The 144,179-nt window shown below is 36.1% G+C and overlaps 4 protein-coding genes across 6 annotated transcripts in view; 2 read left to right on the forward strand and 2 right to left on the reverse strand.

The window, feature by feature from the left end:
* Window positions 1-3,578, reverse strand: part of LOC142340830 (uncharacterized) — a 15,568-nt gene extending 11,990 nt beyond the window's left edge. The window contains exons 1-2 of the mRNA XM_075391567.1: window positions 3,447-3,578; window positions 1-1,642 (exon numbers count right to left, since the gene is read on the reverse strand). The exon at window positions 1-1,642 is cut by the window's left edge and continues 864 nt beyond it. Coding sequence (XP_075247682.1) covers window positions 1-1,642; window positions 3,447-3,525 — 1,721 coding nt within the window. The 5' untranslated portion in view covers window positions 3,526-3,578. The remainder of the gene's footprint in view (window positions 1,643-3,446) is intronic.
* A 20,401-nt stretch (window positions 3,579-23,979) lies between these two features.
* LOC142340831 (uncharacterized) lies at window positions 23,980-30,750 on the forward strand. Of its 2 annotated transcripts, XM_075391568.1 has the most exons (4): window positions 23,980-24,734; window positions 25,002-25,231; window positions 27,169-27,222; window positions 30,406-30,750. In XM_075391568.1, exons 1-4 carry the CDS (start codon window positions 24,444-24,446, stop codon window positions 30,581-30,583), a joined length of 753 nt encoding a protein of 250 aa, XP_075247683.1. In that variant the 5' UTR covers window positions 23,980-24,443; the 3' UTR covers window positions 30,584-30,750. The 2 variants fall into 2 exon arrangements, with proteins under 2 accessions (XP_075247683.1, XP_075247684.1); XM_075391569.1 differs by lacking the exon at window positions 27,169-27,222.
* Window positions 30,751-57,628: 26,878 nt separating this feature from the next.
* On the reverse strand, window positions 57,629-80,570 carry LOC142340832 (uncharacterized). 2 transcript variants are annotated; one of them, XM_075391571.1, is made up of 5 exons: window positions 80,428-80,570; window positions 80,034-80,248; window positions 78,074-78,633; window positions 72,190-72,554; window positions 57,629-58,023 (listed from the first exon to the last, which is right to left on the reverse strand). In XM_075391571.1, the coding sequence occupies exons 2-5, from the start codon at window positions 80,208-80,210 to the stop codon at window positions 57,656-57,658; spliced, it is 1,470 nt and encodes a 489-aa protein (XP_075247686.1). In that variant the 5' UTR covers window positions 80,211-80,248; window positions 80,428-80,570; the 3' UTR covers window positions 57,629-57,655. The 2 variants fall into 2 exon arrangements, with proteins under 2 accessions (XP_075247686.1, XP_075247685.1); XM_075391570.1 differs by having other exon boundaries at window positions 80,034-80,570.
* Window positions 80,571-142,624: 62,054 nt separating this feature from the next.
* The window catches only part of LOC142341540 (uncharacterized), a 60,566-nt gene continuing 59,011 nt past the window's right edge, over window positions 142,625-144,179 (forward strand). The window contains exon 1 of the mRNA XM_075392554.1: window positions 142,625-143,290. The gene's annotated coding sequence lies outside the window, so the exon portion shown is untranslated. The remainder of the gene's footprint in view (window positions 143,291-144,179) is intronic.

Consider the following 144,179-nt stretch of genomic DNA (forward strand, 5'->3'; position numbering starts at 1 on the left):
ATTAATGAGACACTTTTGACATCAGACCAGCTTAAAGAATAAGTTTGTTCACGAAATAGCTCATCGTCGTCATCCAGTTGCCAATAGTCAATTCCGACTGTGGAAATCCCGAGATGAACTGGAAAATTCCTACCAGAGTCGTCGGTTCCGAGAAGCCTGTAAAAATGTCTACCATAGTCGCCGATTTTACAGCATTGCATAATCATCCTTCCTTCGGCTTCAACTGCACTTAAACCCGAGTTGGCATTATGTAATGCGCTGAGAGTCGCTTGAACATGTTCAAGGCCGAGGTAAGCAATAACGCTCTCGGCTACGTAATGTTCGCATTTGAAGTAACTATTACCATATTTGGTAAGATCTTGTGTGACGTCACCATATTCGGCTTGCAATGCCAAGGAACCGAGAATCAAAGCCAAGTCCTCGGAGCAGTCGTATTTGTCGTCGAGCAGATCTTTGCGAAGTTGTAAATAAAAATAATGGCGTGTTAATGGATCTTTTAAATGATTTATATCGGAGGAGTAAAATTTAACTTGGAAGTATAAAGTAAAAGTTGATGACATACCGTGTCGCCACATATCAGGCGCGACATCACTAAGTTGTTCCGGGAATTCCAAAAAGAAATATTCCTCCTCTAAGGCATAAGTTAACCCGAAAAACGAATGCTCAATTAAATTCAAGTGGGCTACAATTGCATCAAATATATCTTGAATTGTGGATTTCAACGTGCACGCTACTATCAATTTTTGCCCATTGTTTAAATGTATCAAAACATTTCTTTTAGAATCGGAACTTACGGGAGAGCTTTCGAACAGATCGTTCTGAAAGGGAATATTTATTGGCTCTGGTTTTTGTGCGTTCCAAAATAGAAATTCGGGTCCCAGTTTAAATGTTTGTTGCGTGGGTTCTGGATACGCGTCCAATTTTGCTAATTCCAGTCCTGGCATCGAAGTCCTGAATGGGTTTTCCATTTGATCAGTTTGTATTGCAAAGTGGGCTTGGTTTTCAAAAGGTTTGCTCAAATCGGATGTTGAAGTTGATTTGGATAAATTTTCATTCAGTTCGGGTTTGTCGATTGAAGGAAATTGCATAGACTTGGAAATTTTTCTACTTCTGGAAAACTTGCGGTTGGGTTGATCATTTAGTTTCGCATCAATCTTTGCACTCGACTGCTTGTGATTCAAATTATCTGATAAAGGCCTATTGGCTTCGAAGTTTTCGGGTTCTTGTCTTTTCTGTGGGAATAAAACGGTTTCCAATTGTTGAATAATTGGATCTTGCACGCGACGCACCTCGGGAGTAGGTTCGAGTCTGAATGTGGGCTTTCTCCTATTCTCAACACTTTTTGGCACGAAACTTTGTAAGGGAGTTACTGTGGATGTGGGTTGATTTTGAACAAAAATTTTTTCATGTTGATGAAAATTTTCAATCGGTTTTCCAACATAAGGATGCAATATTTTGGGCATTACAGCTTGAAAGGCAGAGTTCTGAATTGGCACAGGCTGACTCGCATAGTCCGAAGGTCGAGGCATTGTAGATTTGAGGAGTTCGGGTATGTAGGGGGGTTTTGTCGTGGGTTTATCACTCGACTCTCCGAAGAGGTATTTGGCCATTTTTGTTATTAAAACATCCGGGGGGTTTGATCCTAATCACATTTGTTTTAATTATTAGTTTTTAAATGAAACCTGATATTGTGCATCTGAATTAGCCATTTCTATGATCATAATTGTTGGACTGACAACCTAGTTTATATTCGCCTTTCATAACTTTCTATACTGTTGCTCAAATTTTCCCAACCACTACTGTAAATATGAACGAAACGAAAAAACCTGAGATTTTGAAAAAAACAGATTTGTCAATATTAATGGTAGCATTTTCAGAGAACAAGGAGGATCAGTAAAGTGAGTCCGTATGTAAAATTAGATCTCATCTTGTTGAATTTTATAATCAATTCTAAAATCCGTAAATCAAAGGACGCTTAGATATACACTATGATACCAAAAAAACTAAGTAGAGTACGATTTGAGCTCCTTGAAATCGATTTTTGATCAGAAAGTTTAATTAGCGCTATAGCGTGAAGAAAAGGTGCAATTTTGAAGTTTTAAACGAGATTTCCTTCTAGTTATCTCCCCTTGCACAGAAAAGATGGTTAAAGTGTTTTGTTCTCTTAAAATTGCCTAGCCATTGTGATTCGATATCTTATGCTTTCACAGAAGAAATACGTAATACCAACTCAGCTTTAAATCGAGACCTATTGCAAAAAACACCTTGGTTCGATCCATCTCAAACGACAAAATCGTAATACTTTGAATAGAGCGAGCAAGTTTTTGTGACAAAAAAGACAAAAAATCGATTTCGGATATACGACTACTTGCATTTTGAACTGAAATACAATCAAATGGATTGAAATTATTTATTGGATGCCCAAGCAGGCAAAACGTTTTCAGGCGTTAGCACATTTTCAGGATTTACGAAAAAAAATGTGCATAAAGTACATTATTTTTTAACAAGATAAAACACCTGAGAATAGTAAAAAGATTGTCCGCAACTACGGAAACTGAATGGGATGTACTGAGGTGACTAGAACATAGTCCCGATCGTAGTCCAATTGGAAATTCATGCACGAGGATGGATTGATTGCAAAACAGACAATTTTGGTAATATTTAGAAGAAGATCTGTTGCAAATCTGGATCAATGTTTACGCAGATGTCCGTAGTAGCACGTATGGAAACTATGCAAGCAAACAATCTACTAGAATTTTTAAAAGCTTAAAGTAATGAGGTTTTAATGGAGAACTGTTTTGAATTCAAAATAATTGTTACAATTGAGGCTTTTGGCGCTTTTTTAAAAACTTTTATGCGTACGTAGCTTCTTGTTACTATAGTGTATGTTAACCGTCTTCGACTATTTTTTTCTCGTTGTAAAATTGCTGTCTGACAGATTATTGATACCATTGACAACGCAATATTATCAGCAAATGATTTGGTGATAATTTAAGAAACATATAATCTAAGAAATGTGCTGAAATCACTGAATCCATGAATTTTGGAAGTGCTGAACTCGCGTGAAAAATATGCTCAAAACTCCTAAACAAATGCATTGCCAAGTGCTTAATCTATTATTATTGTTATTAGTCACATTAAGCACTTAGAACTAAATTGTCAACACATTGGGCACATTTGAAACATAATTTTCGCACACTCAGCGGATTTTTCGCAATATTTTCTGCTTACTTTCGCTGACACCTACACCCAGCCATATATTCCCTTATTTTTTTAAAAAAATAATGGGGTAACAGTAAATTTTCAATGACACTTAATAATAACACGCCTTTTGAAGTTGATCGCTTCGCCGAACCTGGATCTATTTGCCGAAGCTGGATTAAAACTCGATTAAAATTTTTTTTTAATTTTTAGTCACTCTCAACAATTTGTAAAAATCAAAGTACCTGATGAAGCTACTTGAACTGTTGTGGCATCAAATATTTCATCAAACGTAGCTCTCACGACTGGAACTTTCTGAATCATTTTGGCTAACACTGTCTTCAACTTTGTTGACAATTCATCCTTGCTTCGCAGTTCTTCAATTATGAAATGTTGTTTCCTTTTCCGTTTGCAAAATTTTTTTTTCTCATATGAAGAAACTGTAATGCGTGCCTTATAACCAATCATGTTATTCATTGCTTAAACTAGTCTTAAAATGGCACTAAGAAAGTAGCTATATTGCAAGAATCTTACAAGATCAACGCGTATCTTGCCAAATTATGCTTATCCGACGACTGCCTTGCAAGATCTTGTAAGAGTTTTGTAAGATTACATACCACCTCGAAAGATCTTGCAAGATTCTTGCACGATGTTGAAAGAAAACCGTTGGATATGCAAGAATCTTGCAAGATAGGTGTCCATTTTGTAAGATTCCTTCAAGATAGCTACTTTAATAACGCTATTTTAAGTGATAATCATACCTCTTATTATAATATGAACTACGATAACCATTAAAATTACATTATTAATTTAGCTAAACTTCAAAAAACACGCTTATGAAAAATCCTTTGTTAATACCAGAAGTTCTTAGTGTCGGAAATTGAATTCCATCTGATTGGCATTCTGAGAAAGGGGGTGTTTCACCTTTGTAAGAAAAGGAAACAATTCCTTGAAATGTTAGCGCCCAAAACACAACTGCTCCGAGCGAGAACACGTAAGCTGCCTCTACATGTTGCATCAATGTCGGTTTTTGTCCAATCAAAATCTCCGGAGCCAAAAAGTGAGACGCTGCGTAAACTGATCTTTTCAATGTTTCCTGGAAGGACACGGTGCCGTTGACCTCTAAGTTCAAAGTGTCCGGGGTAATGATAAAAGCTAATGCTAAATTGTGACCCTTGAAAAGGTCACCGTTGAGGAAACTGTTACGTAATTGTTTCACACCCTGGTACAAAATAGCCCAAGCTTCGGGTTCTGAAATTGGGTTCATTCTAATATCGCAAATGTCCGAAATTGAGGCTTTTAATTTTTTAGAGAATTTAATGCCACTCATTGTTGATAAATTTTATTAAAATGAACGTTTATTTTTTTGTATATTTATGGTATAGAAGGAGTTAATAGCAGAATTAAAATGAGTTTAAATATTTTGTACAATTGCAAGTTACATATAAGTGAAGTCGATATTGCGCGTTGAATAATAATTTCTCCGTTGTAGCACCATATGGTGTTTAGTGACGTCAGTAATAAAGCACCATATTTTCTAGTACACTGAAGTCTAACTGGTCGCATGATAATACGTGCCACATTTTTCAGAGCAAAATTATGTTAAACTCTGGATCAAATGAGAAAGCATATACTTATTTTGAAAGTCTTTGAATAAAGTGTTGGCGATAAAAACTCATAGTTTAACAAATTGAGGTTAGTGACCCTAGATCACAAACACGATGATCAACTTTCTTTCAACAGACATCACTTTGTCAGGCCTGTTGACCTATTTGATTGCCTCCTGAAATCTATACTTAACTGTAAATGGCTAATTTACATTCATTAAGTAGCTTGTTTCATATCTATTGGGAACATTTTGAAAAAAATTGAACTATATAAAGAAATCAGAAACATAGTTAAAGGACGTAGATTGTAAAACACATTTATTGGTAATTAAATAACACCGTTTGTCCTTATTATAAAACAAGGCGGCTCGGTGATGTGCGATTGCACATAAGGTTCCGACCCCGCTCATCCACAATTTTGGCCTAATTGTCTGCCAAATGAGGAACAGAAGTTTTTCTGATAGCATCCAAAGCAAATAACTCAGTGGAGTAAAAAATGATGCAATAGATTATAATGATGCATTTTAAGAAAGCGAGCGAAGACGAACGGCAAGATCAAACAACAACAACAACAAGCATTAATTACATCAAAAAATTTATGTCCGTTTTAAAAAACAAAACTTAATAACAAAGTCAAAACAGCGTCAAATAAAACTGAAAATAAACAAAGTAACTTGTAATTCACCAGAAAAAAATGGTTGTTCACCAGTTCATAATGAAGCTTGGTAACAATTAGACAAAAAAGAACAGAAACTTTAAAGTTAGAAAATTCGCTGAATTTTTTTTTTAAATTAATTTCAAAGTAATGAAAACCACTAGGAATCAACTAAAATAACCCATAGGTTTACAGTCAACAATACTTCCTTAGAAGGCAATTAAGAACTCTTGGTAATCAATTTTTTATGCTGCTACAAAAAGAACAACAAATAGACAACAAACTTAAAATCAAATAAAACTTGCCATAAAATGCATTGGAAGCCGTAAAGCCATACTTTGGCCCCCAAAATATGTTCAATAGCACCTTCGTCAAACACCAATACTGTATTATCTGGCCGCTCAATAATGAAAATAAGCAATAATTAGACAAAATATGCAAAATTATGTAATAATTGGTTTCTTTCGAAAGAAAATTATTTCCAAAAACATGAAAGCCATAAATTACAAAATGAAAAAATTGACTAGGTTTCTCCATTCTTCCATAGGAAACCCCTGAGACCTGCAATTATCCAGAATACGTCTTGCGTCTACAAAAAGAACGTCAAATATGACAAAAATCAAAAATTCATTTACTTTTTTTTGTGAAAAACCCGTGTGGAAGCCAGTAAAAGTCATAACGAATTCTCTTAAAACATTAGATTTTGCGACACCAATCCCTTTTGACAAAACTAATGTCATCGTAAACCTTTATTTAACCAGATCAGGTAACAAACAGACAATGGAAGGAACAAAATTGCGAAGTTGAAATGTTTTTTTTTCACTTTGGAAAACAATTGTTTTCAAAGTCATGAAAGCCATTATCTATCTTCTAATATCAGAACGTCTGTTCATCTACTGTTCCAGGAAAAACCCACGAAACCGGGTCATTTTACAGGAAATTAAATGCGACTAAAAAGACAAAGTAAAAACGACAGTTAAAGACAAAATTAAAAAATTCAATTAAATTCTTCAAGAAAGTATTGTCGAAGCGGCAAAGAACAACAATCTATATCTTTAAGGATTTAAATATTATCAATTGTTTGTTATTTTGAACGCAAAAAATGTGATATATGAACTGACAATAACGTGATAATTTGACAAAATTGGAAAAGAAGAAAAATGGGCAAATACCTAAAAATTAAAAAAAAGTTGTGAAATCTAGTAGTACCAAAGCCTGAAAACCATAACTTAAGGCGTAAAACCACAATAAAGTCTAAATCTGAATTCAGCAGAAAGAAGGAGCGCTCTTTGATTGTCGACACTAAGCTACAAGTTGACCAAAGTAAGAGAAATATGGAGGCAAAGTTCAATAAGCCATTTTTAATTTAAAATTCAATTATTTTAAAACCAAAACGACCATAAGCTTTCAATCATCTAAATGAATTAATTTTGAGCAATTTGGGAAGCAATAGGTCCCATCACTAGTGAGCTTTGATTTGAAATGTTCTGTTTTTTGATTAATATAAAAAAGATCGTATTTTTTTATAAAAAAAAACTGATGACAATCCGAATTATTTTTGGATTGTAACGGTCCAAGATTGGTACAGAATTAGTCCTGCTAATGTTGATTGTCCATTAGGAAAATATTTTTTTGGAATGTCATTGATAGAGATATTTTGTTTGTTAAAAAGTCAAAAGTAAATGCTGCGTTTTTGATAATCAACGAATAAAATTAACAAAAAACGGCAAAGTTTTTTTACAGAGCACTCTCAACGGAAGTTGAAGTGGATTTAGCCCCCACTTCAGTCGACAGAGATTGTGTTAGTCGTGTTTGGGTGTGCACTACCTGCAAATTTAATCAGAGCGGACTAAAGAAACTTATTTCGTGCTGTTTTTGATGAAAGAGTCTGAATTTTGTGAAATTTTTAGCCGGAATTCGTGACAAAAAAATTCAATGAAAATAGCCGACAATGTATTTTGTCTTTAAACATAAAATTAACAACATTTTCATGAATTTTTTTTTAAATTTTTACAAAAGGGGCGAAATTTTAGTCAAAAATTCCGAAAAAAGGTGAATGAAATCAACGGAATTCACTCTATTTTCTCGAAAGTTTAAACCTCGACATCTCCCTGTCAAAAACGAAAATCAAAAAAATCTTTTTAATTCCATTTTCTACGCTGGACAAGCTTTCTAATGATACCAGTCTCAACTCTCTACGATGAATATATCGCTCGGCCAAAATTGACTGAACAAAAAAAAAAACCCAGTTGAGTATATAGTTCCTCCCCCCTCAAGAGGGGTCGGAACAATTAGCAACTCTACAAATATCCATACCTTCATTGACAAAAAAATTGAGCTACAATTGATCTCTTGAATGAAGGACAAATTGAGGACTCAATCATTGGCTCAACATTATAAGAATGATAACTGTAGACAAAATAACACAAAATGGCTCGTGCGAGACTCTGTTTAACGCAGAACGTTCCAACAAACGTCTCAAAATGTCATTTTTTGTTCTGAGAGGCAAAGCTCTGAGAGGCAAGGTTTCTGAGAGGCAAAGGGTGATTAGACTATCAATTTAGCAAAACTCAAATTGAAGCAAATTTTTGGGAGCAAACTTGATTAAAACTTTCATGAAACAAAGTGAAAATTGAAAGAAATCACTACCCTCATTTTGATTTAACTTGAACATATTTGACCACATGTATTGTCGATTGTTTTTGTAATAAAAAACGGCTAATGGAAAAGTGGAAGAACGTAAGAAAGCCAAATTTTGGACCCAAAATGGTTTGTCGGGAGGTCAGAGACAACTAAAGAGACACACAAAGTTTTCCAGTTTTGTTTGTGTTTTTCCTCGAGAAAAATTGATTTTTGTAATTTTGTTGTCAACAGTGTCTATTCCATTTGTCTATTAAAATTTAGATTTCGGTGAATGAATTTAGAGGAACTAATTATTGGGCAAAAATAGTTGTAAAAATTCATTAAATAGAAAGTAAATTTAAAAGTTTCTTTTCTTCTTTTTAAAAACTGTATCAAAACGAATAGTCTGTTTAGGTTTCAATTTCCATGCTCTATACGGTTCTGTAGTTTTGGTTGATTAAAATATCTATCGAACAATAAAAAATGTGAATTCTAGAAAGAGTTCGCGAAGGGTAAAAAAACTGTTATTTTTTCGTTATTTATATTTTGAAGCAATATGTTTTTGTTTTCAAGCAGATTTGTATTAGATAATATCTTCATTGTTATATAATTTAATGATAATTTTTCTTGCAAATAAAATTAAATAATTTAATATCATCTCCGCCCCACCTTTCTTTTCTCTTTCAATTTGGAATAAATTTTCATTTTCTTCAAATCAACAGTAGCCTCTCAGAGCTACAAAATAATTTTTCTCTACAATTGCGTATACCAAAAATGAAAAATTGACTGAAGTAAAAGAAAGCTCGCCTCCCATATATGTTCCTATAATACCCATTTTGGGAAAATGTTGAAACAATAATAACTGACCAAAACTCTCGTGGATAACATCGAATTGTGTAAAAAATAATCATTTCCCTCTCCCTGATTAAAAGTCATGAGTAAAATTGGTGCTCAAACGTAGACATTCAATTCAATGATCTCAGAAAAATAAAATTTTGATCAAATCAATTTTTACCATGACAAGATGAAAAGTTCATTTACAAAATTCAGATGCGTGAAAAATTCTATGCCTCGTGGAAATTTATTTTGGCATTAATGCTAAATAGGCTACTATCGGCTAGCTGTTATTTAAAAAATCAAGAAACACGTTCACTGTAACATTGAAGTTGCTGGTTAGTTTGCTGGAATTGCTTACTAACTTTTTGCTATTTTTACTAGACTTTTATGCATTGTCTACACTATCAATCATAAACTGCTGTTTAAATATAACTTTTTAGCTTTCAGATGAACAGAATAAATTTTGATGTGTGTTTTCTAAACCTGAAACCCTGAAGTTTTAATAGTGAAGTATGCCAGCAATCTTAAACTGCGGTTAAATTTTAACTTCTTAAACTGCTGTTAAGTTTTAACTTTCAGGCAAACTAAAACATTTTATTAAAGCCTTTATAACAAATATTGATCTTTATTTTCTATAATCGAAACCTTAAAGTTTCTATCAATGCTGAATTGTGTTTCTAATGTCATTGTATGGTAAGCTGGCCTTTAGCTCAGCAAATACGAAACATAGTTGTTAAAATGGAAATAAAAATTTACGTTTATGCTCGTATAATGAAGAACTCTCCGCTACCAAATGAGTTTCAGGAATTTTTTCATTTTAAACTGGAATTAAACATCAAACCAATATGTTAGCAGAAAATCCTCTACGTGTTTTTTCAATGTTATGCCTAGTTGAAATTTATTGTTCAAATTTACTCTAAATTTTTAAGACTTGAATCTCCGATACAGAACTCTCTGGTACTCTGATAATTTTTTATTGTTTCAACAAAGAATTGAGAAATAACTATTTATTTGTTTCTTTGAAGGGTGATTTTCGGAAAAAAATCGTTTTAAAATGTGAAGATAGCCGTATTCCTGTCTGCAAAACCTCATTCTCTTGGTTGAAAATAGTTTCAGAATGTAAAAAATGGATTTTTTTTCTTAGAAAGCTTTAAGGACTGTCTTTTATTTAAAAGGACTGACCCTCTTTTGCCTAATCGAGGTGTAGTTTTCTGATCCGATGTACCATTTTATTCAAAAGCCACTATTATTATCCATTGATTATTTATTCATCTTAAGCATAACAACTTTTTCTTCCAAAATTTTGGTTGCCGTTGTTATCGGTCAATACTGGATTAATTGAAAGTTCTGAAAGCTCTTTTTCTCGGAAAACGCTGACAATCGTTTACGAAACTTGATATGGAGTCCTTGAACTCCAAGCCGGGAAGTCACTTACATACGTCACGGAAACTAATTATAATAACTCTATGGATGTTGGCGACACTTCAAATGAGCTACAAAAGCCATCAGACAGCAAGAAATAACTTTTGAAACTGAAAAAAATGAAGTTTGTCAAAACACAAAAAAGGTCAAAACTGAAAAATTTTCAAGTGGGACCGAAAATTTGTCCACACCCCCACCCCCCCCGATTTTGGGAAGGCAAAACCCGAGCAACCCTAGGTTATGGCAGACGGTTAGGGTTACCTCTAAGCTACTCATGGACCCAACGAACGTTATTGCATCAGACCCACAAGTGTGTCTATTAGCACTTATATGGTGCAAAATTGGCATTTTTCCATTTTTTGTTATTTATTATTAATTTTCTTAAGTTGTTTATTTTATGATACTTTAGATGACCATTAAAGGTGAAATACCGTATATTCGAGGCATTCAAAGCCGCGTAATATTCATCTGTGCTTATTTCAACAAAAGTAAATATTGCAGTAATTTGACTTTTACTATGTAAACAATGACCTAAATCATTTTCTTGATAAACCAATCAGAGACAAGTGCCAATGATGTTTTAAATGATAAATATTTGATTATTTACTTCAACCCAATTGTTTTATTAGTCAAACGGTATTGTATTTAGAACCATTAGAAACTATTACCAAGAGCAGTTGGCTCTCAGATAGACTAAAATTAGATTCTTAACAACATTAGTCTTTTTTGCTAAGTTTTGCTAGATCTTAAGATCTTGCAAGTTCTAAGTTAGTTGAGCTTACTTGACGAGGAGTTTGCAACAATACTAACTACTGGCTGAAGCCTTACGAACTTCAGCACGAGATTGAACATAGATTATCATTTAGGATTTTCTTAACTTCAATCAACAAAATTAAAGTTACAGTCCTTTAAATACGTCCGAGCGACTAATTATTTCTGCGAGATCGTTAGTCAATCGAACCCAGTGAAGAACCAGGCCGGCGTAAAACTCGAATACCAGGCTGTGATATATCGGTTCCGCTGAGATTTTTGAGCAGCCGCAACATTTGATCCGCCGACCCGGACAACAATAACAGCAGTGTCACGAACAGCAACAAATCTTCGATTCAACCTGGTGGAGCAAAACACAACCAGCAACGATGGCCAGCAAAAGTCCCAGCAGACACTGGAAGACAGCTGATTGGAAGGCGAGTGGTCAACTCAAGACGTTAGAGAAAGAGCACACTGAACTACTCAAGTCCTTCTCTAGACACCTCAACGAGCTAGAAGGCTACCTGACACAAAACAAAACAATGACGACCGAAGGTGCTTATCGACGTTTCTTCGAGACGTACGACAACTTGGAAGACAACCAACAATAACAAAAGTTACTATTAAAACCAAAGTATTTTGAAAGCTTTGACAATGACACCAAGCGTATGTTAGAAGAAAAGAGTAAAGTTTTGCGACTGGTAGTTGACAAAATACCAGATCTCCAAGATATTGAAGATTGTCGCACAGTAGTTGTTGACTACCGGAAAGACATATTGCGATGGTACAATATATTGGAAGATTCTGTTCCAAGCGAGAACGAATTGGTAGAACTCGAAAAGAAATTGAAATCAGAAAATTTAAGCGACTCCTAAAAAAGATATGGTGCGATCAGGCTGAACAGTTATTCAAAGCGAGACGAAATTTGCGCAGAAGCTATTCAAATATTAAAGACAGAAAGTTGTCCCCATGGGTTTGCGAATTTCAGTAAAGCTAGGAGTCACTATCAGGACCTGATCAAACAGTACAGGCTCAGCAAGGATTGTGGAAACCAAACATCGTTAGTGTCAACTACATCGACTGGTGACAAAGACACAAACGATGAAACTGTAATTGATACAGGAAAAGGAGCAATAGAAAACGCTGAAGAGAACGCGGAGGTCTCTTCCAAGCATTCTGCCACACATGGAAGCCGAAAACAACACAGTATCGCCAACTCACGATCATCAAAGAGGCGACAAATCGAAGAAATGGAGCTCGAAAACCTGAAAGCAAAGAAAGAAAAAGAGCAACGACTGCGAGAGCGCCAGTTGGAGTTAGAGCAGGAGCGTGAAGAAATGGAACTTCGTCGCCAGCAAGAAGAGTTACGCTCACAGCAGCAACAACAACAACAACAGCGGCGAGAACAAGAGTTACAGCAACAACAACAACAAGAACAAGAGTTACGTCTGAAGATGCAACTACAAGAAGATGAACTGCGTCTTCGACAGCATGAGCGAACACTTGAAAACGAAAGAAAGAAAGCTGAGGCAGAAGAAGAAAGAGATATGAAACTTGAGCTGACCAAAGGAAGCTCAAGAGTATCTGGATCAGTGGTAGATGAGATAGAAAGTGTTGGATCAAAACGAAGTCACGAAAGAACAGCCGGGTGGGCAGAATCAGTAGCTCAACAGTCTGTCCCTAGACGGCCACTATCTCCAAATGTTGTTATCGACCCTCCAACGAATGAATCAAGGACAGAGCTGACAAACGTTTCAGCGCTAAAACTACCCCCGAAAACTACCCGAAAACTACCCGAAAACTACCCCCGAAAACTACCCGTTTCACCGAAAACTACCCCGCTGTTCCAACCAGGCGAAAGACTTTTCTCAACGCAACTGACAGAGCTGAGCATTCTCAAGATACCAGAAGTCCGTAAATCATTTAGAGTAACGGACCCACCAGCACCGCCGCTGACAAGGACGACGTTTCAGCAGCAGGGAACATCAGCAGTTCAAGACAGAAACAGGAGTCAGGGTCCCATTAACAACCTTCGAAACAGGTCTGCCGAGAGCAAAAACAGGAGCACAATGAATTACACCACTCCCCAAGTCATCTACCAACCATTACCAAGCAGTGGTGCAGTGGCTTGCCAAAACTAAAACTGACTGAGTTTTCAGGAGACCCACTGGAGTGGCCAGAGTGGTCAGATCTTTTTGATGTTGTTGTTCATCAAAAGCCGATCAGCGATACAGAAATGATGCAATACCTCAAGAAGAGTCTCACGGGTCAAGCAAAAGCAGCAATATCGGGATTGGGATTCAGCTCGCAATCATACTATCATGCTTGGGATATACTCTGTGAGAAGTATGTCAGATCAGATGTCACAGTCAACGCTCAATTCAAAAAAATACATACTCATCCTCCAATTCGACACGACGATTCTAAGAGCATCGTCAGATTTGCAAATGTGGTTACAAATGTAGTGAACACCTTGACTCAACTTGGATACACATCAGACCTTGAAGCAGAAGCAGGGCTAAGTTCGACAACGAGAAAACTTTCTCCTCAACTGAGAGAACAGTGGTTGCAGTATATGCAAGATCGTCGACTACTGAGAGGCAAACTGATTGTTTTCAGAGAGTGGCTTGCCTCCAAAGCTGTAATTCATGAGAACTTGTTAGCACAGACGAACACGTCGTTTGACAGAAACAAATTTCAAAGCCGTGATAAACCGAAGACGAGTACCTTTGCTTCAAAAGCTGAAGAGTCGAGCAAACCCAAGAATTTCGAATATCCCTTCGAAGACGGACAACACCCCATCTGGACATGTGCAAAATTCAAATCAATGAAAGTAAATGAACGACGAGAGCATGTCCAGAAGCTCCGACTGTGTTTCAATTGTTTGAAACCAGGTCACATGTCGAAGGACTGCAGAAACAGGACATGCAGTGTACCCAGCTGTGGAAGGCGGCACAATAGGTTTTTGCACAGCGAACTACCGATGAAGGAAACTACAAAGAATGTCTCAGATGCTACAACTGCAGTAGCAATTAACATCACCCAAGGAGGACTTCCAGTGGTACGAATCAAGCTGACAAACAATGACTTAAGCCTAAATATACTAGCAATGTGTGATTCGGGATCCTCAATCTCATTTGCGGACAAATCAGTGGTGTCTAATCTTCATTTTCAAGGCCGAAAAGCGTCCTTATCAGTAGCAGGGATCCATGGATCACAAGATGTCAAGACGGAAATAGTGCCAATAGCTGTTTCAGAGCTTGAGAAGTCTCGACCATTGACAACAGTGCAATTCTACGTGCACGAAAAACGTGCACGAAATTGGGTGACCAGATTGTAGAGCTGCAAGAGTTGAAAAACCGCTACCCACATCTGAGGAATTTGCCAAGTCAGAGCTTCAATCGAAACGATGTTCAAGTGATTCTTGGACAAGATTGTTACGATATTCACCACCCTTTTGAATTCAAGAAGTCAGAAGACAAAGCTGCACCATGGGCAGTGAAATCAAAAATTGGCTGGGCCTTAAGTGGTCCGCTACCAGCGAAGCATAAGTCATGGTATATTGAGTCTTACGCTTCAAACTGCAATGTCACCGGACATTCAAAGGAAGAGCAACGATCAATCAAGACGTTGGAGCAAACAACGCGATTCCACGATGAAAGATATGAAGTAGGACTTCTGTGGCGAGAGGACGAAGTGAAGTTACCGAACAACTTCTACTCTGCAATGGGGCAACTCAAGTCCCTAGAGCGACGCCTACAGAAAGACAAGACGCTCCGAAAGCGCTATCAGAAAACCATTGACACGGATGTCAACGCTGGATACGTTCGGAAAGTAGATCAAGCTGAACTGAATGAAACCAGAGACAAACTGCAATGGTATTTACCACATCATCCCGTCATGAACCTGCACAAACCCGAAAAAGTCATAAGAGTGTGCAACGCAGCAGCAAAGTATCAAGGTGTAGCCCTAAATGACAAACTTCTACCTGGGCCAGACCTGCTGCAGAGTCTGATCGAAATTACTTTTCGCTTTCGAGAACACCAAATAGTTTTATCAGCCAACATAGAAGCAATGTTTCTTCAAGTTACTGTCCCGAGCGATGACAGCCGATGTTTACAATTTCTCTGGCGAGAAGATCCAGAGCAGAGAATAGAAGTCTACGCTTTGCACCAAGTGGCGAAAGATAACGCGAAAGAAGACGAAAATCTTGTCAAAGCGATTCAGCGAAACTTCTACATGGGCAAATTCCTCAAGTCAGTCAGAACCCCTCAAAAAGCGATTGAAATTTACCAGAAAGTCAGAGAGATCCTTAACAAAGGTGGATTCAAATTGAAGAAATGGATAACAAGTGACGATGAAATCAAAACACAGATCCCAGAGACTGACAGGTCAACGAAAGTTGTGAAAACTTTCGAAGCAGAACCACAATCATCTTCAATCCTAGGACTCAACTGGAATGTAGCCACAGATAGTCTCATAGTCTGTCGTGGAACTGAGCAAGAAGTTCCAGCAAAAATAACTCAGAGAATTGTCCTATCCTTTGTCTCAGCAGTGTTCGACCCACTTGGGATGTGTTCACCCAAAAGCGGTTTCTACTCAAAAGCATCTGGGCAGCGATGGGACAAGCATGGGACAAAGTGTTGACAGCAGAACATTCAAAACTGTTCATTGATTGGTGCTCTGAGTTGAGAGAAATTAGAACGATGTCAATAAATCGACCTTATTTTGAAAACGGATGCACAAACCTCAGACCTCACATCTTTACAGATGCATCAGAGGATGCGATGTGCATCGTGGCATATCTGCAAGACATAGCAACGTTAAAACTGACATATGTAATAGGGAATTGTCGTGTGGCACCCATCAGACATATGACGATACCGAAACTAGAACTTCAAGCCGCAGTCTACGGAGTTCGTCTCAGAAGGCAGATACTCAATGAACTTGATCTCAGAATTGACAAAATCTATCATTGGACCGAATCATCAACAGTGCTTTAGTGGCTACAGGCAGCGCACAAGAAAAAACAAGTGTTCGTTGCTAACAGAGCAGCGGAAATACTGGAAAACTCATCGATGGATCAATGGAGACACGTCAAAGGTGTCGAAAACCCTGCCGACATCGGAACCCGAGGAATGTCCATCGAAGGCCTCAAAGAGTCCGTATGGCTAAACGGGCCAGCATGGCTCCAGGCAGATCAAAAAAATTGTCCGAAGCCGGGGTGCCAAGTGAACGAACTCGAACCAGAGCAAGTTACGAGTACTGTAGCAACAGAAACAAAGCTAGAACAACTATTTGACTGGAGACGATACAGTACCTTCAACTGAATTAGAAACTTCATTGCCTACTACATGAGGTTCAAGACAAAGCATAAGGATACCCTCAAAGCAGACGAAATTCATCAAGCAGAGCAAATACTGTTTCGATTTGTTCAAAACGAAAGCTTCCCGAATGTTTCGAAGTCTATAGCAAACAGGGAAGAAATCTCCAAAACTTTAAACATTGCCAAATTGTCACCTTTCATAGAGGAAGATGGAACAATTAGAGTGAAAGGTCGACTGAAGCATTCAAACCTTGACTACAATGCAAAACATCCAATATTGTTAACAGCAGAACATCCAGTTGTACAACATCTGTTGGAAAGAGCGCATCGAGACAACCTACATGAGGGCACAGAACACGTGAGAAACATGCTCCAACAAAAATACTGGATCATTGGACTGAGGAATGCATTAAGGAAATTCAAGTCGAGATGTATCAAATGCAGACACAGAAACGCCAACCCGATTCATCCACCGATGGCAGATCTACCCCGAGAACGACTTGATGAACATGTGTTCCCATTCACTCATACAGGAGTCGAATACTTCGGACCCTTCGAAGTCAAGTTCCTACGACGTACGTTGAAGAGATGGTGCTGCCTTTTCACTTGCCTGACAACCAGAGCAGTACACATCGAAGTCGCACAGTCATTGGACACCGAGTCATGTATAGCTGCAGTGACAAAATTCATTGCAAGACGTGGCTACCCAAGTACCATCATCAGTGACAACGGAACAAATTTTGTTGGAGCAGCCAATGAGCTAAAATCATTCATGAACAAGTGGGACAAAGCAAAGATTGAGGGTGACTTAGCACAGAAAAAGATTGTTTGGAAATTCAATCCTCCCGGAGCTCCTTAATTTGGTGGTGTCTCGGAAAGACTGGTTCAAAGTTGCAAGAAGGTGATGATTGCAATCTTGGACAACCGACGAGGTACTCAGCACAAAACTGTGTCTTGTAGAGCAGACTCTCAACGCAAGACCCCTGACAGCAGTAAATGACGACCCTGAACATTTGACAGCACTCACACCTAATCATTTCTTGCTAGGACAAGGGAACGCGAGTGCACAATTTATGCCATCCAGTGAACGCTACAATGACCTGAGAAAATCATTCAAAACGGCTCAAGCATATGCCGACATGATCTGGAAAAGATAGACTCGCGAATATCTTCCACAATGGAACCAGAAATCGAAGTGGTCAAAAGAACATCTGCGAAACCTTAAAGAAGGTGAGTTAGTTTGGCTGGTAGATGACTCTGTGAAACGCTGTGAATACAAACTTGGACGAATCATTGAGATCTTCACTGGCAACGATGGAGTTGTGAGATCAGCCAGAGTCAAAATGGCACGTGGAGAGCTAAACCGGCCAGTCGTGGAGTTAGCGCCAGTATTCTACAATGGTGTTTCCGAGATCGAAAACAGGGCCGGCGATTTTGGCGCCACTTCAAATGAGCTACAAAAGCCATCAGACAGCAAAAAATAACTTTTGAAACTGAAAAAACTTGAAATTTGTCAAAACTCAAATATGGTCAAAACTGAAAAATTTTACAATTTGGGACCGAAAATTTGTCCACCCCCGATTTTGGGAAGGCAAAACCCGAGCAACCCGTGACTTTGGCAGACGGTTAGGGTTACCTCTAAGCTGCTCATGGACCCAACGAACGTTATTGCATCAGACCCACAAGTGTGTCTATTAGCACTTATATGGTGCAAAATTGGCATTTTTCAATTTTTTGTTATTTATTATTAATTATCTTAAGTTGTTTATTTTATGATACTTTAGATGACCATTAAAGGTGAAATGCCGTATATTCGAGGCATTCACAGCTGCGTAATATTCATCTGTGCTTATTTCAACAAAAGTAAATATTGCAGTAATTTGACTTTTACTATGTAAACAATGACCTAAATCATTTTCTTGATTAACCAATCAGAGACAAGTGCCAATGATGTTTTAAATGATAAATATTTGATTATTTACTTCAACCCAATTGTTTGATTAGTCAAACCGTATTGTATTTAGAAATTGTTACCAAGAGCAGTTGGCTCTCAGATAGACTAAAATTAGATTCTTAACAACTTTAGTCTTTTTTGCTATGTTTTGCTAGATCTTAAGATCTTGCGAGTTCTAAGTTAGTTGAGCTTACTTGACGAGGAGTTTGCAACATTACTAACTACTGGCTGAAGCCTTTTAAACTTCAGCACGAGATTGAACATAGATTATCACTTAGGATTTTCTTAACTTCAATCAACAAAATTAAAGTTACAGTCCTTTAAATACGTCCGAGCGACTAATTATTTCTGCGAGATCGTTAATCAATCGAACCCAGTGAAGAACCAGGCCGGCGTAAAACTCGAGAACCAGGCTGTGATATATCGGTTCCGCTGAGATTCATGAGCAGCCGCAACAATGAAGGGTTCAAAGAACATCGTCAAATGCAACTCCAACAAACTTTATCCAAGGATGTTAAATGCCTTTAAGATAATCGTAATGTAATTGAGTTTACAATAGCTATCTCCATGTGTTAAAATTGTAGAGCAGTTTTTAATTACTGGTCCGAGAACACTAGTAACTTCTTTCTTTTTTGTGTCAATATTCAGATAAAAACGGAGTGTAATTGCTTTTTTTAATTTTAAAATTTTAATTTCTTTTTAGTTTTGGAGTAAAATAAATAAAATAAACTTTCTAAATTTTGAATCGAAGGTTAAATGTTTTGAACCGAGGGAAACGAGAACAATTCTATTATTTAGATTTAAACGTCATGAAACCTTATGAAAAATCTATCGAATCTAAAAGCCTTGACAAGTCCAGCTAAATAGCCACTTTATTCTAATACATAGAGCTATTCTCTTTGAAAACACGTACTTTATGTATATATATATATATATATATATATATATATATATATATATATCTATATTATATATATATATATATATATATATATATATATATATATATATATATATATATATATTTGACAATTTCTAAATAAATGGTAAGTTATAACAATTAAATGCAGCTAATAGAGTATAATTTGTCAGTTGAGCTTAATATTCTGAAAAGTTTTGCAAACAAGGACATATCTTGGACAGTCACATTTTTTTGTTCTCGAAATGTTGCTGTACTCAATTTTCTTTACCCGAAAAGCATAGGAAAAATCCTATTTGTTTGGGAAATAGAATCGCTCTAAAAATAAGATGTACAATCAGCGTCATCTTTCAATGTCAGCAAACAATTCTCCTTACGCAAAACTAACTGAATCATCATAATTGACTCTGTGCTTTTGTTAAGTCTAATTGATTTTGTCGGAGACAAATAGTACCACCAAGTTGTAGAAAAAATTACAAAATTGAATACTAAGTTCGGGGTCAAATTGTAGAGGCAAAGAATATTCCAAAAAAGATAATTCTTGTTGCTCAAAAAATATACCAGGTGTAGGAAGTACTTTCAGTAGTTAAGACGCAATTTTGTCATACTTGGAAACTTCTCTATAAGAAAGCCATCACAGTGACCAACAAGATTTTTTTTATTTTTCTTCAACTGTTTTTTGTACTAATGTTATCGATGGATATCAACATTGCTGTCAGTTTTGCTAAAATTTTATTTTTGTATTAGGTGGAATATTGTACTCCATCAATTTGACAAGCTTTTTTCCAAGGTTTTTGCAATCAGTCTATCATTCTGTGCAGTTATGGTGATAATTCAATGTTAAAACAAAAAACAGAGTTAATTCATTCAGTGTTAGAGTGAGCTTACAAAATTTGTTTACAAGTTGATCGAAAAAATTTGCCGAAGAGAACCCCAAAATTCAAGAGGAGTTTTTGTTCAAAACCAGGAAGTTCTCTCTATGAAATTTAGACAGTTTGTTCTGCCGCAGCAGCTCATCAACTGCAGGAAAAGTCAGAAACATTATTTTCTACTCTGAGAAAGATTTTTAAAAAATCCAATAACGACTAGAAAGTGAAATCTTAAAATTAATCAGACCAGCAGAAGAATTGGTTCATTTAAAAGAAAGAAAGAAAAGTGTAAACAAAGTATGGCTGATTAGAATTATTCAGATTATAAATTATGTCCAAAGACAGAGCTAACGAAAATTATTTAAAAATTAATGATTAATTTCTGAAAACAAGTTTTAAGAAGGACGCAGACAATTTTGACTATTTTTAATTCTATTGGTCGAGCATCAGCAACTTGGAACAAAACCATATATATTGGGTTAGTGGAAACATGAAAAAAAACAAAGCAATTTCAAGGAAACTCTTTTGATTTTTAAAAACAGGGTCATTACAACTGGCATAAGAGCCTCTAAGATCACTAACTAGTGTTTGACAAAGCATTCGTGACTTTTTCTTATCCAGATCTACGTTTCTTGCTCTATTTCAAAAGCCAGTATATCGAAAATAAAAAGTATTTATCTTCTTCGTTCATATCAATTTCGTCATCCGAGCTACTTTCTCCAGGTTTGCCTGCGCTTGAAAATTCGTGCTTCCATATTAACACCGCTGACTGCAAAAAATAGTAGATCACTCGACCTTGAACTTGCAACTTTCAAAAAAAGAAAAAATGGGGCTTATCTTTTCATGTTTTTAATGTTTTCAATGTTGAGACTCTATCTGTTGTCTCGGATATCAATGAACATAGCATTCGTTTCTGTTAAACTTGTTATTATTGTAAGAAAAGATCTAAGTTATGTCAATTCCAAAGAAGTTTAAAACATTTCATCTTTTAAAGCTTCATCTATTGTCTATACTCTATTGGAAGGTTCTTTCTTAATATGAATGTTTTAGGGTCAAGAATAAGAAAGATTAAAGGGATACTATGAAACATTTATATTGATATTATGCGGAGAATCTTTTACTAAAAAGGGTATGTGCAGAATTTAAGAAACCAAATGAGATGCAGAATGCATGCAACTAAAAAAGAACCAGTTTGACGACGAAAGCTCTATTTTTCAAAAAAAAATGACAACAGCTACAGCATTTCAAAAAATGAAATCTAATTAAGCAATTCAATAGCTCTAAATTGCATATGAGAACCCGAGGGTCAATTTGAAATTACAAAACTCTTACAAAAACATTTTACAACGTACGAAAGAAAAGTCAAAGTGATCGACAAAAATAGTACTGAAAAAATTGAAGTCGACAAATAACAGGTTTGCCAGGTCAGCGCAATTTTTGGCACGTATCATAAAATGTTTCGTTCAAAAACTATCATTGTCATTATCATAATGATCCTGCTCTCTTTGTTCTCCAGTGCTCCTAACTGTTCATCAAAGCAAGTTCTGGACGCAGTTCATTATTTCTTATTTCAATGTTCACCATGTTGGCTAAACGACGTTGATACACACGCCCTCACTATCTGTTTGTTACACCTTAATTCCCGCACTATCTGAGGTAAATTAACCAAAAAGTTTTTGAAAATTGAACACGAGAGAGTCATCAATCTAGACTGGGCTTGTGACAAACCTCAAAAACTGGGCTCTTGATATGTATCTCACTCATGTGCGATGAAAAATCTCAGTCATAGTTATATGACCAGGACTTATCTTTTGACCTAAAAATTACGAGAATATAAAATCGGGCCTTGAAGAATTAGTTCACAAATATGATAATTAAATGACCACTCGTTTTTAATTAGCAGTTTGGTCGGGCTGAGCTGTTATTGTTATTACAGATGTGGATTTTTCGATATCTTTTCCTTTTATATTCTTGATGCGGGTTTTTTAACTTTAAATGGATACGAATTTGAGTTTGAAATAATTGTCGCCGATTTTTTTAAGTTAATAATGATTTCCAGTTTAAACTAATGAAGTTGTCTTTTAAAAAAAGAAATAAGTTTTTATCTGCGGCGATTGCTATTTCAGTCAATCTTTGCCATTGCAATTGGCTTTTAACAATTTCTCAATAAGTTTAAGCTCCGTTTTAGGACTTCAGGATGCGCATTATAGTTCATCGCGATGTGATCTCTTAGTTTCTGTTTGGCGGAGAATTATGAGAGAGTTAGGTTTTCTTTGTACCACTGAAATTCTACTGAATCTTTGAGAATAAAAATTGAAAAAATGAAGGCATCATCTATTGGTTCTAAAAGTGCCCAACGTCTGCTTCTAGCCTCTTTGAAAACCGCTGTAATTAAGGTTTCTTAGGGGTTTAAAACCGCAGCATTAGGGTTTTTATTGGAATCTTTGGCTCTTTCCCTTGAACTTTGCGTCTAAAATTTGTTTCTTCTTTATTGAACGTGGGGGAATGTCTCCACAATGCAACTGGCAGATGCAAAGATCCAGCAGATCAAAAGATATTATTTAATATCTGGCATGCTGCCTGAAAGAACCAGTATTTGCCCCCATGATTTAAGTGGAGGTGATGCAGGTCCAAACGGAGGCAAGTTTATCATTTAGAAGTGAAAAATTCAATTTGTTGAAAACAAAAATACAGTTCAAATTGTTGAAAACAAAAATTCCTCGACTAAAGGAAAATTTTTCGGACACCACTCTCTGTCGCCTTCAACGTTGGCGTGGAAACTAACTCTTTTGCTACTGTCCTGTTCACTTTTGTTTTTTTCTGGCTTTGTCACAACTATCAAACGAAAAGACTTCTTCTTTGAGTCACGAAAAAGTCACGCTAACAAAACGACTCTTTTAGCCTCCATTATTTTAAAAATTTCCATTATTTCAAAATTATCAAAAAAAGTCACTGGGTATACTTCTTCTGAATCTTGGTTGAAAACAATTGTTAACAACAACTTCAGAAAAACGGGCTTTTTCAGATTGCTAGGGAAGTCAGATTTCATTGCTTATTAGTCACTTTTCAAGCTGTCGCAATTTCGAAAATTCTTCTTTCTGCCTTTATGCACGCTACTAATAGATGTATAGATAAAAACCATAATGTTCTGTACAGTAGCAATAAAAATGACTTTAACCAGGTTTTGGCTCCACCAAATTGGTCTGACCCTTACGGGGTGGATCACGCTACTTAGGTGAGATTTCTTTGAAAAATTACGTTCCTTTTTGCTTTGATGCCCGATATATCGCAAACCGTTCGAGGAACTTATTCCGAGAACAGCTTCCAAATGCTGACATTTTTTATTGAGTTGTCATTTTGCGAATTTGGATTTAACAAACATTCATCAACTAGAAAAATGTATTTCTGATTAACCAAAATGCTGAACTTCGAAATTCTATCCACAGTTAAAGAGGAAACTGCATTTTCCGGTCTTTTCTTGTATTTCATTTATTTCCGGTTCTCTAATTTTGGATCTGAACTTCAAGAACGATTTTCAAACAATACCCCCCCCCCTCCCCCTCCATCAAACACACATACACGAAATTCGTACAAAGGCACAAACACGCACGCACATGCATACACACACACATACACACACACACACACACACACACACACACACACACACACACACACATACACACAAAAACAGAACAATTAATAGAATCTTTTTTGTTATTTAATTTTCAGTCCACTTTATAGACAACACAATGCAGTACACTTTCATAATATGCGTCAATAAATTATTCATTAGCTTCCAACATTGTATCTGGACATCAACATTTAATCCTCAAACTCTTTGCAAAGCAACGTGTACTTGGGGAAAAATAGCACGTGAACAAAAACTATTTCTGCTAAATCGGCGTTGTTCATTTTCTTTTCTTTTACTTAAGAGCTTAAGGCGAAATAGAGGAAATTATATTATTATCTTTAAACCAGCTTTACTGTAACTCGACATCAAATTTTTACATTAGGTATTTCATAGCATATAGTTTAACAAATTGATAATAAGACTCAATAATTAAAACCAACTGACTTCCGTTTTTCTGCAAGGCGACTTCAGCACTTTTGGGACAAAATTATTAGCCAACAGTTTTTTTTAACTTTCAACAGTATCATACACTTTAAGTTTTACTAATTAACTAGTTAACTTGTAATCGTCAAAAAGGAGCAAGAAGAAACAAACAACAACAACAGCAAAGCAGCAACAACAACAACAACAACAACAAAAACAACAATATGGCGTGTGGAATGCACTGGGAAGCACGCAGGAAGCAACAATTTCTGAACAGCAGACGAAAACTGGAAAACAATAAAGACAACATTCAACCTTGTTCACCTTCTGTTACCCTTGTCGAAAGTGGTGACCCTGAAATGGGAGGACATCTGTTCACCCCATTTGCAGATAGCAGGGTGTACAGTGAAGAAATGGGCACACTGGTTGGGCCAGGGAGAGCGACGGGTAGAGGATGTGAACAGATGATAACTTCACGGGGAGTGAAAGAGTGTTCGGGTCCAGCAATGGACAGAGTTAGCAGGAATTATAATAACTACTTTTTTCTTAATTAAAACTCGATGCTAAATCAATTTCCAAGTTCAATAAAAGTTCAATAAATTAGTTCCAATTTCAATAAATCAGAATTCTGTTTTTGACAGAGACCTAACCGCCACTATACATCTAATTTCTTCACGTGATTAATTTGTTTAACAAAATTAAGAATAAAAAGTCGAAGCATTTTGAAATTTCTGAAGCTTGAAATCGAAACAATCATAACAAATTCTTGTTCCATTTTTCAGGACGAGATTGAGTTCAGTTTCTATCACGTGCGGCCTGAAACAGCAGGAGCGGGTTGGTCTACCAATCCAAGCAGTAAACAGAGACCTATCACAGCTGCAAGAACAACTACGGGCGGAAGATGTCTGAGTGGTAGAAATACCAGCGGATTTGGTGGAATCAGAGACAAGGGTGGATTTGGAAGCGAATCTGCGCGAATTGTTGAGACTAACGTTGATAGCGACGAAAAACAGTGAGATCCGTTATAAATATTCTAAAACTCGCAACATGCGTAATTAAGCTTCTTTGAACACAAACATGAAATGGTTTTCTAAGTATATAACCCAAGGTGCCGTGAATATTAGCCGAAAGGAAAATTAGCCGAATGGAATATTAGCCGAAAAGGAGATTTTAACCTATCAGATTTGAGAACGGTCGTGATATTTTGTTCGGTTGTGATAGATTCATATCAAGTCCCACAGGCCGCTGAGACATGGCCATGGCCCGCGAGGCATGGCCAAATGCGTTAATTTCATGTGCTAGCGAGTTAGATAATTGCCCCACTTATGTTTGCTTACCGCAATTATCTCATGCAATTAGTTCTTCTAATTTTCCTTCTTTTAACTTTTTCGGCTAATTTTCACGTCGGCTAATATTCCGGACACCATAACCCAAAGCTATCAAAATGTTTAACAGTGGCAGCCGCTCCTTCGTTGAATTTGACCTGATATCTGTTTAAAAACATCAGCTATAAGTTAATCATAACGCTAGAAAAAATTATAGTTATATTGGTACTCTTAAGTTTTTTGACATGTAAGAAGAACTCTCTCGAAGAGGAAAATGAATCGTTTTCTAAGATTAAAACACAGTTACCTCTGATAAGACTAAATTTCGTGCGCATGCGGCTGTTTCGGGGAGATAAATTGACTTTTCTATTTGTTTTCAAACCCGATTCATTTAACCCCGCATATCTTAACCCCAAATCATTTAACCACTCTATCATTTAACCCCAATTAGCAGTCGACATTGAAAGCATGTTTTAGCATAGGCGGATAACTTAATCCCATATTCGGTTGTGATAGTTTCATATCAAATTCAATGGACCAAAGAGGCATGACCGAGCGATAATTTTTCTAATTCAATAGTTCTAATTATATCAAAGACTAATAACGGGGTGAAATGATGGAGGGGTAAAATAAATCGGGGTGAAATGGCAGGGGGTTGAATAAATAGGGGTGAATAAGCGGGACACGAAACCGACAACCTGCACCTGTTAGACTTCCACGGGGACTTTGCCGCTAAATTGTTTTTCTTGGGACAGGCCCACAAAAACTTTACTTTTATCAGTTCCATTACGTTCCCTAACGTCTCTAGAATTTCTCTAGAGCGAACTGACAAAATTAAGCCAACAATGGTTTAATTACCATCTAACATGCTATTTCTTTACCAAACAAAGTATTAATTTTTTCTGAAATGAGCAGATTAGATGTAGTTTTTGAAGTTTTTGAATATCGAGCGCTGCCTAATATGTAGTTAATTTTAATGGCATAGTTTGTTCACTGGAATTTGGAATCTTTATTATGAAATCGGCTAGTTGCATATAAATTAAGCTTCGACATTTTGGCTATGTGAGAATGAAATAATCTCTTTTTCACTAGGTTAATTTCAGTTTGTTCATCCTGTTGTTTTTCTGTCCTGATAAATAATGCAATATTTGAACTGAATAATATGAAATGGAAATTTTCATGAAAAATTCTAATCGTCTAATTTCTAGTTTTTTATCAGAAGTATTCAGACCTGGCTGTTTGAGAAACTTTCATCTTTGCTCGTGTTTTGGGGTGGTTTAAAAATATTGAAGCAAGTCTTTTTATACCTGCATTAAATTAGAACTTTGTTTCAACTTTGCCCTAACATTTCAACTATCATTCTGGATGCAGCAGTATTTCTTTCTCTAAAAGTTACTTAAGATTTAATAGACTTCTTTAACATGTCAATATATTTTGTTTCTTTGAGCTATTTCGTTAGAGCCCAAATTGTCAACTTTTACCAACCTTTATTGTACATCTATATTTGAATCCAGTGTCTCCATTAAATTCCTCTTACATTTTCCACATTCCTGCTGTTCTGCGCCAAACTTGAGAGCGCCAAATTACCCTAACAAATATATATTATGTCTGTATTTTGTTTCAGGCCTTATCATGGCTACCCAAAGTTCATGGACAGTTCTATGGACCAATTTGGAAGGTAGAGTTGCAAATTTGACACAATGATAAAGCAACCCTAAGAAAAGTGTACCTTGCAAGATAAACTTTTTAAACAAGAATCTTAAGCAAGATCAAGATAGCCTTCCAGTCTCGACAGGAGAGATTGAAAAGATTTTTTCGATTGGAAGCTTTCAAGAAGTTTGATTTTGTTGAAATACACTTACTCATTCTATAGGTATAAGTTCTAGACGGCAGTAAACACTCAAGCCAATTGTGAAAATAAAAACGACAATGAGTTTATATAGGGAGTTGGTCTCGAAAAATGAAGTTCATGCAAACGTATATGAAATGTTAGCTTGTATCTCTTGAACGATTAATTTTTTAATTTCTTAAAATATTTAAATTCTAAATTATTTGAACTACCTAACTTTCAGTATTCAACTATGCACCTACTAGAAATGATATACCTAGCTAGAGCCCCTTGAGGAGCTCTAGGGTCCTCTTTTTCCCTTTCAAAATTGCCCAATTATATGGAAGATAATTAGAATGCATCTTCTGCTCGTTGTTCAATGTAGAATTTTGTATTTTTGTCGTTAGAAGGCTTCTAGCTGGGGACTGGCTAGCGCCCAAAACTCTATCAAAATTCCGAAAGATTTGTTTGGTAGTTCCTCTTGTTGTAAGGAGTGTACTGTGTTGTCCCCAAAAATTGTTGCTCTTTCGGCTGCTTGAAAACTTCCCTCTAGATAATTGAATTAATAATCAAAATATGTAATACCAGCAACAAGTAATGTTATAGCCAGAGACAGTTAATTGAGTAAGTTCAACAATCAAAAGGATTTTTTTCTATCAAAACTAATTAATGATCCACACTAAATCAAACCAATTCAATCAATCTCTCCGCAAGTATCCACAAATCCGTCACTCTACTTCTTTTCACCGATAACTGAAATAAGTTCTGCCTCCCAGTAGCTATGTTACTGGCCAGAAACTTATAATCTTCGCAATCAACAATTTTGAAAAATGTTGCAGTTTCACTCACTGCAACTGCCAAACTATGTTCTTTCGCAAATAACTCACTAAACAACTACAATTTTCTCACTCTGAGAATCAACTGCTCCACTTGAGCTTTCTCTCTCACGCTTTTACTGACGAACTGCTGTTTCTCAGCCTCGTCAGTCTTTCTCTCAGGCTCACTCTCTCGCGTCTGATGGTTTTTCTTGTTCTTAAGGGTACTCAACCTTATCAGTTTTTTATCAGCAAAACGTAACGTGTCGTTTCTTTTCGAACATTTTGACCTAACGTATCAGCGTATTAGTGGGCGTAGAATTTTGTCTATGCGCTGTAGTTTATCTAAAGTAAATGTTTGCTTAAGATGACCGGAAGTTTGTGAACAACTCGCTTTGATAAGTTCAAGATGCAACAAAACTTATGTTTCATGTTCAACAGTTCTTATACAAGTACATACACTCTGTTTTATCCTTTTTCATGTTGCTAAAACTTGCCTGCTTTAACCCAGGAATACATTTTCTCCCCTGTGGTTCTGATAATATTGTGTTTTAATGATCTGGCAGTTATTTAAAAATCAGGGAAAACATAGTTCTTTCTGCCTTTTTCTTTGTTTTCTTTAAAGGCCAAAAGAGCGGTTTGGGGTGCCGGAAAAAGCCCGTTGTTTTTCTCAATGTGTAAGGAATTGTCCGAGGAGTGATCAGTTAAAATTTCATGGTGATCGGACTTGAGGAAGTAGGGTTTTCAGGACTTGCGGGGGGGTGGTGAAAATGCGGACGCCTGGATTTGCAAATTTTGAGTTTCTCTCTATCAGAAATTCCTTCAAACAGCCATTGTGCTCTTTTGGACTTATGAATCTATTCTCTAGAACACTTCAGGGCAATAATTAGTCCCGTCTCATACATTGAACTCACTTCATAACTCGTTTTTTCCACCAAAAATTCTCTTTTGCAAATGTTTAGGCCTTTTCAACCTCTAATACTTTAGTTACCGCTTTTTCTTGACAACAATGATTTCCTACAATGTGTAATTACCAAACCGATAGTAGTGTTACTTTTTCCGAGCTCTGATTTTAACTAGACACTTTGATTTAACCGTAAATCCCCTGATGAATTCAAACTGACTGACAAAATTTGAATATAAGAACTCAAACCAATAAATGCGTTAGTTCCCAAGATCTCTTCCAATTTTCTCCTACAAATACAAAACACTGTTGAAATGATACTCTCACTAATTCTTCTAAAATGGGGTTACCGGGCTTGGATTCAAAACAGTATTGCAATAAAAATCTAACACTTTTCAAATCGTTTTATTTTCCTTTTCATTTCTTCATGCGTGTCCCTTCAACCATCTTTTTATTTTACTTAATTTTAATATGGATTCAAGCCCATTGGATTTTTGTGCACAAAAGCCGAACACTTGCTGAATTACACCATAAAAGCATCAGTTTTAACGATTAAAAGTCTCTTTTCCACAATTCGAAAAACAAAATATTGGTAAGTTCTTTTTCTTTCACATACAATTTGCTTTGTTTATTCACAGAGTATAGTTTTTAACAACAATTTTACCTCTCTGTCTTTAATTGGTGTTCCCCCTGCTGTGGGTAATCGTTGGAGGCTAACAAACATGTTTTTCGTTGGAAAATTACAATAAATTTGGCCGACAAATTCTTCAAAGCATAACTTTTGTTTGTTTCCCGTTTTGAGCACTAATTTTTCCTTGTTAAGATAACCTTTATATCTTTCCTGAAAACACTAAGCAGTAACCCCAAACTTGCAGTTACTTATGGGTAATAAATACTCGCGTTTATCATACCAAAATGGCTATTAGAGGATGCATTTTTGGGAAATCGGGGAATTTATTTATTAAATTATCATTGCTTTTGCCAAGCCGTTCCATTTTTTTCCTGGTGTTTCCATACTTAGTTTCTTCCGTTTAATGACCTCTGAGTTTGATTCCGACTATTTCTGACAACTTGATCACTTTGCAAACTTAATTGTGTTTTGTTTACATAAGATTTCACACCGACTTCATGTGTGCTTCTTTTGTTTACTTATCAAATATGCTCAAGATCGGCCTCGAAACTTTGCAAATTAATTAGTATTTCAAACGCCAAGTCCCTCTCTCAACTAGGGGTTAAGGACCCGTGATTTATATCAATTCCACATTCAAATATGCAATAACCAGCTTTTTACTATAAGCGAGTTATTTGTTCTAGGTCAGATCAGTTCAGCCGATGGCTGCAGGATGACTTCCTCGCCCATTTAGAGGGTAAAGACCGACAGGTTGAGTTGCACAGAATGTCAACTGATGAGAGGTACTTGGCTCTGCTGCAGAAGAGATTTGCCCAGCAACAAGTGAAGAAAGCGAGAAACAACGGGTTCTACATGGACTAAATTCAGTCACAAACTATGATTTCTCAACTCTATTCGTGAAGTCAAATTACATGGAATTGAAAAACTAAGGCAGTTCAGAGTTCTATGAGTTGCAGAATTTATCAGTATAAATCTAATTTAATTTAACAGATATTGTGGGATGAAACAGAAAATTTCAATTTGACCTATTCTTTCCGTGTGGAGGAATAAATGAAAAACAGGTGAATTCTTTTGTGGTGCAAATAAACGAGTTCCCATGCAAAATTCGCAGAGTTTTTATTGCTGAATACTTTCAATTTATTAACAATAATCTCCGCATTCGAGACATCTCTTATTTGCAAAAGTGCATCCTTCATAGACTCCAACTTTGCTTTCTTAGTTATCAGTCCAACATTTTTACATCACACCTCTGGTTAATCAGTTTTTTTACGTTTCATTTTATTTAAAAGAGATTCACAAAATTTTGTAGAGGGAAAAATATAGGTAGTAACATAAAACAGTTGATTCTGATTCATCTCGGATGGTTTTGATCGTTTTAATTGATTTCGAATCCAAAGTTTATTGTCATTGTAACAGATTGTGTTTTATACCGGCAATCTTTTGTATTCGAAGGAAGTGAGTAGCCAATAAGATGAGAGCAAGTTCAAGATTTTTATTGAATCATGAATCTTTTATTGTTTTAACACGATAGCTAAAAAACTATGCCAAAACTTTAATGAAAACAAGAACAGCAGACACGAGTAATTTAACTAGCACTGTAAACAGTGGATATAGTATAGCAGAGCAAACTTTCAAAATAATTTTTTCAAGATTGACTAGTTCTCTGAAAGTCAATATACTGATTGATTTATTCGGATAAAATGATCATAAGATTTTTACCATCAGTTCAGAGAGCAAGAAAAAATGAGATTCTTTTTCCCTGGTCATCGTGAAACCTTTGAGGTTGTCAACCCTGTTGCGCACTGCTGGGTCTTCGGAGGGTTTGAAGAGTATCATGTCTTGTCGGAGGGTTTGAGGAGTATCCTGTCTTGTCGGAGGGTTTGAGAAGTATCCTGTCTTGTCGGAGGGTTTGCGAAGTATCCTGTCTTGTTGGAGGGTTTGAAGAGTATTCTGTCTTGTCGGAGGGTTTGAAGAGTCTCCAAGTTCGCAGACACTTTGGTTTCTAAACCTTCTGCAAAACTTGTTGCTGCTAAGAGGATTTCGATATCTTATTTTTCCATGACGACTGCTTCTTGGAAGAACGGATCAAAATGACATGATTTGATGCCTATTGCCATGAGGGCTCTTAGCTTAGCGAGTCCCATTTTTCATCATTGTGACATCACCGCTGTGAATAACAAAAGAGTAAAATAAAAGAGTCAATTATAAATTGGTTAAAACATACTTAGTGCAACAGCAACTCGAATTAAGATAAACAGTAGAGGCTTGGTACAAGTGGGGGTGGTAAAAGGACGTATTTATGTATTAACATTAGGTATAGCCGTTTTTCAACCAATTAACCAAAGATGAACCTAAAAAGGGAGTGACAACAAGACTCCTGTCAGCTTATCTTAATCACCATAGGGGAAATGTGTTCAATTATATCACCATAGGGGAATTGCGTTCACCTATATCAATTCAGGTATTACTCAGCTTATTCATGTCGGATTTTTTGTTTAAATGCAATTCAAACTAAAGAAAAAATAATTGCCAAATATCGGCGATCCTTTCACAGTACGCAAAGCAAGCTGCGCGAAAAGGCTCGAGCAAATTATGCCCGGGAATTGAGGTTCAATTCCCGGCTTCCTTATGAAAAATAGTGAAGCATATTGTTCTTTTTCTCAATTGAAAAAAGAGTCAAAAGTATCCTTTCATTGTTTTTGTTTTCAATTAGTTGTCCACAGTTTTTTTCTGGGAGGTACATCGTTTTTGACTCACAGAAATGTACTCAGAATTTGATTGTACTACTTCACTATAATTCATTTCCCCAAAATAAAAATTTTTAAAATGTAAAAGAGCACTGAACAAATTGACCGACCAAAAATTGACCTGCTAAATAGAAAAACTCTTTTTAATCATTGAATAGCAAAATCACTCTGCTCATTTTCTTCTCGATCATCAAAACAGAACTGCTTTTGTCCAGAAAATCTCTCTCCCTCGTCCTTAAAACATTACTTTCTCATCCAATCAATTATTGACATTCAAACCTTTCATATTGCATCTAATTTCAAGTAAAGATTTTGTTCATATTCAAGCTAAATAGCTACTGTTCTTGCTCGAAAACTTTTCAACTCCCTAGGAAGCAAGAAAGTCTACAATCCCAGTACCTCGTAATTTTTTTTCCGTAAATTTCGATTGAAAACAATTTAAAATTAACATTTACAAGATTCCAGGTTCTGTAAACTGTAACTAAGGTAAATAATTTTTCCTGATTCTGCAAATTCGGTTTTTAATTTCTGTATTATAGATAATCGACTCAACAAAGACCATCAGAGTTGTCGAGATCAGCAGTCAGGAAAAGTTAATAATCTACACAAGGGAAGAAACGACAGATGTCGCCTTTGTAAGGGAAAACGACTAATAGAGACCCATCCATGATAAGCGGCAAGTTTTGAAAAGATTCCAGGGGTTCTTCTTACTCATATTGAGGATATACTCATTGCGACTGGTCCCAGTTCACTGTCAGGGAAGCACTGCAAACAAACAAACTTCACAACGTCAATATCACAATCAGTCGGGTGCCTAAGACCAAGGATATTGACGTGTGTATAGGGAGACAGATATGTTGGTTCGTGTTTTGTCTCACAACCATATCTATTGACCAAGTAACAAACACTAAAATAATAAGTGGATTGGAGAGGTACTGATAGTGTGACAGAAATGCCCAATAAAACTTTCGATCACATTAGACGACTTGACATCTCAACAATGTTTTCAAGTCACAGTGAAATTCCCTTGACTAACATCAACGAGGAGTCAAAAGATGTAATCTATTTAAGCAATGGGGAAGACGAGAGGGAAGATGGGACACAGGTGATCCTTAGTGCCTCTAGAAAAGAACGTTTTCTCATGGACAGTTTTAACAAAAAAACAAAGAGAAGGACAGGAAAGAGGGCTCTCAAATCTTAATTGCAAACCAGTACTCCAGGCATGCACCCTTAAACAGTTGAGGGGATGCTGAACTTTGTGGATCTCAGTCAAATACATTTCTATAGAAAAATGATAGAAGAATTTGAAGTCCTGAATTGAGCGTGTTTTATTGCCTTGTTTGTTAAATGTTATTGTTGTCTCTAATAAATGATGTCCATCATTAAATATTCTTTAGTTTTTATTGTGTTTCTCTTTATCTCCAGTATTTGTTGAGGTGAAGATTGTCAGCGGGGTGGAAGTCTCATTTCTCGATATCTTAAATCTTTTCCATCTCCAGTTTTGAAAAGCTTAGTAAAAATCTCTTGAGCGTTTTATAGTTTTTAAAAGATGTATGAGTGCTTGAACAGATTAGGATTAAAATCAATTGTATAAACGTTGTGAATCCAAACAATACATTTTTTTATAAAATCCCGTCAACAACTTTCAGTAAGAGAAAAGAATTGTATTGATCAAGACAATCTTTTGAATTTTTCAAAGCTTCAGGAAGAATACTGGACACTTCGAGGACGTGTCCCTGTTATAGAGAATGAGCAACTCTCAATAGAAGGAAACTGACAATGAAGAAGTTATAGAACCTGATGACAAGTATCAAAATCCCGAAACTCAAAGATACAAACGGAGTTGAAAGTTTTCTCAAATCTGAGGCAGGATTTCGAAAATTACTACTTAATTACTCGATAATAGCGTTCGATACGACTTGAAACATATCAAGGAGTCGATGCCGTCCTGTCTTCTCCTGGAGAGGGACGTAGTGTCAAAAGTCATACGAAAAGGCAACAAGTGTATTGCTTCAATTTCTTAGATTTACAATTCCTAGATAATCTGAAGCTCCTTGGAGGGTCTTAATCTCTGTAAAATTTTATATAGGCATACGGTGCTAGTGAGGACACAGGATTTTTCTCTATAAGTGATTTGATTTTGCAGAGACGTTAAACGCGACTCAGTTACCTCCAATCAAGAGCTGCTGGAGCCAACTGAAAAATCCTAATGTGAAAGCATTTGAGCATGAGAAATGTTTACAGTTGAAATCAAACGGAAGGAGAGATAAAGATGTATTGAAAAAATCAAGCTAAAAACTGACCCTTAATTGCGAAAAAAACTATCCAGAACTCTAAAAAAAATTAGCGCAAAAACAATATGCAAACGTTTCAAGACTTTCTCAAGTGGTACAAAAATAAAGATGTGGAACTAACTCGTTAAGTTATGTTGAAAATGATTGATTTTTAACACCCACAACAAGTGGATATGTTGAAACATGGCTACATTCTCCCCAACTTGGCAAACAAGTTTCTTCATTTGTCAAGGAACACATTTTTTTTTCAATTCTGTGTGTACTCTAAAAACCACGACCTATTCATTAGAAAAAATTGACAGGAGAACCCTCAATAAGTTTCACGCGATATGCAAAAAGTGGGGAAACGAAGATTTGAGAGTTCGCAAAAATATCTGCAAATCTATAGTAGGCATTGATGCGAGTCAGTTTTACCTTTTTTGATGACCAAGGAATTGCCAACTCGACTGTGTACGAAATGGGAATTCCACGAAGACACCTCCAAATTTCATCCAAAAAGGGATTGGCAAAGTTTTTTTTTGAACAACGGGTAACTAATTAAAAGCAAAGCCAGCATTCACAAAGTAAAATACATGTACAATTCAGTAACAGGAAGAAACAAAAAAAAATCGGAACTTTTTTCGTCGATTGCTTCTGTTTTCATTGCAACATAGTACTCGAGGCAATGAGATACTACTTTTGCTTTTATTGCGGTCTTGAACAAAAACCACTCTTAATCGAAAAAAAGAGAATAAAAAAACCGGAACTGGGTCATGATTGGAGAGATTATCTGCAGCGAATAGGATACACGGTTGTGGAAATTTGGGAGTGTCAATGTAAAAATTTCAGACAGAAAACACAGACGGGGTTGAAGATTTCAACATTTCACGTTGTCCCTTCCAACGATCGATTTTCAATCCACTCTCTTTAAAAAATCAAACGAGGAGATTTTTCGGAGATGTCGATTGCAGCCTTGAGGTCCCCGAGAACTTGTGCCCTTATTCTAAATTTTCCCTCCCATATACAAAAATTTGGACGTTTGACGAGAAAACATAGGGGGAGCATATGAAAGATTTTGCTAAGCGACACAAGTTGTTCTCAAAACCAGGCAAAATTCCTATCTTTAGTTTTACGCTTGAAAGAGGACTTACAACTACTCCCTTTTTGCAGTTTTACCTTGAAAAAAGAGTAGTCTTAATTGGTGTCTTCTGGTTTTTACAGTATACTCCACAATAAGTAGACTGTTTTAGCAGACTCCACAATTGTAGCAGAAATAATGAAGGTTATAGGAAGCAGCTCATACGGTTATCAGATATTGGATCCCTGTCGGAATACGAACACAAAAATTATCTGGGGCCGCAGGATGCTAATTTTAGCAATAACAGACTTTTCAAGAGCCTAATTGAGCTGCCAAAGAATATTTATGAAGTAGAATAAAAAACACAAATGGCGCATAGAGAACCATTAGTTGTTGCTTTTTCCTTTCTCCAGTATGACAAGCTCACTATGCTTCATTTAAAAGTACAATTTCCCATCTTCTTTTTGCGATCCAAGTAGGTTCGAGCTAATTGAAATATACCAACATTCTGTACACAGCACTTAGTGAGGAAAAACTTGATAAGATCATTCGATCAGGAATGAAATTGTTGTAATGCTGGATGAGACAGAGCAACTGCACTGATAGTTTCGCAGGAGACTACAGCAGCAGTTTTTCCCACGAGAATGTTGCAACACGCATTCGACCTTTGTCAAGAGAACACCAGGGTTGATCAGGGAAGAGTTCAGACGTTCAGAGATAATTGCTTTGTGCTCGAAAAACTGAACGCTGCTATGATGAGCAACCAGATACTGTAAAATTATCCAATATTATACTTTATTATAGGTAAATTATATAATAAGGTTTATTATATGTAAATCGTTTGAATATTTTGACAACGCTGCAGAAAATGACGCATTAGCAAATTATATAGCATAAACACCACACAATTCTGGGTCTATGAATTTCTCCTGCACTTTCGATACAAAGTTGGATTTTATTCTGATGCCATTTTTCTATACCAGTTCTCCCGTTGAATCACCGTCGAACAACTTCCCATTCTTATTTGCACGCAAAATTCATTTTTCATTGCTAGCATTGATCCCGCTTTGTCTATTGCAATTGAACTTATACGTTCACGACAAACAAATAAATATTCAGAATTGTCCAAATTGTAAGCAAAGTAGAGCTCCAAAGAATTTCTTCTTCAACTATGTCGGGATATTGTGTTCCAATATTAGCCTCCTGGGTTTGGTATGTTTCAGTGAACTTATCATTAAAAATGAAAGTAACTTCAATAAATCGAATTGGTTTGCATGAAACTAAATTTTCTTGTATAAACTAGCTCTTTCTTGTGAGAGTATAAAACGCTTTTGGAAGATCTTCATAGTGCAAAAATTTGGCAAGTTCTCGAAGCAATCTGCTTTAAAACCTCTAATACCGTTATCTGAGATCGCTATTAGTCTAGGGAAAGGATAGCTTCCGAAGTTGAAGCCTCAGAGCTCAGCCTTGCTGTATCGATCAAATAAAATGAAGGAGATGGTCGAATAAATTTTTATCACAGGTTAACATTTGAAAGAAGTAAGTTTGCATGCAAACAGTCTTATTGCTAACGGACTGTGAATAGTAAATTAGTCTTTGTTTGTAAAAGCTTAAATTCTATCACACAAGGGTGAAAAATTTTCACTCGTAGCATATCACTAATGAAAACAGTAGCATATGACCAATTTATCAGAAAGCGCTCATTTGTTGATATGGTATTGTTCGTTTTCATGCTCTGGGTTGAAAGAAGTAGCATTAAAACAACTAAACACTGAAATTTTGACATAAACAGTGTACTAGAGCAAGTGCTTCTAGAGATTGTCCAATGAGTTGGTTCTTGATTATTTTTATTGAATACAAAGCCAAAAGAGTGATGAGATGATCTGTGATCAGAATGCAATTGATTTTTGTTCGTCTTAAGTAAAATTGATTCACACTTTGATTAACTGGAATCATCATGAAAACCTCAGAAAACAACAAAAAATAAGACCTGCTAAATGTCCCGAGAACCAGAGATTCAGTTTTCAAATGAAAAAAGTATCAGGTAACAGTACCCGGGACCAATAATTAGTTTTGTTTTCAGGTATTCCGTGGCATCATGGAATGAGCAATTGAACGGAAAACTTTTGACCAATTCAACATATCTCCAACTTTGAATCGCCAACTCCCATTAATCCAGCAAAAGAAATTTCCCGTTGAATATATCCAAGCTTCGACAGACAGTCAAAAAAATAAATTTTACTTTTTGTATTTCCAACTAAAAGTTGACTGATTTCCTTATGTAAAACTGCAAGTTTCCTATCAAGCAACTGTTCTCAAAGATTTTATTTCAAAATTTAATTAAATATAAACAAACATCATCCCATATAATATAAAAAATTACAAAAACTTCTTTGCATTTTGCGAATTTTTTTAATTTTCGCCTTGTTCAGCACTGAAAAAACATCAAAGTTCATTCGGTATAGTTTCTGAACTCCCCAATTTGGACCAAAAAAACAGATTTTGCTCTACGTCAGTGGGTTGGAACAAAGCTTTGTCGTTCACCAGTTTCGCAGTGCCTTCTGTCAATTCAAAATTTTGCACTTTGCTTAACATCTGAGGTAAATTTTCAATGAATAGCTTCAATTCCGAGACCAACAGCATCGAAAAAATTATTGCTTTACAAAATCAATTTCCCCTTTTTCGGGAAAAGAATTTAAAGAAGTTCCAATTCGAGCTTTGTTTTTTGGGATGTTGAATCGAAAGTTCTAGTTATTGCATTCTGGGACGGCCCAACAGCTGCACGATTGCCGACCGGTTTTTGGTTTCGATTCTTTTTTGTTGTCATCTTTCACTTTGATACCCTTAAACAACGAATATATGCTGCCATTATGGTAATCGAACTGGCAAGAATAATTAACTGATTTCCCCTTACGGCTTAGTTTTTGGAAGGAGAAAACCAATGGTTTTTTGTTGTCAGCTCAGAATGAACTTCGATCCATCTGTGTATTAAATAAAGGGAGAGATTAAAAGATGAGTTTTTTAAACTAAAATAAGAAAATTTGCTCAAATACGGGTGACTGAATATTTTTTAACGGAAAAAAACAAACGACTGAACCATCTTCAAAAAAGAGCTTGATATTTCGCCAGTGAAATTTAGGTACGAACGAGAAAAATAATTTTCTTAACCAGGGAGATTTTCTAAAAGAATTCGTAACCAATGAAATGTGAGTTTGGTTCCTGACGTAATAGTTACGCCACTTCTATTTTTAGTAATATCACGTTATGTCGAAGAAAAGTTTTTTATATTTTGTCACGAGGGAATTTAGCACGGAACACAAGCGAGCTATCATACTATAAAACTTCCATTGGAGATCATCTGTAGTTCTAGCAAAGGAAGGTTTTGATGAGATGATTGGTTCTCATCATTGTCATTTTCCTGGATAGGATGAAGAATAAGTTCTAGGAAATTGGGCAGATCGGAAGCCTCCGATTTTTTAGAGGATGTATCCGCATACTTGAAAAACATGTGTCCTCCCAACCAAACCACCGTAGTGATATTTGCCACGTGAGTACGGCAACAATCTTTGTTGTCTTTTGTTGTCCTGGAGGACAATTTTTGTTCTCCTGCAGAGGCTGAACTCTTTTTTTGAATTCTTTCAATGGTTTGAAAATAGGTTGGGAAAGAAAGTACTGAACAGTTGACTTTTTTTGGTAAAGCCGCCTCTGAAGTTCTCCACATATCTGTCGGAATAGTTAATCTAGTAGTCTTTATTTTCATTGTTAGACTAGTATAATCCATCTCAAAGCATTATTTGATGTTGATATCATTAAGTACTGTTTTCATTTCCGTTGCATCGTTTTCAGGAGCATAATTAGAATCTATCAGCAATGTTGAAAAAACAGATGTTGAGGAAAGTAAAGGAAGTATCGGAGTGTTTTGCTTTTTCAGACAACTTATTTTCAACTGATACCAAACACAAAATGAAGAGAGAGTCCCAATTCATTTCAAAATAAGTTTTACAGTGCATATGATTTGTAAAAAAAAAGAATTTCACTTCCTAAAATAATAAATAAAACCTTTTCTCCAAAGAAAAGTAAACAATGACTTTTGCCTGAAAAAACAATATATTTGAAAAAAAAAATTAAGTAAAGCGACATTCGTATTTTAAAAAGTTGATTGAATGAAAATTTGCTGAAAAATTTCAAAAAGTAGCAAATGGAAAAATAGAAAAAAAACAAAACATCAAAAGTTTCGTTTTTTGTTAAAACCCTAATGAAAAAGTCCTTTTGAAAAAAAATATTTTAGTGAAGCAACATTTTTTTAAAAAAAGAAATTCAATGAATAAAAAAATTCATCATCATCAGTAATAACTGAGAAGCAATCTGTAGAAACGTTAACTGACAGTTCCAGGCAAGAACGTAAAATTCAGCAAGAATCTACATATATGAACGATTTTAACATTGCAATCGAAAGCGAGTTGCAGGTAGGACTCTGTCTGGAGGTCATGACTGACAGAGAGTATAGCAGGAAAAGTTAAAAGTAACAATATAATGAACGGAGTAAACTACAAATTTGAGCAACTGCTTGATTAGATTGCAAGAAAAGATTTTAGCTTTCTTTTAAGTAAAATTAACTTAAAAATATACAGAAATAAATTTGCAGAAAAACTGCCGAATTAGTGAATATTAGTGCCAATCTAAAAAAAAGTGTTAGGAAACTGATGAAACTAAGCGTTCCGGGAAAGCGCAAACTCAAAGCTTTTAAAACATAGATGAACTAAGCAGTAATGGGAGGTGACGTGAAGGATAAAACAACGATTTTATAATAAAGGCGAGGCTCTCAACAGGTAAAACATTTTCTAATTAAATTCGAATACAATTTAAAAAAATGGATTGGGAGATGGCAATTTAAAAATAGAACAAAAAGAGGGCAAATTGCAAACACTATCATCTTTAAAAATCAGACCGATTTGGATCAGACCATTTTTAAATTGCTCAGACAAAACACTGCAGAAAACTCTAGATAGGAGCACTTCTACAAAATTGTCCAGCTATTGTTTTCTAGAAACAAATGGAATGAAAGTATTGAACAGTTTTAGCTTCCAGACAAACATTCTGCATCCTTATAAATTATAACTTTGTAGCAGCATTTTCAAAAAAATCAGAAAATAAGGAAAAGAAAAAGGAAGTCAAATTATTGAATCTTACCAAAAAAAACTCATTCGAAAATAAGTTTGTCAAAGACTTGGAATGCACTCATAACTTTTTTTCAGTATAAGTACTCGTTTTCTCCCGAATTAGCGAATCGTTGCACCTTATTTGAGCAGCAAAATTTGGCTTTTTATTGATTTTGAATTTTTTCAGTTTACTTATATGACTTATTGTACCGACCGATCTTGTTTTGACCCCCCATTGTATATGCTCAACTCGGTTTTTGTTCAGTCAAATTTGGCCAATCGACATATTTCTCGTGGAGAGTTGTGAGTGATATCAACGAAAGCTACTACGGCGTTGAGTGTACATTTTTTTTAAAACATTTAAATTTCATTTTTTTCGAGAAATTATCAAGGTTGAAAATAGTGGGCATTTTAATTTTCACACTGATTTCGTTCGCATTAATGTACCATTTTCTACAAATCTCTACCAAATTATGTCTTCCTTTTCAATTTTTAAGGCTTTCAAGCTATGTGAAGGCTATCTTTGTTCCATAGTGGGTTGTAAAGAGTGAAACAAGGTTGGATTTTAACGTAGATTTATTCGTTTTTAGTGCCATATAACTGTTGAACTCCTTGCGGCCATTTGATTTCTGTTTTGGGTTTTTCTCTTGATTTTCTGGAAAACTTTACCAAATGCGATGTATTTGTTTTAATGGTGATCATATGCTGTTGTCTGAAGTGGTATGTTGGCATCTAACGATTTTGTTGAAGTTGACACAAAAAGTTTTTATAAAAACTTTACAAATTGTTTGGGGTTCTTTATATTGTATTTAAAATAAGTACCAAAAACTGACAAGTCTAATTCACCACGTCCAATTGAACGTAAGTAATATTTGGATATTTTAGTTCTTCAGCATTGATCACTGCTTAAATCTAATTTTTTTAATTAAAAGAATTAGAGCATTCTTTAAAATTTTTAAAATCTGCCCCTTTTTGTTCTTATATTGCATTAGTACTAAATCTCAGTCAAATTGAAAAGTCCCGTTCTTGTTATACCGAGGACTATGAATTCTAAATAACGTCTCTAGCTTATAGTTTCCGGTATTGAATAATTACAAACTAATTAATTTTGTTGTAAAAATTGATTTCTGAATTTTTATGCTTTCTTTTACTGTACTTTTGTCAGTGTCTGTGGTTTGAAACATCTGAAGAACTCTAGTATTGAACGAAACAAATCATATTAATTGATCGAGACCATAGCTTACAAATTTTATGGCAGGAAATTAACTGTTTTAAAAAGAAAAGAAACAAGAAGAAGTTTTGAGCTCTGACTAGTTTTGTTTTTATTATGTTGCCAATCAATCACCTTTCGTAAAATTTTCTAACTCAGTAGGAAGGTAAACTTAAATATATATTTTCAATTCAATTATTAACGTATCAGAGTGTTATTTTGACATTTTTAGTCGCGTGAGGAATGCCAGATTGGTCTATATTTGGTTTTCACTCATTTGTCTTTTTGATTAAGTTTGGACCTTAATAATTAACTTTCTTAATTATTCCGTTTGCTTACAGGAGCAATGTTCAGTGTGGTCATGTATAATGGAGACGAATTTGACCCCAAAAGATCTATTATTTGCATCCTTCCGTGAGTTTGCGTTTGATTTTCGATTTTAAACATCAATAATTTAAGGATTTCGTGTTTCATTCTGATTTTTTTGTTTTTTTTTTATTTTCACATTTGTGTTTTTATTTAATTTTCTTCTTTTCCAGACATTTGCTTGTTCAAAACAGTTCTAGTGTTTGCAATTTTCTTTGGTTTTCGAATTTTAATTTCACAATTTTTAAGAAAGTGTTGTATTTCACTGATTTTCAATGTTTTTTCGCATCTGATTTATTTAACTTGATTAAAAAAATTGTCCACATTAACGTTTGTTGTATTACATGAGTAAATCTGAAATATCTCAATCACAACTTAGCTTTTGATCATCTTTGTTTGGATTAAATTTTGGTTTGAAGAAGCCCAGAATGTATGGAAGTCTATTTATGGCATAAGGATTTCTGGCATTTTAGTTTTTGGCTCAGCAAACTTCCAGCAATCGTCAACTGGACGTACACGTCTTCAGCAATAGTAGTTTAAGGTAAACAGCAGTCGGAGATAAAATCATGCTCTGATGTATAAACGCAATAAATAAAAGATTTCGGATCAATTTTGTAGAGATTTACTCAAATAAGACCTCTCAATCTTTTTGAATTTGAGGCGGGAAATCACGTCTACTAGCGTCTACAACCTTAGTGACGTCTACAAGTTTATCTAAACTAAACCGCTATTACGCTCATCCTTACTGCGTTTCCTTTCCTCACAGGAGACCAGAACCAATACCAGCACACATCCGCGCTTCTGGCATAGTACGCATTGGGAGACTGCCGGGACCTGCCTTTGCAGATTATATGTTATGTCTCGCAAAAAAAGGCTCAACTTCCGGCATTCGATTGAGAACTACTGTGATATATAGAAAATATTGTCTATGCGGAAACGTAAGAGATGTTTACTCCTGATGCATCATGTGAATCTTAATTAAATTATCGAAAAAAAATCAATCGATTATATGACAAAAAAGAGACTGTAGGTTATTAGTGAAAAAAATCTACATAGTAAGTTTTTCTTCTCAGCTGACTGGTCAATAATTTTTGCATATCAGAAATAAATTGGTTTTCTGACAAGATTAAAACGGATAAAAACTCTTTTCTGCCAAGAATGAGATTGTTCTAAGAGTTTGTCTGAAACAGTACTATATCCCTCTTCCCATGAAAATTTTTTGATCGCTAAAAATCACGAAATCAGACCAGAATTTTAGTTAAAGATTTTATTGTTTAGTTCTTATTTTTTTAAAGCTCAGTCATAATCTCTCTGCTCGCTGTGAGCTTTCCATACCCAGGTTTATGTGCGCGACCCTAGACCGCTCTGATCAGACCATTGCCCAGAATTTGCCCTCTTATCAGATCATCGTGCGTTCCAAAGTCCTCTGATCAGACGTAGTGCGACCCAAGAACTTGTGCGACCATAGTGCGACCCAAAAGACCTCTGATCTGACTATCGTGCGACCAAAATATTTCGTGCGACTCTGATGCGACCCAAAAATTTGTGCGACTTTTGTGCGACCAACATTCTCCCTGATCAGACCGTACTTCAAACTTTGTCCTATGATCAGACCATTCCTCAATATAATCCATTGATACTTTTTTAAATTACTCAATTCAAACCTATATACTACTCAACTTAAAACAAAATAATTTAGTATATCTTGTTAAGATAAGGACAAAAAAAAACTGAGTAGAAAATATACAAAATTCATTTTGAAGTGCCTGCAACTTTTTTTAGTTATCAAAAACAGTGATAAAAAAATTACAGTCAAATAAATATGGACTCTTAATGCTCTGCGGTCAGATATTGGGGAAACTATGTCCAGACTTTCGTTTCTGATGACACAGTAGTGCAACCATTGTGCTGAATTTTGTGCGACCTGTGATCAGACCGTAGTGCGACCATTGTCCAGACCATTTCCAGACGTTACTCTCTGATCACATCATAGTGCGACCATTGCCCAGATCATTGTGCGACTCAAACGTTTCCCAGGACATGTATTTATGGTCGCTCCACGCCACAAGTGTGCGACCCAAATGGTCTGATCAGAGCGCTCATGGGGCGCGCACCTAAACCTGGGTATAGTTGAATTGGGTATAGTTAATTAAAAAACTCGAGAATTAAAACCAGAATTTCTTTAACTTAAACACTCTGTAACAATTTTGTTGTAAATCTCCTGCAAAATTTGTTCCTTCACGGCCGCCAAGAGTGAAAAAAACCTGCGGATTGATTTTTGCCGGCATCAAAACTTCTACATGCTAAGTTTATTTCATTTCAAGTGGGTCAAATTTGTAAAAATTATTCTAGAATAAAAGTAGTTTATAGTAACAAGACCGGGGTATAAAGATGTCCATGAGAAAAAAGTTCAGGTACAGCTTTTCTTCATCCAAAATCCAAAGATATATCCAATAAAAAGAGCAAATATGAGAGCGGTCAACCAATATTAATTGAGCGCTGGGAATTCCCCTCATGTTTTTGATTTTTTACTTGCTACGTTTCTTTTGCTAGAGCTGTCAGTGCTTCTTATGTTAAAAAAAGAATATCTAACTAATTTCGGCGATCGTAGCACAGTAAGCAACGCATGCTGCGAAAAATTGGGCAATCAATTTATGCCCTAGGAATTGGGATTGATTGCCCGCCCTGCTAGCCTACAATAGGGCTTCTTGCTTGTTTTACTTTTCTTGTGAACACAGAAATTGTGAATTCTTCTTGCTTTCAATTGCAATTAATGTTATCCGGAATATGATTTTCGTACTTTTTTGCGAAAAACTCTCGGTTTACTGACTAACTCTTTTCCAATAATCAGTTTCGCGAGAGCTTTTCAGATTGTCAGTACTGCGACAATTGTAGTGGTTTCACGTTAATGAGAAACCAATTTCAGGCTACCCTAATTGCAACACAATATTCGTAACTGGACTAAAAAGTTCTGGTGGTTTGATCGAACAGAACAACTGAAGAACAAACTACTCTCTCTCTCTCTCTCTCTCTCTCTCTCTCTCTCTCTCTCGCTCTCTCTCTCTCTCTCTCTCTCTCTCTCTCTCTATCTCTCTCCCTCTCTCTCTCTCTCTCTCGTCGGACTTCAGTATGAGGACACTCCTCTATCCTCCACGCATTTTGGGAGTATTGGAACAAATTATTTCAGCCTGTGCGATTGTGACTGGGACTATTGGAGTTTCTTGACTGACATCAAAGATGAGCAGCAGGAAGTGATTTTTATCAGTTGCGGGGATGAGGGAACGAACGCGTGTACGTTTGGTGCATTCGCTTAAGACTTACTTGGGAGCCTTGAGCTAAAACGTAACACAGCGGAATTGGCAAAGATGTTTCTCTCAGCGACAAGGAAAGATGAAAATAGTTTTCAGGACTGTATTGAGATTTTTTTCATATTCTTGAAGAGCTGGCTCACAGGAACATTCAAATTTACACTCTACTAATCAATGACAATTCTGAGTCTTTTGAACTTACTGATCGCTCTCATTTAAAATTTACAGAAAAAAATTTTGTTGTTGATATATGAGGATCCCATTTGTTTGGCAGACTAGATCAATAACTTCCCCGAAAAGTTGTGGTGTTACTTTTGTGACTGAAATATTGACAGATCTTTCAATTGTGCCTTTTTCTCAATGAATTGTTTTGATTTGAAATCAGTAACAGTACACTAATAACTGCGTCAACTACAATGAACTAAATACAAGGATTTAGACACATGTTCTCTTTATTTTGTCTATACATTGCAATTGCCTTGAAGATACAATGTTCCTCTGTAGTGCAGAACCGAACCAGACAATCGGGGATTCTGTGTATATAAAATTTCTCGATTTAAAATTCCCAGACTTTTTAGGTTTCTTACGTGGAGCAACTTCTGTATAACTTCATCAATGCGTATAAAGCAAATGAAAAGAACGATTTCTTCCCGTGAGAAAGAACTGACTGTAGTGACAATTGAAAATCAAGCAAATCTCCAACCAATTGAAAGATTTGGAGAAAATTTGAATCCTCCAAAAGGCTTGTCGATCGATTAGAACAACTTCCTTGATGCCTTCATGGCAAAATTAGGGAAACCGATGAAATGGATGCTTCAAAAGGCGAACTTGAGAGAACTCCAAAATTGGAGAAGAAATCTACAGTGATCTGCAAATTATTTGGATTGAGAGAACTTTACCACATTTGTAGACTTTCCTAGTGTTGTAGCAAAAAGGTCGTTCTCATTCTTGAATTAATAATAAAAATTTGTGGATCCTACAAAAAAAAATTAAATCGTTGACACTAGGCAACCCTCTTCACAATTTGGCAAAAAGTGATATCAGTTATTCAACCCTCGATTACCTTCACACATAGAGCAAAAGTCGGTGAAACGAATATTAGAGAGTACAAAAATCGTGTGTCAGTCTGTGGGCATTGATAAGAAACAGTTCCATCATTTTCAATCACAAGGGAAATGCCAACGGAACTATATATGAATTGAGAGTTAACTGTACACACTGCCAAATTTCTCACTACGAGGAACTGAAATAGGTTTTCTGATCAGCAGATAATGGATTGCTTGCAAATCAATTGTCCAGATCACTTAATGTAGACAGAGAAGTTTAATCTAGATAAAAACAGATAGCAAGCATTTGGTTGAACACTTCTGCGGTCTCCGCAACCCAGGCAATGGTCTGCATTTTCAAATTTGTTCCTGTGAGGAAGAAAAACCAACCTATTTGAAGATATAGATAATTGATTAAAGAGACAAAAACAAGATATTAATCGAATATAAAACACGCAGGCATTAAAATGATTAGGGTACACGAATTTGGAAAAAAAGAATCGTCAGTGAAAAAAGTGGTAGTTGGAAAAGCAAATGGAGTAAAAGAGAATTTACTAACAACACATTTTTCGTTTCTGCCATCGCTTTCTACAAGTGCCGTCGATGGAAATTTTAAATGAGGTAGTTTGTTTGAGATATTGACTGCACTCTTGAAGTCCCTGAGTATCTTCACTATTACTTCGACAAATTAGCTCCCACACATAGCAATTGATAAATTGAAGGACATTGCATTGGAAACCGTATGGTGGAATTTGCAGAGCAAAAAATATTGCTATCGAAACCGCAAAAAAAACGTATACCTAGATTCAAGCTCGAACGATAGCCAATCATCACTCGCTATTGCTGTTTCACCTTGAGAAAGGACTAGTCTTGAGAGATTCTTGCTTTTTTTCTCGAAATACTCCCCGAGTCCCCAGTCCTTTCGGCAATTAGTTGTTGACCTTCAATGAGACCAAAACATAGAGTTGTTGCAAAAAAGAGTCAAACGGCTTTTAGATAGTGGTTTGCAGTCAACCTACGAATTCAAAAAGTCAAAGGTTTACAAATTCAAAAATTTATCACCAACTAATTTTTCAAGACTCTCATTGGCTGCTCCGATATGAAGTGGATTTAAATAAGTCGCGTAATAAGTAAAAGGAAACAATAAATGTTGGTTTTTCATTCTCCACTATGCCAAGTCCAAAAAAAATTAACTCAAGTATTTCACCTCTTTCAGCTACCAAAACAAATTTGAGCTGAATGAAATGGATACCGACTGTTTTTCCAGGCAGTACGTGGTATTGGATGAGACGAAATGATAGCTCTTACGTCTTTGAGGCAAAATCGACAAGAAAAATCATTCCTAATGTGTGTTGCAATCAGCACTCTTCCTCCGATAAGAGAACACAATTTTCAATTAAGGACTAATTTCAGTGCTCCAAGATTATTGCTTTTTGGTCAAAAAATTTACTAGTGCCGCAATGAGCTATCACACATTATAAAACTATTCAGTAAGATACTCACGAAAAGCAACATTGAGAACTGGTAAGCAAGTACAGAAAAGCTTACTTTCATTCGTAGAGAAATTTTAAGAGACAATTGTGGCTTCACGGTTGTGGACCACAACAGTTTGCACTTATGAACAAAAAATGGAGCTTTCATATACTATCTCAATTGTAAGATCTCCTAAAGTGGTCTGCCCGCAAACACTTTAGATATAAAGTCCAAATGTCACCCATTTAGGTCACGTTTGCATATTACTCATCGATTTTTCATTTAATATGTTTTAATTCACTGTTTTCCTCATAAAAATTTTCCTATGCAAAAATTCGTTTAAAAACACACTACTTAGATGCAAAAATTAAAAAAGATTAGTTATAGGGTTTACCAAAATTTTATTACAAAATTCCGAAACCATTTGCCTTGTTTCGTTTTCTTCTGATACTTGTTTTTCAGACATTAATGAGATGTTTTTGTTTTTAAAATTTTCAAAACATCAACAAAAATTTTATTTGAAGGATTTAAACAATTTTATTGCAATTCAGAAATTAATACATGAATGCAACATATAGCGTATAGGCCACACAATTCTTGTTCCAAATTTTCGGTATCACGGTATCATTTTTTGGTATCACTTTTCTGTATAATTGAAGGATAGCTCTTTATTTGTATTGGCAAGCAAAATCCAATGGGAGTCAGATTGAGTAAATTGATAAAAAATTTTTTTAGACAAAACGAATTCATCGGCAGTCAACTCGTTCAACTATCACCAGCAAAAAACCACTATATTCGAGTTTCTTGTAAAGGAACCTGCTGGTTATCCTTTTTTAGTATCTGATCCCTTTTGTTCGATTGCAACTGAACCTATACCTCCATCACACACAAATGATTTACCAGTATTAGTCAGATTGTTAGTAACATAGAGCCCCAAACAAGTTCCGTTCCAAAAATCATTGGGAAAATGCATTTCAAATTTGGCCTACTTTTTTTAAGAAAAAAGCAAAAACAAGAAAAAAGAAAAAAAGAAAAAAAAACGACAGACGATTCTCAAAATACTTGTATGGATTGTTAGTACCGTTGTGCTAAAATTCGAGTCCTTTCATTGTTTTGCAATAGGTTCCTACATGATTTTTTCGCTTTCAAGTTAGCTACAAATTGATTCCCACAAGCAGTTTCGAATTGTCCACTACTAAAAATTTGTAATTGTCATGAGTTTCACTGTATATTGAACTCAAAATTATGGTTCACAGGAATAACTTTCATTCAAATTTTTTTGTTTGAAAATATATTTTATTATGAGCTAATTCGGTCCGGTAGGATTAGTAAACGTTTTGGGAGTTTAGCGTCGTAAAAAATATATAGCATATTCTCGATGCTGACTGTTTTTAAAATTTCTCATCCAATTTTCTGAGATAACTACCGGCCTAGCTAAAAGACCAGTTTCCAAAAAAAACTCGGAGTTTCATCCAAAACTATTAAACATATGACACGACGCATTGCATCAACTTAAGTCAGAGGCGAACATTTGGAAAAATTCGATTCTCCCATGTAAATTCTCCTAATGATATGATCTTTATTCTTCTGAAAAATAACATCCGCAAATGGGATCTTTGTAATGTCAGTTGGATCAACTTCTTAGAAAACAATTTCTTCGTTTTTGAAATTATTTTTTCTTTCTTTCTTTTTGTACCTCAAAATTCAGAAGAGATAAAACGTTGATGTGCGTTAAGAGAATTAGCGCTGCAAATTTCAAATTTTTAGAAGTTAACTTTACGATTAGCGAAGATAAAATGAAGAGGCTGATCAGTGGAACCTCTTGAGAATTATGCAAACGTGTTTGATCACATTTTCCACCTTTCACTCTTTCAATGAATTCCTGAGTAGATTGCAGGGCGGTGAAAACATTGCGATCGGTTTCCAACTGAAATTCATTTGTTGCTTCTTTTAATGGTATTTTTCGAAACTTGTTGTTCGTTTGACAAAAAACTTCTGAGTTTAAAATTCTAAGAAAATTTCAAAAAAAGTTTAAAATAATAGAAGAGATAAGGAATTTTTGTCTATATTAGCTTATTTTATTAAATATGCTAAAGTAGAAACCGTTTCCTATTTAGATATGAATACTGAAACAAAAATCATTTCTATCTTTGCACACTTTTATTATAATGCAAAAGGAGAAACCGTTTGGTACACAGAAATGGATACTGTGCAAAAGTCGATTTGATTACGCTTTGGAATTTAAGGTGATCGAAACTACAATTACCTGGAATCTGAGACTTCCTAAAAAATCTAGGTTGTTAAAATCTTGATTTTTGATTCAGATGGGGCGTAGAATTGTACTTTTTAACATCATCAGCTGAACCGGGTTCAACAATATCCCGGTAAAGAAAAACTGTATGTGATTCAGCAATGTCAAAACCGAGATTTTCATTTGCCAAGAATCGGGTGTTGTTTGAATCTTTTCATTTATGCAAAACAGGTTTGTCAGCTTCATCATTCAAGTTAGCAGGCAATTTTTTGCTGAGTAAAACTTTCGAGATCACTTGTTCCTAATCTTCGATTTAATCTTCGATTTAGTCCGGAGAAAGAGCAGGATCCAAATTTTTTGGATGTCGTGTTTTATTGACAATGTCGGACTGTATGCGAACTCATACGTTCAATTAAAACCTGCCTGTCCAATGGAGAAGACTTGTTTTATTTTCTCTTCAAAAGACAAAATCATCAAATCTCCTTCGATGTTATAGCGTGTACTTGGATATGAAACATTGGCTATTGCTACTACACAATCTTTCTATTTCAATTGTGTCTGAAATGAAGTTAGTGAATGCTTTCAGTGTGTTTGAGGAAAAGTGTGATTTGAAGCGTTAGTCCGCAGTTCTATCTAAACACGGGTTCATGAGATTTCACCGCCTTGAGTGACCTTTATTCGGTGAAAATGATCTTTCAAAATGCTTTTGAAAGGCTTCCCCAATTGTTTTTTTTGCAATCTTTCGTCCACAGGTATGCTACTTTTTAACTCTTCCGGCAACTTGTTTTGTAACCCTACTAATTAACAAAACGATTAATATAAAAGTTGACAATTAACGCTGCAGAAAATTAAATTACTCTTTTCTACTTTTTCCGTTCAGCAATAAAATATGTTGAGAAAAAAAGCACTGTATCTATTTTATGAATTAAAAAAATTTCATGAGTAAAACGAGGTTTATATCTTTTTTGCTACGTTTTAACTGCTAAATCTAACCTAACTTTTTTCCAACTTGATGATTGGGCTTTGTATTCTTCTTCAGTTCCACTCGCTTTTACGTGACAGTCAAGAAAACAGCATTGCAAACATATTTGGATCCAACCCTGTGTTACAATTGACTCGAGAGTTAAATAGAGTTTATTACATCAACAATCGTTTTCGGGTCTTTGATGTAAATAAAAATTTCATTTCTTTCCTGGCTACATAAAAAAACCTTTAAATTTTCGCATAGACCTTTCACAAAAAAGCATTTTTATTTCAATGTAAGTGAATTAATTTACGTATCCCGCTTTCTCGCAAAAAAGGCCATAACTCCAAAAATTCTTCTGCATTGACAAATTTCAATTGTTTGCGAAACTGAGATTTTATCATTCTGAAGATGGTTTTATACGAGCTGCCTCCACTGCTTCTGCCATTTTAATAACTGTCTCACGTTTGTAAAATTCGGAAATGAGAAATCATTTGACTGTACTTTAACGTTTCTCAGTTTCAACCGATGAAGAAATTTTTTCATAGCGACTTCTGTGTCAAGGTTATTAACCAAGACTGTAATAGAATGTAAAAACTTGCACAGTTTGTTCTCGCACATCTTCATAAATTTTAGCGTCGCAGGACTTTTTGTAGAGTGGAATTCCAGGGCCGTTGTATTTTATATGGATGGACAATATACTTCTCCGTCGATCCTAGAGCTAAAATCGTCGTTTTCATTTAGATAATTGGAAATGCTTTTTGCCTTTTTTCGAGATTTCGCTCGATGGTTCTAATAGCTATACCAATAGCTTTATTTTTTTTGTACTTCGTTTGGAAAAAACTTTTTTGACCTCAATAATTTGAAGAAAATTTGAAGTTTGTTCATACAAGGATAAAATGTGTAGCATAATATGATAATTTCAGCTTTTGAAGCCAGTATAATATTTCTCAAATTTATGCTTTCAACTGTGAACTCTTAGTTGTTTTAGAAGCGTTCAGGCCTGTTTCTTCCAACTTCCGCTAGACTCTTTATAATTAAAATTACAATGAGTTCAATCAAATCGGCTGACCTCTCTAGGGCAATGTAGACAGAGAGCTGATTGATAATTCTTGTTAAGATCCCAAAAACGTTCAAAAAATTTGGGCATTTATCTTTAACATAATGCCACTAATAGGAGCATGAACGTTCAGTACAATTGTTTCAGGTAGAAATAAATTTAAACTTAAACAGTATCTCAACAAATGAGATGGTCGCAAATCAATCAAAAGGTGAACATATCGTTTTGGCGCCGCCTCATGTTCCCACTGTGTTATTTGTTTTTCAGGACCCAGCTTTCTTCTCAATATATGTATTTGCTGTACAGCTCTCGGTAATTTAAACACAACAAGATGAGTAGTCTGCAGCAGGACCCGTATTGCTTTTGAGGAACACATTATGTTTATAATCCAAATTCAGATTTTGTTTTCTGCCAGCTGTCACAATCCGTTTGAATTTTCCTGGTTTAAAAGAATGTCTAATGAGTCATCGCATCGAATTAAAAAAATTTTGGTGCCCTATGCTCGTAAATACAAATTAAATCTTAGTCAACACCTTGAAAACGTTTTTCGTCACTTTTTGATTTTATCATCGTATTTTAAAACAATTGAAAATATTCTTTAAACAAGATTGATGAAACGAAGTTTAAGGCGTTTTCGGTCGTAGCATATAAAAAAAACAGTTTTCCCAGAACCGGAGGGAGCAACGAGATAGATCAGAACGTCTTCTTTGCAAGATATAAATTGTTCAGATTAGGCTCTGGGAATAGAAAAAATATAACCATCGTAGCAATTTGTGAGAGAACTCAGGTTAATAGATTAAGAACATAGAAACGCCAAAGCAATTAAACCTTGAATTAATGACAAAAAACCGAGAGCAGCTGCGTCCACACATTGATCATTGTTGACTAGTAATAGCAACAAAAAAGTCAACTGCGTGATTGAGATGATTTGTCATAGGAAAGGACATTTTTGATATTTTTGAAAAAAAGGCATAAAAAAGGCTATTGATTATTATCTCAGAAATTTCAATAAAATTCGTAGCAAGCAATTGTTCATAATTTTTACAACAGGCAAATACATAATTTCTACAACCGCTTTCGATTTTTTTTTACTTCGTTGTGCAATGTAATAAACTCATAGGTCATTTTGTTGGTTTGTGGAACTCATCACATCTGAATCTGATCGAATCAAAGCTTGCCTTAAATACATTGCCTCTTTGTCCATCAAATGAAGAGCTTGATTGAAAAATGACACCAATGTCGAATACTTCCGAAACACAACAAATTTCGATTTCTCCTCCAGGGCCAACTGTGGGTTCAATCCGAAGTGCTGCGTTCAAGTTCTTGGATAACTTTAACATAAAAAGCTTCACTTCCTAGACCTAAACTAACGAAAGCTATTGAAGAACAATTTGGCCTTAATATTTTTGCAGAAGATTTTCAATTGGGTCTTTTTCGAATTTGTGACCATTGTTGATTCTTGGTTGCTGGATAAAAATACCTGATGCCGTACTCTTGAAGAAACCAACAGTTGTTGTTTCCTTCTCGATCCGTCTTGGTTTGGATTTGTTGTTCTCATCTCACCAACTCCTTTTACTCAAAAAAGAGAATCTCGGTTGTTTCACCCTATACCAATTATTTTGTCAACCCTTCAAAAAAACAATGTTTATTTTGAACTCCTGATTATTTCCTCTAAATCTGCAACTTCCCTAAAGTTCATAGCAAGCAGTTTTTTTAAAAACAATTGTTTTAAAATTTGCTAAAATGTAAAATGAATACATTCTACAACTGTTTAAACGCTTATAAACTCATGCACTTTCCAACCGCCTACTGGTTTTCCTTCGTTCAACCACTGCAATGATTTCATTGGTCATTCTGTTGGTTTTCAGAATTCTTACGCTTCTGATTCTGCCCGACGCTAAACGTTCTTTCAAAAATTGCTTCCTTCAGTGCCTCGATTGCTGAGCTTGACTATAAAATAACATCAAATCGGACATCTTGAAAAAAGTTTGAGACTATCAAAGGACACAAGAAGTTTCAGTTTTTCTTCGAATTTCATCTGTGTAATCAAATGGAAGTACTGTTCTCGTTGTCGAAGATAACTTTTCAACAAAAAGCGTTATTTCCTAAACCAAAAGAATCAAAATTTTGTCAGGAACAAATTGGCCTTCATCTTTTGCGCGAACGTTTTGATAGCAAAGTTTTTGAAACACACCTATTTCGAGTTTGTGACTATTGATTCTTCTTGTTTGCTAGATAAAAAAGTACCTGCTGCCGTACTCATAAAGAAACCATTAGTTGCTGTTTCCTTCTCGATCCGTCATGGTTTGGATTTGTTGTTCTCATCTCACCAACTTCTTTTTTCAAACAAAAAAAATCTCGGTTATTTCACCCTATAACCAATTTTTTTGTCAAACCTTGAAAAAAAACAAACGTAATATAGACTCTTCTTTTCAAGAAAAAGCACTGATTATTTCCTCTAATTCTGTAGCTTGCTTAAAGTTCATTGCATGCACTTGTTCTAAAAGTATTTGTTTCTAAAGGTGCGAAAGTGTAAAATGACTACAATCTACAACAGTTTAAACGCTTACAAATTCGTGCAAATTCCAACCTCATTTGGGTTTTCCTTCGTTCAAGCACTGCAATATTTTCATTGGGGTCACCCTGTTGGTTTTCGTAACTCCCCGCTTCTGATTCTGCCCGAGGCTAAGATTTTTTCAAAAATTGCTTCTTTCAGTTCCTCGATTGCAGATCCTGACTATAAAATACCATTGAATCGGAAATCTTGAAAAAAATTTGGAAAACTCCATAGAACACAAGAAGATTCAAGTTTTCTTCCAAGGTCATCAGTGCAATCAAATGGAAGTGCTGCGTTCAATGTCGCTGATAAATTTTCATTTAAAAGTGTCACTTCCTTAAACAAAATGATCACGATTTTGTGAAGAACAAATTGGCCTTCATCATATTCGAGAAGGTTTTGATAGCAAAGATTCTGAAATGCATCTATTTTGAGTTTGTGATGCTTGCTTCTTCTGGGTTGCTGGATCAAAAATTCCTTTTGCTGTACTCTTGAAGTAACCATGTGTAGTTATTTTCTTCTCAGTCCTTCTTGGTTTGGATTAGGTGTTCTCAACTTTGACTTTGATATCTGTAAATAGGCAAAAACTACAAACTTCATGGTAATCGAACTGTAATGAGTTTAAAATTGCATTCTGTAATTTTTTTCCCAAAGAGAAAAAAGCAAATTCTACGAATTTTTCATGTCACTAAGACTGAATACTTATCCATCAGTTTTGCCGAAAGATGTAAAAGAAAAACTGAATGAAAAAATATTACTGAGAAACCTTGGCAAAACCCTGATTTGTCGAAGAAACGAAATTGGGTTATGGAATGAGATTAAATTCGAACAACAAACCTCGTAGTCAAAAAGAGTTTGCTTAGCTCAAGAACTTTAAGTGTACATCACGTCACGACCCAATAGTCTATTGTTAATGATCTTTTGTCACTGTTGTCACACGATGCGAAAGGTGCGTTTTCGGTTAATAATGGTTCATTAATAATGTCACGCAACAGAAGTATTAAAAACTAACAAAAACGCGTTGACTTCTAGCTCATAAATTTTATATTGAAGTGCAATTGTAGATCGAGACCTGTTTTTCTGTTCAATGTTACTCAACGTTTCACGAGTCGGGGAAGAATAAAGTTTTGGATAGGGGCAGATCGATTGGAGATTATGTCTTCTATCCAGCAGCAATCATGCTGGTTATTTATGTCACAAGAGTACCGGACGATTGCATTTCATTGGTGAAACTCTTGTTTTTTTTCTAAGTTTTAACATCTTGAAAGAAAATTAGGAGAAAAAACAGTGAATTGCCAACTATTTTGGCTCAGCGGTGTATATGATCTTTATCCGCCTCTAATGTTCGACCAAGATCTCCGGAAGTATACAGCTAGCAGACAGTATTTTGATTTTGCTCTAGTGCAATCCCCCTAAACGGAAAATTCAATGTTGTTATCGGTTGTTTTTCATGTCGAAGCTTCATCGTTAGGAACATAATACAAACAAGAATGAAAAAATGAAAAAAAAATATGTTGAAGGATTTAAACGAAAGATTGGATTATGATGACATTTTTTAAACAATTACTTGCAACTGACACAAAATTCAAAATGAATTTTAAAAAATTTTCAGTCCCAACCCATTCCACGGTTCGATCACACAAATCATCTGATTGGTTGAATTTGAAAAAAAACACGATTTGTGTTTTTTAAAAGAAAATTAATTTCAATAATTTTAAAAAAACAGAAAACGTTAAAAAAAATCAATGCATGAAAAGGCAAAAACAGATTTTTTGAATTTCAAAAACTTTTAAAATGAAATACAAAAACCTAAAAAATACCGAATTATACTCACTCTCTGTCAAAAAGCATATTCAAAAAACGACATCAGAAAATCAACTATCTTTTATATAAAACATTTTTTCTTCAAAAAATTCATATTAAAAAATATATTCCAGACAAAAACTTTTTCTTTTTTTTCATAACTAACAATGGTAAAATCAAACAATTATCAAAAACTACATTTTTTGTGGTTATGTAATTACGCAATCTTTGAATTCGAGATCATATAAATAAAACGGCATTTTAATGAAGAAACAATTTAAATAAATAAAAAAATCGGATGCAAAATCGTTTTTCCAACAAAATTTGAAGAAATTACTTTTCGAAAGAAAACAGCAAACGTTTTTACTTGACTCCTCGTTTTTTTATAGGTTGAACTGCAAAAAATTATACGTAAAAACCTCGTTAATTCAAATGGAATGATCTTCAATCAAGCAGTTAATTTAAATTGACAGGTCTTTTTTTGTAAGTACGTCCTGAACGAAATTGAAGGAATATGTTCTGTTCATAATGCGTATCCATAGGTACATACTTTTACACCCCCCCCCCCTCCCTCCCCCCTCCCCCCAACCCTTGCCTACCTTATACTACTAACAATAATACACAACCCACAAAATAGTCTACAGTAATTGTTCATCTTTGCTATTAAACATTTCCATGACAACGTCCCCCATATCCAACCCAAATCCCAAAACAGGTCTGAAAAATAACTCGGTCACAATTTGGTGAGGCACTTCTTTCAAATGAGTCACCAGTGAAAGACAATGAGCAACCCTCAGTGGGTCATAATGGGCAATGCTCGAGGTCCCAGGGTTGTTTGGTTGTCTCTGATCTGGGTTGTTTGGGTTTTGGTGGCTTGTTTGGTACAATTGCTGTTGTTGTTGTTGTTGTTGGTGATGTTGAGCTATTCGTGCATGATCTCGGAGTGCTTGTTCGGCCATTGTTCGACTGTGGAAAACGGCTTGTGCGTTTTTCAAGAGGACGAGTTCTAAATAGAAACTATCCTATAAGTTCTCGGGTCTTTCCAATTATAGCCCCCCCCCCCCCCTAAAATTAGTGGTCTGATGAAACCAACTTCTCGGGCTTTCCTATAACTTATAGCCCCCTATAACTTCTATAACTTCTCGGGTCTTTCCACTTATGCCCCCCCCCCCCCAAGATTAGTGGTCTGATAACCTGTAGCCTCCACCCCCCCCCCCTCTACATACCATAACATACCATAATGGGGGGGGGGGCTATAATTTCATGGGGGCTATAATGGGAAAGACCCAAGTTCTCTATAATGAAGGAAGCTACATTCCACAGTAAATATCACAATTCTTTAATTTTAGTTGTCTGCAGGCTTATTACCGACATAAATTACAAACTAAAAAATCCCTTCACAACTCTTTACCGAACATCCCTACAACACGAGCCTCTTACCACCCAAAATAAGCAAAATTACAATCCGCTAAATTTATAATTGATTATTGAAGAATTTGGTTTCATGTCAAAACCCCCGAAAACTATTTTGTGTGAAAGTCAATAATGTTAAAGCAATAATAAGAATAAACGGATCTATTCTGCCCCCACTATTTATAGCACGTTACTACGTAAAATATAGAGCATGCGCCTGGGGGTGTAAAAGTTATATGTACACAAAGGGGGGATTCGAATAAAGATAGAAAACGATAGACAGTGCTCTAAAATCTAGATTGTATTCTGACATACTTCTTAGCATTTGGCAATAATTGACGAGATGTGAACAAAATTTACGATAAAAATTGTTCTTATCGAAAGAAGTTCAGACTACAGATAATCCAGAATTACCATGAGAGATCTAGCAAACTTTCCCTTACGTGAAAGTTTAACTTCATCTTCAGTGAAACAGTTGCAACAAACTTCACCTTCAGTCTAGCAAACTTCACCTTCCGTGAAACAGTTGCAACAAACAACTAAATTAAAATATTGAAAGATGTGTTTTCAAAAACAAGCGGAGATATTAATTTCTCCTTTATACGTCAAGTGTGGCAGAGATAATACTAAAACTAAAAATCTAAAAGTTTTTCAACCCTTCACAAATTTAACCTAAGTAATCCCTCTTATATCGACAATTCTCAAATTTTTGCAACTGGTTTTGCAAAGTTTTTTAATACACTCGAAAAAGAAAATAAATTTTTCTTGAGTCGACTTTTAAATACACTCGCACTTTTTTAATACACTCGAACAAGAAAATAAATTTTTCCTGAGTCGACTTTCGGAAGTGCTACTAAAATTCGAAAGAAGCATGATGCTTAAAATCTATTAATCTATGAATTACATGACATTTTTGTAATTATGTTTTGGCTCTATATAAGCTGCAAGTAATTGGTGTATCCTGAGTATAGATTTTGAATCTGATACCCTGTATACAAACAGCTGCCACTCAAATTTTAAAAAAAAAACTTGCACAAACAACAAAATGAAAAAGTTTGTTAATGCATTCGAAAAGTTAATTCATTCGCAAAGTTATTGGCCTAATTTAAAAATTTTCAGACTTGAATAAGAGCAGAAATAAATTAAGAAGGTCTTTCTCTAAATGATGAGTGCCAACTGCCAAATGCAGTTATATAATCTATCCAGAATTTGCTCTGAGAAATTATTTTTGTAAAATACTCAACTTTTTATCATTGGAATTTCCTCATAAGGAAAAATAGTTCAGCGCTTGTCCCTCGCTCTTAAAACCTCTTTTTTTTGAAACATGTAAATTACTCAGACTATAACCCTAAGGTTAGATATCTACATGCTCTAAAATGTTAAATAAATTAATCAGCATTGTTATTAATATAGTAATCTTCAAATTGTGGCTGTTCGTTTTTATAGGTAAAAATAGGATTTGAAGGCTCCTATTTGTCTATTAACGGGTACTTTCCTGTGTTGATCGAGCAAAAACTCGGTTAAAACATTAACTCTTAACGACTTAAGTTCTTAATGTAAACGCCAACCCAGGACTGGAAGATTGGGTGGGGGAGGGGGGTGTTTCAGAAGACTTTTTTTCATAATATATCATAGGTTTTTGCGAGTGCGTTACTCTCTTTGACAGTATGCAAAACAGCAGCAAAACAAAGCATCAGTAAACAAGCATCTGCTGGAAGGTATCGGGGTTAAGATTGTGTTTGTTTCACCAAAATTTATAAACAAAACTGAAATAATTGGTACGTTTTGAGCTGGCGAACCATTTTTCTTATTGAAATCTCAAAAAAAAATCATAGTTCCAGGTATTTGGATCACCTGACTCAACTGTTGCACGCAGTACATAAGGAAGTAATGCATGAAAACGCAAAAAAAAACAAGAAATATTAATTAGTGGATATTAAAAATCTGAGCAACCCATATTCTTTTCACCAAATTTTTCATTTATACATAAATCTAAAAAAGATGTTCAAAAAAACGTTCAACACCTACCCAAAAAACAACATTTAATTTTCAAAAGGGATCATTTCGATTTTTCGCAATTTGTACAAAGTGCGTTTAATTTATTTATGTATCCATCCCCTCCACATGTTGAACTTTTGTTGCTAGGTTAAGATTCTAGCAACATTAATATCTCAAAATAAATCTTTCAAGAAAAGAAGTATTTCAAGAAAATCAGATTAAAAAAATTCTTTTGCATGATTTTTCTTAAAATCCCTGTTGTAACTTTGATGTCTTTGCACGCAAAAATGTCAAGGTATATTCCAGGTATATTCTTTCCTGACGGGTGTTAATCGTGCAATACTCTTGCAAGATTAACACTCAAGCCCGACTCGGGGTAGTCAGGTTAACTACGGGGCTTACTCTCAAAATTATGCTGCTATGTTAGGCTGAAACTGATCTAGTCTGAATTTATATTCAAAGATTAAATATAGATAAATTATCTATTCCTTCATAAAGTACATTCAACAGATTCAATTCTACATTAGTAGGAAAGGATAGCGTAGTATTATCCATAAGCGAGGTTAATTATTGTATCACTTGCTAAGGTTGATTTAGATTGCAACCAGTTGAACTCTAATCGAGAAGATTAATTGTTGCCAATTCAAATGCGTTCAAGCGAGAGGAAATAACATGTGCGTTCGCACAGGTTGTTCTATAGCCCGTTTCGCCGAGCGGTTAAGACCTCTGGCCCGCGTCCCAGAGGTCGCTGGTTCAAATCCCGTCAAAGTCAGAACTTTTTGCCCCCATAAAATTTTGTGTATGGTTTTTAGGCTAAACTTAATAGGTTTTTGACCTCTTTTCGACCTTCAACTAGAGATCAAAGATACGTTTGGCGGACGACCTTCTGGTTGTCTAATGCAGTAAAAAACATGCGGTTTTCTCTCCTATAGAGAGCTTATGGTTTTTTTTGTGTGTTATCATAGGTAATGTTATCGTCTTGTACGTTCGAGATACGCTTGTTACACATGTTTCTATACGTAAATAGATCATGAAAATTTCTTCGTGAGTTTGTCTATGTCCCGATACATAGTAAAGCCTTACAAATTGAGTCTTGAATTTTATATACTTTTTCTTTCAAGAAATATTCAAACTTATTACTCGATACAAGAACGAGGCACAACATTTGGTCCACCGACAGTGATAACGAACCAGAATCATTTCACAGCCGATTTCCGGACTCCACAAAGAGAGAGAATTGTGGTTTTGGTCACCGACGCTAGGAGTGAAACTGATGACCGAAGCACATTGAGCGAGGCTTCTGGAAACCCAAAAGTGAATGTACTGAGGATTTCAAGGGCGAAACGTCAGAAAAACTGTAAGATCGAAACATTTTAAATGAAAAAACTGGGATACGACAGAAATTGATGATATAGCGTCAAAATAGACGAAAAAACCCGACAACTGACAAAAAACTGGTTTTAGTCGAAAAACTTGAACTTTATATTTGGGCATTAATTTGATATTAACCAAACGTGTCTGAGGGGTGGGAACTTGAAAAACCAGCTTTCAAAAAAATTCGATAAATTTATCGAATTTTTTTTGCAATTTTTAGGTCGAAAATTTGAAAAATCAAAAGTTTGGTCAAATTTTTGAGAAACTGGTAAATTATTGTTCAGTATAGTTGGGGTAACACTATAATACAGATATTCAACAAAAAATTTGAATTTTGACCAAATTTTTGAAAATTGTCGATTTTACCATTTTTTGAGAAAAAATCTCAAAAAACATCAAAAAAAGGGAAGGTTCGTAGTTTTTTGTCCCCATACAGTAAATACACGTTGATGTGAGCCTATGGTATTCATTTTGCGTGCTAGTTCGTTGTTCCACGCCATAAATAATCTACCAAAAAACAGTCAAAATCGGTATACAAGCACTGTATTTTCACTTCCCGGTTTAAACTTGAATCCTTTCGCTGTTAACTATAGAAAAACGGTACAATATCAGTTGGATAACGTTTTCCGGCACAAAAGTGATATAATCATTTGGCACGACGCCATAAATAATTCGTTAACATCGCATAGAACGAATAAATACCGCAAACTTGCGTTACCGGAACTTGCTACCGTATTAGAACATTATCAAGACCGTTTGAAAGCAATTGTTTATTGTCCGCGTAACGGCGCACCAAACATCTTTGGTTTTCTTAAGCAAACAAGCATAGTGACTCTTCATGTGATCACGGATTTAGTATCGAAGCGCAAGCAAAAGGATCAGAACTTGATTAAAGAGTACTATCAATTGCATCAGAAACATCATCTTGAATTAAAGTCACTTACATTAGTATTAACACATCAGAATTCACTTCGTTGCTTGCTTAAGAAAACTCGCCATAGTAAGCTCAATAAACGACGCCGTAAAGCGAAAAAGAATAAAAAACTTGCCGCTGAAGCCGCAGCCGCGTCGATTTCTAACTAGGTTTACTTCTTTCTGGTTTTGTGACCTCAGTTTAGCTTAAAGGGGTTATTAAGCTAAATAGTTGTGATACCTAGTCGTTCCGCCGTGTCTCGTCTTCGTTGCACGTCGTCCGTGCGTTTAACCACTCGCTTTTCGCGTCCGCTCATCCAGAGCTTGCTTTTGTTCCTTTTCCCGCCTTTGCGTTTCCGTTTCCGCCGGTCGCACTTAAATCGTTCGGCTTCTTCACCTTGTTTCGCACGTTGCATGTTTCACTCGCCGTCCCCCGTTTTCTGGGTCTCAAAAGCTTTTGAATTATTGTGTCCTCGGTTCTAACTACAGGGGTTACGAGACTCAAGAGTGTTTTGAGACTCAGCCGTCCGCTGCGCTCGGTTACGTCTCGACCGCCGTGCGTTTCCAGCTCCATTTTTCGGTACCGTATTACTTGTCCGCCTTTACACCCCGTGCTTCGTTCGTGCTCCACGACTTGGCCTGACTTCTTTAGTGTTAACCCCTTTTGTATTTTTGTTTCAATTGTGTACGTTCAAGCGTTGAGACCATTATCCCCAAATCCTTTCGAAAGTAAACCCGTAATAAATCAGCATGTCAAAATCTATTGGAGAGCGAGTTCTTAAGTTGCATGACGCAAGAACAAAAATTGAGAGAGAGCTTTGCACAGCCTATGAGAGTATCGATGACGCAATTCGGGAACGCGCCAGACGCGTAAAAGTAGAGAGGCTGGTAACTAGGTGCAAAGATCTCTTAATGAGTGCCATCTCTAAAAATGATCAATTACTAGCACTCGCCGCGAAAACTGAGCAGGCAGAAAAAATAAAGCAGAAGTTGAGGAATGGCTAGAAACTGTTAACAAAAGGCATGATGATTACATGAAAACCGCTCGAAAATACATAGACTCAGTCCTAGATACTGATAGTTCTAGCAAGTTGTCTCACCATTCCAAAAAGACTTCCACATGCAGAACAGCATCAAATGCTTCCACACTGCGTAGAAAAGAACTACTTTTGGCTAAACTCAAACGCGGGGAAATAGAAGAGGTGAACAAAGCCGCAGCGCGAATTGCCGAAAGAGAATATGATATTGAGATGGCTCTAAGGGAGCGAGAATTGGCCGAAAGAAAACATGACATGGAACTCTTCGCTAAGAAACGCCAAAATGATCTTGAGAAAATGCAGGAAGAAAACCGTAAACGACTCATTAAGGCAAAAATGCAAGAAATTGATCTCATGGATACTGAATCGTTGTTTAGCAAGAGTAAGGCAGACAAAGAATCAAGACGTGGTAGCTACCATTCAATGAAGAATGACGACCTTGTAAATGAATGGCTTGAGTCTGCTGACAATGAAAACACGCTCACTGCTCCAGATAAGACAGTTCAAACGAGTTCCGGTCAAAATCAGGAGCACCGAACGAAATCAGGTCCCAACAAGGAACCGTCATCAGATCCAGCCCAGACTGCAGACCTTGATAGTCAATTACCGCCTCTCATTCAGCAATCTTCCTTTGAAGTTAACAAAACTGGCATAGTAAACGGAAAAGCTTCATACGAACCGAGAGAGAGTTCACTTTCTGGCGAACTTGTTGATCGAGCGCCTGAAAGCGGCCGATTGCCTAATGTTGAATATCCAATCAACTTGAACACAAACACAAACCATTTGACAGATCCCTTGATTAACACATCAACGCATGTTTGGAACACATACGCAGAGCAAGAAGCCGCATACTATCGTAGTTTACTGGCTTATTCACAAAACTTTTTCGTGCCACCGGCGAACAACGTCGTCGATAGTAGCACAGTAACTGTGCCCTCGACTGCTGATTTGTTGAACACAGCACCCGTTCTGAATTTAACAACACCGATTTACACTTCTTATCCAAGTCAAAATGCTGCGCAATCCGTATCCGTACATAACTTAACGCAGAATTTGTCGTCCAATATACCTAGTGGGGATATCATATCCCGCAACCGTCCTCAAGCATCAGTACCCTTCAGTCATTATGTCCCAAACTTAGCCTCATGGAAGTTGGCCAGTGTAAAACCGTCTACCGCTACCGTAAATTGTCCCCCAAATTTGTCTCAAAGCACATCCGTAAATGTGAACACAAGTGTACCGGTTTCGGCTGCCACAGTTGGCGGTACAACATACTACCAAAATCCGATCTCGAGCACGAGTGTATCTGCGCAGGTACTTTCTCCAGCGTCCGCCCCGGGCTACGCGATGCCGACACTCCCGTATTACCCGTTTCCTCCTCCAATGATTAACCCCGCAATGCATCAAGCACCGAGTACGGTTACAATGAAAGACCTAGCTGAACTTCTTACTCTCAACAAGAAGGATCTCCTACCAGATTGGAACCTAGCTAAGTTTAATGGTAATCCCTTGCAGTGGCATGAATGGTACGGCCAATTTAAGAGCGCCATTGATTCGCAGGCCCTAAGTGATGACATTAAGTTGACGAATTTGAAAACTCTCGTAGTAGGTAAAGCCAAAGATGCCATTGCAGAATTCGCTTATTGTGGAAAATTGTACAGAGATGCACTGAAAACACTTGAGCGAAAGTTCGGACAACCCCAAGCAGTTGTCACTGCTCACCTTGACAAATTGGCAAACTACCCTTCAATTAAGATGCACAGCTCTGATCAAATCATCCATTTTTCCACAACTGTCTCTAGTCTTGTTGGCGTCTTCAGTTCTTTGTCCTATGATGCAGATCTTCAGAGTTCATCACTCTTGAATCAGGCAGTTCAGAAATTGCCACCAATTTTGAAGGAATCATGGTCACTGCACACTGTGAAAAGAGACTTGATTCGCCCTACAATGTTGGATTTCAACGACTGGTTGAAAGAAAGAGCGGAGGGTCATGATCGCATGAAAACCACTTCTTTCAGAAGCAAACCAGAAGACACCAACAGCAATGGTGCAGTAAAGACCAAAGTGTCTTCGAAAGTATTCGCGTCCAACTCGAAGTCATATAGTGTTAATAGGCAGTCTCAAAATTCAAAGAATGATCACGCACCTTGCGTACTTTGTAAATCACAACATCCGATTTGGCGATGTCAGACTTTTAAGGAAAAAACTCCGACGCAGCATGCTAAAATAGCCGCAGAGAACCAACTCTGCTTTTCGTGCTTGAATGGTAAGCATTCGTTTCGTACGTGTCCGAATCAGCGCAAATGTAATCGCGAAGGCTGTCGCAGTACCCATAACATCTTGCTGCATGGTGCTGAGCGGATTTTTCCAGCAAGCGGCCGAAACAAATCTGCTGATGCATCACAACCAAAAGTCAACTCAACAAAAACGTCAACAACCGCTGTAGACGATGCAAGTACTCACGGAACAAGCAGCACATCAGGACTCACATCAATCACTGATGTCAAGGGTCTTTTCCAGGTCATCGAAGTCGATCTAGAGGGACATTCACAGAAGTGCGCACGAGCACTTGTTCTCTGCGATACAGCATGCAGTCACTCATGGATCTCCAGTGAACTCGCGAAACGTCTCCATTTGAGAGGAACACCGTTCAATTTGACGGTGAACGGTATCAATACGCAAGAGACAATCAACACTGAAGCTGTTCAGGTTAAAGTGACCCCAATTGGTGAGAATACCTGTTCTCCGTTTGAGTTGTTGCCGTACGTGAAAGAAAACCTTCGCGTTGGGTCTGACAAAATTGATATCGTTACCCTGCAAGATAAATATCCTCATTTGAGTGTGTTACCTCCAAAAAGTTTTGATTACGCGAACGTAGAGATGATACTTGGTCAAGACGCGTACCACGCCATCCGCCCGCTCGAGTATTTCGAAACCGACTCGAAATCCTCACCCGTTGCCGTTCGTTTACCGTTAGGATGGGTACTAAGTGGTCCAATGCCGTCAGCGTCCGGTCTAATCTCGACAAGTTTTAAAGCGGTAGTTGAACATGACTCTGAGTTGGCGACACAAATCAAGTCGTGGTATGACATGGAATCATACGGGGCTGTTAAGCAAGTGGATCCGCGCTCAGCGTCCGACTGTCGAGCCGTCGAAATTCTCGATCAGTCAACCGTACACGAGAAAGGTCGTTACTTCGTTGGTATGTTGTGGTCTTCCGATGAAGTCAAACTTCCCAACAATTATTTTTCTGCATTGGTCCGGCTGAAGTCCTTAGAGAAGAGACTTAGTAAAGATCCCGACTTACGCGAACGCTACGCACAAACAATACGAGAAGATTTGAGTAAAAAGTATGTTGTTAAAGTGCAAACCGGTGAGGAGACTGAGCATCAACCCGGCAGGAAATGGTATTTGCCGCATCATCCGGTCATGAACCCAAACAAACCTGGTAAGGTGCGAAGGGTCCTCAATGGTGCCTCCAAGTTTCAAGGGGTTTCTTTGAACAAAGTGCTGCTAACTGGTCCAGATCTTCTACAGAAATTGATTCACACGCTGATCAGATTCCGTCAGCATCAAATTGCTGTATCCGCTGACATCGAGGGAATGTTCCTGCAGGTAGGTGTGTTGCCATCTGATCAACCAGCTCTCCGTTTTTTGTGGCGGGAGGACCCCTCAAAGACCGTTGAGATCTATCAGTACACTCGACACATCTTCGGCGCAAAAGACTCACCGACTTGCGCAAATTACGCGTTGCAGCGAACAGCACGAGATCATGAAAATGAGTATCCAGACGCAGCAAAGGCAGTTCATGAAAAATTCTATATGGATGATTACCTGGACTCAATGGAATCTCCTGATGAGGCGCTCAAGCGGTCACGAGACTTGGTCAAATTACTTAGTAAGGGTGGTTTCAAACTAACTAAGTTCATTAGTAACGTGCCAGGTCTACTAGAAGAGCTTGAAGATCAATCATTTGAGTCTGTTCCGAAAGTCATTGGTGCATCAATGGAAGAGTCATCCTCCCATGTTTAAAATGGGATCATACCAAAGACACTCTAGTAGTAAGTCGCGGCACTTCTTGTGATTGCAGTAAAGCTGTCACGCAAAGGTTGGTTTTGAGTTTAGTAGCCAAAGTATTCGATACCATTGGCTTAGTTGCTCCTTTTACCGTCACAGCACGACTTCTCCTGAAAAATGTCTGGCGTTTACATGGTCAGAGCTGGGATAAAAGACTCCCAAATGAAATGATTGATCAATTCTCCTCCTGGAGTTCTGAGTTACCAACGCTGGCTTTGTTAACCATACCTCGCTGCTATTTTTCCGGTCCTTTTGAACAACTCGAATTGCACGTATTCGGAGATAGTTCTCAGGAAGTTTTTAGCGCAGTTGCGTTCTTGCGTGCACTTGTCAATCCACCATCTGAAAATAAACGTACCGAACTTGCATTCGTGATTGGAAAAGCACGTGTCGCCCCAATGAAGACACTCACCGTGCCGAAGCTTGAACTACAGGCAGCTTTGCTCGCAGCCCGATTGAGAGAAGAAATATGCAAAGCGCTTACCGAACCTGTTCAAAACACCTTTATGTGGACAGAAAGCACTACTGTCCTCCAATGGTTGAACTCACTGGACAAGCAACCGATATTTGTCGCAAACCGCGTCTCGGAGATTCTTGAAGGGACAAGTGTTGATCAATGGCATCATGTTGCATCTCATGCTAATCCAGCCGACGCAGGTACCAGAGGAATGTCTTCTGAAGCGCTCCAAAAAAGCAGTTGGTTGCATGGTTCCCAGTTTCTCCGAACGTCCGATTTCCCGTTCCAGCCGAATACCTATGTAGTCAAAAACATCAAATTGAAGAGTCATTCAACTGAAGCATCCTCTTCAGAGAAGACTTCCACTTTGATAACAGACGTTTTCAAAAGTGACTTTAGCCTTCCGTTCCGTAAGTTCAGTTCGTATCCTAAACAGCTTAGGATTCTTGCGTATTGCATGCGATTACTTCCTCGTCATCTCGCCTATCGGTCTTCTGGAAAGGAAATAGTTGATCCGGAAGAACTTAGCGCTGCAGAACAAAAGCTGCAGTTAATTATTCAGTCTGAATCATTCCCCATTGAGCGACAACAGCTTGCTCAAGAAAAACAAATAACATGAAAAGCCGTATTGCCGTTTACTCGCCGTTCATTGGACCTGGTGGCCTACTACGGTCCACCGGTCGCATTAAACGACTCACCGAAATTGACTTTGACTTGAAGCATCCAATAAAACTTGATGGACGCCATCCATTAGTTCTGTTGTTCCTACGCCACATGCATCTGAAACATCACCATGAAGGTATCGATTATCTCCGTGCACTTATCCAACAAAAATTTGCGGTCCTGAAACTTCGTTCAACACTCCGTTCTATTCGCTTCAGTTGCGTTCTTTGCCGAAAAAGAAATGCAACACCCGTCCAGCCGATGATGGCTGATCTTCCGTCTGAACGACTTGGGTTTCAGAGTCCGCCTTTCACCAACGTGGGTCTAGATTACTTTGGACCTTTTTACGTAACGATACGCCGCTCATCTGAGAAAAGATGGGGCTTCTTGTTCACATGTCTCACGACTCGTGCCGTGCATGTTGAGATAGCGCACTCGATGGATGCAAACACCTGTGTGATGGCTATCGAGCGATTCATCGCACGCCGTGGAATGCCATCAGTAATCTGGTCAGATAATGGGACGAACTTTGTCGGTGCAGAAAAGGACCTATTGGCATGTCTGCTCAATTGGGATGCAAAATTGATAGCTTCAAAACTCGCACAGAAGGGAATCAAATGGAAATTTAATGCGCCTGCGTCGCCGCATCACGGAGGCGTCTGGGAAAGGCTTGTGCGTAGTTTGAAGCAAACTTTGTACGCCATACTCGACAACCGCCGACTTACTGATGAAATACTTCATACGACTTTCTGTTTAGTCGAACAGACGCTGAATAACCGCCCGCTGACGCGGGTTAGTTCCGACGCTAACGACTTCGACGCCTTGACGCCGAACCACTTCCTCCTTGGAAATTGCAGTTCCTGTTTGCCTTCACTCGCTCCGGTTGATGACTTTAACCATCGTAAGAGGTATGCTAGAGAGCAAGCTTACGCGAATGAGATTTGGAAGCGTTGGTTAAAAGAGTACGTCCCTGCGTTGAACCGCCGCCCCAAATGGAGAACTCAACCAACCGGAATGCTGAAAACTGGCGACTTAGTCTGGATAGTCGATGACAACAGCCCAAGGGGCCACTATCCACTCGCTAGAGTTTCGAGTCTGCGTTACGGTAACGATGGAATCGCGCGATCTGCCGAAGTGAAAACACCAAACGGCACCCTATCCCGCCCCGTAATAACTCTAATGCCTGTCTTAGAATCATCACTTTTGGGGCCGGAGGATGGTCCCGTTCTCGTATCAAATGTTGTGCCTCGTTCTCGTATCGAGTAATAAGTTTGAATATTTCTTGAAAGAAAAAGTATATAAAATTCAAGACTCAATTTGTAAGGCTTTACTATGTATCGGGACATAGACAAACTCACGAAGAAATTTTCATGATCTATTTACGTAAAGAAACATGTGTAACAAGCGTATCTCGAACGTACAAGACGATAACATTACCTATGATAACACACAGAAAAAACCATAAGCTCTCTATAGGAGAGAAAACCGCATGTTTTTTACTGCATTAGACAACCAGAAGGTCGTCCGCCAAACGTATCTTTGATCTCTAGTTGAAGGTCGAAAAGAGGACAAAAACCTATTAAGTTTAGCCTAAAAACCATACACAAAATTTTATGGGGGCAAAAAGTTCTGACTTTGACGGGATTTGAACCAGCGACCTCTGGGGCGCGGGCCAGAGGTCTTAACCGCTCGGCGAAACGGGCTATAGAACAATCTGTGCGAACGCACATGTTATTTCCTCTCGCTTGAACGCATTTGCATTGGCAACATTAATCAAAAATTGCTATAAAATTTCAAATCTTATCTCAAATTCATCAATCTGTACAACATTCTCTGCTTTTTTATGAAGTCAGTGGTGACCGCAGAAAATTATACGTTGGAAAGTTTCTCAAAAAGAGTTCATTTTGCAATCTGAAGTAAAAAAAAACAATTAACGTCGGGTGAATTGCTATCAAACGACCAGAGAGGGTTGGGTTTCGGTAGTAGTCAGCTGGGCTTAATTATGCAAGCATTAGGGGAGGAGCTGAATTGTGGGTCAAGAGTTGGGGAGGGGGTAGGGTTGGGAGACGAGAGGGGATCCAAATTGCTAGCTGGTCGAGGATGGACGTGTGGAGTGTTTTGGGGGGAGTGAGGGTGACTGACTGAGGGGGGGGGGGGCTTGAGACTGAGGGAGGGGGGTAGAATTAGGGGGGCTGATTTCCTAAGGTTAAGAACCCCTTAACACCATGAAATTGTCTACTCGAAGCATTTTGGGTGAATTGAGTACTTAGAAACTAATAAGATGTAAGGCTCTGTGAGAGCTGCTCAGACAATTAAAGCCCTCAGACAGCAAATTTACTTAAGTTTTCCAGTTTTTGAATAGCAAGAAATACAATTGAAAGTAAGTGGAAGAAACAAGGGTTATGTTTCAAATTTATATTTGTCACGTTAGTGCCCTATCAGCAAAAAAGGGTGTACATTGACGATTTCGATGTCAATTCTCTTTTTTTAGAAAAAATTGTTCCTTTTGTTAACCTTTTTAATGGAAATCAGTGGTTTATGGTACTTGGTATCAAAATGTCAATATACGCATTAGATTTCGATGAAGAAGGAAACTGTAAAAAATTCAATTCTTTGAATCATGACCCTATCCCCCAGCCGAAAAATAAATTTTTATGGTAAATCAGGAAGTCAAAAACGTATGAGTGCATATGGTTTACATTTAAAATTCATTTTACTGGGTGCACACACGGGAAAGATGCTGATGTTCTTCTGAAGGACTTAAATAGGAGCTATTCAAAAAAAAAGAATTTAGTAATTTGAGACAAGAAAACTATTTGATATCTTTTAAGAACTCAACAAGATCATTACAGGACTTTCATAGGTTCTTTATAAGGCATCACAAATTCTGTCAAGAAATTCATTCTCTTGCATGTCAAGAAATTCATATTTTGCCAAATTGCATCAATTTTCGTTTAAATTGGGAAAACACAAAATGCGGCCATTTTGCAATTTTTAGGTTGATATTTGAAACCAGATGATCGTTTTTCAGTTGCGCAGAAATCTAAAGGATTAAAAATTAAGAAGGGCAAATTTTGGCTAGTCAGATAAAATGCATTTCCAATATTACCATGACCGTACAATGAGCTGTTCAATTCTACTTTTCAATCCTCGCCAGTTTTATTCAACGCTAACTTTGGATCCATAAATTTGCAACGACAAATTGTCAAAAGAAGTAGGGAAATGTCAGAAAAAGGCTAACCCGGATTAAAGATTGAAATAATCTTCATGTAGAAATACTCCTCGTCTGACAACTTCAGACTTGCTATTTTGTTCAACAGGCTCTTCACACAATTCGCACTATCCACAGTCGGTAAGTTATTCTTTTCAGCGAATATTTTGGCCAACTTGTTGGCACACATCGTCTGCTTCCAGCATGGCATTGCATTAGGTCGATTGCAGAAGTTTTTCAGTTCCAGTTTAATGTCTATGTTTTCCTCTGTGATCGCAATTAGGAATAAAGCTACCCAGGACTGTGAAATGAGCAAGCCCCTGTCAGTTCGAGACAAAGTTTTGTAGGGCACAAATGTTATGACGGTTTGGGCGCAGCGTTGAAGGGCTTCAAAACTAAAAAAAAATGCGGAACTTTGAAACAGTTGGATTGATCCAGGCATCGCATCTGGAAGTGTATTTAACTATTTACCTCTAAAATTTATTCTAAGTTCAGCACCTTGTTTGGGTTGATTGTTTTAATTAAGGAAGTTTTAAAACTTTTTAAAACTTTTAAAATAGATAATAGAACTTTGGTCTTTGCTAAACGAGCACCAGTTTCAGCATATCATTTATTCTTCTATACTTCAAAAATAAAAGAGCTTTCTGTTCGCCAGCGGTGGTGGTCAAGCCAGCCAAACTTTCGAACTAAGGTCAAGAATGTTAACATCTCATGTTCCCGGTTGAACACCATAAAATAATCTGAGTATTCATATCAAGTCATATATAGTTTTATAGAATTTTTGCAAATACACTATGATCATAAATGGTAAGAGCACAAATTTTTATTATATTCTTCTTCTTTTGTCTCATAAATAGGGAATTTTTTTGAAAAATAATGAAGTAAGGAAAACTCAATTTCTTTGTACTACATTAAATCATTGCCAAGCACATCAATGCGTCTGCGCAGCTTTGATTTTTCGCCTAAGGCGAAACCTAATTAGGTAAGGGTGTTACCCAAAAGCCGGAAACCCAATTTAAGACAAATTTTCTCACTTTATATCCCACGTTATATCTTGTCTTTGAGGAAGATTGCTTCTTAGTTTATCATTGATGATGCAATTGCAGAAGAATGATAAAGAAAAGAATTGAGATAGAGGAAAATCTGGTTTCATGAATCTTAGCAACCATAGAAAGATCATATATCGATGTTACTAATCTCACAAAGAAATGTCTTGTAAGAAAACATATGTGTTCTTTGTATGGTCACCAAGAATGTTTACATCCCACAGTAATTGAGAACAATAGGCTTGAGCAAGGATTCGGTGAGTAAAAGTTAAAATGAAATTTAAACGTTTGGGAGTTCTTTGCGCGCTTGCAGAGTTCTTTGCGCAAGAGAGAGTTTAATTGAGCTAATATTCAATTTGATCTTTCTGGCACCTTGATCAACTGATAGAGAGATTTGGAAAACAGTCAAGATTTTTTAATTACTCTATGAAAATGTACTTCGTGTTTCATATCCTCTATTAGTTGCTTCTGATGTCATGTATAATACGATTAGTTCTTAAATGATGAAATGATTTTGTAGTCAAATGTTTGGCGCAGTTTATATGTGTTCACTTACCTTGGTAGAATAATCGGAGAGTAAGTGGGAGTTAAGAAATCAAGTCATAGGAGCACGGCTTGCAATTATTAGGGAGGATAAAAATCTAGAAGAGTGAATAAAATCTTTGAAGTGAACTAGATACTTTGAAAAAAATCAGAAATGTGTTTGGAGTGAAAATTTTGGTTTACCAGAGATGAACTGATCTAGTTGTTTAATAAAAAAAAACACCAAGCCGAAATACCGACCCCCTGCTTAATGAGGGAATGGCTGGTTTTTGATCACAATGATGATAGGCAACCCAATGGTGATCTCGAGCTGATATAATTTTTCAGGCCAGTCTGACCATCAACTCCCGAGCTATTAACAACACCGAATAAAAACAGGCAAAATTAGGTTTAAAACAAAAAAACGCTGTGTTTTTATAGTACCAAGAGAAAAAAGTAAAGAGGTAATAATTAAAGTAAAATGAAAAAAGTTTTAGAAGTTTTTCTGTTTTTTAATGCAGATAAAATAAGAGTATTGTCAAAATAGAATTTATTAGCACTTGATTTTGAAATAATAATTTCACAAAAACTTGAAGTCCTATTGACCTTAAAATTAAGCAATAGACTAGTTTAGATGCGGGAAACCTAAATTTGATTCAAATCTAAATCAAGTCTGATTTGAGAGCAGGCCTACTCTCACGGAACTACCGGACGCCGGTACAGCGTGATGTCAAATTTAAATTGCTCTTGGAGTTTTTGTAGTCGAGTTTTAATTTTTGGAGGGTTAGTGTAACTTTTCAAAGGATTTCCAATATTGCTATTCATACCTCCTGGTGCAACCGAAACCAGTGTTTCGGACTGAACCGAGTACCGAAAACCAAAAATTAGCCTTTTTGAGCGGCCGAATGATTTTGAGATGGTTATAATATGACAACCTGAGACAGTTAGTGACAAAAAATAGCCACGCTGGTCAATTTTGGCAAAACCGGGTTCATCGGGTTTCGGCACCAACGACTCTTTAAAAAATTTCAAAACCCAAACGACTCGCAACGGATAAATCTAGGACAGTAATGACTGGCATGCAATTAGATGGCACCCTACAATTTCTAAATATTTTTACACAATAAAGTTTTGAACCGTACAGCAAAAGATATAATTTTTCGAATTCTGATTCCCTGCGGAACAACCAGGAGACACGTGCTCATGCATAACTTGTGATCTATTGAGTGTTAGGTCGGTAATTATAGTGAGTAGGCGCAATTGTGAGTGGAATTTCTGCGACAATGTTTCTTATAACACCTTGACCACTCATTTTTGATAATTGATCCCTGGAGGTCAAAGCGTGGGCCTTTAGGAAAACTGGTCTTTCGCATTATTACAGGGAAATACAAGAAACATTTTAAAAATTGGGATAACAGTTCTTCTTTTTTAAGGTGGATCTTAGTTATTGATTTAACACACTGGCCTTTAACATAGATTGATTTCAATCAGTTGAATTTGAGAGCAGAAACCGAGTGATAGGGGTTTTCGAAGCAACTTTCAATGCTTACTAAGTAAACACAATCGAAATGACATGTGCATAAGCGTGATAAAGCGGAGTCGGTCTGAATACAAAGGAGTTCAAAGTTCGTAAACTTAAGACAAGATGAGAATTGAACAATGGTTAGTAGTAGTTGAGTGACAGAGCATATTTTTGCAATGATTTCTTTGCACTGTAAAAACAGCCCGGCTACAGAATGTGACAGATTTCGGATGTAATTTGCAATGTTTACTTAAGAGATTAAAGTTTGCTTGTTTTAGATAAGAGCATGTTGATTGAGAATAAATTGAGGTGACACGAGTAGAGAGAGCAAAAGGGTAGACAGAGGAGAAACCTTTGCATAAGTGAGAGAGACTTTTTTGCTGAGAAACAGTTTCGTAGTGAAGCAACTTGAGAAATTATTTCTTAGAGAGGCCGAAAAACTCTTATTTTAGTGAGACTAAACTTAATTTTTCAATTGCAAGACCAGTTGCGATGCTGTGCATTTGTGTTAAGCTCACTTCGGAAAAATGTTACCAAGAAGGTTTATCCCGAACTACATCTCACTGTATTTCAGAAAAATTGACATGGGTCCGCTGAGTAAAAGTAAAAGTGAAATTTAAACAATTGGGAGGTCTCTGCGCGCTTACTGGCACCCAAAAATGTGAGAGAGTTTAATTGAGTTAATATTCTTTTTGATTTTTTTTTAATCACAAGACATCTTGATCAACTGATGAAGAGAGATTTGGAAAACTCTCAACATGCACTTTAAACATTTTTTAGTACTCAGTGAAAAGGTAATTCATGTTTCATATCCTGCTCTACCGAGAAAAATGAACGTTGTTAATGAACTATTCGTTTGAAAAAGAGATCAAACATAACAGCTTTCATGAAAAGAGTGCCATGTTTTTTAGATAAGCTGCCGCATTTTATGAAAAATACTCGAAACAAATTTTGGAGACGCTTAATTGCCAAAAAAACCAAATTCGAAAAATTGAACTGCAGCGCAATTTAATTTTAAACCAGCTAACAGTGAAACCATCAATAGAAATGCAATAGTTCTTGCTTTCATTTGAGAAAAATCAGCCAATTAATTTTTCAATGCAATCAAAAGCACATCTTAAACATGTAATAAAAAATTAAGAGATTAATTGCTAATTTATAGAACATTTGTCGTATACTTTAAATTTGGAAGTTCAAACAAAAATCAAACAAGCAAACAGTTGTAGTTCAAACAAACAACCTTGAGACAGAAGACAACCTGGTAATAGAAAAAACCTCAAAAACCACAATAGTGCGATAGAAATCATCCCTCAACGTTTACACCTAAATGCACTATTGATGTGCAATTGACTTGTGATGTGTTGATAAACCCGAATAAATTCAACGTACTTTTGGGAACACTCAAATAGCAAAAAAAGCTATAAATTGCTCAATTGCTCAAAGCTCTGAATTTTTCATTTTTTCAGTTTCTCTAGAATCAATGAATAAAGCATAAACCATGTTTTCAGTCGTTCTGCTGAAATGAGTTTAAGTTGGCATGAATCAACGCGCTGCGAAACAAACATCAACAAAGTTACTCAATTTTTAGAGTCAAAAATCAAAACATTTGTGTAAATCGAGTGTGCATTTTTGCGGCAATCTTTTTACGGCAATATACCTTCAAAATGTACAAAAAAGGAGAGTTGTTAGCGGGCTCAATGTGTTTTCTGCTTTTAAAGCACAAAAGTATGACTTTCACCATTCAAAAGCGCTAATTAATCAGTTTAATTTTAGTACAAATTATTATAAAACAAAATGAGAAGTTTTCAAAGTAGCAACAGACGTTATGAAAAAAGTTTCTTGAATATTATGTTGCAAAATTATTTTATTGGAAAAATGGATTTGTAGTTCAGAAACTAGTAAAGATCTATTTTTAGTCGAAGAGCTGTTTAGTTTAGAGCTTTTAGTTCGCATTCACTTCGATTTCTTCTAATTTTAGAAATTAGTAACAAATTCAGAGAAATTGATATATCGCAATTTATAAATCTTGTATTTAATTTTATTTCGTGAAGTTCAATTGATTTTGATTTTTGGATTGGTTCACGGTTGTCAAATTTTGCAATGCAGGGCTAGAAATTCGGTTTTTTGTCAAATATTTCAATGTGTCAAGTAGCCAATGTTTGTTTCTTATGGTAAATATATGAATTGCAGAAACAGATGCCGTTTTTTTTATCTGTTCTCAGGCATTTTGTTCTGGCATTTCCAAAAAATCGCTTTTTATTAAAAAAAATGATTTCTTGGACAATTTCAGCGAAGAAAAAATGAATGCTTTCTATTGAAATCAATGAGTAGACTGTTTTCTGGTTCAGCTGGAATAATGTCAGTTCTCCTTAATTATACATATTTTTCTCTTATGTAAGAGAATTGGGTTTCCATTTTGTCAGCTGATTTATTTAAGTAATTGTTTGAATTTTGAAAAATGCAAAGTCTGTAGTGCTTGCTCCCGAAGAAGTGGTACACGATAGTGTACTAGATAAAGTGATATAAATAATTGCAGCATCCTCGGCAAGCAGAATTTCTGTATAATATTGTGATATACAAAGAAGAAATATAAGAGGCGAGGAGCACCATCATTTGTTTCAAATCAGTCAATTTTTAACTGTTTGTCGTCAGCAAGAAAAGGTTCGAATATTTATCTGGAGAATACAATTTTGTTTCTACTGTTTTTCAGAAAAAAAAATAAGATTTTTCAAATTAGCAATTGTTATTGTGGATTATCTTAGTGGAAAATGTAATGAATCAAATTCCCTAATTTCATCTGCACAAAATTCCAAAATTAGCTCACCAGAAACGGGATGTTTCCTCTGGAAGTTTCAACTTGACTATTGATGGCTCGCTGCACGCTCTATTACTAGCAAAAGTGTTGTGGTCCGACAACGAAGAACCGGATCGAAAACCCGATTCATCCGACGTATAGCTCCCTCCGCTTCCTGGACTCGTTCCGAAGTCGGGGGTTTGTGGTGAGCTGAACGACGAAGTGTGCGAACTGTGTTCTCGAAGGGAACTAGCTGAAAAATGAGAAATATCCGGAATCGGCTTCTCGGATCCGACTCTGTGGCCATGAAGTGTTCTAGAAGAGTCTAGAAGTTTTGATAGTTCTGCGCAATTGCTACCATCTCGAGGCTTCATATGCAGTTTTGATGCGTTATGATTCATTTGTATTTGTCTCGAGCCAGTTGCATGATCAGGATTGCATAACTTTTTAGCTTCGGGAGGACTGTAGTCTTCCGAGTGGCTAGCGATGGGTACCGAGTTGTCAAGGGGCACTGGTGTGCTTTCACTTGGGTTGATACCAAAGTTGAACAAAGTTGGCGAACTTGGGATTGAAAGAGGCTCGTCATTTAGCTAAAACTTTGAAATATGTATTTTCGTAGAATACAAAAGAGGTAAACCAAAAATTTTTTCGCGGTTCGTCAATATTGGTGGAAGCCATAAAAACACATTACATCTGTTAAAATTGAAAAGAAGTCTGTTCTTGGGTCGAGTAAAGTCTATGCAAGGCATGTTTTCAACGATTCATAAAAAAATTTATGACTTTTCTGCTACCCAATTGTTAGTATTGGTTTTAAAACTATGTTTTCGTGTATAGGAAACATGTCATCATTTCTTATAGCTTTCATCTGATGAAGCTTCTAACTTTTTAACGGATTAAAAATGGCGCATTTTTCAATATGGGTTTTCGCTAGATTAATGCAAACAACTTTAAAAATAGTCAAACAAAAAATTTTCATGTGTTTTCTAAAATCAAGATCATTGGCAGAAAACCGGCAGTTATGATAAATTATAATTATTGTTTGAAAAGTTTCAATTTTTTTCGGCATGCTCTTATAAAACTAAATTGGAAGTGCTATTTTCTTCTCGCAATTTCTTCATCAAAATTAAGTGAAGAAATGTAAACAATGAATTGACAATCGTATATGTTAAAAGGAATCTTGTGGACCCACATGCGTTTTGCAAATTAGTTGTGATCTTATGCAATAGTTTTTTAGATTTTCCTACGACCCTCCGAATTAAATATCCATTTTGTTCGTTAAACGCTGGCAGTATTCACTATTGAGGAACGAAAAGCCACATATACGAAAAGACTGAAGTTTTAGATCAAAAACAAAGAGAGCATTCTGAATTTTAATCTCGGAAAAAATTTAGGAAAAGTTGGTTCTGGATCTTAAAAATTTCCCATAACCCGCTAAACAAACAATTTTTTTTCCCGATCTCCAAAATTCTGAAAGATATATTTAATTTTACTATTAAGAATTTATTTACTAATGAGAATGTAAACGTACATATGATCTTGTGAGATTACAGCATAGCACATTATCTAGGGTGAGATTTTAAAGAACAAAGGCATACATTTTTGAAAAAAATAGCGCATGTTGTATGATCTCTTTAGAGCGCTTACAAAACGAGCGTAGACAAGGAAGATCTTTCATGAGAGGTTTTGATATGCAGGACATTAGGAGACATGCGTTTACGTTCAATATTGGGTATAACTTTAGTGCGAATTGAAAACAAGTCTAAAAAATTGATTTTAAGCTCTTCCTCTTAAGCTGACAACAATTTTATTCCAGAGGTTTGTTCAAATAAACAGATAAATCGTCTTTAAATTGGACATTTTGGGCGTTCGTGAAATGGAAGTTGACACGAATTGTCAGACATCCAAGATCTTCACTGTCTTGATAATATATGAGATATGATAGAGATCTTGAAAGCCAACATTTCCCTTTATGAATACAACAGATACATACGAGTGACTGTAGAACAGAGAAGCAACCATTGTCGTTGTCTGGGTCGCCCTCGGCGTCAAATTCTTCCAGGTAGTCCAGCAAGTTCGGAATCTCATCGTCATCAAGTGTGTCGTGGTGGTCCACAGGGATGGCTCCGTTGCCACCACAATTTTCCAAGTCGTTAAACGATGCGCACATGGTTTAGATGTTATAGCGTTTAAGTTTTTATTACTCCCCTTCAAATCCAGAATTAAAACTAGTTTTTTAATAATCAGTCGTTATGGATTAACTATATTTTTTATTCCAACTTCTGATGTAGTCAATGAAAAGCCACGACAAAAATGTGCTTCTATGAAATAGCGATTTTGTTTTTTTTTCAGAAAAAAGTCGTTAGAAATACATTGAATATAATTACTCTAAATGGCCAAGTATTAAGTACTTTTGTCGGTTGGCGCTTTGTTGCAATTTTTGAAATAATTCTTGTTCCTTTTATGAGTCATCACGTGTTATGTAATAATATTGCTCTTGTTATGTAATAACTTGGTCAGTTTATGTAATATGTACATTCTAAGCCAATGGCGTGGCTGTCTGTACTCACTATTACGTATAGTTCTCAAAAGTTTGCATAACAATTTGCTTTATTACGTAATTGCTCACTTTATTACGTAACACGTGTGCATAATGAATGGGACAGACTATATGAGAAATGACTGTACATTTTAACTCCTCAATTAAACTAAGAACGTCAATACAAGCTCTTGGACTAAATTAGTCAGAGCTCAATTGTCTAGTAACTCAGTGGCCAATTTTCGATTTTTCGAAGCTTGTTAAAGTGGTTTTATTGGTTCAGTTGGCTCATAAAATCTTGAAATATTAAGAAAAATCTTGCATATTTGCTGCTTTCGACTAAATTTTGCTTAACATGTTGAAATTTGCTTATAGGAGCACATCTGCAGCAAAATTCAGTCCGTGCATTGTTAATAGTTCCCTAATTTAAAGATCGGGCTATTTCCTTCCATTTCGGGGCGTAATAAAACCCCCCGAGTCAAATCTTTCAGACCAAAAACATGTAATAGTGCTGCAATAAATGAAATTTCTGGAAAACTGCCATTCTCAAAATTCCTTCGTCAATTTAACCTCTCTGGATAAATGATCCCCACTTTTACAACAAAATGGTAACAAATTATGGACCCTGTACCCCAAAATAATATCATATCACGTGGGATTTATAGACTCAAAGCGCGTTTCTATGATTTTGAAGATAAAAATTGAGAATTATAAAACGCCGAAGAAAGAAATTTGGAGGACCAGAGCTTTTCCTGGTTAGAAAAAATTGCTTCAAATTAAAAATTCAGAATCAGTCGGGGGGGGGGGGGGTCAGACTGGTGTTTTTCACTTTATATCAGTTTATATCAGTACAAAAATTTGTCCATTATTTGTATTTTTCTTGGTATTTCCCGTTGTTACAACATCAACAAAACACAGTTTTTGACATTTTTCAAAAAGTTTACAATGATCTTCTGAACGAGTTTCCATAATTGTCCAAGTAGTGGTAAAAAATTGACGACGGTCGAACCCCTAATGGAACCAAAACTGCCGCATACTCCATAGCTTGACCTCTACTATCGGCGTAAATATTGAACGTATTCCCCTCGTTTGCCCGGGGCAAAATTACGATGTCTTTCTCGAATATATTAACTGCATCTAAGTACAGAACGTCGCCATCGGTTCGGATTTTCGAAGGGTTTTGTGAAAGGTAGGTGTCGCTATCTAATTGCAAAAGTTGGTTTTTGCACACGGCGTCAATTAGTGTTCGACACATTGGGCAGTTCAAGCTATTCGGCTCTCTGCGCGTTATCCATATTGATATGCACCCAGAGCAGAAACTGTGAACACAGGGAATTAGGCTAATTGGATCGTGATAAACGTCTGCACATATCGCACACGTCAGATCTGATTCGTTCAGCTGGACGACGTTGTTTTCGTCCGAATTTTTTTCTCCATTCTCTATTTTCTGAAACTTTTTGCTCTTTTCGTGTTCGTCAATTTTCTCACACGACTCCTGGATTGATTTTTCTGCTTCCTTTCTGGAAATTTTTCCTAGGTTTAATTCTCCAGTTTCTGATGACACGGTAGATCTTGATCGCTTTCTTTTATTTCGTTCCGCCATCAGCAGTTTTACTCTATAGGACACGCATTCTGTCCATGTCTTTGACCTTGCTCGGTTTTGCGAAATTGCTTATAGTTTTGTATGGTTAACTTTGTAGGGAAAATGCTCAATTCAATGTCAGGAACCGCACAATTCGGGGCATCAAAATATAAAAAATTTCAATGCGGTCTTCAGTGCTTAGAGTACGATTTTATTGGGTACGATTTCATTGGTCACTAAAACTTCGAGGCAGAGAACTTAGTTTGAAAGATTGAACTTAGACTCAAAGAATTCCCTAGAAGGACACGAAGAAGGACACTAATTTTAGGACAAAAATGTTATACCTTCACTTCTTTAAGTCTAAGTTCAATCTTTCAAACTATGAAATCTAACCTTCAACACTTAAATCAAACCACTGTAAGATCTTTTCCGTTTGTACCCCCCCCCCACCCCCCTCCGCTTAGTGGGTGCATATTATTTGCTCCCATCAAACGCCATATTTTTACATAATGATTTACCTTGTAATGACACCTGCTCTGTAATGGGGGGGGGGGGGGGGAAGGGGCACAAACGGAAAAGATCCCCGCTGTAAATAGTGGGCTGTTTCGTTATCAGAGACGGAGACGTTTGATTTATTTCAACTCCTGTATACTTTTAAGAAGAAAACTTATTTTCACTCTTAACTTAAATTGTACTCTTAACTTCAATTTCAATGGAAATTCAACAATTTTGGTACCCTTTGGTTCTCTAAATACGTTAGATAAAGATCTTAGCCCTCTTTGGGCCTCCCGCCCAGCGCTCGGGCGCAAGTACCCTCGTGTAAAGGCGACGATCCCTCGTGGCACTCCCTTGGGCGACAAAGATTTTTTTAATAACGTCTTAAATCATTTTTTGGCATTGTTTTTAACTAATATCTCTTCGACTGAAACCAGTGACCGTATCAAAAACGGCTGGAAAAACATGTTTATTTCAAAGCAGAATTACAAAATTGCTCTTCCGTATCGGGCTAAACATGGTAATCTTTCATTGGTAGGTTATGTCACTCTTATCCCAAATATGATTCCTGGAAAGCCCAATTTCTTATACAAATTTAGCAGATGAGGTCTATTCCAATCGTCTGCAGCAGATTCTGCGTCCTCTACTTGCAACCATTTTCGTTGACGACCGTGAAGGCATGTTCCAATGATCAGCCCAAAATTTTGTCCATTGTTATAGTTGAAAATCAGCGCTTGAGGTAGTATATGACGCACTACGTGGACGAGTTCAGGCCATGACCCATAAGGCTTGAGTTACAACAAAATGCAAAACTTTTAAATCTTTCTTGGTATTCAAATCTGATCCTCGAAAATTAGTGGTAAGAGTGCAAAAATGATAGCCGCAACTCAATCATTTTCCGCTATGAGTCATGGTGATCTAAAGCTATTGATATGAACTTGTGTTCAACCAATAGGAGTTGGGGATACTCTTGTTAACAATTTTGAACATTTCGAAATAAGCACTGTTGCTTGATATGAGCTATAATTTTTCATAGGACAATAAAGTACTGAGAAGCTTTTCTTTTTAAGACCCGGGTCGAGGTGTCAACGCTAAAAAACGCAAAATTATGTAAGATTGGCGTTGAATGCGTAGAATTTATGTAAGATCTACGCTTAAGCGTAGATCTTACATAAATTCAACGCATTCAACGCTAATCTTACATAATTTTGCGTTGAATTTTGGCGTAGATCTTACATATTTAGCGTTGAATTTTAGCGTAGATCTTACATATTTAGCGTTGAATTTAGCGTAGATCTTACATAAATTCAACGCATTCAACGCTAATCTTACATAATTTTGCGTTGAATTTCGACGTAGATCTTACATATTTAGCGTTGAATTTTAGCGTAGATCTTACATAAATTCAACGCATTCAACGCTAATCTTACATAATTTTGCGTTGAATTTTGGCGTAGATCTTACATATTTAGCGTTGAATTTTAGCGTAGATCTTACATATTTAGCGTAGATCTTACATAAATTCAACGCATTCAACGCTAATCTTACATAATTTTGCGTTGAATTTTGACGTAGAGCTTACATATTTAGCGTTGAATTTTAGCGTAGATCTTACATAAATTCAACGCATTCAACGCTAATCTTACATAATTTTGCGTTGAATTTTGGCGTAGATCTTACATATTTAGCGTTGAATTTTAGCGTAGATCTTACATATTTAGCGTTGAATTTAGCGTAGATCTTACATAAATTCAACGCATTCAACGCCAATCTTACATAATTTTGCGTTGAATTTTAGCGTAGATCTTACATATTTAGCGTTGAATTTAGCGTAGATCTTACATAAATTCAACGCATTCAACGCTAATCTTACATAATTTTGCGTTGAATTTTAAAGTAGATCTTACATATTTAGCGTTGAATTTTAGCGTAGATCTTACATAAATTCAACGCCTTCAACGCTAATCTTACATTAATATCAATTTTTTTACTGTTTCGACCCCTATGCTGAAAAGGTGAGAAACGTGAAGTCAGAGAAAAATCATTTTTAATGCTCTTTTATAGTGAAAAATTCAATTGAGAGCATTATACGATTTCAAAATTTTTCAAGTTTTTTTTTCAAAAAGTCAATTTATTAACTGTTTCGTGTTTCGACCCTATGCTGCACAGGTGAGAAAAATCACTTTTTAGTGCTCTTTCAAAGTGCAAAATCCGTTTCAGACCATTTTACGATTTCAATACTTTTTCAAGTTTTTTTTCGAAAAATCAATTTTTTTACTGTTTCGACCCCTATGCTGAAAAGGTGAGAAACGTGAAGTCAGAGAAAAATCATTTTTAATGCTCTTTTATAGTGAAAAATTCAATTGAGAGCATTTTACGATTTCAAATTTTTCAAGTTTTTTTTCCAAAAAGTCAATTTTTTAACTGTTTCGTGTTTCGACCCTATACTGCACAGGTGAGAAAAATCACTTTTTAGTGCTATTTCAAAGTGCAAAATCCGTTTCAGACCATTTTACGATTTCAAAATTTTTTCAAGTTTTTTTTTCGAAAAATTAATTTTTTCAATATTTCGAACCCTATACTCCTAAGGTGAGAAACAAGAAGTCAGAAAAAAACTTTTTTAGTGCTTTTTTATAGGCTAAATTCAACGAAATGTATGCAAGTTCTACGCTTAATTCAATGCAATATATGTAAGATCTACGCTAAAATCAACGCAAAATATGTAAGATCTACGCTAATTTCAACGCAAAATATGTAAGATCTACGCTTTATAAGGATTGCGGCTCTTAAGGAAACCAAGGTACGGTGGCGCAATGGTAGAAGAGGCGACAAGTAAACAGGAGGTCATTGGTTCGAGTCCCATACCCAGAGTTCTACGCGTTGATTTTTTGTAAGATTAACGCTAAATTCAACGCAAAAATATGTAAGATCTACGCTAAATTCAACGCTAATTGTGTAAGATCTACGCTAAATTCTACGCTAAATATGTAAGATCAACGCTAAATTCAACGCAAAATTATGTAAGATCTACGCTAAATTCAACGCTAAATATGTAAGATCAGCGGCAACTAGCGTTGACAAGTTGGAAAATTCACCGCCATTTCTTACATAATTTTGCGTTGAATGCGTTGAATTTTTGTCTTCAAATTCAACGCATTCAACGCAAAATTATGTAAGAAAATTGCGGTGAATTTTCCGACTTGTCAACGCTAGTTGCCGCTGATCTTACATAATTTTGGCCAAATTCCTCGGCCCGGGGAGATTAGTATTAAAACAAAAGCATGATGCACCTTGATGTCAATGAATTTTTCATGAGATCTAACAGATATCTTGCTAAGACTTTGTTGGGCCACCTTAGTTGACTTGAACAGCCCACTTCAGCTGCATAGACAACAAGGAGGCTCGGTAATGTGCGTACGCACATAAGGTTCCGACACCGCTCATCCAGATTCTCGACTTAATTGGCTTCCAAATGATGAAGAGAAAGAAAACTTTCAAAAACATGCATATCGTTCCATAAACAACCAATGCAATGCAGTAAAGCCACCCTAGAGGGTCGATGAACGTTGTTGGTAATATGATTACTAGAAAAGAAAATAATAAATATCAAACAACAAACATTATTTACGACCAAAATTCGATTTCTATGATAAATAAAATCATTACAAAATCAAATTCGCATTATACAAAATTTAAACAAAAAATTTAACCTATACACCATTAGCAAAAATTTGGGTCCTGTCCTCAATGCAACTGGTTAAAAGGTCGACAAAAAAGAGCAAAGAGGGGCCAAGTTCATAAATATTTTTCTATTTTTGAAAAGAATTAATTTCACTGAAATCCCTAAAATGTTCATTTATATCTCCATAGGAAGCAACTGAGACACGACATAACTCATTGTTCAATTGCAAAAAATTTCAAGGCCAATGGGACCTACGATTATTGTTACAAAATAAAATGAAAACAAAACTATAAAATGTACAAATACAAAAAGATCAAATAATTTACGAAGTCTCGTAGTAACAGCAGTGACAAAGCCGAGAAACAAATGTTTGAAGTTTAAACCGTTACAGAGATTGATTTATAGCTCACTGGAAACGGGTTGTGACCTGTGTTTACAGAGAATGAGCTACAAATTGACCCAAGAACTAATAAGAATTAATTTTATTATTAAAGGACGAAGCTCTAAAACCCAATTATGTTAATGAAAACAAATATTTTCAAAATCATAACAGACTTAAAATTTTAACAAAAAGCGATAAATTAGGTTGCAATACTTCAGGAAGCCAATTGCGCCTGTTATTAATGAGACTATGTCACGACCAAAAAAATTAAAAACAAATTTATAAAGAAGCCAAAACTTCAAACAATTTTACGAGATCACACTTTTCAAGGCAATAAAATTCGAAGCTGTTTCCTTCAAGAATTGTGAATTGTCACTTTTTGCTCATTTTAACATCAAAGAGTCTTCCTTCTCATAGACCTGACAACAAAAGAAACCCAGAACAGTTTAGAAATCTGGAACACATTTATAAAATTAATCGTCGAAGCAATCAGTCACAATGTATAACCAAGATAAAAACACTGGTTGAATCAGCAAAAAGTAATTAAGCTTTGAAATAATGAAGTTGATTTACAAGGTTACGATAAAGAAAGCAAAAAAGATGCCTTTAAACTTCAATCTTAAAGTCATGAAAACAAACCGCTACGAACACAATTATTCAATTAATTTGAGTTATAGGCCCTGGGGAAGCAATTGAGACCTAGCGTTATTAGGTATATGGCGTCTCAGATCAAAAAGAAAGACAAAAAGTGGCAACAAAGCAGAAAAAATCCATAATATTTGCGAGATAGCTGTGTCTCAGGCCAAAAAGCATAAACTATAAAACAAAAACAATTAAATACTCAGATTCGACTTTTTCCAACTCTATGTGCATTTTCCCTACTATGCTTCTTTTCAATTGCACTTGTCAATAATGCGAAATTTCGACAAAGAAACAAAATGAACTCATAAAATATGCAGTTATTCTCAAATATTTTTAAACAATGAAAATGCGTGGTATTAAAACAAGAATACCATTAGTTAATCAAAAAATCTTTACTGACATTAAATTAAAACTCACAAGAATTTTATTCTGCCTGTTTTAATTGATACTGCGCCAGAAGTTGAGAGAAATAGGATAAAATATTGGCAAATTTTCAAAAATTATCCGATGTTTTCTTGAAACAAGTAAATTCAAGGTCATAACAGCCATTAGATAACAACTGAAGGAAGCGTCAGAGTTCATTCATACGTCCTGAAAAAAGATTGGAACTTTGACTGGGGACAATAAGTTTTTGAGATACAAAAAGGTAACAAATGAAAGCAAAACAAGATTTACATAAGTTTTTTTTTAACGAAAACGATATTTCGGAGCCATAGAAACCACGCCTTTAACTCTGAAAACATAATATAATCTCAGTGAGCATTTTTGTAAATAGTATCTGCCAATAATTGAGCCCTGATTTGAAATTCTTTTAAGTAAAAAAAGTTTACATAAAAAACATTTATGCAAAAAATATTTTGCAAAAATTTGGAAAAATTTTGCAAAAAAGTAGCGCCGCATTAAAATATAAAGAATTGTGTATGGTAAGTATCCATGGCGATATCATGATCAACCCAAATGCTCCTGTGCGTCTAATAAAAATACTCATTTGTTCAAATGGTTTCGAAACAGATCAACTCTTTAGCAAATTTTCACAGTTTGTCAAAAAAAATGCATTCTTTTTATTTATTGAGATTAAATTTGCAAGAAAAGTAGCAAAGTTATAAGTTCAGAAGACTCTCAAAACCGTCGGGTGTACAAATAGCTCGTTTTTCAGCTTAAAAAGTGTGCGGTTGCAGTTTTAAGGTACCTGCTTCCAGCAAATTTAAAGCAAGTCGGCTTTAAAAAGCAAGTTTTGTCCCAATTTTGGTCCCAAAATAAGTCGAATTTTGACAAATTTAGCAAAAATTCAAGTCTAAAAACTCTAATCGAACAATACAGCAACCCTCCTCTATGTTTAGAGATAAAATTATTAACACTACGGTTAACAATGTGATCAAATTTCAGCAAAATTGACAAAAAATAGGTCAAATATACCGAAAATTGTATAAAAACGGCTGATATACGTCTAATATTCACAAAACTTTAAACCTCGATAACTCCCTATAAAAAACGTAAATTAAAAAAATCTACCCTGGACGGGCTTTTTAATGATACCACTCACAACTCTCTACGATGATTATATCGATCGGCCAAAAGTGTCTGAACAAAAAAACCCATTTGAGTATATATTTCCTCCCCCACTAAAGTGGGTCGGAACAACAAAATCAACTGAAAGTTCCAGTTTTTAAATCAATACTCTATAAAATCTTTCAAGTGAACATTTGACTATATAAATTACTGTCATTTATAAGTTTTTTTATTGGTACCTTGTTGTTCTAGGTATATATTGTCAATAATTAGGATTTAAAACCAAGGACTTAGTTTTTCAATAGTATTTTTGTCCAATCGACTGTTTATATTATGGCAACCCATCTTAAGATCACATAAGAACTGTCCTCTAGAGGGATACACATTTTTCTATTTCCCGGGCCGACGTGTACACCCGTATTCCACCGTTATTAAGCGAGAATAAGGGTGTAAAGCCAATTCCACTCTTAATTAGCAGGAATAAGAGTGTAAGAGTGTAATTTTGAAAAAATTACACTTTAATGTACACTCTTTACACTCTTTAGTACACCCTTATTACACTTTCAAAAATACACTATAATTACACTCTTTATTCTACTCTTTTTTACACTCTTGAGCGAATTATGTGAAGCAAATGTAGAACTTAATGAAAACCTTTTGTTAAGAGCATTTCGAAAAAGACAAGTTAGAAATTCTATTTTAGCCCGTTTTGTTGACCTGATACTGAGTTTTTTGAAATTGTGCGGAAATAAAAGCCAATAGTTTGATTTGTATACAGAATTTTTATGAAATCTCCAAATAGGTGAAGAAAGTGTCGAACTTCATTAAAAACGTTTGTTAACAACTTTTTGAAAAAGACGAATTGAGAAATCTATATTAGCCCGTTTGGTTGCTCTGATACTAAATTTTTTGAGTTTGTGTGGAAATAAAAGCCAATAGTTTGATTTGTATACAGAATTTTTATGAAATCTCCAAATAGGTGAAGAAAATGTCGAACTTCATTAAAAACGTTTGTTAACAACTTTTTGAAAAAGACGAATTGAGAAGTCTATAATAGCCCATTTGGTTGCCCTGATGTTAAATTTTTTGAAGTTGTGTAGAAAAAAAAGCCAATAGTTTGATTTGTATAATGAATTTTTATGAAATCTCCAATTAGATGAAGAAAATGTCAAATCATTAAAAACGTTTAACAACTTTTTGAAAAAGACGAATTGAGAAATCTATATTAGCCCGTTTTGTTGCCCTGATACTGAACTTTTTGAGATTGTGTAGAAATAAAAGCCAATAGATTGATTTGTATACAGAATTTTTATGAAATCTCCAATTAGGTGAACAAAATGTCGAACTTCATTAAAACCGTTTGTTAACAACTTTCTGAAAAAGACGAAATGAGAAGTCTATATTAGCCCGTTTGGTTGCCCTGATACTAAATTTTTTGAAATTGTGTAGAAATAAAAGCCAATAGTTTTGAATTGTATGATCAATTTTTGAGAAATCTCCAATTAGATGAAGAAAATGTCGAATTTCATTAAAAACGTTTGTTAACAACTTTTTGAAAAAGACCAATTGAGAAGTCTATATTAGCCCGTTTTGTTGCCCTGATACTGAACGTTTTGAGATTGGGTAGAAATAAAAGCCAATAGTTTGATTTGTATACAGAATTTTTATGAAATCTCCAAATAGGTGAAGAAAATGTCAAACTTCATTAAAAACGTTTGTTAACAACTTTTTGAAAAAGGCGAATTGATAAATCTTTATTAGCCCGTTTTGTTGCCGCGATAATGCACGTTTAAAATTTGTTGAAATAAAAGCCAATCGTTTGATTTGTATACAGAATTTTTATGAAATCTCCAATTAGGTGAAGAAAATATCGAATTTCATTAAAAACGTTTGTTAATTACTTTTTGAAAAAGACAAGTTGAGAAATCTATATTGGTCCGTTTTGTTGCCCCGATAATGCATTTTTTTAAATTATGTTGAAATAAAAGCCAATAGTTTGATATGTATACGGAATTTTAATGAAACCTCCAATTAGATGAAGAAAATGTAGAACTTCTTTAAAAACCTTTGTTAACAACTTTTTGAAAAAGACGAGTTAAGAAGCCTATGTTAGCCCGCTTTGTTGCCCCGATAATACAATTTTTGAAATTGTGTAGAAATAAAAGCCAATAGTTTGATTTGTATACAGAACTTTAATAAAATATCCAATTAGATGAAGAAAATGTAGAACTTCTTTAAAAACCTTTGTTAACAAAATTTGAAAAAGACGAGTTAAGAAGCCTATGTTAGCCCGCTTTGTTGCCCCGATAATACATTTTTTGAAATTGTGTAGAAATAAAAGCCAATAGTTTGATTTGTATACAGAACTTTAATGAAATCTCCAATTAGATGAAGAAAATGTAGAACTTCTTTAAAAACGTTTGTTAACAACTTTTTGAAAAAGACGAAATGAGAAGTCTATATTAGCCCGTTTGGTTGCCCTGATACTAAATTTTTTGAAATTGTGTAGAAATAAAAGCCAATAGTTTGATTTGCATAAAGAATTTTAATGAAAACACCAATTAGGTGAGGAAAATGTCGAACATCATTAAAAACGTTTGTTAATAACTTTTTAAAGAAGACGAGTTGGGACGTCTATGTTAGCTCGTTTTGTTTCCGTGACAAAGTACTTTAAATTCTTTACGAGTTTGTGTAGCATTAAATGCCAATACTTTGATTTGTTAACAAAATTTTAATAAACCACCGAATTAGGTGAAGAAAATGTCGAACTTCATGAAAAACCTATGTAAATAACTTTTTGAAGAAGACGAGTTAGAAGACCTATGCTAGCCCATTTTGCTGTCGTGATAACGTATTTTTTGAGTTTGTATAGAAGTAACTGCGAAAACTTTATTTAATTACAAAATTTCAATGAATCGTCGAATTAGGTGAAAAAAATGTTGAACTTCATGAAAAACGTTTGTTAATAACTTTTTGAAGAAGACGAGTTAGAAAATGTATAATAGCTTATTTTGTTGCCTTGATATTGTACTTTCTGAAACTATTTAGAACCGTTTTTGAAACTCTTTACATCTATCCAAAATTTTAAGAAAACTGTCGATTTTTGGTCAAAAGTTAGTCATTTTTGTCAAACTTGGCTTAAATTATCTCAAATTTTAGGTGCAAACATACATGTTTTAGTATCAAAATAAACTAGAGTTTACGCTTCCAACAAACATATATTTATCTTTGTAAAGTATTGCCAAACAAGAAAATGCGAGAGCAATGTAGAGACCGAAATCAGGGTCGATTTTCGCAAAATTTTCGAGTTTTCAAAGTTGTTTGGTTAAATAAATTTTTTGTTACACTTCGTATTTGAAAGTATATTATATCATTTTCTTGCCCATTTAATCCTCTTTACGAATATATAAGGGTTGAAAAGTCTCGGTTTTATTTCATAGCCTAATTTTTCGATTTCCCAAATTTTGCTGAAAATAAGCCAAATCCAGCAAAAATCTCAAAAATCGAGTTTTGATTCATTTATTTTATTAACTGTTTTTAACCCTAGGTTGAACCCCCAGTACATGTTGATTCCAAAACATATTCATTTTTTAATTTTGGTTCAGTAGATTTCGAGATAAAAGCCTTTCTCGGACGCGTACCAGGCCCCCCCCCCCTTAGTCCCAGCTCTGGAAAAACCCACCCGCCAAATTTAAACCTTTTTTTAATACGTTCCCGTTCTAATTTTGAAATCCCACTTGCCATGTTAGATTCCATGAAGATTTTAGATGTTAGATTCCAATTTTAGAAGTGCTCTCTTCATGGTTGTTGGCTGTGAAGCAGGGTATGAAGTTTTCGTTTGGTGTGTTGCCTCACGGTAACGTGACATGCTCATCGTGAGTCAATACAAGTAAAGACCCCGGCACCTGCCTCCTCTCACTTGACTACCATGAATAGAGCATTTGAAATTGCGCAACGTATACGAAAGTTCCAAAAGCTCACACAGTAAGCCGGAAATAATGTAATTAGTTCCAATAAGTCGATTTCACGGCAAAGACGCAACGGATTGTTCGGAGGATCGACAGGACGGATCGATGACGGGACGGAGGACCGAGAACAGAGGATGAGTTGCAATGACGGGACGGGGTCGCGATCAGGGTGGCGGCGGCCCATCGCTCCGTTTCGTTGGGACCCATACAAAAGTTATATCGTTGGGAAGCTCTCGTCAAGGTGAATTTGATGGGCTATATGGCAGGACCCATTATGGGCATACTATAATATCTATACTATTATACTACTGGTTGGAAGTTTCTAATGTGATGTATTAGTCGCTAAGCGTTTATATTTTGTGTATCGTTTTTAGATATTGCTGTTGAAAACATGGACCGTAAACGAATCGGCAGACCTTATGCTTCCGCTAATGCACCTCCCAAAAAAGCCCTCAAGCCGCTTTTCGCAGATGACCAGGTCAATGGCAGGGTAACAAAATTGCAACCCAACGGGAGGAACGCTGAGTTCATCTTTAACAATTTCGTTGGTGAAAGTGTGCATACTGCAATAGTAGGGGACTCAATATTTGATAGTATTTGTATAAGGAACTGCGTCACTTATTCATTGTCAGGCGGATAAGTCGAACAATTTCATCTGCTACTCGATACCCTCTCTGTATATAGGAACGTCATCTTAGCTGTCGGTGGCAACAATTTGTCAAATTGGAGTAAACCCGGAGAGGATCCATCAGTTGTTGTTGATAAACTGAGAATTTTGTACAATGCCATCAGGGGCCTTGAAAATCGCCCAAAAGTAATAGTGTGCTCTGTATTGAAAAGGAATTGCAGCCATTGGAACATCCAACGATTCAATGCGGTGCTAAGGCACTCGCAGCTGCCCTTCTTTAAACTTCATCAAGAAGTTTAAAAAAGCAATTTGTTTCTGAGTGACGGTGTCCACCTTAATTTGAAAGGTAGAAAAGCATTGCCTTGTGCAATGAATAAAGTTGTGAGAGAACATCAGCAGCACCAATTTGATTGACTCTTGTTTTCGTTGTTTGTGTTCGTGCAGCAATTTTATTCAATTTGTTTTATTAAATCTTTTGTGTTTGTTGATAACTAAGTACTAGTACAATTCGCAATTTCTTGTATATACTCATCAGGGTGAATTCATCGTCTTACCTCCATTTTTTTTCGAGCATCTGTTAATTTAATCGCTTGCTGAAAACCTGAAAAATGACATAATTTTGATGTGGCTTTAACATAGGATTCTATCCGCTTCACCAGGTACAATAGATTCGAATTTTAGGCTTGTGTTTGCGGGTGTCTTTGCCTGCATCGCTATGTCCACTCAGCGAATTCTATCCGCTTCGCCCTTTACAAACAGAATCATTAATTAGGCTGGTGTTTGCGGGTGTTTCTGCCTGCATCGTTATGTGCTCTCAGCGGATTTTATCAGCATCGCCCGGTACAAAGATTCAAATTTTAGGCTCGTGTTTGCGGGTGTCTCTGCCTGCATCGCTATGTCCACTCAGCGGATTTTATCTGCTTCACCCGTTACAAACAGAATCATTAATTAGGCTTGTGTTTGCGGGTGTTTCTGCCTGCATCGTGATGTGCTCTCAGCGGATCTTATCCGCTTCGCCCGGTACAAAGATTCAAATTTTAGGCTCGTGTTTGCGGGTGTCTCTGCATGCATCGCTATGTCCAATCAGCGGATTCTATCCGCTTCGCCCGTTACAAACAGAATCTTAATTTAGGCTTGTGTCTGCGGGTGTTTAGGCCTGCATCGTTATGTCCTCTCAGCGGATTTTATCCGCTTCGCCCGGTACAAAGATTCAAATTTTAGGCTCGCGTTTGCGGGTGTCTCTGCCTGCATCGCTATGTCCACTCAGCGGATTCTATCCGCTTCGCCCGCTACAAACAGAATCATTAATTAGGCTCGTGTTTGCGGGTGTTTCTGCCTGCATCGTTATGTGCTCTCAGCGGATTTTATCCGCATCGCCCGGTACAAAGATTCAAATTTTAGGCTGGTGTTTGCGGGTGTTTCTGCCTGCATCGTTATGTGCTCTCAGCGGATTTTATCCACTTCGCCCGGTACAAAGATTCAAATTTTAGGCTCGTGTTTGCGGGTGTCTCTGCCTGCATTGCTATGTCCACTCAGCGGATTCTATCCGCTTCGCCCGTTACAAACAGAATCTTTAATTAGGCTTGTGTTTGCGGTTGTTTCGGCCTGCATCGTTATGTGCTCTCAGCGGATTTTATCAGCTTCATCCGGTACAGAGATTCAAATTTTAGGCTCGTGTTTGCGGGTGTCTCTGCCTGCATCGCTATGTCCACTCAGCGGATTCTATCCGCTTCGCCCGTTACAAACAGAATCATTAATTAGGCTCGTGTTTGTGGTTGTTTCTGCCTGCATCGCTATGTGCTCTCAGCGGATTTTATCCGCTTCGCCCGGTACAAAGATTCAAATTTTAGGTTCGTGTTTGCGGGTGTTTCTGTCTTCATCGCTATGTCTACTCGGCCGATTTTATCCGCTGCGCGCAATAAAAATAGATTCCATAATAAGGCTTGAGTTTGCGGTTGATTTTGCTTTTTGAAAATTAAATTTTTCTTTCGAGGTTTTCTCCTGTTGACATTAAATTAAGTGAGAATTAGTGAATACTTGATTTAATTTAGTTGACTTTTAGTCGTTGAATTTAAATGACTTTGTTACAATGTCTAAAGTTTGTAACAAGATTTATTGTTAATGAGACTCTTTAAGCTAATGGTCTAATTTACTATTAATTTCAGAGATGCCTTTGAAAATTGAGTTTGTGTTCCTTACGGAAGAGTGCCAAGTGTTAAAATTGAGTTTGTTTGATCCTCGATGGCCCAAAACCCTGCAAATAAATGAGCGTATGAAACTAAATGATGGCGATAAAATATCGCTAATGATTGATGGCTCTGAGGTTGATTGCGTTCTACTGAAGCATGGTCCACCAGGTGCGATGGCCGTAGAGTTCAGAAAAAAACAAGAAATCTATGGTGCGTTTGCGGATCAGTGTAGTGGTAATTTGGACGTCACCCTACGTAAGGGAGCGCGCTGGGCTGGCAGTAGTTTGACACCTGTTGAGAGTTTTGGACCTGAAAGTCCAAGGGTTATGGTTAGATCTCTTGCTTTCGTTTTCTTTATTTTTATGAACGGTGTAAAAATAAAATATTTCGTTTTGCAACGTGTCAAGACTTTGTTCATCAAGTTTTGTTGTTCTATTTTGCCTACATAAGAAATTTTGTTGCTTTGTTTGATCTCTATCCAATGTCGATTACGTTGCCCTGTTTAGAAATGCTCAAATCATGAAAATATTGTGGAAGTCCTAAATGAAGACAAACGTATGTTCAGTGAACTTCTTCGAGTCTATAAGAAAACAGTACAGGATTGCAATAAAAAATTGGAAAGCCAGCTACACAACTTTTCAAAGAGATTGTGAGTATATGATTTTTCACTGGTTTTGTACAAGTTCTGGGTCATAGGCACTTCACAAATGTTCGACTTTAATCTTCAAATATGCAGTTCGAATTATTTGGTTGTTGAGATCTGGAAATTTAATTTGATGTGGGTTGTTTTCTGGATGAAATCAATCTCTTATAGAGTTTTTTCACTTTTAGAAAGAACTCAAGAAATTAGATGACTCTGTTGACGAGGAGACCAGTGAAGTGCTACCTAGTTTCTATGAAGACGCTGATATTGATAATCTTCCTGTACCCTCAACTCCCGATGAGTTCGGAAGAGTGCTAAGAACAGCACTTTGGGGAGAAACGGGTCTTGAGCGAGAAATAATTTCTCCAACGAGAGAAATCGAGGTGCGGAAACCCGCCTCTCCGAAAAGAACTAAGCTTTTCAAAGGTATTTACAAGTACTGTTTTTCAAGAAACTTAAAATTTTCAATATGACTTCCCTCAAAAAATTTACAGACCCTAAACGCTCATCACGGCAAAAAGTGGTTACGGAACTTTTAGCAGCTTTCGAATTTTTTGAAAAATTGGATTTTATTGGTTTTCTCTGTCTTCCCCAAAACGGAGAGCTGAAATTGTTAAGGTTTTTCGTATGTTCAGGGGCTTGTGAAGAAGCTTTTCCCCCCTCGTCTGTGGCCTGAAGCTTACAACGACGCCCGTTCGTCTGCGAATAGATCGGGCATGGATGCAGTGCGGTACAGAAAAAGGAAATCTGACCCATTCTGGTGCGCACAAATGAAAGAAAAGGCAATGTCTAAGAAAAACAAACGGACAAAAAGGCGACCGAATGAAGAGTCTGACGGTCAAAAGTTAAGCAATGCACAAATTGATGAGAGTGATTCTGAAGGAAATGTTGAATAGAGCCCTTAAAATCTTTGTTGCAATTTTCTATTTGATTTAATGACTTGATATTTTGTGCTGTTATTAGGCTTTGATTAATAGTCGCGAACCAATAGCTGAGGCTGTTATAGTCCTTCTCTTGGTTTTTTTTGCGTGCGTGACGTTATTTTTCACTCTTAGGTGAGCGAGTATTTTTGGTCACACATGATTTTCCTCACTCTCACAAATGACCTCCTCGTTATTAAATTGACTTTTCTTTACTTTAAAGAGATAAGGTAAAGTGAGTGTTTGAGACTCTACTTGAAGGTTACTATAAAACAGCTAATAACAGGAGCAGCTAATAAATTATACAGATATATAATTAAAATTTATTATCTCAGTCCTTTGTCGCGCGGCTGTTTTCTGGCAATCTGCCAGCTATGTTTCGTTTTCCTTTGTTTAATGAATTTTGGATTGACTCTAAATGCGGAAAACATTACTATTCCATCAAATGGCTACCTCAGATTTTTAGATTGATTATAATTGACTCATTGTTCGTTTTTTCTTCAAACTGTTAGTATAATGCTTCAATTTCAGCAATTTGACACTGAAATTAAAGCGGTTAAAACGTTAAAATTTAGATTGATTCTAAACATTTTGAAATTTTTGGTTTCTCTGTTTCGTTGCAAATACAGTCGAACGTAGTAAAATAATTGAAAAGTTTTTAGATCGTTGAAAATGAAACCACCTTCAGGAACTGATCGCAAGAGAAAAGCAGCAACCTATTTGATTCGGAGGCCGAAAGAGAGGACAGTGTCCGATCCAGTATTTTAGCTAATAACACGGCGTGGCTATTTGTTGACAATAAAGAGCTGATTTTGATTACTGTAAGCAGCTTTAAATGGCCGCCCAAGACTAAGACATCTGAAATGCTAAGTCTAATCGAAGGTGATAGTTTCGACTTGCGATTCAAAGATGGAAATGTGCCCTGTCGTTTGTTGGTAAAAGGAAACATGAAATAAGTTGAAAAACTCATAAACAGCTATCAGCAGGAGCTAGATGCAGGTAAGCGGCCGTCTGAGTTGCGAAAAACAGTGCTTGCTAATCCTAAGGCACCTGTTGTGGATGAGGTTAATTTCTTGTGTCGAGGACGTGCACCTGGGATGAACAGTACCGTAGTCACTCTTGGTAAACCAGCAGGCGTCGAAAAGTCAAAAGCTTCCAATTCTGCGTTATCTCAGCCAGTCATTTCAGCAAAGAAGAAGAACAATACGGTAAAATGTGACTTTTTTTAACTAATTACAAATGGCATCTTAGAGATTGTTAAAGGCCTCTTTGAATTTGTCGAAAACTATGAGAGACTGGTTAACGGTAGAAAGGCATACTGATAAATGTCGTTGCTGTGCTTTGAAATATTTGCTTTTTTTAGCCTGAGCCCGATCTTTCTCAACCTTCTACTTCTGCGACCACCAGCTCAAGCACATTTCCAACCATTGCGGACAACGCAGTCGATTGTGGGCCAAATTGCTCTCTTCTCCAGGAATATCTAGATAGGCATGTTGTTGAGATGAATAATTGGATGAAAGCATTTGAGGAGCTGAAGAAAGCGGACGAAAAAAGGCGGGCAAACATATGCGCAAGAATTGACGCTAAGGTGCCCCATCGCTCCTTTAATTTTTCTACTTTTTACGAAATGAACCTACTTGCTAGGCTTTTCAAAAGATATCAAATTCTCAAACATCATAGAGGCTTAAGTTCTTGTGAATAAATTTCACAGTGTTTGTTACCTCTAAATGTTTAGGCTACCCAATTGAAAGAAATTCGCCTCTTGGATATTCATGGGTTCCAAAGTATCGATGACTATCCTTCGCGGAGCTCAGGTATCACAGCAGTCATGCACAGCGGTGAAGACCTTATGACGGTTCACGCTGGCTCAGATGTCGGAAAGCTGGGTAGAGCATTGTTTGAGAAGCTGTTTCCGGAAAATGAGCGTGGAAATTACATTCTCGCACCAAAAAGGCATGAAGCTGATCGTAGACTTGAAGCTCCCAGGGAAATTCTCGACAAGTTTACGAGTATGTTTTTAAAATTGGACATGAAGCCTTCCTTTCCATTAGCAATTAAAAAAATCCCGCTTGCGCGTTATTGGCATTTTAAAAAGATTCCTCTTGCGTGTTAAAATTTTAAACCTGCTAAAACCAGCACTTCAAGACAGGTAATCGGCATAGAAGTTAAAACGAGATTTTCTTCTTGCTTTCATAGGTTGTGCAGCTGAAATACCCTGACACTCCTGGGCTTGCTTTTGAGCAAGTCGGAAAATCGGCAAATCAATACGGCAAGGATTGCCGAGGCCGACATTCCAACGTAGAAGAAAATGAGTGAATATTCTGCCTGAAACGCGAGAATTCTGCCTGAAAATGTCATTTTTCATTAAGGAGTGCTGTTTTATTTTTAATTGATCTCGAACGAACTTGTAGCAATTATTGTAAACGCGTTGATCTCTATGCAAAAATTTTGCTTGAACATTTTGATTTTTTGAGTGATTTTTACGCCCTTGACTTTCTGCGTTTAAAGTGATCATAATTTCTCTCATTTAAAATTTCAAGTTCTTAAATTCAATTGCCGGCAATTTAGTGCTGAAAGTCAAATGGTAAGCGCGCCAAAATTGATGTCAATTTTTCACTTTATATCTTAATAGCGCTATTTATTAACCTCTAATGATCAGGCTGCAATTAGTAACTGATTAGAGCTCCCACTAGTTGTTTGAGAGCAATTTTCCCGACGTTAGTCGGTTATGTTTAGTGAACTTGAACTAACCTTTCGTAACTTTCCTATATAGTCTCCCTAGGTTAGTCGGTTATGTTTTGTGAACTTGAACTAACTTTCTGTAACTTTCTTAGATCCAGTTTGTTTACTTAGTTTAAACATTCGCTGCTTTGCCAGCGTAAGAAAATTTGTATTGTCTTTTGATCCTGAATTAAACAGTTTATTAAAACAATGATTACGTTTCCATAAAAGAACTTGTTTCAAGTTTTTCGAAATTATCTCTATGACGGGCATAACGTAACCACTGGTAAAATTTTTCAAGTGATATGATTACATGCGATGATTTAGTGATTGCGGATGGACAAGTTGTGCGTCAAGTTTTAACCAGTTTTAATGTCTGTCCTCAAACGATGCTGCCCCTGAACAGTTTGGAACGGTTCGAGAGCCGCATGAAATTCAACAAACAGCTTTCAAAGGCTTATTTTTCACTAAAAGAACTATATGAGCTTTGTATTGCATCAGGATTTAAAATCTTGCCTGACAACTATGGCGGCTATGGCCTCTTCAACAATACGGGAAAAGTATTAAAACCTTCATTGCAACCCCCTTAGACCTTTTCCTGTGGGACCAATTGAAACTGTTGCTCTTGAACTGCAAAATGAGATGTCCGATTTGTCTGTAATGCGTGGCGAGCGTGAGCAGTGTGAAGTAGTACTGCTTGGCCCCATTCGTTTTGCAAATCACTCTTGTTCGCCAAATACGTAATTTTTCTTAGGATACACAAGTTCTTTTCTCCCCACAACAAGTGCGTGTTTCCTCAAGTAATAGACTCCATAGGGCTTGGTGAAGAAATAACTGTGAGTTACGGATCAAACTACTTCAAAGACGGTAGTCTTAAATGTAGGTGCCCACATAAGGAAAAGCACATGCCGCTAAACCGAGAAAATTTAGAATCAACGACTCCTCGATTCCAAAGTCCTGATGTCCCCACTCAGCTGACATTTTCGTCAAGTACCACAAGTGCAATCTTAGGATCTGGTGAGAGTAGTGCCAGCTACACTGCAAGTCAGTCTAGCATTGGTACACCGACTGATTGTGAACTTTCTGCAAAGAGAAAATTTAGAAATCAACGGAAAAGGCGGGTCAAAAGAAGAATCTTAGAAGGTTCGAGTCGCGAAATCAGAACCTTCATACACCAGATAGATGCCACTCGCTCTTTCGAAGTTGAAACTGAGGAAACAGATACACAAGTGAGTTCGCAATGTTCTGCTGACGATTAGCTTGAAACCGAAGCCTCTTTTGAACCCGAACCTGAATTTGACCTCCCAATTGGAGAAGAATCTGAGGTGACCTCCAATGATTATGACGAAGATGATCTTGATGACAGTGATGGCACTGATGTGGCAGAAAGAAGTTTCCAGTTTTCTTCGAATCCGTTAACGTGTAACTCGAATGTAACTGTTCATAATGCGTCAATGGGTTTATTTGCAGTTGCTGCTCGACATTGTCTACCCGACGAAGCTCTGTTCGATCTGCTGAAACGCGAGAATTCTGCCTAAAAATGTCGTTTTTCATTAAGGAGTGCTGTTTTATTTTTAATTGATCTTGAACGAACTTGTACCAATTATTGTAAACGCGTTGATCTCTATGCAAAAATTTTGCTTGAACATTTTGATTTTTTGAGTGATTTTTACGCCCTTGACTTTCTGCGTTTAAAGTGATCATAATTTCTCTCATTTAAAATTTCAAGTTCTTAAATTCAATTGCCGGCAATTTAGTGCTGAAAGTCAAATGGTAAGCGCGCCAAAATTGATGTCAATTTTTCACTTTATATCTTAATAGCGCTATTTATTAACCTCTAATGATCAGGCTGCAATTAGTAACTGATTAGAGCTCCCACTAGTTGTTTGAGAGCAATTTTCCCGACGTTAGTCGGTTATGTTTAGTGAACTTGAACTAACCTTTCGTAACTTTCCTATATAGTCTCCCTAGGTTAGTCGGTTATGTTTTGTGAACTTGAACTAACTTTCTGTAACTTTCTTAGATCCAGTTTGTTTACTTAGTTTAAACATTCGCTGCTTTGCCAGCGTAAGAAAATTTGTATTGTCTTTTGATCCTGAATTAAACAGTTTATTAAAACAATGATTACGTTTCCATAAAAGAACTTGTTTCAAGTTTTTCGAAATTATCTCTATGACGGGCATAACGTAACCACTGGTAAAATTTTTCAAGTGATATGATTACATCCGATGATTTAGTGATTGCGGATGGACAAGTTGTGCGTCAAGTTTTAACCAGTTTTAATGTCTGTCCTCAAACGATGCTGCCCCTGAACAGCTTGGAACGGTTCGAGAGCCGCATGAAATTCGACAAACAGCTTTCAAAGGCTTATTTTTCACTAAAAGAACTATATGAGCTTTGTATTGCATCAGGATTTAAAATCTTGCCCGACAACTATGGCGGCTATGGCCTCTTCAGCAATACGGGAAAGGTATTAAAACCTTCATTGCAACCCCCTTAGACCTTTTCCTGTGGGACCAATTGAAACTGTTCCTCTTGAACTGCAAAATGAGATGTCCGATTTGTCTGTAATGCGTGGCGAGCGTGAGCAGGGTGAAGTAGTACTGCTTGGCCCCATTCGTTTTGCAAATCACTCTTGTTCGCCAAATACGTAATTTTTCTTAGGATACACAAGTTCTTTTCTCCCCCACAACAAGTGCGTGTTTCCTCAAGTAAAAGACTCCATAGGGCTTGGTGAAGAAATAACTGTGAGTTACGGATCAAACTACTTCAAAGACGGTAGTCTTAAATGTAGGTGCCCACATAAGGAAAAGCACATGCCGCTAAACCGAGAAAATTTACAACCAACGACTCCTCGATTCCAAAGTCCTGATGTCCCCACTCAGCTGACATTTTCGTCAAGTACCACAAGTGCAATCTTAGGATCTGGTGAGAGTAGTGCCAGCTACACTGCAAGTCAGTCTAGCATTGGTACACCGACTGATTGTGAACTTTCTGCAAAGAGAAAATTTAGAAATCAACGGAAAAGGCGGGTCAAAAGAAGAATCTTAGAAGGTTCGAGTCGCGAAATCAGAACCTTCATACACCAGATAGATGCCATTCGCTCTTTCGAAGTTGAAACTGAGGAAACAGATACACAAGTGAGTTCGCAATGTTCTGCTGACGATTACCTTGAAACCGAAGCCTCTTTTGAACCCGAACCTGAATTTGACCTCCCAATTGGAGAAGAATCTGAGGTGACCTCAATGATTATGACGAAGATGATCTTGATGACAGTGATGGCACTGATGTGGCAGAAAGAAGTTTCCAGTTTTCTTCGAATCCGTTAACGTGTAACTCGAATGTAACTGTTCATAATGCGTCAATGGGTTTATTTGCAGTTGCTGCTCGACATTGTCTACCCGACGAAGCTCTGTTCGATCTGCTGAAATGGCAAAAAATTATTCATCCCCACGAAAATGTGCCTACTCCCAATTTTATGAAAAGTGAAACCAAGAAATTAACGGATCTCTACGTAAAGGACACAGAAAAAAATGCCAGCGGAGAAGTTATTTTTCTTAACTTTGCAGAAAAACTAAAGGAGAAAGTAGAAAAGTACATCAACGAAATTATGCATTACGCTAACCCAGAAACGGAAAGGGATCTCAAGCTAACAAGTCTTTTCGATGACCAGACAATCAACGTGAAACTAATTTTAAACATAAACGGAGTTGAAGTTAGAAAGTCAAGTGATTGCTCAGCCTACCTTGTTTGGGTTGCTCTTGCTGATCTTCCGCCAAAATTAAGAGCTTCATTTGACAACATCTTTCTTTGCTCATTGTGGTACGGAAAAGGAAAATATTTCTGGGACCCTATATTTGAACACTACAGATCTGAACTTGCAAAACCCCAGAACATTTGTTACAAAGGGAGACTATACAAAATCAGTTTTACAACAGTTTTTCTCGTGGTAGACCTTGTGTGCAGGCATGATGTTTTGAATATGAAAAAATTCAATGGTTATTACGGCTGCGGTCTTTGTACCATGCGAGGGTTTCAAGGATTTCCTGGAACTCACTCTTATCCAAACAGTAAATGCTTCTCAATGCGGAACCCTGCTGAGCATCATATTCTTGTTATGCAGGCTGAAAGCGGAAGTGTTGAGGAAAGAAAGTCGAGGAAGGAGAAAGACCCAGAGGTGGACACACTAGGCGTTAAAGGACGCTATAAACTGTTTGACATCATCCCAAATCTTCCCTTGACGTGTCCAGTAGACACGATGCATCAGTGCCTTAAAGGTGTGGCCAGTGACGTCATAAATTTTTTCGCCGAGCAACTAGGTTTGACTGAACTAAGCGCAATCGACAATGCAACTTGTCAAGTAGTTCTTCCCAACGAATTCAAAAGGTCAATTAGGTCTCTCAGTTCAATTTACATATCAAAGCAAATGCATTAAAAACTTTCTTGCTCTATTTTTCACCCTTAATTTTTCGAAAGTTTTCTCAGAGTTCTCCTGCACATGATGCGAACATGCAATATCTCAACTACCTGGTGTTTTCACTGCGGTCAATGTACGAGAATACCTCAAATGCAAACTTATGTGGACATCTTCTGGAGGCATTCTGCTATAAGATGTCGTTTCGTTATCCTCTAAAGAAATTTGACTCTATCAACTTCCATTTGCTGCGACACCTGGCCTGGCAGTGCAAAACATTTGGCCAGTTATGGACTACTTCAGCTCCGATGTTTGAAAATGCCAACATTCATCTGATTAAAACTCTGACGGGGAGTGTCAATACCTGCAGTTTGATCGTTAGTCGTTATATACAAAACCGACAACTTGAAAGCTTCGAAGTGAAAGATGACCATCTAAAAGCTTATATTGAAAATCTGAGGAGGAGAACAACTGGTATCACGGAGGATTTGTGCTTAGAAAGAAACAATTTTTATTATGAAACCCAAAAAAAGTTTCCTGAAGCCCGTTTGTTCTGTAGGTATCGAGGGCGCTTTTATCTTGATAGTCAGAATTATACAAAAACAAACGCCAACAGTTTTGTTGCTATCGATGAGAACGGTGAAACCATAGTTGGCCAGATTTTGCTTTTCAAAGAGCAAGATTCGGAGTTGCAGTGTTTTGTACAGCTGTACGAAAAATTTGTAGTTGATCTGAGGTCAACGGAATTTGCCAGACATTCAAACTCTTTTGAACCTCTCGCTTACCGTGTTGCAAAGTCAACTGAAGTCCAGGCTTTCAAACTAGATGCAATTAAAAACAAGCTCATAAAGCTTGCTTTCCTGGGGGATTTATATTTCATCAACGTGTTAAAACACTTTGAGCATGATTAGTACTGTTAGATTTTTCTTACTTGTTTTAAACTAGATGAAATTAAAAACAAGTTTATAAAGATTGCTTTCCTGGGTGATTTATATTTCACCAGCATTTTGAAACACTTTGATTATTACGAATAAGTAATTTTAAAAATAGTCTTTTTCATAGGGTCATAGACTTGTCCAAATCGAACTAAACTGGGTATGGAGTATACCATGGGTACCTAGAGTCTTAAACAAAAAGAATTTTTGCTATAGCTTGCCTAGGAAAAAAGTTAGTTTTTCATACGGAAATTTGCGACTTTCGCGATTAGCGAATTTTAAAAATAGGTCTTTTTATCGGGTCAAGAAGTTGTTCAAATCAAACAAAACTCGGTATGGAGTATCACCAGTGTAATTTAGAGTATCGCTCCGTATGTTAATTGTTAGACAAATTTTTTTGTTGCTCTTGCTTTTCTGAATTTCTTGTCCTAATTTTTCAGTTGTTATTATGCAGCAAACACAAATTATTGTAACCAGAACTGGAAGAGTATTCTGTAAGAGGCCCGGTTTGTCAACAGCAGAAAACAGAGAAGCACGAGTTGAAAATGAAGAAATTTTAAAATTGGAAGTCAATGAACTCAAAAAGAAAGTCGAAGCTTTAAAAGAGAGAGTCGAAAAACATGAGAAGGCGATCATTGAGTTGGTAGACTTGACTAATGACGATTTCTTTGAAACTACTATTTCGGTAAATTCGGATGATTTAATTGAGCTTCCAAATGGTATCTGAGAAATTAAATTGGTCAATTGTAGTTATTCTGTTTAGCCCATTGTTCGTGCAGAGTAGATTGAATTTATGGCTTTACTTGTATTAAAAATTCAATCTTACCTTAAAACAAGCATTGTTTAATAATTGATTTCGTTAATCAATCATGTTTCTTGGTAGTTTCCTGGTCTGAAAACTTCTGCGGTTAACTTAAATCTACGGTTTGAGTGTTGGACAAAAGGAATTTTTGCTCTAGCTTGCCTAGGAAAAAAGTTAGTTTTTCATACGGAAACTTGCTATTATTTTCGAATATTTAATTTTGAAATAGTTTTTTTCATCTGGTCAAGCAGTTGTTCAAATCAAACAAAACTCGGTGTGGAGTACCACCAGTGTAATGAGAGTGTAAAACAAAAAGAATTTTTACTATACCATGCCTAGGAAATAAATTGGGTTTTCATACGGAAATTTGCTATCATTTCGAATAATTTTGCAATTATTATTTTAAAAATAGTTCTATTTCGTTGTGTCCAGGATTTGTTCAAATCTAACCAAAATCTGTATGGAGTATCCCATGTATACATAGAGTGTAAAACAGAAAGGATTTTTGCAATAGCTTGCCTAGGAAAAAGTTAGTTTTTCATACGGAATTTCGCGATTAGCGAATTTTAAAAATAGGTCTTTTTTATCGAGTCAAGAAGTTGTTAAAATCAAACCAAATCCGGTATGGATTATCCCCTGTGAAGTTAAAGCCTAGTATCTAAAAAGTCTTTGCTATAGGTTGCCTACGAAAAAAGTCGCGAGTTTTAAATATAGTTATCTTTTATTGGGGCAAGAAGTTGTCCAAATCGAACCAAACGGGGTTTAGAGTTTACCATGGTTACCTAGAGTCTAAAACAGAAAAAATTTTTGCTATAGCTTGCCTCGGAAAAAACTTAGCTTTTCATACGGAAATTTGCCGTTATTTCGAATATTCAATTTTAAATAATTTTGAAAAATAGATCTCTTTGATTAGGTCATAGTTTTGTCCAAATCGAACCAAACTTGGTGTGAAGTATCCCCTGTGTAGTTAGAGCGTAAAACAAAAAAGAATTTTTAGTATAGCTTGCCTACCAAAAAGTTGGGTTTTCAAACGGAAATTTGCGAATTTCGCAAATAACGAATTTTAAGAACAGGTCTTTTTCATTGGATCAAGGACTTGTCCAAATCGTATTAAACTCGGTACGGAGTATCTCCTGTGAACCCAGAATCTAAAACAAAAAGAGTCTTTGCTATAGCTTGTCTAGGAAAAAGTTGCTTTTTCATACGGAAATTTGCGATTAATTCGAATAGTTAATTTTAAATAATTTTGAAAAATAGGTCTTTTTGATTAGGTCTTAGAGTTGTCCAAAGTGAACCAAACTCGGCATGGAGTATTCCATGGGTACCTAGATTCTAAAACAAAACAATTTTGCTATGGCTTGCCTGGGAAACAAGTTAGTTTTTCATACGGTAATTTGGAACTTTAAATATAGGTCTTTTTCATCGGATCAAGGAGTTGTTCAAAGTAAACCAAACTCGGTATGGAGTATCCCATTTATACCTAGGGTGTAAAAGAGAAAAAATTTTTGCTACAGCTTGACTAGGAAGAAAGTTAGTTTTTCATACGGAAATTTGCGATTATTTCAAATAAGTAATTTTAATAATGAGTCTTTTTGAGAGGGTCATAGAGTTGTCCAAATCAAATCAAACGGGGTATGGAGTATACGATGGGTACCTAGAGTCTAAAACAAAAAAAAATTGCTATAGCTTGCCTAGGAAAAAAGTTGCTTTTCCATACGGAAATTTGCCATTAATTCGAATATTTAATTTTAAATAATTTTGAAAAATAGGTCTTTTTGATTAGGTCTTAGAGTTGTCCAAAAAGAACCAAACTCGGTATGGAGTATCCCATGGGTATCTATATGGTAAAACGAAAAGAATTTTTGGTATAGCGTGCCTAGGAAAAAAGTTAGTTTTTCATACGTAAGTTTGCGATTATTTCAAATAAGTAATTTTAAAAATAGGTCTTTTTGATTGGGTCATAGAGTTGTTCAACTCGACCCAAACTTGGTATGATCTATTCCCTTCAAAATAATTTTGAAAAATAGGTCTTTTTGATTAGGTCTTGTCCAAAGTGATCCAAACTCGGTATGGAGTATCCAATGGGTATCTAGATGGTAAAACAAAAAGAGTTTTCGGTATAGCTTGCTCAGGAAAAAAGTTAGTTTTTCATAAGGAAATTTGCGAATTTCGCGATTAGCGAATTTTAACTATAGTTATCTTTTATTGGGCCAAGAAGTTGTTCAAATCGTACCAAACTTGCTATGGAGTATCCCCTGTATAGTTATATTGTAACGCATTAAGAATTTTTGCTATTGTTTGTCTTATGTTTTTGTCATTGTTTCCGACAGTTCTTAGTTATTTTATTTTTTGCATTTATTTTGTTTTGGAGATACAGTTTAAGCCTGGTTTTTCGCCAGTGCTTTGCTCAAAAATCGAAACACACCCAAACCATAAGGGAAAAACCTCAAGAATTGATTTTTTCAAAAATCAAATTGAGATATTTCCGACACTACTGTAGCTAAATATATTTATAGACTCATTTTGTGCATCTGATCAGACTACCGCGTGTTTTTGCGACGGTTTACGGGCCGAAGATTTTGCCGAAAAATAACGGGGAAAAGAGTTTAAAGAGTGTATAAATAATTTTCTTATTGTTTTTTTGTTAGTGCCCCCTTATTAAGGGTAGAATTTCATGTTAAAGTTTAATTTACGGGTGTAAATGATAGAAAAAGAGTGTAAACAAGAGTGTAACAAAAAGTTTAAACGGTGTAAAAAAGATGGTAATAATAAATTTTAACGGTGGAATAAAGAGTGTAAAAATAAGTTTTAACAGTGTAATCCAAAAGAATTTTTGGTATAGCGTGCCTAGGAAAAAAGTTAGTTTTTCATACGTAAGTTTGCGATTACTTCAAATAAGTAATTTTAAAAATAGGTCTTTTTGATTGGGTCATAGAGTTGTTCAACTCGAACCAAACTTGGTATGATCTATTCCCTGTGTTCATAGAGTCTATAACAAAAGAATTTTTGCTATAGCTTGCCTAGGAAAAAAGTTAGTTTTTCGTACGTTACTTTCCGATTAATTCGTATAGTTAATTTTAAATAATTTTGAAAAATAGGTCTTTTTGATTAGGTCTTGTCCAAAGTGAACCAAACTCGGTATGGAGTATCCAATGGGTATCTAGATGGTAAAACAAAAAGAGTTTTCGGTATAGCTTGCCTAGGAAAAAAGTTAGTTTTTCATAAGGAAATTTGCGAATTTCGCGATTAGCGAATTTTAACTATAGTTATCTTTTATTGGGCCAAGAAGTTGTTCAAATCGTACCAAACTTGCTATGGAGTATCCCCTGTATAGTTATATTGTAACGCATTAAGAATTTTTGCTATTGCTTGTCTGGGAAAAAAGATAGTTTTTCATACGGAAATTTGCGAAATTCGCGATTAGCGAATTTTAACTATAGTTATCTTTTATTGGTCCAAGAAGCTGTTCAAATAGAACCAAACTCGGAATGGACTATGCCTAGGGTATATAGAATCTAGGCAAAAAAAAATTCCGTTAAAGCTTGCTTACTTAAAAAGTTAGTTCTTTTGTTTATATTATTTTATTTAATATATTATGTAATTTATTATGGTTTTGTTATTGTTTCCGACTGTTCTTAGCTATTTTATTGTTTGTCTTTATTTTGTTTTGGAGATAGAGTTTAGGCCTGGTTTTTTGGCCAGTGCTTTGCTCAAAAATCTCTTACAGTTGAATGTTCATAACTCCGCCGTAGCCGGTCCCCAGCCCGGTTGAGATAAGGAGGAGGGAAACACACCCAAATCATAGTGGAAAAATCTCAAGAGTTGATTTTTTTAAATCAATTTGAGATATTTCCCACACTACTGTAGCTATAAATATATTTATTGACTCATTTAGTGCATCTGATTAGACTACCCCGTGCTTTCGAGACGGCTTACGATCCGAGGATTTTCCCCAAAAATAACGGGGAAAAGAGTGTAAAGAGTGTAAAAAAAATCTTTTTACACCGTTAGTGCTACCCTTAATAAGAGTGGAAAAAGTGTAATGCAAAAGTGTAATTATAAGAAGAAGAGTGGAAGAGTGTAATAAAAAGATTCAATGGTGTAAAATAAGGGTGTAAAAATAAGTTAAAGGTGTAATTAAAAAGAGTGTAACCGTAAGAAATTACACCGTTATTCCACCGTTAAATCTTTTTTTACAATCTTAAATTACACTTTTTCCACCCTTATTAAGGGTAGCACTAACGGTGAAAAAAAATTTTTTTTACACTCTTTACACTCTTTTCCCCGTTATTTTTGGGGAAAATCCTCGGCCCGGGTTTGAAAAAGTTTTGCTCAATTCGTACTCTGGATTAAGACATTCCTAAACTGCCTTCCGTACTTATATTACGTTTGAAAATCTGAGTTTTACTGCAAAGTGCTGTTTTGCCATTAAAAAAATAAGTTCAACGTTAGTGACACATATAGGAAAACGTTGTCAGCCATCATCACTGAAGCTGCCTAAACACTAGCATTACTGTATATTAAATTTGAATTGTCTCAGCTCATAAATTCCAGTAAAAAAGGATCTCAACAACTCAAAAATTATATGTTAATGCGTTGTGACGTGAATTTTTTGGTCCCTAAAAAGATTGTGAAGAGAAAAATTAAACGATGAGAAACAAAACTTTCAAAATTCTGAATAAATTAAGCAAACATTTTGCTCCCTGATTAATTTGTACTAATATTCGAAGCCTACAGGAGACACGTTCAAAACCATCAGAAGCATACGAGAAAGACCTATGTTGCACTTACCATTACAAAATTTCGGCAAAATGAGAAAAATCGTTCGTCAAGTATTCTAAAATGATCTAGGTGGACTCAATTAAGTTACTGGACAGCAAATCCTGTAAATGAGTAAATGAGAAGGACTTCCCAGGCAGAGGATTTTGCCGAAAAATAACGGGGAAAAGAGTGTAAAGAGTGTACAAATAATAATTTTACACCGTTAGTGCCCCCTTATTAAGGATGGAATGACTTGTTAAATTGTAATTTTAATGGTGTAAATTGTAATTTCAAGAATTAACGGTGGAATAAGAGTGGAATAATCTATTTTTACACTTTTTGGATTACACTGTTAATACTTATTTTTACACTCTTTATTCCACCGTTAAAAACTTTTATTACCATCTTTTTTACACCGTTTAAACTTTTTGTTACACTCTTGTTTACACTCTTTTTCTATCATTTACACCCGTAAATTAAACTTTAACATGTAATTCTACCCTTAATAAGGGGGCACTAACAATAAAACAATAAGAAAATTATTTATACACTCTTTAAACTCTTTTCCCCGTTATTTTTCGGCAAAATCTTCGGCCCGTAAACCTTCGCAAAAACACGCGGTAGTCTGATCAGATGCACAAAATGAGTCTATAAATATATTTAGCTACAGTAGTGTCGGAAATATCTCAATTTGATTTTTGAAAAAAATCAATTCTTGAGGTTTTTCCCTTATGGTTTGGGTGTGTTTCGATTTTTGAGCAAAGCACTGGCGAAAAACCAGGCTTAAACTGTATCTCCAAAACAAAATAAATGCAAAAAATAAAACAACTAAGAACTGTCGGAAACAATGACAAAAACATAAGACAAACAATAGCGAAAATTCTTAATGCGTTACAATATAACTATACAGGGGATACTCCATAGCAAGTTTGGTACGATTTGAACAACTTCTTGGCCCAATAAAAGATAACTATAGTTAAAATTCGCTAATCGCGAAATTCGCAAATTTCCTTATGAAAAACTAACTTTTTTCCTAGGCAAGCTATACCGAAAACTCTTTTTGTTTTACCATCTAGATACCCATTGGATACTCCATACCGAGTTTGGTTCACTTTGGACAAGACCTAATCAAAAAGACCTATTTTTCAAAATTATTTAAAATTAACTATACGAATTAATCGGAAAGTAACGTACGAAAAACTAACTTTTTTCCTAGGCAAGCTATAGCAAAAATTCTTTTGTTATAGACTCTATGAACACAGGGAATAGATCATACCAAGTTTGGTTCAAGTTGAACAACTCTAAGACCCAATCAAAAAGACCTATTTTTAAAATTACTTATTTGAAATAATCGCAAACTTACGTATGAAAAACTAACTTTTTTCCTAGGCACGCTATACCAAAAATTCTTTTGGATTACACTGTTAATACTTATTTTTACACTCTTTATTCCACCGTTAAAATTTATTATTACCATCTTTTTTACACCGTTTAAACTTTTTGTTACACTCTTGTTTACACTCTTTTTCTATCATTTACACCCGTAAATTAAACTTTAACATGAAATTCTACCCTTAATAAGGGGGCACTAACAATAAAACAATAAGAAAATTATTTATACACTCTTTAAACTCTTTTCCCCGTTATTTTTCGGCAAAATCTTCGGCCCGTAAACCGTCGCAAAAACACGCGGTAGTCTGATCAGATGCACAAAATGAGTCTATAAATATATTTAGCTACAGTAGTGTCGGAAATATCTCAATTTGATTTTTGAAAAAATCAATTCTTGAGGTTTTTCCCTTATGGTTTGGGTGTGTTTCGATTTTTGAGCAAAACACTGGCGAAAAACCAGGCTTAAACTATATCTCCAAAACAAAATAAAAGCAAACAAAAAACTAACTAAGAACTTCGGAAACAATAACAAAAAGATAAAAAATTACAAAATATATTAGATAAAATAATGTAAATAAAGAATTTAACTTTTTCCAGAGGCAAGCCATACCGGAAATTCTTCTTTTCCTATATTCTCTATACCCTAGAGATACTCCATACCAAGCTTGGTTGAATTTGGACAATTCTATGACCCTATCAAAGAGACCTATTATTAAAATTAGTAATTCGAAATAATCGCAATTTTTCGCTCAAAAACCTAACTTTTTCCAGAGTCTAACTATACCAAAATTTATTTTTTCCTAGATTCTATATACCCAAATAGCTCAGCGTTATCATTATTGTGCATTAAAATTGAATTGCTTCAGCTCGCCAATTCCAGTTGAAAAGGATCACAACAACTCAAAAATTATCTGTTAATGCAAAAAATTGCGAGGTGGATTTTTTCTCCCCTAAAGAGATTGCGAAGAGAAGCAACTGAATGTGGAGAAACAAAAATTTCAAAATTCTGAATAAATTAAGCAAACATTTTGCTCCCTGATTAATTTGTACTAATATTCGAAGCCTACAGGAGACACGTTCAAAACCATCAGAAGCAAACGAGAAAGACCTATGTTGCACTTACCATAACAAAATTTTGGCAAAATGAGAAAAATCGTTCGTCAAGCATTCTAAAATGATCTAGGTGGACTCAATTAAGTTACTGGACAGCAAATCTTGTAAATGAGTAAATGAGACGGACTTCCCAGGCAGAGGATTTTGCCGAAAAATAACGGGGAAAAGAGTGTAAAGAGTGTAAAAATAATAATTTTACACCGTTAGTGCCCCTTATTAAGGGTGGAATTACTTATTAAAGTGTAATTTTAGTGGTGTAAATTGTAATTTTAAGATTTAACGGTGGAATAAGCGGGGAATAACTTATTTTTACACTCTTTGGATTACAAGGTTAATACTTAATTTTACACTCTTTATTCCACCGTTAAAACTTATTATTACCATCCTTTTTACACCGTTAAAACTTTTTGTTACACTCTTGTTTACACTCTTTTTCTATCAATTACACCCGTTAATTAAACTTTAACATGTAATTCTACCCTTAATAAGGGGGCACTAACGGTATAAAAATATTATTTTTACACTCTTTACACTCTTTTCCCCGTTATTTTTCGGCAAAATCTTCGGCCCGGAAACAGTCGCAAAAACACGCGGTAGTCTGATCAAATGCACAAAATGAGTCTATAAATATATTTAGCTACAGTAGTGTCGGAAATATCTCAATTTGATTTTTGAAAAAATCAATTCTTGAGGTTTTTCCATTATGGTTTGGGTGTGTTTCGATTTTTGAGCAAAGCACTGCCGAAAAACCAGGCTTAAACTGTATCTCCAAAACAAAATACATGCAAACAATAAAATAACTAAGAACTGTCGGAAACAATGACAAAAACATAAAAAATTACAAAATATATTTTTTAAAATAATATAAATAAAGAATTTAACTTTTTCCAGAGGCAAGCCATACCGGAAATTCTTCTTTTCCTATATTCTCTATACCCTAGAGATACTCCATACCAAGCTTGGTTGAATTTGGACAACTCTATGACCCTATCAAAGAGATCTATTATTAAAATTAGTAATTCGAAATAATCGCAATTTTTCACTCAAAAACCTAATTTTTTCCAGAGGCTAGCTATAGCAAAAATTTTTTTTCCTAGATTCTATATACCCAAATAGCTCAGCGTTATCATTATTGTGCATTAAAATTGAATTGCTTCAGCTCGCAAATTCCAGTTAAAAAGGGATCACAACAACTCAAAAATTATCTGTTAATGCAAAAAATTGCGAGGTGGATTTTTTCTCCCCTAAAGAGATTGTGAAGAGAAGCAACTGAATGAGGAGAAACAAAAATTTCAAAATTCTGAATAAATTAAGCAAACATTTTGCTCTCTGATCAATTTGTACTAATATTCGAAGCCTACAGGAGACACGTTCAAAACCATCAGAAGCAAACGAGAAAGACCTATGTTGCACTTACCACAACAAAATTTAGGCAAAATGAGAAAAATCGTTCGTCAAGCATTCTAAAATGTTCTAGGTGGACTCAATTAAGTTACTGGACAGAAATCCCTGTAATTGAGTAAATGAGACGGACTTCCCAGGCAGAGGATTTTGCCGAAAAATAACGGGCAAAAGAGTGTAAAGAGTGTAAAAATAATAATTTTACACAGTTAGTGCCCCCTTATTAACGGTGGAATTACTTGTTAAAGTGTAATTTTAATGGTGTAAATTGTAATTTTAAGATTTAACGGTGGAATAAGAGTGAAATAACTTTTTTTTACACTCTTTGGATTACACTGTTAATACTTATTTTTACACTCTTTATTCCACCGTTAAAACTTATTATTACCATCATTTTTACACCGTTAAAACTTTTTGTTACACTCTTGTTTACACTCTTTTCTATCATTTACACCCGTAAATTAAACTTTAACATGTAATTCTACCCTTAATAAGGGGGCACTAGCGGTATAAAAATAATGTTTTTACACTCTTTAAACTCTTTTCCCCGTTATTTTTCGGCAAAATCTTTGGCCCGTAAACCGTCGCAAAAACACGCGGTAGTCTGATCAGATGCACAAAATGAGTCTATAAATATATTTAGCTACAGTAGTGTCGGAAATATCTCAATTCGATTTTTGAAAAAATCAATTCTTGAGGTTTCTCCATTATGGTTTGGGTGTGTTTCGATTTTTGAGCAAAGCACTGGCGAAAAACCAGGCGTATACTATATCTCCAAAACAAAATAAAAGCAAACAATAAAATAACTAAGAACTGTCGGAAACAATAACAAAAACATAAAAAATTACAAAATATATTAGATAAAATAATATAAATAAAGAATTTAACTTTTTCCAGAGGCAAGCCATACCAGAAATACTTCTTTTCCTATCTTCTCTATACCTCTAGAGATACTCCATACCAAGCTTGGTTGAATTTGGACAACTCTATGACCCTATCAAAGAGACCTATTTTTAAAATTAGTAATTCGAAATAATCGCAAATCTTCGCTCAAAAACCTAACTTTTTCCAGAGGCTGGCTATACCAAAAATTATTTTTTCCTAGATTCTATATACCCAAATAGCTCAGCGTTATCATTATTGTGCATTAAAATTGAATTGCTTCAGCTTGCAAATTCCAGTTAAAAATGGATCACAACAACTCAAAAATTATCTGTTAATGCAAAAAATTGCGAGGTGGACTTTTTCTCCCCTAAAAAGATTGTGAAGAGAAGGAGATTGTGAAGGAATCATTATTGTGCATTAAAATTGAATTGCTTCAGCTCGCAAATTCCAATTAAAGATGGATCACAACAACTCAAAAATTATCTGTTAATGCAAAAAATTGCGAGGTGGATTTTTTCTCCCCTAAAGAGATTGCGAAGAGAAGCAACTGAATGAGGAGAAACAAAAATTTCAAAGTTCTGAATAAATTAAGCAAACAATTTGCTCTCTGATCAATTTGTACTTTTATTTGAAGCCTACAGGAGACACGTTCAAAACAATCAGAAGCAAAAGAGAAAGACTTATGTTGCACTTACCAGAACAAAATTTTGGCAAAATGAGAAAAATCGTTCGTCAAGCATTCTAAATTGATCTAGGTGGACTCAATTAAATTACTGAACAGAAAATCCTGTAAATGAGTAAATGAGACGGACTTCCCAGGCAGAGGATTTTGCCGAAAAATAACGGGCAAAAGAGTGTAAAGAGTGTAAAAATAATAATTTTACACAGTTAGTGCCCCCTTATTAACGGTGGAATTACTTGTTAAAGTGTAATTTTAATGGTGTAAATTGTAATTTTAAGATTTAACGGTGGAGTAAGAGTGAAATAACTTTTTTTACACTCTTTGGATTACACTGTTAATACTTATTTTTACACTCTTTATTCCACCGTTAAAATTTATTATTACCATCTTTTTTACACCGTTAAAACTTTTTGTTACACTCTTGTTTACACTCTTTTTCTATCATTTACACCCGTAAATTAAACTTTAACATGTAATTCTACCCTTAATAAGGGGGCACTAACGGTATAAAAATATTATTTTTACACTCTTTACACTCTTTTCCCCGTTATTTTTCGGCAAAATCTTCGGCCCGGAAACAGTCGCAAAAACACGCGGTAGTCTGATCAGATGCACAAAATGAGTCTATAAATATATTTAGCTACAGTAGTGTCGGAAATATCTCAATTCGATTTTTGAAAAAATCAATTCTTGAGGTTTCTCCATTATGGTTTGGGTGTGTTTCGATTTTTGAGCAAAGCACTGGCGAAAAACCAGGCGTATACTATATCTCCAAAACAAAATAAAAGCAAACAATAAAATAACTAAGAACTGTCGGAAACAATAACAAAAACATAAAAAATTACAAAATATATTAGATAAAATAATATAAATAAAGAATTTAACTTTTTCCAGAGGCAAGCCATACCAGAAATACTTCTTTTCCTATCTTCTCTATACCTCTAGAGATACTCCATACCAAGCTTGGTTGAATTTGGACAACTCTATGACCCTATCAAAGAGACCTATTTTTAAAATTAGTAATTCGAAATAATCGCAAATCTTCGCTCAAAAACCTAACTTTTTCCAGAGGCTGGCTATACCAAAAATTATTTTTTCCTAGATTCTATATACCCAAATAGCTCAGCGTTATCATTATTGTGCATTAAAATTGAATTGCTTCAGCTTGCAAATTCCAGTTAAAAATGGATCACAACAACTCAAAAATTATCTGTTAATGCAAAAAATTGCGAGGTGGACTTTTTCTCCCCTAAAAAGATTGTGAAGAGAAGGAGATTGTGAAGGAATCATTATTGTGCATTAAAATTGAATTGCTTCAGCTCGCAAATTCCAATTAAAGATGGATCACAACAACTCAAAAATTATCTGTTAATGCAAAAAATTGCGAGGTGGATTTTTTCTCCCCTAAAGAGATTGCGAAGAGAAGCAACTGAATGAGGAGAAACAAAAATTTCAAAATTCTGAATAAATTAAGCAAACAATTTGCTCTCTGATCAATTTGTACTTTTATTTGAAGCCTACAGGAGACACGTTCAAAACAATCAGAAGCAAAAGAGAAAGACTTATGTTGCACTTACCAGAACAAAATTTTGGCAAAATGAGAAAAATCGTTCGTCAAGCATTCTAAATTGATCTAGGTGGACTCAATTAAATTACTGAACAGAAAATCCTGTAAATGAGTAAATGAGACGGACTTCCCAGGCAGAGGATTTTGCCGAAAAATAACGGGCAAAAGAGTGTAAAGAGTGTAAAAATAATAATTTTACACAGTTAGTGCCCCCTTATTAACGGTGGAATTACTTGTTAAAGTGTAATTTTAATGGTGTAAATTGTAATTTTAAGATTTAACGGTGGAGTAAGAGTGAAATAACTTTTTTTACACTCTTTGGATTACACTGTTAATACTTATTTTTACACTCTTTATTCCACCGTTAAAATTTATTATTACCATCTTTTTTACACCGTTAAAACTTTTTGTTACACTCTTGTTTACACTCTTTTTCTATCATTTACACCCGTAAATTAAACTTTAACATGTAATTCTACCCTTAATAAGGGGGCACTAACGGTATAAAAATATTATTTTTACACTCTTTACACTCTTTTCCCCGTTATTTTTCGGCAAAATCTTCGGCCCGGAAACAGTCGCAAAGACACGCGGTAGTCTGATCAGATGCACAAAATGAGTCTATAAATATATTTAGCTACAGTAGTGTCGGAAATATCTCAATTTGATTTTTGAAAAAATCAATTCTTGAGGTTTTTCCATTATGGTTTGGGTGTGTTTCGGTTTTTGAGCAAAGCACTGGCGAAAAACCAGGCTTAAACTATATCTCCAAAACAAAATAAAAGCAAACAAAAAACTAACTAAGAACTTCGGAAACAATAACAAAAAGATAAAAATCTACAAAATATATTAGATAAAATAATATAAATAAAGAAGTTAACTTTTTCCAGAGGCAAGCCATACCGGAAATTCTTATTTTCCTATATTCTCTATACCCTAGAGATACTCCATACCAAGCTTGGTTGAATTTGGACAATTCTATGACCCTATCAAAGAGACCTATTATTAAAATTAGTAATTCGAAATAATCGCAATTTTTCGCTCAAAAATCTAACTTTTTCCAGAGTCTAGCTATACCAAAATTTATTTTTTCCTAGATTCTATATACCCAAATAGCTCAGCGTTATCATTATTGTGCATTAAAATTGAATTGCTTCAGCTCGCAAATTCCGGTTGAAAAGGATCACAACAACTCAAAAATTATCTGTTAATGCAAAAAATTGCGAGGTGGGTTTTTTCTCCCCTAAAGAGATTGTGAAGAGAAGCAACTGAATGTGGAGAAACAAAAATTTCAAAAATCTGAATAAATTAAGCAAACATTTTGCTCCCTGATTAATTTGTACTAATATTCGAAGCCTACAGGAGACACGTTCAAAATCATCAGAAGCAAACGAGAAAGACCTATGTTGCACTTACCACAACAAAATTTAGGCAAAATGAGAAAAATCGTTCGTCAAGCATTCTAAAATGTTCTAGGTGGACTCAATTAAGTTACTTACAGCAAATTCAATACAGCAAATTGAAATACAGCAAACTCAATACAGCAAATTGACAATCCTGTCAATGAGTAAATGAGACGGGCTTCTTAAATCCCTCCAAGCATCCTAATCTGATCCTGTCAGAACTGTTGCTAAACTTGCAATACGCACGCCAAAAAATTATTCCCTCTTCCCTTAAAAACATTTCTGGGTCATTCCAATATGACACCAACACACCCCCCTCCCCGCGCACAAAACTAAAGATCCCCTTAAAGTATGTTGTTTTGGTTAAAATTTCATGCAAAGTTCCTCTTCAGTTTTAAGAATGCTTTCTCTATACGAATTTTAATAGACGCGAAGTATTCAAAGCAATTATCAATTTTGTTTCGTTTTATAAAGTAGTATGTTCTACTGCCAGTCCCAATTCTTTGATGAGGTCTTTAAAAAATCTCCAGCCTATTTGTACTACAATGGATTTTGCGTCTTCTTGTTGGCATCCACTTTCGTTGCCGATCATGAAAAGCAAACAACTGCATTATAAAGTTAGACAATTATGAAGAAATTTTGAACAAAAAAACAGGATCAAGTCCAGGACCAGATAAAATCAGCTATAACATCCTGAAAAGTTTACCTAAACGCCACAAAGCATATATTTGTCTCTTGATAACTAGCTCAAAAAACAATTCTTATGTTCCAACTACATGGAAAGAGTGACAAGTCAAAATGTTACAAAAGCCGAAAAAACAAAAAAGATGCAGAAAGTTAACAACCAATCAGCCTAACCAATTGCATTGCAAAAATTTGTGAAAAAGCAGTAAAGAATAGTGTTCTAGCGCACTGTGAAGAAATGGATGTCTTCGGTGAAATGCAAAGTGCGTATAGATGGAACCGTTGCACAACTGATAATTTGCTCAAACTTACTCTGAACGTAACAGAAGCATTTCAATGGTCTGAAATGGTTGGATTTGTCTGCCTGGAAATTGAAAAAAACGTTTGATGCAGTGTGGAGACTAGGATTTCAAAACAAACTGCTACAAATTGTTGTGCATAAACCTCTGAGAAAATGGGTTAACACTTTTCTCTCTCAGAGGAGCATCTTTGTGAAAATTAAAAACTCAAAAAGTATTACATTTTCAACACTAGCTGGATTACTTCAGGGCAGCCTCATTGCACCAATACTCTTCCTGGTTTATGTCAGCGGCATTCCTGAAATACCCGCACAAATTTCTCAAATTGCTGATGATTTTTCCCTTTATTACAGGTCGCGCTCCTGTAGAATAATTCAAGAGAAACTTCGGTACTCACTAGACAAATTGGTCAAATGGTGCGAAAAACTGAAAAAAAAATAAATCGAGGCAGAACAAATTTTATGCTTTTTAAAAATCCGTCCAAGAAAGCTTCCAGTTTAGACCTTTTTATCAATGGTACAAGAATTGAAGGCGCAAATTCAATCAAGTTTTTTGGCCTAAACCATACCCCACATCTAAAGTGGAACGAACACTGCAAAAGTTTGGTGGCCAGAGCAAACAAAAGAATCTTCCAACTATGGCGGCTCATTCAGATCAACATTGATGAAGAGTGCTTGCTAACCTTGTATAAATCATGGGTTCAACCTCTATTTCTCTATGCGAATGCCTGCTGGATTGACCAATCTAAATAAATTATCAACAGCATACAACTGACACAAAATAGAGTATTAAGAATTTTTATGAGGAAACCCCGCTGGTACAGTGCCAAAATCTCCATGAAGAGGCCAAGATAACTGCAGTAGGAGATTTTCTACTGATCCAGAAAAAGAGACAACATCCAAAAAACAGTTATCAATGCACACTGGACCGTCTGTCCTGCTAATGTTCTTTACCAGTTCCTATATCGTAGAAAAGCCAGAACAACCATCATCCAATGACTTAATGCCAGCCGCCTGCGTAAATAGGTCGGGGCAAAAGTCGAACAAACAATGTCCTAACCGAAAAGCAAAGCCAGCCGCTCACCTAGTAAATTCGGGGTTTACCTGTCAAAGACAAGGAAAACAACAGCAATTTACACAGCATTTATCTACTAAAAAATCTTAATCGATTAACATCTTTTTAAACCTAGAAAATGATCTCATGTTTTCACATTCATTCCACTGATATCTTTATCAAGGTTAGGTTACGATTACACAACTATCGACATAATACAGTGCTATGCTCGGTTTGGTTCAGTGGTTTTAAGGTTTAGGTTAGCATAGCACTTTTAACTGCTACTTATTATTCCTTCTGTATTTTACTTCATTCATCAAAACGCTTCCTTCCCTCAATTTATTTCAACGCGTCTTAACGCTTGCCTTCATGAACAAAATTACACTTTTTACGGCTAGCGCAGCCCTCTAGCTCTCTGATCAAACGAGGCTCAGCAATTCAATCCCTCACGAGAGCGCAGCCCAATTTTTGTTTACTTTTTTTTTATACAAACAAAAATTATCTGCTTTTCCCATTCACAATATTTAATACTTCTTGAATAATTTTTCTCAATAAACGACTTTTTTTACTTTGAATAAAAAATTATTGATATCTTACCATGCATAGAAATACTACGAAGTAATCAACTTCTACAAGGCTAGCCAAGAACACCAAAAAAAGAGTAAATGCAAGCAGAGCCAGCAGAAGCCCTTCCCGGCGATTGAAATGGCTCCCAGCAACAAGAGCTCTCATTTGGTTATAAAGGAAAAAACTCATTTTTCAAAAATTTTGAACTTTCTATTTTTACTTATTGATGCCTTTTGAATTGATTGAACTTGATTGTACATACATTAATAATACTGAATACAGCCCCACAAACATTATAAACAAGCTACGTAGACAAGTTGAAGCCATGATCCAGAGACGCCGCGACTGAGTTACAACAAAAGACAAAGAGCTTTTATTTCGATCCAATCATCCAAAAATTCTCCCGAAAAAAGGGTTCGTAAGATTTCAAAACGCATTGCATCAATTCATTAGTTTTTTTTCTATGAATCAAGTTGATCAAGAGCTCTTGAAAAGAATGCAATTTGTAAAAAAAATTGACCTCCATTGTCTGGAAAAAGCTCTAAAGGTGTCAGGCTGCTTAAAGCTGCAACTCTTTGTGGGACAAACCGAATTGAAAAATCCTTTCACTCTTTCAAACTTTGTTTACAAGTTACAGGAACTGAAACTGAACCTTGCACCCGACAGAAAAATAGCTTTCAATAAACTGAACAGAGGTAGCATATTGTCTGTCAATTAAATTCTCAGGAAGAAGATAAAAACGCAATCCACTCAGAATGTCCATGCATAAAACCACTTTATCGACTCTTGATAATACTTCTTGGCCACAAAACTACACAAAAAAATGGAGTACCGACATTTATTTTCATTGGACCTATAGAGTTCGGAATACCACAAACTTAAACTAAAATGATCTTTGACTCATCGAAAACGAAGTCCAGGCCTTTGATTTCATCTGAGCCAAATCTACACTATAACGGAATTACTGTTGCGGCTGCTCAAGAATCTCACCGGAACCCAATCTTCCAGCCCTGGTTCTCGAGTTTTACGCTGGCCTAGTTCTCCACTTGGTTCCAATTGAATAACAATCTCATCAAAACTATGAGTTGTTCGGTTGTACCGAAAGACTGAAAAATTCAGATTTGAGTGAAGTTTAGAACATCAATTGAAATAAACTATATACAATCTTATGCTGAAAAATGTAAGGCTACAGCCAAATGCAAGCAAGGATGCTAACTTCCTGTCAAGAAAGGTCAACTAGTCTAAAATTCGAAAGATCTTAAATCAAGCAAAAACTTAGCATAGAAAGACTAAAGCTGATGAAGAATCAAACTATAGTCTCTTCTGAGAGCCAACTTCTCTTGGTAACAGATTCTAATGGCTTTAATTACAGTAAGATTTCACTGATCAAACCAATTAATTAAGGTAAAAAATTAGGTAACTAGCATCTATAACTTTATTGTAACTCTTTTCTGATTGGTTAATCAAATAAGTGATTTACGCCATTATTTGCATATTAAATGTCAAAACACTGCAATTTTAGCTTTTGTTGACACAAGCAATGCTGATACTTACGAAACTCTAAAATCCTCAAATTTATGACATGTGATTGTTATTAAACACCTAAAGTATCATAATATTAACAATTCGAAAAAAATATCTATAAAACAAAAATTCAAAGAGTGCACTTTTTGCACCATTAAGTGCTTATAGCCATCCTTTTGGATCTGATGCTAAAATGATCGTTGGGTTCACGAATAGCTTGGAAGTTGCCCTAACCGTACGCTATAACTTTGGTTTACTCAGGGTTTTCCTTCCCAAAAGGGGGGGTACAAAGTTTCTGTCAACCTTGTAAAATTGTTCGATTGTGACCTTTTTTTGAGTTTTGAAAAATATTCAAGTTTTTTGTTTTGACTTCATTTTCATCGGCTTGATTGCACATGCTACTGATCGATAGTAGCACCAATGTCGCCGGCCTGTTTTTAATCTCGGAAACATCATAATAGAATAATGTTGCCAACTTCACTGCCGGTCTGTTGAAATCGCCATTTGCCATTTTGCCTGATCGTACGATGTCATCGCCGTTTTTTCTTTGCTAAGTCAGTTTTAATCTTTGTTTTGTCCTACTCGTGAAGGTACCCCTTCAGTTCTTTGGCTGCTCTAACGAATTTTGCGCTGTTGTCGCTGACTATGGTAATTGGGTAGCCACGTCTAGCAATCAATCTGGTAACTGCAGCTAGACATGACTTGGTGTACAATAACTGTGCAACTTAGATGCGTCCTGCTGTTGTTGTTAGACAATTTAAAAGGCAACACCATCTCATCAAGAGGTGTTTCGTAGGATCTTCACTTTGATGGGTCCAAAGTAGTCGACCCCAGTATGAATGAATGGGAAAAGTTGTTCATCAAGTCATTCTAGGGGTAGGTCTTCATAGGTGGATAAATGGGGTTGGCGGCTCAATGTGGACTTTTGACAAGTCTTGAGTTGATTTTCCTTCAAACATTTTTTGTTACAACTTGATGCTTCGCTGTTAAAAATAATAGGTGTTTGGCATTGTAATCAAAGTTCGAAAGCTTCAGTCCAGTTTTCACACAAATTGTTCTGTCTTCCTCTGTGAAGGTTAAATTTGGCAGCGCTCCATGTTTTCGAGAGTTCATTGCTGCTTTTTATCGACTTTGAAACGTTCGGAAAGTTTCCATTTGAACAATTCGAAACAATGTTTGCTCTGCTTGGTGGATCTCGTCTGCTTTGAAAGGTCACTTCTGCTTTGTCTTGAACCTCATGCGGTGGGCGATGTAGCTTCTGATTCCATTGAAGCTGCTGGAGCGGTTCCAGTCGTATCTTAACATAGTTTTTGTTTTTGTTGCTACAGCACTGATAGCTTGCTCTGGTTCGACGCGTGCTCCTAACGCCACGGCTTCGAACAACTCTCCTGATGCTTCTGGAGCCATGCAGCCCAATTCCTTCAATTCATAAATGGACATTTCCAATGTGCTAAATTCCATAGGGTATTGATGCCTTTAACATTTCTCCATTGATACATTGAAGAGCTTTCCAGAATTTCTGCTTTTTTGTTGGTAACAAATGTATGTTGTTGCTTTTGTGCCCATTTAAGCCTTTTGCATCACTGTAGATGAAGTATTCAAAAAAGAGCCCTCCAATGTAGTGTATTATCGTCAATGCATTCTAACATCAAGATGAGCAAGCCGACTTCACCCCTGAAAGATAATAACATCAAGTCTTATCCTGATGATTTATTGTTAGCAACAGTTCGCCTACAAAATTAGGTGACATAATAACTCCATACCTAATTATTTCAAAGTACTGGCTAAAAACAAACACTTAAATTTTCAGCTGAGATATACAGTGTCAATATGTTCACAATTAAGAGTAGGAAACCCAAGTTGGAGCCACACGTCACAATCAACAATTCGCCATCACTAAAATCCAGAGTCTATGAACTCGTCCTCATCTTTGATAGTTTTTTGCTTTATGGAGAATGCAGTGAGCACCAAAAAGTATTCTAAAAACGCAATAAAACACTGAAAAAAATGATCGAAGCAACAAGGGTGCACAAAAAAAATTGCTCTTTGAAAAACTATCGGTCGGAGCGGAGCTTTCTAAGCTACGGTGCTTCCTGTAGGGCTTCCTAACCAGTAAATAGAACTGGATGAAACCAATCATCAAACAAACACTGCTTTTCAATTATTTACTGTCTGTGTAAAAATGTCTGACAAAAACGACTTATACAATGAGTGGGAAATGCTGCCTGTTGGCGCTTGCACGCAAATACTAGCGCAACATTTTTATCGTCAGCAGTTATAAAAACCAACGTGTTTATCAGAAAATAACAATTTAACAAGATTTCGTACCATTAGGCCGACAATAAATAATACTTACCTGAACTATGTGATACAACACATCAACAATGTAGTGCAAGTGAATCGCCATGACTACAGAACTGAAAAATTTGCACAGTTCAAGCATATAAAATGTGTATGGTTCGCCCCTGGAAGGAACACTAAACCCTCTTCATGAAACATCACATCAGTTCCATTGAATTGAGGGAAAAAACAATGCTTTTTCAAAAATTATATCAATATGCTGAGCATACGAGCCGCGTGGGAAAGTTGGAAAGTACTACATAATTAGGAGTCTAGTTTTCCACTCCGAGCAACACTAAAATAGTTATTGAACTCAGTTACACGTTTAGTACCAAGGCAGCCTCTGAGATAGATAATTGCGCTGCGTAGAGGTGCCAGACTTATGTTCGTTTAAATGTATGTTGTCGCGTCCAAGTTTTATTTTAAGTTTTTTTTTTTAGAAATTTTGCATTTGTAGTTCTTTTATAGTGTGCGTTACAGAGGAACTGCAATTCCCATGCATGAAAAAACAAGCAGAACATAACTACGTTTTTCAATTTTTAGAAATTATTGTTCATTTTTAGAAAGCTTTTTGCTGCGTGGGATTTTTAGGCGTCCCTGGCTTCTTCTGTGCTTGACTTGGCGAGCGGATTAATAATTTTCACATAGAAAAAAGTTCTGTTGATTCTGGATACATTCAGGCCGTTTGCTGTGACAAGAAGTTGTGCGTTGTCATCAGTGCTAATAAATTTGTTGTAAAGTTTTTGCCTTCTAGCAACTGAAGTGATGACTCAGCACCGACGCCATAGCATACCATATGTATTTTTTTAGCAAAAGTGTACGTTCTATTGATGTACCGCATGTCGATATAAATCCCTTTGCACAGTAGAGAGCAAGCATTAGTGTAAATTTTTCTACTGAAGGACAGTTGAAGAGGGTATTCTTGCTTCAAAAATTTACTGAATGCAAATGCGCCGCGCAGTTTTGAATTTGACAACATAAAAAACGGTTTTGTTGGCAAGGCCGTTATCCAGTTCCAGGCTCCTTTTTCTGATGCCAGGCCAAGAGGACGATATAGTTTTTACGACGTAGTTGATAAAACCAGTTGATAAAAAGACCAATAAGGCGTCCTCTAAATCAGTGTATCATTGTGTATGCTCTTCAACATTAAATGAGCATGCTGCCTTTATCCCTGAAAAGTATTAACATCAAGTCTTATCCTGAAGATATAGTTTCAACGACATACCGCCCACAGATTGCAAAATTACATGACAATAATTCCATACCTAGTTGATATAAACAACTGGCTAGAGGCAAAACACTTAAACTATCATTTGTGATATGCATTGTTAATGTCTTCCCGAATGGCAGCGGGGAAAACAATTAGAGTCAAAGGTTGCAATCAACAATTAACCAACACGAGTTGAGTCCAATGTCTACTTACTTGGCCACACTTTTGATAGTATGCTCATTTTAGAAGGTTACATAGAGCACCAATGGATACTCTAAAAGCTCAATAAAAAACTGAAAAGTATTGCTCGAAGCAACAGGGTTGCACAAAAGAAGAATTCTAAAAGTTTTAAAAACTATCGGTGGTGTCGGACCTAAAAACAAAAAACACTGCTCTTCGATTAATTACTGTCTGTGTAAAAATGTCTGACATAAATGATTTACACGATGAATTTGAAATCTTGCGTGTTAAAGCTTGCACAATTACACTAGCAAAGCATTTTTCACACCACGACACCGCTACTAAATAATGCATACCCAGAATGTGTGAAGCATCAAATCAGCAAAAAATTGCAAATGAATAGCCATGATAACAGAATTGAAAGATGTGCTGAATTCGAGCTTATAAAAGGAAGTATGAATCAGCCACTGGACAGAAGACTGAGACCCCACAATGAAATATCACAGCAAATTATTGTAACTGACGACATAATTACAATGTTTTTTAAACAAAAATTAATACGTTAAAACATAGGAGCCTTGTGGGAAAATTCAAACAGTACTACACTAATTAGTGGTCTACTTTTTTCTTCCATGCTACATTAAAAAAGTTGAATACCTCAATTACATGTTTAGTACTAGAGCAGCCACTGAGAAAAAACAATTGTGCTGCAAAGGAGTGCGATATTTATCTTCCTTCGTATGCATGTTATGGCGTCCGAGTTCCTTTCATCTTTGTTTAGGATTTTTTGTTGCCATTTGTTATATATTGCGTGTTGTCTGCACCTCCCATGCATGAAAAAAGAGCGGAACAAAACTGCTTTTTTCAATTTCCAGAATTGATTGTTCATTTTCAGAATGTTTTTTTTAGCTTCTTAGATATTTAGCGTCCTTGTTTTTTGGGACATGACTTGGTCAACGGATTAACAGTTTTTACGTTTAAAAAACTCTGTTGATTTTGGATAACTACAAGTTATTTGCTTTAACATCAAGTCATGCGCTGTCATCTGTGCTAGAAAAATTGTTGTAAAGTTTTCGTTTTGTAGAAACTGAAGTGGTGCCTCAAAACCAACGTCATAGCATACCTAAAGAATTATAATAGCAAAAGTGTATATTATTTTGTTGTACCGCATGTGATTATAACCCCACTTTTCACAGTAGAGAGCATTTCTTAGTGCAAATTTTTTTCCGCAGGGAAAGGCAATGTGAATTTTTTTGCTTCAAGACTTTACTGAATGAAAAAACTGTCAATCAATTCTGATTTTAACAACATAAAAAAGTTCAATTGGCAAGGCCGTGAGCGAATAAAAGGCTCCTTTCTCCAATTCCAGGCCAACAAATTGCTGTAGTTCTTAGGATGTACTTTCCAAAAAGTGTTGATAGAAAGTCTAACAAGGTGTGCACCAAGGTACTGTAAAATTGCCAATGCTCTTTGTTATGTAGATGAGCATGCAGCCCTTGCCCCAAAAAAGAATTAACATCAAGTCTTATTCTGATGAATTAATTTTAACAGCATCTCAAAAACAGCAAAACTACATGATATTTCCATACCTAAATAATTTAAACGACTGGTTAGGATCAAAACCCTTAAAATATTAGCTGAGAAGTTCAGTGTCAAGGTGTTCACAACAATGGGCAGGATACCCCAGTTTGAGCCATGCCACACTATCAACAATTCATCGATATCAGTAAATTTTAAAGTCAGCGTACTTGGCCTCATCTTTGATAGTATGCTCATTTTTGGAGTAAATGCAAGGAGCACCGAAAGGTACTGCAAAGTTCAATAAACATACTGACCGAAATTGCTTGAAGCAACAGGGGCTGCACAAAGGAAAATCTCCAAAGGCTCAAAAAAACTATCGGTCGTGTCGGAACATCTAGAGCTACGGTGCTCCTTTTTGGGCTTCCCAACCGGTAGTAAGAACTGCATGGAACCTGCAAAAAAAACATTGCTCTTCGCTCATTTACTGTGTGCGTAAAATGTGTGAAATGAATATTGTCCGCAATGAGGGCGAAAGGCTGCCTTTTGAAGCTTGCACTGATACACTAGCGCTGCATTTTCTCATCGGCATTTATAGACACCACCGTTCTGATGAAAAAACTATCCCGAAAACAGGTTCTCGAACCATGATAACGACATTAAATAATACTTACCGGGACAGTGTGAAACATTACATCATTATTGAAGCGCATGTGAATTGCCAAAATTACCGAATTGAAGAATGTGCACAAATCAAACATATAAAAGGAGGATTGATTCATCCACTGCCCGGAACAGTGACCACCCACCATGCAACATCACAGTAGTTCATTTGAAATAACGGCAGCAAAACAAAGTTTTTCTGAAAAATCATCAATATGCTAGGTCATAGAAGCCACGTCGGAGAAGTTAAACAGTAATACACTATTGAGGAAACTTGTTTTCTCTATAGGTTACGTGTTTAGAACTAGAGCTGCCTCTGAGAAAAAACAATTGTGCTGCAAAGGAGTGCGATATTTATCTTCCTTCGTATGCATGTTATGGCGTCCGAGTTCCTTTCATCTTTGTTTAGGATTTTTTGTTGCCAGTTGTTATATATTGCGTGTTGTCTGCAACTCCCATGCATGAAAAAAGAGCGGAACAAAACTGCTTTTTTCAATTTCCAGAATTGATTGTTCATTTTCAGAATGTTTTTTTGGCTTCTTAGATATTTAGCGTCCTTGTTTTTTGGGACATGACTTGGTCAACGGATTAACAGTTTTTACGTTTAAAAAACTCTGTTGATTTTGGATAACTACAAGTCATTTGCTTTAACATCAAGTCATGCGCTGTCATCTGTGCTAGAAAAATTGTTGTAAAGTTTTCGTTTTGTAGAAACTGAAGTGGTGCCTCAAAACCAACGTCATAGCATACCTAAAGATTTATAATAGCAAAAGTGTATATTTTTTTGTTGTACCGCATGTGATTATAACCCCCCTTTTCACAGTAGAGAGCATTTCTTAGTGCAAATTTTTTTCCGCAGGGAAAGGCAATGTGAATTTTTTTGCTTCAAGACTTTACTGAATGAAAAAACTGTCAATCAATTCTGATTTTAACAACATAAAAAAGTTCAATTGGCAAGGCCGTGAGCGAATAAAAGGCTCCTTTCTCCAATTCCAGGCCAACAAATTGCTGTAGTTCTTAGGATGTACTTTCCAAAAAGTGTTGATAGAAAGTCTAACAAGGTGTGCACCAAGGTACTGTAAAATTGCCAATGCTCTTTGTTATGTAGATGAGCATGCAGCCCTTGCCCCAAAAAAGAATTAACATCAAGTCTTATTCTGATGAATTAATTTTAACAGCATCTCAAAAACAGCAAAACTACATGATATTTCCATACCTAAATAATTTAAACGACTGGTTAGGATCAAAACCCTTAAAATATTAGCTGAGAAGTTCAGTGTCAAGGTGTTCACAACAATGGGCAGGATACCCCAGTTTGAGCCATGCCACACTATCAACAATTCATCGATATCAGTAAATTTTAAAGTCAGCGTACTTGGCCTCATCTTTGATAGTATGCTCATTTTTGGAGTAAATGCAAGGAGCACCGAAAGGTACTGCAAAGTTCAATAAACATACTGACCGAAATTGCTTGAAGCAACAGGGGCTGCACAAAGGAAAATCTCCAAAGGCTCAAAAAAACTATCGGTCGTGTCGGAACATCTAGAGCTACGGTGCTCCTTTTTGGGCTTCCCAACCGGTAGTAAGAACTGCATGGAACCTGCAAAAAAAAACATTGCTCTTCGCTCATTTACTGTGTGCGTAAAATGTGTGAAATGAATATTGTCCGCAATGAGGGCCAAAGGCTGCCTTTTGAAGCTTGCACTGATACACTAGCGCTGCATTTTCTCATCGGCATTTATAGACACCACCGTTCTGATGAAAAAACTATCCCGAAAACAGGTTCTCGAACCATGATAACGACATTAAATAATACTTACCGGGACAGTGTGAAACATTACATCATTAATGAAGCGCATGTGAATTGCCAAAATTACCGAATTGAAGAATGTGCACAAATCAAACATATAAAAGGAGGATTGATTCATCCACTGCCCGGAACGGTGACCACCCACCATGCAACATCACAGTAGTTCATTTGAAATAACGGCAGCAAAACAAAGTTTTTCTGAAAAATCATCAATATGCTAGGTCATAGAAGCCACGTCGGAGAAGTTAAACAGTAATACACTATTTAGGAAACTAGTTTTCTCTATAGGTTACATGTTTAGTACTAGAGCTGCCTCTGAGAAAAAATAATAGCGCTGCAAAGGAGTGCGAGACTTATCTTCTTTCGTATGTATGTTTTTGCGTCCAAGTAACTTTCATGTTTTTTAAGGTTTTTTGTCACCAGTTGCTATATTGTGCGTGTTGCCTGCACCTCCCATGCATGAAAAAAGAGCGGAACAAAACTACTTTTTTTCAATTTCTAGAATTTATTGTTCATTTTTTAGTTTATTTTTTTTCGGTTCGCGGTTTTTTAGGCGTCCTTGGTTTTTTTGGACAAAACTTGGTTAACGGATTGAAATTTTTCACATCAAATAAACTTCAGTTGATTCTGGATCCCTACAAGCGGCTTGCCTTGACAATAAGTTGAGCGCTCTCATCAGTGCTAGAAAAATTGGGATCTTTTCAGATTGTGCCCCCCAGTACATTTTGCACCCCCAATAATATGCACCCACTAAGCTAGAGGAAGGAAACGTAAAAGATCCAAAATTTGTAAAAAGTTTCGCCTTTTAGCAACTGAAGTGACGACTCAAGACCGAGTACAATTTTAGCAAAAGCGTCAATTTTTTTGTACTGCATGTGGATCTTGCCCCTTATTATTTTCGTAACTCAACCGCAATATTGAATTTAAATCTTGTTTGATTCCGTGTGCGTTTCCAAGATTTTCATTATATGCTTACAACAAGATTTTCAATACATCAAGGAACACTTCCAGCAAAGATATCAGAGGAAGAACAACGGCTGCCACGAATTGCGAGTATCCGATTGCCCCAACTGCGAACTGGATACGGCCCAGTGCTTAACTCCTACTTGATAGGGATCTGTAGCAATGTTTATAACGGCTGTCCCAACTGTGAAGTAGCACGCATGACAAAGCACATTTTCAACTGTAGTAAAAACACCTCGGACCTAAAAGTGACTCACTTGTGTGAAAGAGGTGGCTAACTGGCTGGACCTTATTACCATCAGTCCAACACGACCACACTGCACAGAAATATCCGACTTCTGGTCCCTTTACTCCGATTCCGCCTCCTGGTCCCCCTGGTACCCCATTTCACCAACCATTGCGTATATGCAGAAAGGTCGCCGCGCCACACACGTTGTGGATAGGTACTCACACAACTATTAATAAATTATTTTACCATACACATGCAACTAAGAAGCGAGTTAAAAACAGCAATAAGCGCCGATGTCCCGCCGAAATTACCCTTGAATTGCAGCTCTCTGTGAATGCTACAACAACATCAACCTCGGACAAGCCTATATTCATCCTGTGTTGGGAGGGGTTGTTTTTATTTTACTTTCTCTAGCCTCACCCCATCCTAACAACCATCATTTATTAATCTGAAATAGAGCTGCAATAGTCCTGATTTAAAGCTCTATATTAGCGTTCAGTGAAAATGAGGCTCCAGACACCTTCCTTGAAAATAGACAGTTTGTGCATTTCAAACTGTTTAGAAGCGATGACGCTTTATTGCATTTTCTTAATTACATTTAAGACAGCTTGTTCACAAGTCTAGACCAGAGCGTTTTGTCATGAGAAGAAAATAAGCATTGGTATCAATTTTTTCTTTTTGTCTATATATTCTTTTCCTCGGCTTTTATCCAGCAATTTTCCGTTGATACGTCGTTTTATGTAGATAATGATTGCAATAGCTGTAGGCATGCATTATTTTAGAGCTTAGTGACTTTGGAAATTCTCGACAGTTTAGACTAATGGACATCGGACACGTCGAAAATTTGATGCTAAGATGATATTCTCCGCACATTGTTCTAGTTCTCTTGGTCAAAAATTAGAAGTTCACCAAATTGGCTAATTTTTAAAATTTGTGACAAAAATGTCCTATTATTATTTTTGGCGTTGTGGAAATGACACTGGGGTATAAGCCCCTGATTTAGGTTCTTACTTTAGCACGACAGTTTTAGCAAACACAAATGAAAATGCTTGTACGGTGTCGTTCAAATTCGCTGGAGAAATCCACTTGTCGTTGTATGACTTTCATTGGCAAATCTATTCGATAACAAAAAGTTTGCCTCTGTACTATCTCATAAGAGAAATATCATGATGTCATTTCAATTTTAGATAGATAGTTTTAATTGTCTTAAAAAGACTGGAATATGTAAATTGCGCAACCATTTGTAAATTTTTAAATGTTTTTTAATGTCTCAAATTCCTGGAGGCCTAAGCTATTGATTGTGTTATCTTTTTCGGAAGTTGACCGAATAGTGATTAAAATATAAGCTACTGATCATTTTTAGGGAGAGGTTATGGCAGAAAAGGAATATTAGCAATAAAAACTGTTTTTGAAAAACACAACGTACAATTTCTTGAAATTAGTTGAAGTTTAAATCATTTTTGTTCTCTCTGCTTGCACAGTACAAAGCTGCTTACTGAGACATTATTGTAATAAGCCAAACTTCTAAGTTGTTTCCCCTTACAATCAAACCAAAGCGCAACCGGATCGGTCGAAGCGCTGAAAGTCCTTCTATCGAAGTTGAAACTGCATGGTCCTTCATTCGGTTATAATGTTATCAAATGCCATCTTATCACCAAAGCAGAGTTCGTCAATGACGCAAAAAACGTGTTTAAAGGTGAAGAAGTAGATATTATTGATGGATCAAGAGTCCTTGGATCTGTTATCGGAAACGCGGACTCCTGCAGACAATACATAGAAGATCAAAAGCAAAACTATCTACGTATATTGCAAAAATTAGCCAAACACGCAAAAATTGCACCTCAAAATGTGTACAAATGCTTGACGAACTCTGTGCAGCATAAATTAACCTTCTTATCGAGGACAACGCCAGACACGTTCGACTTGTTGGAAGAAGCCGAGATAGTTATCAATGATCACCTAATCCCTAACCTTGTATGTAACACAAATTATGACGAGACCTATCGCGACATATTTTCACTCCCCGTACGCGAAGGTGGACTCAACATCATTCGCCCTGAAGATAGAACTCTCGAATACGAACGTTCAAAAACCATTTCAGAGCCGCTATCCCTCGGGGACGTATCAGACATCGAGTCCGAACAATTAAAAAGAGTTGAGAAGATCAGAAAAGATAAATCAGTGAAAATGATTGAGAAAAAATCCAGCATTAAAAACTGTTTGAATGCAAACAAAATGTATGCAATTGATCTAGCCTCTGAAAAAGGAGCTTCATGTTGGCTTAATGCCATGCCATTGAAAAAGTATAACTTCAATCTGTCCAAGTCTGAATTCCGAGATGTTATTGCTCTTCGGTATGGTTGGGAGCCCCCCAAACTTGCGTCCAACTGTGTTTGTGGCGAGCCGTTCACAGTTGCCCATGCCCTTCACTGTCCCAGAGGCGAGTATACCCACTTAAGACATAACAACATCCGTGACTCTTTCGCCAATCTGCTTTAGGAAATTTGTTTTGATGTTCAAATCGAGCCTAATCTTCTGCCGTTGCAAGGTGAGTCCTTTGCAAATAAAACTACCAGCACTGAAGATGACGCACGATTGGATATTAAAGCCAATGGCCTCTGGGACAGCAGATTCACAAAAAAACTTTTTCGATGTAAAATCTTCAACCCCTTTGCCAAAAGCTGCCCGAAAAATATCGAAGACGCGTATAGCTACCATGAAAATATCAAAAAATTGAAATACGAGCCTCGAGTTATAAATGTTGAGAAGGGCACTTTCAGTCCGTTGATTTTTTCTTGCACAGGAGGAGCAGGAACTTCAGCAACTCGGGTGATAAAGCAAGTTGCCAGCAAACTGAGCCTTAAGAACGACGACTCCTACGCCAACATCATCACGTTTATCCGAACGAAAATCAGCTTTGCGCTACTCCGGAGCTCCGTGCTCTGCCTGCGCGGTTCCCGCTCGCTCCGATGACCGCAGCCGGTCCAGGCTTCCATGGGGGCGGTTGTTGAGGAAGGGAGGCTTTTAAGTTGATACTCCATTATTTGATTTTCTTTTAGATTTGTTTTACGTTCTGATAATTTTTATCTCACTTGAAGTTTATTGCTGGTTTGTAGCAAACCCTTCGCTGTACCCAACCTTCTCTCATCTCCTTTTTAAATTCGTTCTTTTTCTTAACTGGTACCGATTGAACTAATTTTTGCCACCATTTTTGTAAATACTGTTTTCGACCTTGCTGTAACTGTTCTGATTAAACCTCACATACATTTTGTCTATATGCTATTGTAGTTTGTTCCCTTCTAATTTAAATTTTCTTTCTTGCTAATCAAACCAAAGCGGAGAAGTGATAATAACATCAGCTTGCAGGATTTTTTTTACTAAGATTTGAAGCTGAAAAAAGGCGTAATTGGTCTTTTTGAAAAGGAGACTAACCATTGTTTTTTAGTAGTTTGCATAGTTGTTGCATTCTTTAAGTTTTCATTTGTTCAAACTTTGTTTTCGTGGGCGATTTTTTTCCTTAGTGGCCTAAGTGAAACCTCAATTCACACCTCGCCTTCTGGTAATTGACATCTTAAAATATGGCTCTTGATTACTATGGCGATGTTGAATGAAAAGTATAAATAAATTCTCAAAAATAAATAAATCTCAAAAAAATCCGGTTCGATGTTTTCGAGCTCAACGGTTGTTCCAAATCTTTTTCTAGTTCAATTATTTTCTTCCTCAATCCTGCTTGTTGGTATGAAACCAGTTAATTTGTTGTAGGTCTTGTTCTTTTAAGTAAACACACTAATCAATTATGCATATTTATTATCATAATACAAAACAAATAGTGGGACGTCGTCGATCGGTTTTGTTGGACCAACTGGTTTTCTTGAAATGCGAAATTGACCTTTGAGAAGTCGAAAATGAAAGCACGCCCTCCATGTAACGTTTTCTGATCCAAAATTTGTAGAAGTCAAGTTTTGGTCCAATTGTGCCGATGGGTTTAGCTCGCAACCTTAATCCAATCACATGGATCAATTGCATGTAATTGCCGAAGTATGATCTGACTCATCTGAAATCATTATCATTATTTGTTTAGAGTTCATTTATGGAATTTTGGTTAGATCGATGAAGGCAAGGACCTTCGGCAACGTTTACGGCTTTGACAGTTTGCCCCCGATAACGGGACAAGGCAAAGCCTTTTAAGTAATTGGTGAATTGCTAATCTTTGGTGTTATTGTAAAGCAAGTATATCACTTAAGTGGACTTTATGCCGGGCAAGGGTGCGCTTTTGAACTAGGGATTTTTGCCAGATTATGAGATTAATCTGGCCGCTTTTATTTTGTCAAATCTCGATATTTCTCTGAAAATCTGCCAATTCTAATGCATTAAGGCGTTCCGACAAAATCTCATTTTTATTGCTTACGGCTTCTAATTTGGCAGAAATTGGCTGATAGTATCTATTCGAGTAAAATTCAATTTGGTTTCTTTATTTGCCTCCCTGTTGTGTTGTCTACCAACATAGACCCACACCACCCAAACGCACCGAGCCTCTTCTATCCTCACCCACCAACTTCCCCCTGAAGCCTAAAAGCCCTGAAATATATTTGTGTGCCTATTACTCTCCCTTTATTTTTGAACTCAATAGCTCCTCTCATTTCACTGCTGATACCTCATTGGCTCTATTTCCACAAGGCGTTTTCTTTCCTCAATTATTTGTGATTTTATTTGACTACTGTTACTACTACAGCCTTTCTTACCAACAGCCTCTGTTGTGTATACTTTGCCCCACTTACCTGCTACCTTGCCATATTATATACCCACCGCGGCCACCCATGTACCTTAACCCCTATTTGGGGGCTGAACACAATAAAAGACATTGAATTCATGCGCCTAGATTTCCCCCAGATTAACCCCCCACTTTTTCACCTCAATTTTTCTCCAGGCGCTGCCCTAGTTTTGTTGCCCTGTTACTAGTTTTGATATTTCCCCTATTCCATAATCAGGTCGCCTGTTCATTTGATAACCATTACAGAATTCTTGAACGAACAACTAACTAGCCAAAATGGCAGCGTATTAGCGCTCATTTTTAGTTATTGCCGAATTTTGGATAGTTATTTGGATGTATGGTAAGAATGACTGTTTTTTTGAATAATATCAAGCGAAGAGGCAGAAAGTAGTGGTGGTAAGATATAAAAGCGCGGATGGAATGAGAAAGAGAGGGAGCAAAGGGAGATAGATACTTGAAAAGAACGGGAATTAACCATCATCTGTGTAGTTACAAACACACTTGTAGTGTTTACACGCGGATACATAAAACAAAACTTAGTCTAAACAACACCGTCGCTTCCCAAGTCGCCTTGATCCCATTTATATTTTATTCCCGGATTCATTGGGAAACTTATTTTTGGCCACGGCACCTTTTGTCTCTTACTTTTACCTGCCACCTTTCATTATTTGAATAAATTGAGAGATGTTGTATAAATTTTTATAGTCCCAACAGGAATTATCTATCGTTAGTGTTGCGGGTGAAAAACAGATTGCAGACTAAAATATTCCTCGATCTTTCCCAAAGAAGTGGGAAAATTTGACCTTGTTGCTTTTTCGCGATTCTCAATTTTATATTTTTACTGTTCGGAGCGTATCAAATAAAAAATCATATTATCCAAAATGTTTATTTTGTTTGTTTTCTCAATTTACAGCTCCTCTGTTTTGTTTAGAATTCAGTTCGTTCCACCCGTTATAGTTATACTGGGTAGTAGTTAGTAGTAATAACTATAGTTAAGAATGGAACCTGTGATGCGAGAATAAAGACTACGTGGAGATAGCTTACCAATTGCCGGCCGGATATTTCATGCGGCTATTCAGATTTCATTCTTAATGTGCTTCGTCTATTGTGGGTAGAAAATTGCCTCATCAATTATTGACATTGAGCGCAAACAATATGCTTTGCTAAGGTCGCCAACTCCATGCATTTCCAACTTTGCATGAAAGTAACTCTGACAAAAGGTTTCTCACATCAAAAATTATTTCAGTTTTTGGGCACAATGTTCTTTAACTAAGGTAGAAATTTTTTGTTTTTTGCACCCAACAATTTGAGTGTTTGAGTGTACGCACTATTTTTTTAATAAAGTCTTACAGATTTTTTCAGTTTTTGAGTGTTAAGGTATATAGAAGATAAATATGCTAAAAATCTGCTTGATGTATATATAAAATGATTAAGATAAATATGTTAAAGAAAATTGCTATAAAATTTTTTATAATTTTGATTTAATAGAAATTAGTACCTTCCCTGAAATTTTCAGATTTAGTTTAGAAAACAGTTATGATAGATTCAGAAAATTGGAAGTTCTTCTGTGATCCATTTTCAGTGTTTTTGTATTAACAGGCTTGTAATGCTTGTTTGCCTTGGCAACAGTGTGTATGACCTAATAAGAGGTTAGCACAAGGAAATAGCTCCGCAATTTTTTAATGGTGTGATGAAATGGTAGCACTCGACATGCACGAAAATTGCATGTGGATTTATACACTGAAAGAGGCATCGTAATAATATATGGTTAGATATGATTTCTATATTGCTTTTCGTTTCGGTATGAAAATTTGAAAGCAGCATCCGGAATTAAATATATATTGCAATTAATGGATGTTATTGGCAATTATATGTTGCTGTCGCCATTTTGAACTCAAAAAGTTGGTCCTAATATTTCAAAAAATGCTTCTGTCCTCTTCTGCTTTAGGGATAGTTTTGATAAAATACTCTTCCTTTAACCCCACGAGTAAAAAAAACTGGGACACAGGAATAGTATCTTTGGAAAATTATCACTAACGCAGACAAGGACCCGTGGGGTTATTGCTGAATTAGTAATACATGCTTTTGTTTCAACTTAAAGTATTGTTTTTTAAGATGTGCAGCTACAGATGAGTAGGCAAGAAATGTTGATACAAATTAGGTTTGCTCCTATCCTACAAGTTTATTGGGGGGGATGCTTTTGCCAGGGAATGCTTTTGCTATTCTAGTTATCTTGCTTTTTGTCCATTGATAGCGTTTGCAATAGTTTTGTTCCATAGCTTTTTCAGATACAAAAGTTGTTCCATTGAAAGATCAAGCAAAATAGAATTAGTTCCAAGACGTTTTTATTTTTTGTTTCTCGAAGGAAAATTAAGGCATGGATTTTAAAAATTTTTTATTTTTGTTTGTGTTCATCAGGGGAATTTATTACATCGAATGTCTCCGTGTCTACTTAGAAAGAGTTGACTTTTTCATCATGATTTGCTCAATTTCAAGATTTCAGCGAAACAAAGACATAGGGCCACAAAACGAAAAGTTCTTCACAAAATTGTTTGTAAAGAAGGGAATTTATGTTCCAAGATGTTATAATACTCTGCTTCAATTTTTGTTATAAAATAGTGCCACTGTCATGGCTGCTTTTAATGGCGGTCTTTTATTTGAGCGGAGCAGGCTTCTTTAAAAAGTTGATTTTTTTCACTTGTTAGAGCCCTTTTTATTGATAAAATTGTGCAGAGCTTGCGGTAACCTACTTGCGTGTTTTTTTAAGTTACACAACGAAAAGGCTAAATATTTTAAATTATACCACTTGTGTCTGATCATCTTTCTGGATCCGTTGGATAACCGGAAGATTCTTTTTTTCTAATATGATTCATAGCTGTGATATTTTTTTCTTAATTAACTGTCAAGAATTTGAGATTTTGCACGTGTGCCAACTGCATGGAGTCCAAGCTCTACAATCGATCACATCAATTTATAGAATAATATTCACTGCTAATTTAAAATTGGTGTAGAACAATACTCTAATTTAGCAGTGTTTTTCTATTTGACTCGGTCTCTGATGGTTTGTCTATGGGTTCGATTAAATCCATAGAATTTCTGGCCTAAGACAGTTTTGTTCTAATTTTTGTGTACTCTTTTTAACGGAGCAAGGATTTTTGCCCCTGTAAGTTTTTTGTTCATAGAACTCTAGATACGTAAAATACATTTTTAATGCATAGAGTTCTATGAGCAAAAAAACAATGGCAATCAAAAGTCGGAACAATTAGCTGGTGAGCAACTTTAGATACGTAAAATACATTGTTAATGCATAAAGTTGCTCATCAGCTAATTGTTCCGACTTTTGATTGCCATTGTTAATGATATGGCCCTAAGTTTGAACGGATTTATTTTAACAAAGTTTACATAGTCAATTCTGACCAAAGTGCATTTTGTGTTGTCAGTTAGACTTTTTTTGGGTCAATGTTTATTGTGCAAATAAGATCTGAGATTACTACAGACCAGGAAGTTCATTTGATTCATTTGCGTATGTAGACCTAGCTGAAGTCTTTTGTGAGAAGGAGAGTGGATAGAACCTGGAAAAGTATCGGAAATGAATCATCTGTTAAAGAGTTAATGTTAATTTTAGAAGTTATTTTACTATTTTCCAAAATTTTAGCTCGCTGATGTGCATGCTTTTTGTTTGCACAACAGCCTGAAAATCTTGGAATAAAATATCAATAATGTTATAATCTTGGACTTGAGATTTTGCAGCGCACGTTTAGTCACTTAAGAAATTTTCGGAAAAATTAGATTTCCTTCATAAAATCAACTCTAGTCGAACTGTAGTTTCAATTTTATCTTACATTCAAGTAATGAATTTGTATCTTTGAAACCCCTTTTCAATACTGTGATATTGTTAGTTTTTTTGAAAAGCTTAGAACTATGTTCAGATTATTTCAGTGATATTTAATCGTCTGAAAAATTTTATCTACGTTGTATTTCAGTGCGTTCCCGATTCCATTTTTATGTTGTGTATGCGCCAGGACACCCAAATTTATGAATAAAGGAAAAATTTGTGAAAAAACGTAGTTCAGACTTTCCACATGTGATAACTTCTGAAAAGAATTCACAAATACTAATTGTGGCTCTTGTTAATCAAATCAATACTTTTTGAGACCCTTAATGTTTTTTTCTTGTGAGAAGCTTTTAATTACGCTTCCTCGCAAAATTACTCTATTAATTGCTCTCAAACAAAATTTGTTGCGATTATATTAGTCCTGGTATTTTTGTGTAATCGGGATAAACATGTGACCCACGGAGGGCATTAAGTTTTTTGAACGCCTTTTGGCTTACTAGACTCTGTATGCGATTAGCCGAAACTGTTTTGAAGATATAATTTCATGGTAAAGGGCGGTTCTTAGAGTCCACCTCAGCGCGCTCACCTCACGCTCCCAGCTCTGTTAACCTTAACTACTACTGAAGAAGCCAACAGCTCGCCAGTCATTTTGGAGCTATTACTATTCGCCCGACGTGTCATTGATATTTGATAATTTAAAATTATTTACATTAATTTGCAGCGCTTCTGGAATTTCATTTTGAGGTTGTGTATGAGGCAGCTGGGCTAGTGTAGTAGTGTATACGCGAATTTAAGAATCCGGAAATTTTTTGTCAATTTTTTTTCAGATCTTCAGCCAGTGAGGAGTTTCTTGAAAGAAGTTCTACTTCTCTTTTGCCGCTCTTGTTTAAGAACCAAAACTGTTGAGTGGTTTAAGGAGATGTACTATAACCCAGTTTTAACACAATTTAGCACAAATTCTTGGCTGTTTGAAACAATTGATGTTTCTTGAATTACTCGATTTTTTAATTGGCCGGTTCAGCTGTTCATTTTTCTTCATTCCATGTTTTCTGTTACTGAAATTGGCTGACAACCTGAGAGAAAAAATGAAACAGAAATATGTCATGGTTATCTATTAGCTAGCTGGAGTTAGAGGTGGAGATTGGTAAAATAAAGTACACGTTGTTTATAGCGCATAAAAATGGCCTAAATAAATAATTTCTGAGAGCATGCGGTACATGTTTAGTTTAATGCCAATTTTTGTTTCAAAACCTAACCAGGTGTCAGTAATCAATTAATAATGTGCCATTTCTTTTTCGCTGTTTGAATTTGAAGGAACCATGAAAAAGACCAGAAAAGTGATAGAGAAATTGTGTTGGGGAAAGCGCCTGAGGAAGTACCTCTGGATTTGAGAGAAATGGAATACACAAACAACCACATTTTAAAGGCAGGGGTGGTTCCCCTATTGAGGAGGATAGACTTTTGCTAAAGAGATTTCTATGGCTAACTTAAATCTCATTTATGAATAGTTAACGATGGAGTCAAATTTAGTGCATAGCTTAGCTGCGTATTACTTAAAAAGCCGCTTTTGATTCAGGTTTTATTGCGACGCTATCGCTAAAATCCTCTGTTTGTTTTTTTCCTACGCGTTTTTCCTACCTCACACAGACAGAGACAGGCGAATAGAAAGCAGCAAGTATAGTAATGGCTTTTAAAATTGAGCCTTTCTTTCATTCTGTCCATTAGCTGAGAGTGGTTCAATTGACGGGATTGCCTGTGATTAAGGTCTAATCTTAAACTGATTAGAATCTTTTTGTTGTTGTTCACATGTCACCTTTATGCATCGCATCATTACATCAGTTTTAGCGTGAAAACAACAAGCTGAAGATTAACACGAATTGTATGTTCTTATTTTCCTCCGACGTGTGGTCTTGTTGAGAGTGATTTGAAACGTGCCACTACAGAAAGCTGACTAGTCTAATTGTATTGTATTGTATTGTTTGAACAGCAGAGAGCTTCAAGTCATTGCACTTTGGCTTTTATTTAACAGTAATTTTTTATTGTTTCACGCTCTTTGTTCTCGCTAAATTTTCACCTCTCAATTATTGAATAGAACGCAAAAAAAAGAGAAAGATTATCGATCGCTGCAGCTATTTTTTCTTCGTAATTTGTTCGTTACTCTTTTTACGTGGCACCTTTGCTTTCCTATTAGCTAAATAGTAAAATATTGATTATTAAAACAAGCTAATGGATAGATGTGTGTGTATTTCCCGTTTCCCATTAATAAAGTGTGACCTCTTATTTTTGTCTGGTTAGCATAAATTGTTTCCTTAATTATCTGCATAATTGGAACACGGCCTAAATACTTCAGTAAGTTTCACGTTATAATTCCTTTTTGCCCTCTTTTCACATGTGTTCTGCGAAAGCGTGTATAATGTTGTGACTTGTTTTGAGACGTTCGGTAAGACTTTTTAGATGCTTCGTTAAATAGTTCCTTAATGTGAAGCATAAAGTTTAAATTAACGGTATCTTCTAGGCAAATTGCATGTCAAAAATTGTAATTCTAAGCGTACTTAATGCTGTATGCTTAAGAAACGATTTCTAAGTGGTAAGTGCAATTAGCTTGATGAAGACGCTGTCACGTAGCAAGGGGGTGGTTTTGTTTGTTAAAAACGAACACTTCAAATTGGGCTTGTGCTTTGCAATATAAGTTACTCGCTGCCGTTCATTTTCGATCAAATAGCTGTGCAGGTTTCCTTATCAAAACTGGTGTCGAAAAAAATTGTTGAATTAGAGTTGTCGTTTTTTCTTAAAGGTATGCCGTAATTTAGAGGTTAGCCTTTACGGATAAATCAAATACTCAACAAACTGCACCATCTGAATTTAATTTATAAACTCTTGCTCAATATAGTTATGCTATCATTATCAATGATGTGTTTTATGGAGTTCGTGGAAAGTTAAAGTACACAAAATTTAAATTGCCTTGTAATGGTGTTGGATTTTATCAAATCTGATAGAAAAAAATGAGTCTAGCCTGTCTTTGCTTTAGCACAGCCAGTTCTACCTTCCAGTTGAGTGTTACTTTTAGCTGGAAATTTGCAGAGTGTTGCTGATAAGTAATTCAGTGAGAGTAAATCAGTAAGCAATAAGTAAATTGGTTTGATCAGTAATCTGAAGTAATCAAATTACAATTTTTTTTGGGGGGGGGGGGGGGGATAACATTTCATCAATTTATGTTCTTATAAATAAGTTTACATCT

This window comes from Convolutriloba macropyga, chromosome 6 (genome assembly GCF_964194025.1).
Source record: "Convolutriloba macropyga chromosome 6, txConMacr16.3, whole genome shotgun sequence".
Classification (NCBI taxonomy): Eukaryota; Metazoa; Xenacoelomorpha; order Acoela; family Convolutidae; genus Convolutriloba; species Convolutriloba macropyga.

Bases quoted from the DNA above. Each gene is read 5' to 3' on its own strand.
- LOC142340831 (XM_075391568.1), top strand. From the start codon at position 24,444: ATGGCGTGTGGAATGCACTGGGAAGCACGCAGGAAGCAACAATTTCTG. The intron at 25,232-27,168 runs GTGAGATCCGTT...ATTTTGTTTCAG, and splicing joins GTTGATAGCGACGAAAAACA to GCCTTATCATGGCTACCCAA. The intron at 27,223-30,405 runs GTAGAGTTGCAA...TATTTGTTCTAG, and splicing joins TCTATGGACCAATTTGGAAG to GTCAGATCAGTTCAGCCGAT.
- LOC142340832 (XM_075391571.1), bottom strand. From the start codon at position 80,210: ATGTGCGCATCGTTTAACGACTTGGAAAATTGTGGTGGCAACGGAGCC. The intron at 78,634-80,033 runs GTATGTATCTGT...TCAAAGTTTTAG, and splicing joins TCTCTGTTCTACAGTCACTC to CTAAATGACGAGCCTCTTTC. The intron at 58,024-72,189 runs GTTAGCCTTTTT...GTTTCTATTTAG, and splicing joins TATTTCAATCTTTAATCCGG to AACTCGTCCTCTTGAAAAAC.